At 37.0% G+C, this 144179-nt stretch overlaps 1 protein-coding gene, 1 long non-coding RNA gene and 2 pseudogenes across 2 annotated transcripts; 3 read left to right on the forward strand and 1 right to left on the reverse strand.

Moving 5' to 3' along the window:
• Positions 1–2206: 2206 nt before the first annotated feature.
• Positions 2207–16287, reverse strand: LOC121497247. The gene is made up of 3 exons (XR_005989441.1): positions 14167–16287; positions 12210–12277; positions 2207–4249 (listed from the first exon to the last, which is right to left on the reverse strand). It is a non-coding gene; the product is annotated as an uncharacterized LOC121497247 (long non-coding RNA).
• A 242-nt stretch (positions 16288–16529) lies between these two features.
• On the forward strand, positions 16530–46690 carry HPGD (15-hydroxyprostaglandin dehydrogenase). The gene is made up of 7 exons (XM_041766616.1): positions 16530–16894; positions 17228–17351; positions 20587–20693; positions 29052–29148; positions 40644–40720; positions 43337–43500; positions 44431–46690. Exons 1-7 carry the CDS (start codon positions 16802–16804, stop codon positions 44567–44569), a joined length of 801 nt encoding a protein of 266 aa, XP_041622550.1. The 5' UTR covers positions 16530–16801; the 3' UTR covers positions 44570–46690.
• Positions 46691–52931: 6241 nt separating this feature from the next.
• Positions 52932–53017, forward strand: LOC121498415 (annotated as a pseudogene).
• Positions 53018–131783: 78766 nt separating this feature from the next.
• LOC121497674 lies at positions 131784–137457 on the forward strand (annotated as a pseudogene).
• Positions 137458–144179: the final 6722 nt, after the last annotated feature.

Raw genomic sequence — 144179 nt, forward strand, 5'->3', positions numbered from 1 at the left:
ACTCAGCTAGAGTTTTTGTTGATCCACAAAAATGACCTTGTTTGCTTGCCAATATTACCTGCCACTAAAAGAGGGCTACCCTTCCCAAAGCATGAAGAAGGAGATGGCCAAGTAAATATAGGGTTGCCAAACCTTCTGGTTCTGAAAAAAGTAGAGATCTAATCTTTTATGGATATACTTTTTCTAAGTTTTATTGACGTATACCTGGCATGCCATAAACTCACATATTGTAAAGTGTGCAGCTGGATTACTTTTGGTGCACATATGAACCCATGAAACCATCATAACTATGTTCATGAACATACCCATCACCCTTATAGTTACCTTGTACTGTTTTTATAATCTCTTCCTGCCCTTATGAGCCCTCCAGACAATGGTTGATTTACTCTCTTTGACATTACATTAGTTTGTATTTTCTAGAATTTCATATGAATGGAATCATAAATTGTTTGCTTTTTGTTTTATTCTGGTTTCCTTCATGCTACATAATTATTTTCAGACTCCTAAATGTCATAGTTAATTATTTTTATTGCTGAATAGTTTCCCATTGTATGGTTGGATATAATATCTGTTTATCCATTTATCTGTTAGTGGAAATTTGGACTTTTACCACTTTGGTGCTATTACAAATAAAGCTGTGTATTTAAAGTGTACAATTTGATGTCTTGATACATGCTTAAACCCTTGAAATCAAACGTTTCTTCTTGCCCTTTTTTTTCTTAGAAGGTTTTATTTATTTATTCATGAGAAATGGAGAGAGAGGCAGAGACATAGGCAGAGGGAGAAGCAGGTTCCCCGTAGGGAGCCCAATGTGGGACTTGATGTGGGACTCGATCCTGGACCCCAGGATCATGACCTGACCCGAAGGCAGACACTCAACTGCTGAGCCACCTGGGTATCCCTCCTCTTGCCCTTTTAAATCTATCCCTTGTGACATATAAAATTATTGATTTAAGGCCACATCCTACTTTTTGGAATGGATATTTTTGTATCTATATGCAAATGGAGAGGAATCCCCTATGAAACTCCCTGAATGATTCCCCAGTTTTCCAACATAATCTGTCAGCATGACTACTCTCGTTTCATTTCATCTATCTCCACATTACTGGATTATTTAACCTGTAATCCCAGATATCACATTAATATGCATAACCTCTTCAGAATGCATTTCAAAAATACAATTTCATAACATTAGTAACTAAGTAAAATATTTAATATATGACAAAAATTGCGGCACCTGGGTGGCACAGTCGGTTAGGTGGCTGACTCTTGATTTTGGCTCAGGTCATGATCTCAGGGACGTGAGATTGAGCCCTACATTGAGCTCCTCACTGTGTGGAGTTTGAGGTTGTCTCCCCCTCCTTCTGCCCCCACCCCCGCTTGTGCACACCCTCTCTCTCTCTCAAATAAATAAATCTTAAAAAGCAAAGCAAAATATGACAAAAGTTGGATAAGGTGAATGGGTAAACAATTCACAGACCAAAACAAACAAACAAACAAACAAACAAAAAAAACCCTAACTAAAAATGATCCAAAAAAACCCAGAAAAATATCTAATCTCACTAGCAATAAAGATTTACAAATTCAAATAAAAACAACTCTTTAATTTTATTTGCCAACCTAACAAGACTAATCTAAATGCCGAACAACAAGATATTAGAAAATAAAAGTAAATTTTGCCATATTTCTTCCATAGAATACTATTTTTTTTTAAAATTTTTTTTTAATTTTTTATTTATTTATGATAGTCACACAGAGAGAGAGAGAGGCAGAGACACAGGCAGAGGGAGAAGCAGGCTCCATGCACCGGGAGCCTGATGTGGGATTCGATCCCGAGTCTCCAGGATCGCGCCCTGGGCCAAAGACAAACGCCAAACCGCTGCGCCACCCAGGGATCCCCATAGAATACTATTTTGTCATTTAAAAGAATGTTTGTTGTTTATTACAGCAAATGCATTCCAGTTCATATGCCAAATTTTACAAATCTTATAAATAACTTTACTTGCTATAGACAAAAATGATAAAATGAGTAATATATGAATATTTTATTATCACATCATTATATAAATATAATTAAGACTGATTTATTTACATGTTTATATGTAAGAGGTTTTTTTCTTTTAAAAAAAATTTATTTATTCATGAGAGACACACAGAGAGAGAGAGGCAGAGACATAGGCAGTGGGAGAAGCAGGCTCTGTATAGGAAGCCCGATGTGGGACTTGATCCCAGGACTCCTAGATCACGCCCCAAAGGCAGACGTTCAACCACTGAGCCACCCAGGCGTCCCTACATGTTTAAATGTGAATGATTTGTTTCATATTTTTAGCAAAGTCATGCACATGTGCCATTTTGTTAATGGCAATATAATTCAAACACTCAATATTCAGTTATTATATCCTCATCTTAGACCACATGAATTTAATAGAACAAAAAGACATTTGAAATATGTTTACAAAAATATGATAAAAAATATTACAAATGCATTTGTATCAAACATGTATAAACTATATTGATAAGAATAATAATAAAACTAATACAGTATTTGTAACACGGAGCAACAGGCATTATTCTGCAACTGATCCATTATCCCTTAGCCCTGTTAAATTTTAAAGGGTTATATTGTACTTATGTAGAAGAATGTCTTTGCTGTTGGTGTGAAATATGGGATAATGGGGCATCCTGTTGACAATTCTCAAACAGTTCTGTGAAAAAAAGTTTCTTTTACTAGTACTATTTTTGAACATTTCTCTAAGTTTCCAATTATTTCGAAATAAAAAGTAATTTTAAATCTTTACCCAGTGAACTTACTCATAAATCTCTCGTGTAACATTATAACTCACTAGTACAATTGGCAGATCACTCCTCTGTATATAGTTTTATTTATAATAGATTGAAGTATATTATCTAACTCCACATCATGTCATTAAGTTTGCACTTTCAAAGAATGAATAAACTCAGGGTTTCATAGGGTCACATATTCTTTTACCAGATGTAAATATAACCATATATTCATTATGAATAGATTTACCCTATCATATAGTCTCCAAAGGCAAATTTGGAATTTGTTGGTCTATTAAAAAATGAAAATAGGTATTTTGTTTATGAAAACACTTTATGTTCATCATTTCATGCATTTTACTTAGAATGTAAATTTCTAAAACAAGGGGGATTGAGAGAGAGTTATTAATAATGAAGAATGGCATTTTACCACCAAGAAGTACATTTGCCACTTGTGAGGTAGTTGTGTGTTTTTTTTTTAATTTTTTTAATTTTTATTTATTTATGATAGTCACACACACACACACAGAGAGAGAGAGGCAGAGACATAGGCAGAGGGAGAAGCAGGCTCCATGCACCGGGAGCCTGAGTGGGATTCGATTCCGGGTCACCAGGATCGTGCCCTGGGCCAAAGGCAGGCACTAAACCGCTGCGCCACCCAGGGATCCCTGTGCGTTTTTTAAACTGAATGGAATTTGTAAAAGGTTAACTTGAATAAGCAAGTCATTAAATCGGACCTTTCCTCACATGCCTTTCTCAAATATAGAATTATTTTACTACTTGTCTTTTTACTCTGGAAAATACATTAGGTGAGTTTGGTATGAGAAATTCTTATTGAACATGGACTGGCTTCTAGTAGTAACCATCTTGCCTCACTAAGAGCCCCAAAATAATTGGTTCAATATTCAAGCATAAAATTATACTGAAGATGGATGTCAGAGTCATCCCATCACAACTTCTGGAATTTATCTGTGCTAACCCCTTCCACAACCTCACTCCCCAACCCTCATCGTGACTTCTCTAGTGAAAACATAACCTATTTGTGCTTTTCTGGTCTTCTGGCACCTGTCATATGCTCCTCCACGTTTGTTCACAAAGTATCTTCAATCACAAAAGGAAATTCTTAGATAGTGAAGAATGTCAGTATTTGGATTAATAATTAACTCATTTTACAGGATTCAGGGAATGCCTTTCAATCTTCCAAGTCTCCTGTGATCTCAGACCATGATTGTTTGTTTGTTTGTTTCTTTCTTTTTCTTTTTTCTTCTTTTTTTTTAAGATTTTTATTTATTTATTCATGAGAGACATGGAGACAGGCAAAGACACAGGCAGAGGAAGAAGCAGGCTTCCTGCCGGAAGCCTTATGCAGAACTCGATCCCAGGGCCTGGGGATCACGCCCTGACCCAAAGGCAGATATTCAACCACTGGCATCTCTGCTTTGTTCTTTCTAATTCAAATAATGTTCTCCTGGAAAAATAAGGATACAACAAAATAGTATCATAGAAGGTATGAATACACAGGTATTCACTATCATCTGTTACATCAGCTACTCTAGATCTTACCTTTACATATATAATTATATATATTTTTATTTGCATATGTTATATACATGAAACATGAATATAAATTCATCCCTATATATAGTATATACACAGTAGATAGTATTCACATAGTATATTAAATCAATACATAAAGATGAATTTATATTCATCTCCCTATATATAAATATATATATGTTGCTTTGTTTCACATAATTTTTTTAAAGATTTTACTTATTTATTTGACAGAGAGAGAGAGAGAGAGCAAAAGCAGGGGAGAGGGGCAGAAGGAGGTAGACAAGCAGACTCCCCGCCGAGCAGGGAACCCAATGTGGGGCTCTATCCCAGGACCCTGGATCATTACCTGAGTTGAAGGCAGATGCTTAATGGACTGAGCCACCCAGGTGTCTCTTGTTTCACATATTTTAAGAAGCCTTTTTATTACTGCCCCATGATTTAGAAATCTCAGTTCGTTAGAAAGCTCTGATCTTAATTCTCTTCTTCAAATCTTGTGCTTTCTTTTCATTCTTCTACCAATCTTCACATAGATGACTTTCTTTTTCCCTTCTCAGTTCCAATGTCTCTCCTTCAGAGGCCTCTGTTCATCACTGGATCTCCCCAGATTCCTCCTCCATCACCCATGTCACTCTACCCCAATCCTATTTTATTGTTTTAGTATCACTCGTAACTCCCTGTAATAATTTTTTCTGTCTCTTTCAACTAGAAGGTGAGCTCTGTGAAGGCAGGAATATTACTGTCACCCTAGGGCTTATTACTGACCTAAGCACAGAGTAAATGTTGAATAAGCTCTTGAATACAGTGTTAATACTCAAAACACCCACTGGAACAGTACAGACATAACAGTCAGAGCAGGTGCCAGATGTCAACAACTGGAGTTGCCCTGCCAGAGTGTACAGATTGAATATTTGCCTTGGTTAAATGAATAAGTGAATTTAAGCTTATGTTATCCGCCTCCTGTCCAGGAACTTATTACTACTTTCCCTGTCACCTTCCAAATCGATACCTATCACAGTGATAACTCTTGGTTGTAAAGCAGAACTTGGTTACTGCAAGCCTCACAAACATTTCCAATAACATTTCTTTATGGGATCTCTCTCATAATTTCTCAATTTTCCATAATCTGGCTTTTGAAAAAGTAATTCCAGAATTTCTTCCTTTGGCAAATATGAATACCACATTGTTTTATTTATTGTAAAAATCTCAGTATACAAATTGTTTCTTCCTTTTGGATTAGAATTCAGCATAGCTGTACTTTTCTCTTTTCATCTCATCTATCTTCAGAAATTCAAAATAAAGTAGGTCGAGTATTTTTCATATGCTTTGCTCTTTCAGTTGAAAATAGACAAAATATATCAGCTTCATCACTATCGAGCCTTCACTCTGTGCCAATTGTTGCCCACCTGCTCTACTCACATCCACCAGGTGACAAATTGTTTAAAGTCAAGACTCATGTCTTCATTTTTAAAAATTCCTTCAAAATCCAGCACCAGACTTTGACTAGAAGTGGGAGTGCTAACTTTAAGTTAAATTGGGTTGAATATACCTTTTTATTTATACAAGCTGGATCTCAGTATGCACTACATAAAATTAATAATGCTTCTCTTTTTCCTTCTTTCTTGGCTCAAATAATTTCTCTTTTAGATTCTTGGAGTTTCAATGGTACATATGCTTTTTACTTCCCTGTCTCTGTTCTCAGATCTATTTCTGCCTTCCCACTAGTTCATAGTAACAATTAAGATCATGTTCATCTATTTATGGTTAAATATAAATTTCATTTTGTTCATTATTCACAATCACTTACATTTCCCAATTCTTCCTCCTGTTGTTTTCATTTAAGAATTACCAGGAAACCATTCCAAAGTGTCTGGGTTTTAATTTTATCTAAGTATTTCCCCCCTTCCTCTAAATGTTTCGCTAAAATCCAGTCCCTTGAAATGTGTTCCAGCTTTGCCAAGAACTCCCTGGGATCAATTAACATTTAATGGTCTACCTAGTACTGTGCTGAATAACTTCACATAAATCTTATCACTCAACTTTCCTGTTGATATCATTATAAAAACTATTATCCTCATCTCAGATTTATATAACCAACCTGAGAAAGATTAAGGAACTTGTCTCTGGTTACAGCTGGTAAGTAGTAAGGGGGGATTCATGTTTACTGCTCTTTCCACTTCGGAAGACTCCCCTTACCACTATTCTTTTTAAAATTCCAGATCCAGAAGGATCTTGGTACTCAGCACTTCCTACCCATATGGTTACTTAATGCCCCGTATCTTATTTCTACCATACAGTCCTAAAATTTGCCTAAATTTGTCAACAGTGTCTTCTAGAAATGGCATTTATTTCAACACAAATGGGGGGGGGGCCGGGGAATAGTAGTATATAGTAAGCCTCATGAAATTTGGCAGACTTTCAAATGTATATCAAAACAATTTTGTGATAAGGCATAGGGTGGTGTCACAATGGTCAACTATGCCATTCTTAATGGTGTGAAGTCATACAATTTACTAAATCTAAATCTCACTTTCCTCTTCTGTAAAACAGAAGAAATAATAGGTTCCAACCCATAGCACCATTCTAGGGAATAAATGAAATAATGTGTGTAAACCTCTAAATATAATGCCATTTCTGAGAAAAGTTAATTTATTAACTTAATGAACAATAACTGCCATCATCATCATCATCATCATAATCATCATAACTATTTTGGAAACACACATCAGGAAAATAATGTACATCTATTTAATTGAAACAAGCCACTGCAACCCTAAACATGGTATCAAACTCCTCTTATTCTAATGTGACTTTCTGCGGAATTTTCAGTTCCTTCAGGAAGATAGCTATGTAGCACAAAATGTACTCACTGGATGAGTTGATCTAGTTTTCAGATAGGACCCAATAAGAACCAATAAGAACTGTGTGACCAAACAAAAGACACTTGCCTTACTTCTTTTATATACTCATATCTAACATAAAGGAATTGGAACACATAATAAATAACAAAGACTCCATTCAAACAAAAGTTCTGAAATTATCTCTTGGCCCACTCCATTTTGTGATAAATAATTAACATCTGTGGTAGTAAAGAATAAATTATTCTCTAGTTCCAGTTCACTAAATTGATTTCTAGCCCTTGGAGAAAATTATTACATCATTTTCACTCCGAAAATAATAAGACATGAAGGGATTTCTCTCTAGTAGAGATTAATAAAGTATTTACCATCCCCAAATCAATTCAATGCCAACTAAACATAGTAGTGCATCCTTGGAAGAAGTAGAGTCACCTGCCATGATCTAAAGAGTTACCTCTTTAACTCTTACAAAATCCCTACAAATTACTTAAGTAGTATGTAGCAGAAACATTTTTGTTTTAGGAGAAAAATAAAACCCACCTGTGTGTAAAATGAAAATTTTCCATATTTTGCCTAAATTTTCCCATAATGTTGAGGAGAAATTTGGGAGAAGAAACAATGTGTGAACTTCCATTCCAGTGTACCTAAGGAAGATCCTTTTCCTTCTTTTATTCAAGTGTGGACTACCTCTAAAACCCACATCTGGCAAATTTCCAAAAGCACCCAGTCTTCTAAAAACAAAAGTTTACTAATGGTGCTATTCTCTCCATAGCAAAAACTGTGCAAAAACTGTGCAAAAACTGAATTTTTCTTCACAGTGAGTCACTGGGAAGACATCTGGTCTTATCTGACTATTAAGATAGTCATTTGTATCACTCCCATTATTGGGAACTGCCCTTCTGGGACAGTCCCTGTGCTTCACTCCAGCAGAGATACCTTGATTCCCAAGCAGAGGGCAGAGACACCTGTTCAGGCAAAGCTAATGTTGGTGTTGTTTCCCACCCTCCCTTTCCCTCCCTCCTTCCTTCTTTCCTTCCTTCCTTCCTTCCTTCCTTCCTTCCTTCCTTCCTTCCTTCCTTCCTCAATCTTTGTCTCTGTTTCTGTCTCTGTCCTCTCTTTTACACTCTTCTTTCTAAGCCAGACTATTCCTCTAATTTCACACAATACTTAGGTTACTTGCATAATTACACTTAATACCCATAGGGCCCATCAGTAGGAATTTCTCTATAGTTAGCTTGCCCTGTCATTTACACAGTATAATATAAGATCTCACCTTGCAGGTTCGAAAGGTTGACAGCAATTAGGAAAACTAAATTCTAAAGCAGAGTGCAAGCAAGCTAGCATATTTATACAAAAGTACAAAATTTGAAAAAGGCAACTTCAATGTCAGGATTCAATTAAAAAGCCTGATAGTTTGAGTTCTCTAGACATGTCCAAATATATTTTAAATCAAAATGGAACAAACTATAACATTTTTAAAAAATGGCTAGCTGGAAAAATACACTTGTCCTTACTTCCTTCATTATTTGTGGTATTTTGTGAGTCATGGTGCCAATGAAAGGGTAGAGGGCTGCTTTGATCAGATGTAGTTCTAGAAGTTCTAGCATGTTCCCTGATCTACATACTCAATAAATTGTAAAGCACTTAATTATTACTGTTTAGTATTTTTAGGTTATCTTGAAGAAGTCAGTTCATAAATATAAGATAGTACCAGGTCAATGACAGGAAGTTGAGTATAACGTTTTTCTTTTTTTGTTGTTTTTTGGTTTTGTTTTGTTTTTGTTTTTGTTTTTTAGTATAACGTTTTTCAAACTAGAAGGTAATGTAGTTGTCCCCATTTGAAATAAATGTGTCTCTTCATAGGCTTCTCACATAAAGATGGCCATTTCAAATTCTACATCCTAACATACATTATTTGTTGCAGTTTGTGTTATTAGATCCAATATAGCAGAGATCTACACTGTAAGTTTCACAGTATTAGCAAATGTTCTATCTAGCCTCCATGCTGCTTTCTTTCTGATGATTTTAATTGTGTTGTTATACAGCGACACTGCTCTTTAGCAATATTTCAAGAGCAGAGAGCATGTGATAAGTGGGATGGACAGATGTGAACCACTGCAGCCTGTGGTCTTAGCTCTTTCGTCCTGCTATCCATGTTGCCTCCTCTCATTTCCCACTTTACTCAGGGTTCAAGTAGATCTAAGAGTTGGGTCCTGTGTCCTCACACACAGAGGCTCCTAACCAAGGAAGAAATCACGCGCAACAATCACTTCTTCCCTGTTCTACTCCCCTTCATTTCCTATTTGCAAAAATATATAACCTTGGGTTAGAAAGAGGATAGGGGAGAAGGAGAGAGACAGAAAAAAGCATGATGGAGACAGGGGATTATGGAAAAGAGGGCAAGCAGCTCCCATAGAGAAGCTCTCCATTTTACCCAGGCATAATGTTACAGATGAGAACATTGAGCACTTATTTGATCTTTAAATGCTCACACAGCTTATTTACATCAGTCTATACCAGGGCAAATTCTTTTTTTTTTTTAAGATTTTATTTATTTATTTATTTATTTATTTATTTATTTATTTATTTATTTATTCATGAGACACAGAGTGAGAGGCAGAGACATAAGCAGAGGGAGAAGCAGGCTCCCTGCATGGAGCCTGATGCAAGACTCAATCCCAGGACCCCTGATCATGACCTGAGCCTAAGGCAGATGCTCAACCACTGAGCCACTCAGGCGCCACAGGGCAAATTCTTTTGACTTCCAAGTCACCAACCCTAAAAGTCTCCAATTCTGAATTTCTATTGTATATTCTATCTCAGTACCAAAAATCAATTCACTGATGGTTTCTTCACCTTAATCTATGAAGTCTATTAAGTTTACTACCTTAAAAACTCTTAAGAATTTATAAAACCCAGAAAATCACATTAAAGAGTCTCTTCGAAGTTTAGGCAGTGAGCTTCTGGAAAGTGTCCTCTATTGCTACCAGGTGCTGAAGATCACGACCTGTATGGGCATCACCCGAAAAACTTCTCATCATTAATGGCACATCAGCACCATATGCACATTCTAGACTCCAAATCTTCCCTCAGCCTAGGAGTTTGGTTGTACATATTGAAACATAAGTCAGCTGTGCTGGTACTTTTCAGATCTCTTCCTGTCTGATAAGACCTCATATTACACAACCATGAAAAGGAACGAAGCTGTTCTCTCCCCTATGCCTAGGAGGATCTAAAAATGATGAGGAATCCCTTACATGCAGGAAACTTGCATTTCATTCGCCTCACCACACTGTGAAATGTGAAAAGACTAATCTGATTACTCTGCTCCGACCCAGATGGTCAAATTGCCAAAGGGCCGGTCCTAAAAGACCTTCTGGGACACTACCCAAAAGTTCAGCAAGAATAAATAACCTCTCACAGGTGAACAGCTCAGCCAAGTAGAAAAAAAAATTTCCTTCCCCAAATTTAAAACGCAAATGGACATCCAGAATTATATTCAATATTATTTTCATTGTTATAAAGAGTTATAACAACTTAAAATAAGAAACAATCCAATGCAAATATGAATGGGTGACTCCCCCCAGAGCTTTCACTGACATTCTTCCAGTAGATTCCATCCTATCAGGTGGATTCTAGTGGTTGGCATCATGATGGAGGCTTACAGTGTTCTAATTCCTCTGTTCTTCCTAAACCCCTAAATTCTTCAACAGTAAAAGCAGGATCAATACAGTTTATCTGCTTCCTTTGCCCCTGACTACACCTCATTCTCCAAGCACAATATTTCAAACCCCCAAATCTTAGAGGTGTCTCTGGTTTTTAAAGCCACCCAGTGTCTTGCTATCATCTGTGAGTGAAATCTGAAGCCCATTTCATGGCTTTAAAATTTCTCCATGATCTGGCTCTTTCCTTTTTCTCTGGCTTCAACTTCTGCACCTCACCACTATCTCAAACTTGGCTTTCCTCTGTTTGAATACATAGCACTTTCCTTCCTTCTGGGTCCTAGAGTCTGTAGAGTTCCCTGTTTACACAACCCTTTCTCCAAGAGAGCTAGCACTTTCTCCAGAGGATTTGTCGCTCCCCACACCACACCCAGTACTATGTTAAGTCTCTCTGACATGCGCTCCGACACACCAGCCTGTGCCCAAATTATTGTCTGCCTTCCCAGCCAGGTTAGGTTACAAGCCCCATAGCGGGATAGGACCATGTGCTTTATTTACTGCACATCCTCATGTCCTAGTGCAGGACATAACCTTTGGGGCCTAAGAAACATTTGTCAAATAAATCATACAAACCGTATGAGCATAGAATATTAAGTAGAGATCACTTCAGAGCAGTTGTTTACAACTAATGCCAGCAACAATTATTCAGATTCTGTGTGCTTGATCCTCAAATCATCCACAAGAGGGGAATATATTCTTCTTTCCCTCCTTGTCACAGATGACCAACACAGGTATACTCTTGACCACTCTTTTCCCATTTCTCTTGCCTCCCAGTTCCTGCCAGTCACAGGAATATATGATACCTTGTCATTTACATGCCACAGAACTGGCTTAATGCTTAATGCATCTGTAGGGTTGCACTTCCAAATTGGAAAACCCATCTGTTGTGGGCTGAATTGTGTCACCCCCACCCTCTCAATTTCATTTGTTAAATCCCCCAGTACCTCAGAATGTGACTGTATTTGGAGATAGGGCTTTTAAATATGTGATCACTTTAAAGGAGGCCTTTAGGGGTGTCCTTAAGATCTTTATAAGAAGAGGAAATTTGAATAAGCAGGGAGACACCAGGGGCTCACACACAAGGGGCGACCAGGCGAAGACACAGAGAGGAGGCAGCCAGCTACAAGCCAGGAGAAAGCTGTCAGAGGAAACCAAACCGGCCAAAACTTTGATCTTGATTTCCAGTCCAGAACTGGGAGAAAACTAATTTCTATCATTTAAGTCACAGAGTCTGTGATATTTGTTATGGCAGCCCTCACAGACTAATAAACTACAAAAGTTTGAAACTGCTTACCTGTATTCTGGAGCTGAAACTCGACCCTTATCATTACTCTTTTTCCATTTTGAACTAAGTCTTCATATCTAAACCCAGAAAGAAATATGAAAATTAAGGAAGAAGACCTACTGATAATAATTCATGGGTATGTGTGTATGTGCCAGGCACTGTACTAGGTAGGTGCCTGGTACATCAACCTGTTCTCCACTTAACAGCTCAGGGAACTTAGAACGACAGAGGTTAAGTAATCAGCCCAAGATCATACAATTAGCAAAGAGGAAGAGACTGCATTTTGAGCATACATCTGTCTGAGATAGCCGAGTGGCACAGAAAGCAAAGGTGCTTTGGGGCTACATGACTTGAGTTTGAACCCAGGTTTGTTGCTAAATGTCAGAGTGTGACTTTGGGACACACTTGTTTTCCATGAGCCTCAGTGTCTTCATCTGTAAAATGAGGACAATACTATTTATCTACTTATCTTTGTAGGATTGGTAAAAGGATTAGATATGAGAACACACAAAAGAACAAGAACTGAGTTCTTGTCACACATAGTCAGCTCGTCTATTCTTGTGCAGGCAAAGCTAGAACAAGAATCCTTGACCCCAACATTTGCAGAAATTGCATTATTTTAGCAGTGCTTTTCGGTTTTGTAAAGAAAAAGTCTTTTTCTATATTGATTCATCTGTGATCATTTAAAAATCAAGTAAGTTGGTATCTATCAGATAACTGATTTTCCTATATCTTTAGCCTGGTCTGTGACTAGTTACCTCTCGGGATGTCTATGCATCCCCCAGGCATGGTTGAAGGAAAATCAAGTTAAGACTGGCTTGTTTTAGCAGGTCAGAACTGAGCCAACAAAGACAGTGTGTGTATGAAGATATATATTTGATAAGGAATTCTGACTTGAATTTAAATCTATTTTTCACTTCCATTTCTTAAAGAAATCACTATTTAATCATGGCTACAACTACTGCTTAGTTGCAATTATATAAAAATAAAAAGTTTAATTAAAAAAGAAATCAGTACCACACCTTGACACAAAACCACTTCCCACCTTCTTCAATTTTCTAGATAAGTGACCTTTGTCAAATTCCTTAATGTCCTTAAGCCTATTTTTCTCATCTGTAAAATGACCACAGTAATAACTACATCACCGTTTGGTAGTAAATAATAAATGTAATTATAAATGTATAGTGCTTAGTGATAATAGCATTTTCATAGCATTTGTTATGTGCCAGTCACTGGTCTAAGCACTTCATTTGAATTTATTTAAGTCAGTATAGTCTTTACAACAACTTTATGAAATAGGTATATCCTCATGTAACTGATGAAGAAGCTGAGATTCAGAGCGGTTAAGAAATTTGAGGACATATGGCTAGTAGGTAGTGAAGCTGAATTCACAGCCAGGCAGTTTGATTGCAGAGGCTATGCTTTTAGCATTTATGAGACGAGTAAATGTTCAATACCCAATACCTGCAACTATATTGAGAGAAAAATCATCCCTTTAAATCGATTACTTAATTTTGCACTTATCTCTTTTCATTTAAAGGAAGTGTTTTTCAAATTTACTAAATAAAGTATAACGTGTAAATGGGAATGCTTCGCAAAATTATGTGAATGATGGATTGTTTCATATTTAACTTAGTTTTACTTAAGAATTATTTTTTAAATTACATTGATGATAAAATTGTATAGCTAGTGTCAATGAAACTAAAAGATGCTATCAACACAGAAGCTGAGAAATGTATATCAGAACCCACAGGGGGATGTGTTTATTTAGTAAAAAGTACTTTTCTGTTTTTTAGAATATACATATATAATGTCTTGTAGGCATTTTAAGTCAAAACATACATCTAATACAAAATATGGTAAAATATCAGGACATTCCACTTCAAAAAAATACCATTCCAATGTAATTTTTCCAGGCTTAACTTTTAAATTATGTAAAAAGATCACAATATATGGCAAATCTCACCATCTCTTTCAAACTTTCTGTCTTCTCTCAGACACGTATCTCATGTTTATTTGTACTGTTCGTTGTTCAATATGTAGGAGCACACACTTTGTGCGGCCCTGTGCTGGATGCTGGAGATATCTAGAAAACAAAAACAAAAACAAAACCCCAGCTCTCCCTTCAAGGAGAGCTGGACACACAGAGATAGTAAGATCATTAGAATAATGTGATGGGTGTTGTCACTGTAGAATTTTCACAGCTGAGTTGGAAGACAAGTGAAGAAAGTAGGAGGGGACGTATCCTCAGGTGAGCAGAGAGAAGATGGCAAAGGCCTGAGCTTGGGGAATGGGGTAGGTTTTAAGTGATTCTGCTTTCTAGACTTTAAATAGAGGGGCCAAGGGATAGGCAGGGGCATGGAATGTGGTGCCCTCCTCCTAGGCAGTGCCCTAGAGTTCGGATAGTTTACGGATTTTGAAATATCCAAACATGATGAGATCTACAGTTTAGAACTTTTACTGAGAGGAATGTGGAAGCTGAAACGGATTTAGGAAATTTGTGGGCAAAGTAATTCAGGATGTTAACTGCTATCGTTATCACAGGAGAAAGTCAAGGGTCTGAATAAAGACACTAACAATGAAAGCTGAGAAGAAAGGTCCCAACTGCCCTAGATCCCAGTCCTTCCTATGTATTAGAAATAAGTAAATAACCCAAATAAACAAAAACTGTTTGTCACATTTTCTTTTCTATCTCTCAGGTATTATTTATTAATAATCCCGAAGTAATTACTTAGAACAGATATTTATTGTATGGCTCTGTGCCAGGCACTGTGGTTTACATGTATTTCCTAATTTAATTTTCACCAAATTCTCATAGGAACTGCTTCTTTACTACTAAGAAGTCTGAGGCACAGAGAGTTGAAGCAACTTGTCCCAGGTCACAGTGCTGGTCAGAAACAGAGGCAGGATCCAGACCCATTTTGTCTGAATCTGAAGCTGATGCTCTGATATCTCACCCCACCCCCCTCCAGACTGCTTCCAGTGCCTCTCACTCTAGTGGACACCCGGCCTTTTACATGGAATCTGTATTTCTGTCCTTCCTTAAAGGAAAACTTGGTTTGTCCTCCAATGTTTCTGACTACTGTCCAATCTATATCTTCCCATGTGATGTCTTGAGCTCCTGCGATCCCCCATCTCCTCACCAGCCGTTTTCTCCTTAAATTTCAATTTGGTTTCTATGCCTTATGAACATACTCACACTAATTCTTTTCTTGAAAAATTCAAAGCATTTCTCCATCTGTCTTTCCCTTGTGCTCTTTAAAGTAGTTTGTCAATTAACTCCACCTTTCTTCTTGAAGCTATTTTCCCCATCTTTGTGGCAACACTTTGCTGTCCCAACATGATCCAATGTGGCTCTAGTGGTTCCTCCTCCACTAGTTCCTTCCTGCTGAAGAGCTCTTTCCTTTTTTTCTTCTATGTTCATGCCACTAGAGGTATTGGGTTTTTGTTTCCTTTTTAAAGATGTCCTCTGGTGTTCTTTTTCAGTACGATCTCTCAACTTACTCTGTCTTAATTTCTCAACATTTTTTGAAGACCCAATTTCAAATCCACTTGGAAGTTTTTCTTAGTTGGCTTAGTGACAGCGTGTATTTTGCACAGCACCCTCCCCGCTCCCCCCACGCCTTCACTGCTGACCTAGTCACCTTCCCCCTTATCTCCTGTAAGCAGCAAAGAAGTACACAAAGGATTCATTCTGCTGTTCATTTAAGCCTGTTGCCTGACTTTCATCTCCTGAAATGCTTAGGTTTCTTTGTTCCTAATAGGTGCCAACCAGGTATTAAGCTTAGAGCATTAAAATTGAAGCCTGCAGGTGATAACAAGAAAAAAAAAAAGTGATTAGGTCAGAAGAATAGCCGTGGCTGAATGCATCTTGGATACACAGCTTATGCTCAAGTTCCTGGAGGACAGAGAACCTCTTTCCCATACCCAGAGCCTCCAAGGCGAGTAGAGTCGATGAGTAAGCATTCCGCTGAACCAACTGTTTACCAGGCTCGCAGCGACTCTGCAAGTCCTGTGCAAGCAAATGCTTACTGTTCCGGGGGAGCCCAGTTGACACCACAGAGGTCATGACATGGCAATTCAGACATAAACTTAGATTGAGACAAGGAGTACCATCCCTAAAATTTTGCTGTTTGCTTGGTTTTTATTCTTTTTTTTTGGGGGGTGGGGGGGGGTCGAAGAGGGGAGGACCTGAAGGGAGGAGGAGGAGGAGGAGGAGGAGGAGGAGGAGGAGGAGGAAACCAAGCTCCCGAGCCCCTCCCCTGTGCTGCTCTCCTCCGGGGGGTCTTCAGCGCCCCGAGGGTCATCTTTTGGGGGAAATAACCTTGCTGTTTGTCCGTGTCAGCGCCCGGCCGGGCGGCCCCTCCGCGGGAGGCCGAGGAGCGGCTCTGACCCGGGCTCGGCGTCCCGGAGGCGAAGATCGCGACGCTGGGAGCCTCGGAGCGCTCGGGGCCAGGTGACACGGCCGTGGGCTCCCGGCGCGGCCGGACAGGCTCCTCCCCGCCCACTCGCAGGACAGCGCGCGGCGGGGGCTATAAAGGCTGCGCGGCGCGGAGGCCGGGACACGGAGCTCGCCCACCGCCCGGAGCAGCGGCAGCGCCATGCACGTGAACGGCAAAGTGGCGCTGGTGACCGGCGCGGCGCAGGGCATCGGCAGAGCCTCGGCGGAGGCGCTGCTGCACAAGGGCGCCAAGGTAAGCGCCGCGCCCCGGCCGCGGGAATGCGGACCCTCGGCCCCCCACCCCCCACCCCGCACCCCGCACCCCGCACCCCCCACCCCGGCCCAGGGACGCCCCGCGACCTGGGGGCCGCGCCCTACCCCCCCACCCCCCCGCCCCGCACCCCCGGCCGGTTCCGAAAGCTGCCGAGGCTCACGGTCCGGAGCAGATCTCCAGAGCGGCGGGGAGAGACCTTAAACTTGAATCGCAGAATCTGAGCTCCCGGAGGGGAGCGTCCCGGTGTTTATTTGCTGCTCCCCTGTCTGCTGCACAAGCTGTGCAGGACCTCGATTCCTCTCTTGTCTGCAGGTAGCGCTGGTCGATTGGAATCTCGAAGCAGGTGTAAAGTGTAAAGCTGCCCTGGATGAGCAGTTTGAACCTCAGAAGACTCTGTTCATCCAGTGCGATGTGGCCGACCAGGGACAACTGAGAGGTAGGTGAGGGGAGTCCATCCATCCACAGGCAACACGCCTTGAGCAAGCAGCGACCTGAAGGCAGCCCGAGCCAGAGAAGCAGCCTGGGTGCGGGCAGATGGGCTCCCTCCTGGAAAGCAGCTCCTGAGAAGCTCCAATAGAGAACTTGGACTGTTAGGTTTCCAGCTGACATCTGGATAGCCATAAAAACGAAGGGGGGTGGGGGTGGGGGGAGAACCAAGGCTGCTTGAGACACCTTTTAGTCATTTGGCAGCACAGAATGTAATCACAATTCCTTTGTGTATTCAAAGACCGTGCTGCTGCAGTAATTATTAAATGATCGAAATTGCAGATGGAACTTGGAAAGTTGAAGTAGGCTAAGGGACTGTGGCAAACAACTTCTCCCAGAACGCTGAAGATGCAGAGTCCAATGACAACCAAATGTGGCAATGTTTCCTTTTAAACATAAGAGAATGCAAGATCAAGGACCATCATCGCAGACGTGCTAGATGCTTTGAACCAAATGTTCTCTCTGGCTTTTCCCCTCTGAAATGGTACTTAAAAATAATAATAGCTGCGCTACAGTGTTAGAATTGCAGAAGAAAAGTTTCTATCAGACTTTCCTCAATGCTTTCCTGTTTCCGATCTACTCCCTTAAAATAGAACAATCTACTTGTGAGATAGGGAGAACAGTATTGGCTGTACAATGAACAGATTTGGTCATATGGCGGCCTGATAGATTTGCATGAAAAAATACGATTTCCTGGGGGAGGGGAGTAGAAAAATAAAATATATGTATTTCACAGTTTTATTGGAAGATGAAATTGTTAGGCACATCTGTAATCAAAGGGCAAAAAGAAAATCTTCCATAAAAGTCACTCTTGTACTCCTGTTTTTAAAGGAACACTGAAAATGTAAATTTCTTTGAAATGTTGGAATATTCCATAAGAGGGTGAAGATGGAGTGGTATCTTAGAAGGGGGTGTTCCTCCTACAGTTAAAGGAGATTGTTTTAAAGGAAATTATGTAATTAAATCTAAAATGGTAAGGACCTATAACATGAATTACAAGCATGACTAGAAGAGATATGTGAACCCAGTGCTAGTGGAATATTTTGCCAGAAGATAAAGTTTTGTTGATTGTGCATGATATTTTGGATTGAGGATAAAGTCATGCCAAATTCCAACATCCATGCTGATGAAATAGGAAACAGTATAGATCATCTAAAACTACTTCTGCCTGAATTTATGTGGTTTCACATGTGACATTTAACCTTAATTGTTTTTCCTTCCCAGTATTTAAAATTAGTATCTTGGCTGTAAACACATTCCTTAAGGATAAGTGATTGTGGAGGAGGAAACTCAAGACACATAGTGAGTGTCCAGGAGAAGGCATGTTGGTCATGAGAAGTCCACATGTTGTCTAGACATCAGCATTTATTTGCATTTAAGGAAGACATGGCCCTGACTCTAACAATTTCAGAATTTTTTAAAATATTTTTTTCTTTATTTATTTATGATAGTCACACAGAGAGAGAGAGAGAGAGAGAGAATGAGGCAGAGACACAGGCAGAGGGAGAAGCAGGCTCCATGCACCGGGAGCCCGACGTGGGATTCGATCCCGGGTTTCCAGGATTGCGCCCTGGGCCAAAGGCAGGCGCCAAACCACTGCGCCCCCCAGGGATCCCTGGAATTTTGAAGAGTAGAAAATGCTTTGGGTGGAATTCAAAAAAATTATGTATATATATATATATATTATATATTATAAAATTTATATATATAAGTTATATATATATATTCACATATATTCCTTAGATATTTTCTGCTAGAGGACTTTTCTGGAATCAATTGGAGATTCTACGCAGTTTAAAGATTCCATAAAAGAATAGAAAATTTTTATTTTGTTGTTTTCTATAACAGTATGGTAAAATACTGTAAATATTGGCTTTTGCAATATTTTTGGCAATTAACTTGCATAGTAGTTTATCCACTTGGGAACTGATGAAGCCATGCCCTCTTCAATATGCCTGGTGGCTGTTAATGATTCTAGATTTATCAATCAAAATAAAGCTTGTCTAGATTTTCTGTTTTCAATTAATTCCTATATTGGTCCTAAGACTGGAGAATACATTTCTATCATTTGGAAAAACAACCATGATTGTTATCTATAGTCTCAAGTAATACAGCTAGAACCAATGGTAGAAGGCCCAGGGAAAAAGTTTAAATCTATACAACTATTGTCAAAACCTGCTTTGAGAAATAATGTGTTTCTTGATACAAAAGTGGTAAAGTCAAGTATGAACTGGCTAAGGAAGGAGGGTTTGCAAGGACTAGATGGGATATGTGGTTGGACCATGTAATGAGTGACCTTCAGGCCTCAGTATCTATGTAGATTTTACCCTGGTTAAAAGTAGCTTTTATACAAAATAGATATACAAAATAGTAATTCAAAGTAGCAATAATAGAAAGAAAAAAGAATAGTAAATATTGAAGTCACAGTAGCCAGATCAACTAAATGAAAATATACCTTTTCTTACTGGGGTATCAGACTCCTTGAAATGATCATAATGAATCTGAATACGAGAAGACTCATGTTTAATATAACACTTTATAAAGATAACATGGCTTATTAAAAAAGGATATTTGTCATAGTCTAAGCCACAGAACTTCAGTAATTTCTTAAGAACCAAGAGATATTGACTGTCCAAGTGGACTTCTAAGAGCTCTTAGCTTAGGAGGCTCAGTTGTCTAAAATTTACTACATTAAGAACTTCAGTGTGCATACAGATCATCTACAGACCTAATTAAAGAGTCTGATTCAGTAGGTCTGTGGTGGCAACAGACTATGCATTAAAAAAAAAAAGATTTATTATTTATTTTAGAGTGCATGAGTAGGGGGAAGGATAGAGAGAGAATCTTCAAGCAGATTCTCTACTGAGTACAGAATCCCCAACAGTGCTGGCATCTCATGACCCATGACATCATGACCTGAGCTGAAATCGAGAGTCAGATGCTCAACCAGCTGACCCAGCCAGATGCCCCAGATTATGCATTTCTAACAAGTTTCAAGGTAACGCTGTTGATGCTGCTGGCTCACAAACTATGCTCCTAGAAGCAAGGCATTAAGTTACAGACTAAGAGTAAAATTTTCATTATAAAAGTGAATAAATGAAAATTAATGTCAAGGCACAGGGTAGGATTGAAATGTACATCTGGAACGCAATAATGTATCTATAATGTCTTTTTTTTTTTCTTAGATACTTTTAGAAAAGTTGTGGACCACTTTGGAAGATTGGACATTTTGGTCAATAACGCTGGTGTCAATAATGAGAAAAACTGGGAAAAAACTGTGCAAATTAATTTGGTAAGCTATCTAAGCCATGTTTATTGCCTAAACCTATTTAATAAAATGATGCTTTTACTGGAGAAAAGGTTCTTACATTATGCAGTCAATACAGTGACCAACAACATAGAGAATGGCAAGTTACAGAAAGTTTTTAGGAAAGAAGAATTTCCTTTTACAAATGGGAAGACATTTGAAACATCTAATTATGCAAATAAATCTGTCTTAAAAATCTTAAAAGGAAATATGAAAAAAAACATAGTTTATCACATAACTTATGAGTTACCAAACCATGGTCGTAGATGAAACTGGCCTGCCACCTGCTTTTGTACTTGGGAGCTAAAAATGGGTCTTATATTTCTTAGGGTTGAAAAAATGTAAAAAGAATACGAACTATGTGAATATCTGAAACTTAAATTTCGGGCAGCCTGGGTGACTCAGCGGTTTAGCACCACCTTTGGCCCAGGGTGTGATCCTGGGGACCCAGGATCAAGTCCCACATCATGCTCCCTGAATGGAGCCTGCTTCTCCCTCTGCCTGTGTCTCTGCCTCTCTCTCTCTCTCTGTCTCTCATGAATAAATAAATAAAATCTTAAAAAAAATTTTAAATTTCAATCTTTATAGTTTTATTGAAGCACAGCTGTCATCCATGTATATATTGTCTATGGTTACTTTTTGCTACAGAGCAGAGTTGAATAGTTGTAACTACCTTATAATGTGCACTGACTAAACTATTTACCATATGGCCCTTTACAGAAAAATACTTGTCAATCCTGGCTTAAATTACTTATTTATAAACCAAATCTTAATTTAATTCCAGAAACATAACAGGATGCAAGGCAAAAGTGACTGTTGGACTTTATAATTATTAAGATTTTGATCCTGAAAGTCAATGTGTGTGTGTGTGCGTGTGTGTGTGTGTGTAACTTCTACAATGTTTGATGATTATTTAGCTCCTAAATTACAAAGAATGTATAAATAGGAAATACAATTTCTGTTTTACCCTCTGTATCACAAGTTTGTTGGCAATCCCACTTTATAAACACCGTTGAGGTAAGATAGTGGGGTGTAGTGAAACTTAAATCTTAGCCAAAGCATGCTGTAAGAGGTAGGCTGTGCAAGGGTCACCATGCTTTACCTGTTAAGGTCATCCTACTAGTCTTGCAAAACAGGTATGTGTAAAGTACAGAAGGGCCACTGTGTGTATAAACATACAGGGAGTGGCCCCATACTTCTTGATGCCCTCCTAGGCAATGATAAACTCCTTAAAAACAGGATGTGTTGAGTTTTATCTTTCTTTCTTAGTAGTCAACACAATATCTTGAAGATAGTGCTTAGTCAATAAATATATGACTTGAATCTACATTCCCATGATTAATTTCTTAGCTAATAACTTGATGGGAGTAATGAGAATTATACTACCTCACAAAAGAACTGAACCACTTTGAAGGGTACAAAGTTTCTACACAAGCTTGACAGATGCCTAACGTCCTTAAACTGAGAATGAAAGGTGCTATTTTAGAGTATAATTTCCTTCCAGTTCTTTTTAACAGTTGTCTCAAGTGTTCCTAGATATCATTAGATTTCAAAATAACTTTAAAACCTACCTGTCAAGTTTCCCCCAAAGTCTTTCTAGGATATGTTTGTGTGTTTAGAGACCTGACCCGTCAACTTTCATATTGAATTTGTCTCTTGCGGACAGTATAGCATGAGCACTTATTGTTTAAGTCACACCTGAGTATATCTGCATTTTATATTTGTGAATTTAAGCCACTTATATTTATTATTACCCTCTACTGAGATTTATTCTTACAGATTTGTTTGTATCTTATTTTTTTAATATTTTTTTAAAAATTCATTTATTTATTTTAGAAACAGAATGAGTTGGAGAGGGGTAGGGGAGAGTGAGAGAGAGAAAGAGAGAGAGAGAGAAGCAGACTCCTTGCTGAGTGTGGAGCATGATGTAGGGCTTGATCTCATGACCCATAAGATGATGACCTGAGCTGAAATCATGAGTCAGATGTTTAACCAACTGAGCCACCGTTCCCCTTTAGTTCATATTTTGAATTTACTAAGTTTTCTTTTTTTTTTTTTTATCTTTTTCCATTCCTTTGTTAAATTCCACAGGATACATTTAATTTTTTCTGCTGGTAAGAGAATTGTACATTTTATTTATTTATTTTTAAGATTTTATTTACTTGAGAGAGAGAGAGAGAGAGTGCTCATGAGTTAGGGGGAGAAGCAGAGGGAGAGAGAGAAGCTGACTCCCCACTGAGCAGGGACCCTGATGTGGAGCTTGTTCCCAGCATCCTGGAATCATGACCTGAGCCAAAGGCAGACACTTAACCAACTGAACCACCCAGGTACCTTGAAAATTGTACATTTTATTAATCTCTGGATGCTGCCCTTGACTCATTAGGAACCATACTTCATTACATCCTTTGGTTGCCAGATCAAGAAACAAATAAATGTATGACCAGTTGAGAACTTCAAGAATATTTAAGAATATATTTTTATAAACTTAATGGCACTTTCCACAGCCACATAACGTGATAAGAATTTCTTTGAATCAAGCTTTGCTAGTGAAAAAGCACAAATCACAGAGCAGTTTTCTCCCTATAGCCTCACTACTGATATTTTAACAGTTTCATCAGTAATAGCTATAGTTATTTTATAGATAAAGGGCATAAAGTTGCATATATTTGTTGCATTAATAATGAACACTTACTGTGTCTTCTCTCTAAGAAATTAGCAGTCAGAAAACTGTAATGATTAGAGTTGATATAAAGAACATGAAAATAGTGAAGACATTATCACAAAAATAATAAGATTAGAATCATCAGTCTTCATCTGGCTGAGAGAGCATTAACATAGAGAGAGGCTTTAACATAGCCTGGATGAATAAACTTGTTGCAAGCTAAAAATTCATACATTGTCTACAAATAGAGAATTCTAGAACACCAAGAGAATTTTATTTGACTCCTTTGGTTACAACTCACTCTCTTGGATCCTTCCTCATTGAAATTATCTGGCCTTTATTTTTCTTTGGACTCTGCTGACATAGGCCACTCCTTAGCTTAACTCCAGGAACTAAGGACATTTATTTAATTCTACATCTAGAGAGCAAGATATAACCTTTGTTACCTATATATAACTTGAAAACATGTTACTTCCCCTCCTACCTGCAACACCCGTTTCAAGAGTAGATTACGGTCTGATCTATCCTTATCCTTCCAACTTGATTATCTTTGTTAGTACAATGCAAATATTTGTGTTTGGTTCATATTATTTTTTTTTTAGACTTTGAATGTAATTTGCCTCCTTTTACAGTACCTCGTGTGTTCTTTTGCATGTTTTTCTATGTCCCTGTCCCTGTCAGAGAGTAACCACTTAGTTAAAGGACCTCACCAAATATCTCTTCTTCTGGAATCTTGTATACCATAATTATACCATTCTTAAAGGGATTACAAATTTAAAAATTTTATTAGAATTATTTTTATGCCTGTGCAGCTTATGCAAGTATACTGTAAGCTCTCTTAATAAATGAAAATTTTGTGTACAGAGTAGATGTCCAATTAATATTTATTGGATAAATAAACTCTTATCCTATGATATTTTGCATTCATGAATATTCATTTTGTATTTTAATATATTTGGTTTATTTCCTAATACATCAGTGTTGCCAAGCTGTATCATCTGTCCTTCCACTTTTACTCCTTACCAAACTTACTGATTCCTTATCCTCAACTGAGCAGATCTCACCATTCTTCCCACACAAGAGATACATTAAACCTCTTCCCATTCTTCGTTTCCATTAGGCTATTCTGTGCTTCCTCCTTAATCTGAAGCCAACTGCAGTAGCTTTATTTATAGTTACCCAGAGCTCATTAGAAATGTTCAGAAAAGGCTGAACCTTTGAATAACTATCAAAGGTTACTCTGGCAATTGGGCTGGTGGAGGTAGACTTAACTTTGAATATTGATAAGGCCATTCTTTGATATATTTCTTTTACTTTTTGACCTTTAGTAAGCCTAAATAATTCATTCCCATTCAGGTGGGATTTATAATCTGATTTGGACATGTAACTAACATATATTGAATCCCTTAGTGTACTCAAATAAAAACTAAACAAACAGATGGCTTATTGCTATTGATTTTTTTTTTTTCCAGAAATACAAAGGTTGACTAAAGATTTGTACTGGGAAGGGTATACATTTACAATCAGCCAAAACTAGATTACAGTTATGAGTTTAGGATCCATGAACTTTTTTTTTTTAAGATTTTATTTATTTATTCAAGAGAGACACACAGAGACAGAGAGAGGCAGAGACACAGGCAGAGGGAGGAGCAGGCTCCATGCAGGGAGCCCGACGTGGGACTCAATCCCGAATCTCCAGGATCAGGCCCTGGGCCGAAGGCGACGCTAAACCGCTGAGCCACCCAGGCTGCTTGAACTCATGAACTTTTATTTCATTTCTCTGGTCTTGAATTTCCCAATGTTAAGGGGACAAAGATAATTTCCTTACCCTGAAGGATGATTAAGCTTAACTAAAGTGAAACTTACATGAAATATCCAGCATAATTCTTACTACATACATAGTATCACTCAATAAATTACATTTATCCTCCAGAATGTAAAAACTTACATTTTCTTCATTCTTATAATCTCATTTCTATATGAGGTAGATTCCTCTGCCCTACTCTACCTCTAAGGAAGAGTTGAGGAGATGGGCAGAAATGTCAAAATGTGCTCCCTTTTCTTGGCTCCCAAGGATGTTGATTACAAATTAAATAACTAGCTCTGCAAGGGGGACTACAATAATATTTACCACATAAACAAGCAAAAATGGAAAAAGGCTGGAAATAAAAGATAAAAAGAATTTTAGAAAAAAAAATCATCTATATTAGTATTCACCCAGAATCAGGCTGGAGAAAAGACAGAAAACTTGAAAGACAATGTCACATGATTTAGATAACAGAGTTTTTAAAATTAGAGTCTATATAAGGACCAGAAATAAGCTAAAAGGAACCTCAGAGGGGAGGAAGATAAGGAAAATGTTAGATTAGAAAATTTCAGTAGTGAATACGTATGTGCGCTTTTTACATATAGGTTATGGAAATATATATGTAATATATAACATATTATATATTATATATAATAATATATGTTATAGATATGTATTAAGAAGAGATGATGCCTGATAAGAAGGGTTAAACAAATACATTCTTACCATTTGTCCATATAACTTTGTTACTTAAGAATTATTCCCAGTACGGGGGATTTATGAGTGGTTTTAATTTATAGAATGCTTTAATCTGTGGGAAAAAATGATTTAGGATTTGGAATACAGCAGTTATAATTTTGGTATTACATATAAAAATTGTTCATAACCAAAACTGTTGAGTAAGCATGTGTTAATTGGACCATTTTGCCAATAATTGAATTTTTATTTGCACCATGTGAAATTAGACATAGGACTTTCTTTTTCTTTTTTTTGAGAGTCAAGTGCAAAATTTTTCGAATGTCGGGCAGTCCCAGTGGCCCAGCAGTTTAGCGCCGCCTTCAGCCCGGGGTGTGATTCTAGAGACCTGGGATCGAGTCCTACGTCAGGCTCCCTGCATGGAGCCTGCTTCTCCCTCTGCCTGTGTCTCTGCCTCTCTCTCTCTCTCTCTCTCTCTCTCTCTCTCTCTGTGTGTGTGTATGTCATAAATAAATAAGTAAAATCTTAAAAAAATGTTTTGAAGGTCAAATACAAAATTTATCGTACCTGTATGATAGACTAAAATAATGCTATAGATCTCAGCTGTTTTGTGTTTGTAGCTAGAACTTGTCTATAATTTTAATTTTCTTTTTTCCCCCTAGATTCTTGATATTTTAATGACTCAATCTATGTGATATATAAATATTGCCAAGGGACAAATATATTAGGAACATTAATAAAAAAACATTTTATTCTGTCGTTTCCTAACATCTCCTTGAATATATTATTTGGGATAAGGAAGAGATTGTTCTAGGAAAGAAGATGAAAATATCACATATGTCCCAGCCAAAGCATTAGACCTTATGTTGTAGATTTGAAAAATTACTTCGTTCTTGATAATGGATGGGAAAATAATCCTTTGGCCTCCTCCACTAAAGACCTGGAAATCTTCCTTTAAAAAAAAAAAAAAAAAGCTTAAATATTTCCAAACTTTCTATCTGGCTGCATCTTCTGGAGGCTGAAAACACAAAAACAGAGTGTCAGCAAAGCTATAAATACCTGAGAATAAAAGCATAGCACCAATATGTGTAAACAGAAATTCTGTCCAGACATGCTAGAGATTTAGGCAGAAACTACCAGAATCTAACTGACTTCAATAATTTCAGCCATGTACATTTTTTCCTTCTTATATAAACCATTTAATGTTTTGTATTTTTTCTTTTTAAAAGGAATCATGTAGAGATTTTACTCATTCTCCCTAAGCCTACTTAATATCAAACTGACACATGGCTTAAGTGAATAGAATCTTTAATTTACTTTTTTTCATAACTGCTATTAGGTAGGGAGGCAACATTGAATGTCAAGAAAACTCCAAACGGACTTTTTAAAATAAAAAGAAGGTAAATGCCAATATATGACCTCAGTTTCAGACTCATTACTGTTGTATCATTTTCTTTGCAGTATTGTAAAGACCACCTCCCCCCAAAAAAGCAGGAATTAAGATGCCAAAAGAAAATGTTCACCTGCTAAAAGTCTGAGTTGGAAGGGAGAGGAATTCTTAAATCTAAAAGGGAAAATAAGGGGATCCCTGGGTGGCTCAACGGTTTAGCGCCTGCCTTCGGCCCAGGGCATGATCCTGGGGTCCCGGGATAGAGTCCCATGTCAGGCTGCCTGCATGGAGCCTGCTTCTCCCTTGGCCTATGTTTCTGCCTCTCTCAGTCTGTGTATCTCATGAATAAATAAATAAAATCTCAAAAAAATAAAAATAAAGGGAAAATAAGGCATCAAGTAGGAGTTTTGTATCACAGGTTGTTTTTGGTAGTGGTGAATTCTCAAATGTTAGAATAGAACCATGCTTATGCATAGAGGTGAGAAACAAATCAGAGTAAACGCTCACAAAGGCAGTTGCAAGAGTGATGCAGAAGATTAAGTGGCAGACATAGGAAGATGTGCCTAGCTGATCAAAAGTTCGGATGCTGAAACCAAGCGAAAGACTTATGTGGTCTCACACAACACAGAGGTCAGGATTGCATGATTCTGCAACACAGTGCTACCGGAACTCAGTTTCTTTTCATCTCTCCAGTGGACCTCCCTTCTTGGAGATTTCATCTTAAGGATACTAACAATGTAACTGTATCTTCCAGCCATCACACCCCTACTAAATGATGGAAAAAGACCTCATTCTGCTGAAATAATTTCTTTCTGATTTTCTTAAAAGCAACAATTTTTTTTCAGTAACATCCTGTTCCACCACCACCCGCCCCCTTACCTGGACCCACAGCAGCTGACTGCTCCTCAGGTCTCAGTGGCTAGAAGCGGGTCACATGTAGGCCTCCAAACAAGTTACTAGCAAAGAGAATGGGATTTCTGTGACTAGATTAAATTAATCAGTGTCGGGCAGCCCCAGTGGCCCAGCGGTTTAACGCCGCCTTCAGCCCGGGGTGTGATCCTGGAGACCCGGGGACGATTCCCAAGTCTGGCTCCCTGCATGGAGCCTGCTTCTCCCTCTGCCTGTGTCTCTGCCTCTCTCTCTATCTGTGTGTCTCTTATGAATAAATAAATAAATAAATAAATAAATAAATAAATAAATAATAAATAAATAAATCTTTAAAAAATTAATCAGTGTCCATACTAAACCTAAGAAGATCACCTTCCCCTGCAGAAACAAGTGCAAAACAGACTTTTTTATTAGAAATAAAAAAAGACATGAAAGCTGTGTAGCAAATCAAGGGTTTCCCTTATTATGTATTCCAAGGTCCAAGAGAATTAAACAGAGCAGATGAATGAAAAATACCTGGATCTGAGAACCATATGCTAAGAAGGGTAAATGAATTTTGTATCTAATATTCAGAAAAGAAGAACACTGTATATACAGTTCTCAAAGATGCTTAGATTTGAGGTCAAGTGACAAACACTATGGTAATATGACTTTTTTCATAAAATCTCAGATTGGACAATGAAGTGAAGTTGCAGAGATGTGAGAAGCTCCTCAGCTGGAGCCAAACAAAAGAGAGTCCAGTCAAGACCAGCTTTAAAAAAAAGCAAGCAGCCACTTGAAAAATTTTTGGTGATAGTATTTGCAGAAATCTCCCTGGGTGTCGCCAATAGCCTTAAAACTTGGGACTATGATATATAAATAACGGCTGTGTTGCTTTTCCCATTTATGCCTCTGGATCAGGTTTCTGTTATCAGTGGGACCTACCTTGGCTTGGATTACATGAGTAAGCAAAATGGAGGAGAAGGTGGCATCATTATAAACATGTCATCTTTAGCAGGTAAGGACCATGATTACCTCATAATGACTTCCTATTGGTAATTTGGACCACAAAAGTAAATCTACATTGATAATAATTTCTATTGATAATTTGAGCCATAAAAGTAAATCTTCCAAGTATATTTATTATCAAATCAGGTTGGGAATTGAAAATGTGTTTGTTTGCTCTGTTTCTCCTGGCTCTATGGAATTTTCTGTTGCATAAGATCAGAAGTTTGAAGTATATGTTGATTCCTATTATTTTAAATGGTGACTTTTAAGCTCTCTTACTGTAGCACTAAATGATAATGCAAGTGAAAGCATCTTTGACAAAGTAAAGAGTACTAAAACATAGTTAAGGTGTCTCTACTTCCATGTGATTTTAGAAAGAATATATAATTTGAAATGTGGCATATATAGTAGTTGGGTTCTGTTGTAGGGGAGGCCAGACTTTACCTGGAGTTTCTTACGGTCTCTGGCTGGGCCTGAGAATTAAATTGACATAAGACAGGTTAATAGGAAAAAAGCTTATAGATTTTTCTGTGTACATGAAAGCCCCCACGGGAAAACCAAGACTCAAAAATGGCTAGGCCTAAGCGTTTATAAACAAGGTTGAACAAAGAGAGGTAATTGTGGGGAAGCAACTAAAATATATAGGGAGCCTAAAGGAAGATAAGAGTTATTTTAACAAGGTCTGTACAGATTTCCGTTGGCCTCAAACCCCCATCTCTGGTGATAAGGATGTTTCTTTCCTCCTGGTATAGGAAGGGCATATTTTTTACATGGAAGTTTTATCACCTGCTTTCAGGAGGAAAAGGAAAGGTCAGAGTGCCCTTCTTATACCTGCTGTTTTTCAAGTGCCTTTAGCTTAAAATAATCCTTATGCCAAAGTGACACATTTTGGGGTGACCTATCCTGCTACTCTTCAGTGCTAAATGGCTGTAATAAACAGAAACACGTAGTGGCTTAAATATAGTATAAGCTTATTTCTCATATATTATCAGCCCTGGGCAAGATATGTGTGGTTGGGAGCCTCTTCAATATGCAACCATTTGGAAAACCAGGTTGACAAAAGCTCTTTGACATGGATCATCCATAGTTTTGCTGGAGGTATTGGGGTGGGGTGAGGTAGGGGGACTCTTTTCTCTGTGACATTGAAATAAAGAGAACACTGAGGGGGTGAAGCTGCTTTTCTAAACACCCCCCACCCCAGCTCAGTAATGACAAACCTCACTTCTGTTCATGTTCTGGTATAGAATTTGATCTCATGGCTCTCATAATTACAAAAGACTCTGAGAATGTAGCTATGTACCTAAGGAAAGAATAGATTCATGTAGATGGCTAACCACCTTTGCCACAACTTGCACCCCAACCTATGTCCTATTCAGGACAGGATTTAATATTACCGGATACCATGTTACTCAATAGTAGCTATAAATTTTTGGCAGGAACTTTTGGAACAACTTAACCAAATGACTTGACTTCTAAAATTCTAGGGGGAAGAAAGATTCACCAATGGTTCTTCAGTAATTCAAATAAATGATGAGGTTTTAAAAGTCCGACCAGTATTGATAGCACGTCTAAACTATGCAGTTCCAAAAGTAGGGAGACCTCCTTACATTATCTGATTTCAGTTCGTGTGGTAATTTCAGAATAGGTGGTCTCCATCCCTCTCCCTGTGCCCCACCTACTAGCTCCAGTTGTACTTCAGAGGTCAGGTTTGGAGGTGCCTGGGACCACAACAGAGGTCTGATTCTCAGCATTGTTCTTTCCCCTTCCTCTGAGAATCATTGTCAGCTGGCCCTTAAGCCTCTGTAAACCTGCCATCAAGGGAGACTTAGAAATCTCCTTCTTTAGAAGTTCTCAAAAAACAGATTAGCATCTCAGCTTCTGTGTTGCTTAAAGACAAAATGACAACTCTATAAAGTTATTACAGGACTAATTCTATACATTTGGGAGGTAACTTGGTTATTCTGCCTAATGTCACGTCTACTTGTAAATTACATTTCCATTCTGAGGACATGGTAAAAGGTGAGAGCATGAGTAATACTTAGATATTTGGCCTAAGAGAGAACCACATTTTAGATTCTGGGAATCTGAAGCCCTAAAGTCAAATTGTCAAGGCTCTATCTGTGCTATTTTAAAATGAAATTATAAAGGAAAAATATGTAATTGATCGGAGAATTAACAGGAAGTATTTGATATTTTAATAAAAATGGAAATGTAGAGAAACCTGGGGTGGTGATCACAAGATAATCCCATGGACTGTGTCTTGAAGCAAAAGGGGGCTAGCAAGGCTTTTGGAGATGCTTGAACCCTGTCCAGGGAGCCCCTTGCCCTTCTGTCACTGGAGGCACTTCTTTCTTTCCAGACAGGAAGTCTGGAAGGCCTCAGGGTTTGGATCAATTTAGGGCTCTGTGGGAGACATTCTGTACCATAAGGCTTAAAAAAAAAAAAAAATAGGAGGCTTACTTGCCTCAGAGAATGAATAAAGAAATGCAGTGTAGTGTACTATGTTTCATCCAATAAAAATACTTAAATGTGTAATAATACTTAACATTCATTGAGCACTTACTGTTTACATGATACTATTTTAAACTCCACATACACATTACCTCATTTCATACAACAACCCCATGATGTAGATTCTATAATCTCCATTTCACAGAGAAGGAAATAAAGGTAGGAGAATTGAAGTATCTTGCACAAGCTTGCACGTCAAGGAACCAGTGAAGCTGGAATTCACATGCAAGCAGCCGGATTCAAGATCTCTTCTGTCTTATCCACTAGGTTGTCTAACTCTTCTGTCCTTGAGAGTGTCAGTTTGTCTCTCCATCCATGGCTACTTTAGCCTACCTGTGAGTAAAAGGAACTGAATTCCTAGAACTCGAATAAGCCAGTGAAACTTGCTAGTTATCTTCAGGCCTTCTGGGCACTGCTTTAATCTCAAGACCACATGACTAAACCTCAGGGGTATCTTAGGCTTTTGCCCCATTTGACACACATAGTAAAGCCCTGAAAACATCTGAGGAGCTTACCAAAGTCACAAGTCAAAACACGTCACTGAGAAGCGCAATTTAAGGATTACAATTAGACGTCCACTTTGCTTTCTTAGCTAAGAGCTTGCTTTATCACCCTCCCCTCCCCTGGGTATTTTTCCTCTTCTTAACCTGTTTTAGAGTCAACATCTGGAACCCTGTGTGGATCTTTCTCAAATCATGCAAATAAAAGAGTGAATAAATATAGATTCAGCGATAAGATCATTTTGGTTTTAAATTACCTTTCTGGCACTTGTGCAATTTAATGAATATCTTAGCATTCCATATTGCTTCTCCACCTCATATTCCTCCCAGCCAGCAGGGTAACTCTATTGATAATGGTTGCCTAGTTTAGCTATATCCATTCTGTTTAATTTGGTGCCTTCATCCTTATGTAGAGAGGTACATCCTCTCTATAATGCCCGACCTCCATACCTGGTACCTTTATACTGTTTCCCTTTTGTCCCTGGCCAATCTGGGCAGGCCCTACCTAACCCTTCCCATCCAGGGCTTTGTCACTAAGGTGCTTCCATTTCACAAAGAGTATTAAAATGTGGTAACTTGTATTCTAGCCTCTCACCTAGAGCTCTTCTTCTTCCCATAATAAGATTAGTTTGATAAACACTCAGGTTTTGTAATAGTAAAAGAAGGTCAGTGAGAACCTCTCTGGCTTCACACTTTCCTCAGAAATATTACCAGCAAGCTTATATCATTGAAAGTCATAGCATGTTGGGAGTGGCCACATGACCCAAAAAGTCTTTGAGGAATTATCAGGGTCAGAGTATTTTTTCCCCAGCTTCATTGAGGTATAAATGGCAAAGTTTAGGAAAGATATCTCTAATGCTTGCTTCCTCTGTGTTTTCCAAGTGTTTTCCAAACATTCTTTCCATGAGGTTTTTTTTCCTGTGTTCCCTCTTACTGCTCAGTCTGTTAAAGGAATGGCTGTGGCTACTGGTGAACTCCACCAGTCTTTGTTCACAATCTCTTACATGGATTCAGTGGAATCCTTCACTGTCAGTGAGGCCTGAAGTTGAAACACTGGTTTGGGCAGAGAAGTTAATGAGTAATGACCACTGACGCAGACCAAGTATCAAATGCAATTAATAAGTTTAACAAACAGGAGTCAAGTGGAGAGTGATTCCTCCATGTATTGAGGGAAGTTTTTGTGCTCCAGTGGGATGCTCCAAAGTTTTCCTCATCACTGTTGACCACCTAGACTCTTCTCTATGAGTTTTTGTCTATAAACATAATATATAAAGCTGCATTCATTTTGATACATTCATCCTTAACTATTAAAAAAAAAAAGTTGAGAGGAACAAAAGATGCGAGTGAAATCTGGTTTAATACAATTAATTAAATAGCTGTGCTCTGAGCATAAGACATCCCAGAAGAGTCAAGTGTGCTTCTCATATAGTTAGTTGCCTCAAACAGTGGGAAGGACAAAGTTGTTGTCACAGGAAAAGCAATCTGCCTGCCAGTCTTGCTTCCAACCTGCCTATATACTCAGCTGCTGAGATCTTCGTGTTCACTGGGGGCATTCTCTGTGCCTTTAGCAGAGTCACTCAGGGGCATTTTGTGAGAAATCCCACAAGAGTCTTCTTTACTGGGATTGAAAACAGTAAATAGGGGATCCCTGGGTGGCGCAGCGGTTTGGCGCCTGCCTTTGGCCCGGGGCGCGATCCTGGAGACCCGGGATCGAATCCCACATCAGGCTCCCGGTGCATGGAGCCTGCTTCTCCCTCTGCCTGTGTTTCTGCCTCTCTCTCTCTCTCTCTGTGACTATCATAAATTAAAAAAAAAAAGAATTTAAAAAAAAAAAACAGTAAATAAAAGAACTCACTTTCTGAAAACATTTAGTCTCAAGAAAACACTTGGAAAATCATGGTTTTTTTTTTTTTTTTTTTTTTTTTTTTTTTTAGCATATCTTGGATACCAATCCAGTATCATACTTACTTAACTGTAAGTTTCACCTAAACTAATATAATTATCTTGCCATTTGTGTTAAGGCGGATGTGCTTCAGTTACAACTTTAAGTAAAAATTCAACTTAATCTAACATATTTTGAGCATGTGCAGAAAAGAAAATGGGATATGAAAGTATCCTGAATGACTGAAAGTAAACAGACAGAATCTCTACCCAGAGAGCTGTGTATCTGTGTCTCTTATCAACATGTCAGAACCAAATAGTTAGCATGGCATAGACTTTTAAACACAAATGCAATACTGAATTGCAAGGCACTAGGACTCCTGTGTCCTGAAGAGCACTAGTTGGACTGATATGTCACAGCAGACCAGAGATTTCAGGTGAGTTAAAAGACTGATCACCTGTCAGCTCCAGGCCAAAAGTATAAAGGATCACTTGGTACCACTCTGCAAGTGTTCATGTTACAGAGAAGGGGACCTAACATACTTAGCAACTGCCAAGGCATTGTGATAAACTATTGGCTATATGAGTTGCCTAACAAGTTATCTAACATGCATAGAGATTACCTAGAGGTTTTGTTCAGATGTAAATTCTGACTCAGTAGATCTGAGATGGATACTGAAGTTCCGGTGCTGGTCCCTGGACCACACTTTGAGCAGCTAGCCTTTAGTTTTCATGGGAGGATTCATTGAGTTGGTCCTGAAATTCATCTCCATTTCCTCTGACCACAACACCAGAAATGACTGAACTTTTAAGATTGTTGGTGCAACATTAGAAGCAGCTTTCTAAGAATTAATAAAGTTAATTTTTGACAAACAAAATTACCTTCCTGGAAGTAGTTTTTGTTAATAGAAGATGGGGCTTTAGGAATCCTTATATGACTTCTTACATCATGTCATACTTTAAAACATGATTTGGGGGTACCTGGGTGTCTCAGCCAGTTAAGCATCCAACTCTTGATTTCAGCTCAGGTCGTGATCTCAGTCCCGAGATAGAGCCCCATGCAGGGCTCTGTGCTCACCAGGGAGTCTGCTTGAGAGTCTCTCAGTTTCCCTTCTGTCCTCCCCCTACTGGCTCGCTCATTCTCTCTCTCTAAAATCAATGAATCAATCAATCAGTCTTTAAAATTAATTAATTAGTTAATGAAACGTGACTTATTAATGGCAAACATGATACCGAAGGGAAAAACCAGCATCAGATAAGGTGTTCGTTATGTGGAAAATCACATAATGAGGAAGTGTCCCCATTACTTTACTCAGCTTTCTGCATGAACATAGATAAACAGATTGTCACCAGTTCTCCCTTTGCCCTTTATCTTAGAGAAGTTGATGGTTAAAAACAGAAAGACGAGTAGATGATTTCCTTTTTGATTATAAACAAAAGGTGAGGGGTTCAGATAACCACTTTTTGGCACAGCTGTTCAGCTACAGTTTATCATGCAAAGATTGGTATTCTTAGATTCTCCACTTATTTTCCTAAGTTGAATTTCTTTAGCACTTCTGTGTAATCTGTTTCACATGCGTTCTTTCCATTTAAAAGAAAACATGTTTGGGGATCCAGTATGATTGCCCTGTCCGAGCAGATTTCATTTTTTTGTACAAAATCTTTTTGAGTTTTTTACCTTCCACGAGTTGTAGAGATTCAAGCTATGTTGCAAATATGGGCAGAATGAATATTAAAGATCGAAGAACTAATGTGGAAATGGAAATTGTATTTTTCTAAATGACTTCCTTGTACTGTAATTGCATATGTAATTTTCAGGCATTTAAATTTTTCTTTGTAATTATCTCATCAGTCAGTGGCTATTTGGTGTTATTATCCTGAATGGTGGTAGAAAATATTTCTCTATTTTGTGGGTAGAATTTCTCCTTCTCTTAGATTTTTTCCTAAATCTATTGTTACAATAAACATAAACCTATAATTCATTAGATGTTAAATTTTGGAGAGAGCCACTTTGGGATTCTATAAATGAACTTGTACCATGCTGGGTCTAGAGTTTTAGAGAGGAAAATTTTAGAGAGTTTAGAGATAGAGAGTTTTAGAGATAAAAACTCTATTCTTAACTTTTAATGTAACGTATCCATTTTTAAGCACAAATAAAAAATTTCTCGCAATACTAAACAAAATGTCATTTCTTTAGAGATCGATGTCTCATTGCCACAATCCGTTGTTTTGTTGTTGTTCTTAAATTCTTTAACACGAATACCCTGTAAATATAGATATTAATTTGCAAGATGTTAAAAACCCGAATTCATTCCAGCAACTGGTCCTGTAGTCCTAATATTAGCAAAACTCCCTTCAAGTCAGTTGACAGGCACGGTTCAACCAGTGATGTTCTAGCCTCCCCCTGCACCAGGGGACCTCCCATTAGTCTGACACATTACAATAGACTATATTTTAAAGACTACTTCATTTCATCATACCTTATACTTGACAGGTACTAAACCTATGGACCTTAAATATAAGTATTCTATAAATCCTCTCGAACTAGGATTCACAGCAGCCCACAGCTTGCCAGGGTTCAGAAACCAAACCGAGTTAGGACACTGGCCCAGATTTGTGCCATTTTAGTTAAAATGTACAATTTCATAAAAAAGATATAATGTGGATAAATAAGTCTATAAGACTAGATTTGGGGATATTTCATCTTAAGGAAAAATGTTTCTATAAAATAATAACAGATAGTAGTGTTTATTATATTTCAGGCACTGCTTTAAGTATTTTATGTGAATTAGCTCATTGAAGGCTCAGCAACTACTGTGACTGCTCTAGTTCACAGAAGAAAAATACCTCGATAGGCAGTGCCTACTCCTTCAAAGGTCACATAGCTCACTGCAGTGGATTCAAAATTTGAACTCGGCTAGCCTCACCCCCAGAGTCCGTGCTATAGTCTCCCTTGACAAGTTTGATTAAAAGGATGTTTTAGAATGTTTAAATAGTTTAAGAAAGTGTTGATCACAAGATCTGTGCAATTGGTGGGGTGAAATGAAAGCCCAAGTAGAGTGTGTTGTGCAGCAAGTGGGAGGCAAGGAGAGTAAGACAATGAATAGAGTAATTCCCTTCAGTACTTTTTGTTGTCAAGAGATATGGAAGGGTAGCTGAAGGAAAATGTGAGACCCAAGGTGCTACCTTAAGACAAGTGATATTGAGACATGTTCATATTTCAAGGTGACCACTGTAGACTTCTTAGAATGCTATCTTTAATTTCCAGGACATGGTGCTTAACTTGTTTTTTTTTTTTTTTTTCCATACCTCCACTGGTTCTTTCTTCTTAGTCTCTTTTTTTTTTTTTTTTTTTTAATTTATGATAGTCACACACACACAGAGAGAGAGAGGCAGAGATACAGGCAGAGGGAGAAGCAGGCTCCATGCACCGGGAGCCCGATGTGGGATTCGATCCCGGGTCTCCAGGATCGCGCCCTGGGCCAAAGGCAGGCGCCAAACCGCTGCGCCACCCAGGGATCCCCTTCTTAGTCTCTTTTGTTTGGTCATCATCTTCTACCAGAGATGGCTGCCATGTATAGTTGTGCAAGTTGTAAACTGCAGGAATTTGAGGGAGGGGGCACAATTTATACTGCCATGTTAATGGTGTTTCCAGATTCATAACATACACACTCTGCACAATTCTGTGTACTAACCCTGATTCCCAGCCTCAGGATACATTTTTATTTCAAATATATAGGAACAATATATATTAATGTTGTGGGGCTAAGGTAAGTAATAGAACTACAGTTAACCAAAACTGAAGCTAATCCACAACAGCAGTAACATTATGTATGAAAAGAAAAGTGGGTCTTGAGATCCAGTGGAAAATGCTGGGTTTCTGAGATATTTCAGAATATAAACTCATTGTTAAAAAGAAAAACAAAAGCCTTAAGAAAAAGACTTTTTCTCCCCATTTAGCCTCCTTTTCACAATAGCAAACTGAGGTACAGATAGTAAATTTCTACCCAGACTCAGTCTGTAGAGAAACTGGGAGGAAAGCACTGCAGATCACTAACCCCTATCTGTTTGACTCATAAGAAACAACAGTTAAAATCTGTATGTATGGAAAGATAAAAAAAAATCTCTAGGTTAACTATGACTTGCTAAATAATTGACAAAAAGAATTCTCTTAATTTGTAATACCCTAAAAGTGGAAACAGTCCTGATATCTATCAACAGGTGAATGTATATGCAACTTATGGATATATTCTTACAGTGGAATACTATTTAGAAAAAAAGGGGGGGAATGAGTCATTGATACATATTACTACATAGATAAATCTCATAATAACTATCCCAAGTGAAAGAAATCAGACCAAAAGAGTTTACAATATATGATTACATTTGTATAAACTTCTAGAAAAGGCAAACTGCAGTGACACAAAGCAGATCAGTGGTTGCCTACAGGGAGAGGAGAGGCAGAAGGAAAGGATGACAAAGGGGCAAGAGGAGACTTTGAGATGATGGATGTGTTCATTATCTTGATTGTGGTCATGGTTTCGTGGGTATATACATATGTCAGAACTTACCAAACTGTATTCTTTAAATATATATAGTTTATTGTGTGTCCATTATACCTCAATAAAGCTGTAAAAAAATAAGAAAGGACACAATTTCTGAATGTCTGATACTGATTTATACAGCCTTTGATCTAATGTCAGAAAGTGAAAGCAATGCACAAGTAAACATTCTGCAGGATAGCAGTGAAAATGTCATTATAATGTCAAAAGATTCATAAAACCAAGTGCCACTTTAAAAATGCAAACAAATTTTTCACATTCTGGTCACATTTACAGTTGTTCCTGTAGAGGAGAGTATATGTTTTGTGCTTGCTTCTTAAATGGAACCAACCTAACACCATTTGATTTATTTCACTTCTGTGACACTTTGAACCAGCTGGGGTTCAGAAGTTCAGAGCCTTCATACAAGTAACAAAAATTCATTCCAAATTCATCTTCAACAACATTTATGAACAGTGTCCTTGTGCTTTTTGTTTCTGTGGCTGTGTCAGCTTATCTCTGATTGAGGTTCATTCTGCATTTCCTGCAGTCAGTGAACACTATTCTCCAACCAACTGCCTTTGTCTCATAAACATTTAAGGAGAGACAAAGCAACAACTAGCTTAGAAGAACAAGCAGCAGCGATGCCTGGCTCCACCTCCTTATTTGCTTTATCCCAAACCCCTACCACACCTGTGTACCCTGTGTAGGCATCATGAATTCCTGCTGGCTGACAGCGATGAACTCAATTAACTTACACATTTTACTTAACCTAAGAGAAAACAACAAAGCAATAACAAGAAGAGAGCCACAGTACTTTGAGATCACTGGGTGGACACACTATGCGTGATCTACCATCCTCAGGGATTTAAACTGCTCTTGAGCAAACATACTTTATAAATTGAGACCTGGCAGGCACCCAGGGAGTGGTTAAGGTCTGCATTTATTGTTGAACTTTGGCACAACACGCTCAACTGATTGGTGGTGCTCTGGGACTAGTTAGCTGGGTGGAGATGAACGTGTCTCAGCAGAATAATTTAGTATTATTAGCATGACATTTGATATTAATAACATTATAGCAATCAGAGATCACTGTTTCTTGACTCAGAAATCACAAATTTAAAAAATGTTAAAATGAGTTAATGGAGGAAATTTGTTAAAAACTGAAATATACAAATGGCTCTAGTTTAAGGTATCACTGTTGATTAGAGAATTGACAATTATGAGAAATAAACTTGAGAGTAACAGTTCAGCGAAAGGTTTTTCCTGTTGTTTCTTTTGGGGGTTTGGGCTAGGAGGTAGGGGAGAAAACATGCTATATGTGCTACAATACTACTATTTTTGCAGGCCATGAATTCAATTGTACATTCAAATAGATACTATTGTATATATGTGGAAAATTAAACCAATTCTAAAATTGTTTGAATTCTGTTAGAGTACTTAATTATGAAATGAAATAAAATAGGATCATACATTTTTATTTCTGGTCTTTACATTTTTGAATTTCTAGTTTTCTTTAAGTCATGGGCAAGAAGATCTAGGCATCTACTACAGATCAAAATCAAATGACGTTTTCTTGGATGCTTTAAAGGGATCATTCAGTATGATTGCTGATGGGGAAATGCACACTAATTTAAAATTTATAGCAAAGTCAAATAATCTCCAAATCTCGTTTAAGAAATTTACACTTCAGCCATTTGGAAGCCTTACAAAATGTAGAATATACACTTTTAAAAATCCAAACAAAAACTGAAAATTGATGGTAACATTGGATTTAAAGGTGATTCTCTTTATGTTCCAGATTACATTTACTTTTCTTGCCAGAAGGTCAGGGAGACAGAAGGACTTACATATCACTCTTGACTTCATTTCTAGGCTGTAACTTATATACTGGTCAATTCTGGCCAGTATAGTAGAGATCACAGAAGGAAAATTGTCCAGTAATTATTTTAGTGTGTTTTGTAGAATACGCTTCTAATAGAACAGGCACAAATTATTCAATTGCATAGCAATTATTGGATTTTGTCTGCTTATTTTCTTAGTGAAATTGTTTAAATTTTTGTTTGTTTCAGGGCTCATGCCTGTGGCACAACAGCCTGTGTATTGTGCTTCAAAGCATGGCATAATTGGATTCACACGCTCAGCAGCGGTGAGATCACAACCACATCCCTTTTTTTTTTCCTTCTATCTATATATGAAACATGAGTTCTATAACATAGAGGGGAATAAATTCAGAAATCAGCACCTCTGGATTAAGAGAGAAAAATAAATAATCCTCTAATCTTTATTATAAAAGATGGTTTTCAGATCACATCAAGGAACAAATGAAGAAGAGATCTTTTAAAAATGATGTTGGTTCCTAAACACAGATGTGTGTTGAAAAATATCCTAAGGGGCAGCCTGGGTGGCTTAGTGGTTTAGTGGTGCCTTCAGCCCAGGGCCTGATCCTGGAGACCCGGCATCAAGTCCCATGTCGGGCTCCCTGCATGGAGCCTGCTTCGCCCTCTGCCTGTCTCTCTCTCTCTCTCTCTCTCTCTCTCTCTCTCTGTGTGTGTTTCATGAATAAATAAATAAAATCTTTAGAAAAGAAAAATATCCTAAGGGGGGAAAATGGGAAGATACTACCTATATTTTATAATTGGCTCCAAATTTAAAAATTATTAACTTTAGGCCTCCTTAAGTAGAATATGTAGTGTGCTCTAGATATTACTTATCACTGGAGATAGGAAAAAAAGGAGAGCACAGAGGGACGGGGCAGGAATTTACTGGAGAGAGTAGTCAAGGATGACGCCTCCATGGGGCCTAGGGTGAGAAGTGTACAGAGTGAAAAATATTTTGGGCCTAATTGACTGCATGCACTGATGGCATGACATGAAAGTGCTTGTCTTTTCATAATAACTGAGAAGAGGCAGTTTGAATGGAACCTGAAGAGCAAGGGGAAAGTAAGAAGCAGGGGCCAGACAAAAACCCCAGCTTATTAATCACAGTGATGAGCTGAGATTACTTTTTTTTTAATTTTATTTATTTATTCATGAGAGACACACAGAGAGAAACAAGACACAGGCAGAGGGAGAAGCAGGCTCCCTGTAGGGAGCCTGATTCAGGACTTGATCCCAGGACCCCAGAATCACGACCTTAGCCGAAGGCAGACACTCAACCACTTAGCCATCCGGGTGCCCCGTGAGATGAGATTTATTCTAACTGCAGCCATCATGAGTGGGTCATTTATGCCAAGGAATGACAAGATCAGATTTCCATTTTCAGAAGACCATTCTGGCTACTGTTTAGAGACTGTATTAGAACAAACGTAGAAGAAGATACAATAGTTGGGGGAATCTCTGCAATGATTGGTCTAAGTAAGGCATAAGGCAAAGAGAGGGACCAGACAGAGACAGAGAGGGAAGAGATGGGGGTAGAGAAAGTAAATGTCTGAATGGTAGATATTCAGTCAAAAGAAAGATAAGCAGCTCTCATGCTTACAATTCAAATTGATTTGGAAATTTTTATTTATTTTGTGGAGACTTGATCGTTAATTCAACTTTTAATGAACACATAAATCTATTACAAAAGAAGGTAAATCTTAAGTACCAGAAATTTCCTATTTACAATGACAAGAGTGAAAATCTGTACAGTCAATTTTCCCTATTTGTGGTAGGTAGTTCTATAAACTCACTTGCAAACACTGCATTAGAGAATACTGAACTGTTGCTCCTTGGGGAGAAACAGAGTTTAGTTCCTTTGAGCCTCTGGTCACAGCATTTTGACCAATCAATCCATACATAGCCTGGTCATATGTATCTTTCTGTGTAAAGACATCTTATATAATGTGTACTGTGTCCAATATGTACTGTATTAACATGACCAACAGCATTTATACCTCATGACAGCTTGAAATTTATCTAACACCTGAATTTTCTCTGTAAGGCACATCACAGCCTTCTCACACTTAAAAGGAACATTGGACAGCACTTTACCATCATGGTTGGGAGGCATTTTAAATAGCAAAGTCATCAACAAATGGCACAAAAATAGGAAAAACATAGACTAAATGTATCACAAAGAGGATATTTGTTTATGGCATAAGAGCTGAAACAAAAGCATTTTTTTTATTTTAGCTGGAACATTTGCTCTGTGTCCAAAATTGACCCCAAAAGCTCCATGACTGTTGATTTTGATGGTTACAAATAAACTTTCACAAGTAAGTGGGGTCCAAAAATAATTAACTACATTTTGTCTTAAAAATAATTCAAGTAAAATCAATAGTTTGAAAGTTAAGCCAAAGAATGTTAGTTTGAAATACTTAAATTGCCTTCCACGTAGTACATATTATCAAGAGTATCTATAGCATCAATCAGAGTCTCTAACTTTCCACCAACAGTATTTTTTAAAGAAATAATTTTTTTTGTTATGCAATCCTAATCTTTGAAACCAAACTTGAGATATTAATTCTGAGCCTCGGTTTTTTGCATTTAGGTTCCTGCAGAGCTCAATAGATAAGAGCAGCTTAGATAATCAAGTATTTTCAGGAGCTTCCCAGTAATACTGATTTTGAAAGAATGAATTAGCTGAGGCTTTCAGGTATTAATTTAACACTTTAAGTATGTGATCTTTTACTTTCTGCTACCAGTCAACCTTAACACTGTCATTGTTAGATAGCTAGTATTTTTCACATCATGGTCTTTGGAATGGCTTTATTATCAGTGTGTCCCATGGTATATATTTACAAAGCAACTGAAGCCTGTAACCTTCTACTTCTCATCCGCAGATGGCAGCGAATCTCATGAACAGTGGTGTTAGACTGAATGCCATTTGCCCAGGCTTTGTTAATACACCCATCCTTGAATCCATTGAGAAAGAAGAAAACATGGGACAATACATAGAATATAAGGATCATATCAAGGATATGATGAAGTTCTATGGAATTTTGGAGTAAGTAAAACTATACCTATCTTCCTTTATATGATGGAACAAAGTATTGTCTAGACATAAACAATAAAAAGGGAAAAAATAACCCTTTAAATTTGAGAAACTAATTTGGCAAACTCTCTAAAAAAATTTTTTTCTGGATTTCCAAACAGAATGTGTTTACACATTATGAATTTCGAGATACAGATCATAATGCCTTCAGTCATAATCGGATTTTTTTTAATGTTCATGTTTAGTTGCCTTTGGAAGTAATGATATCTTATTTGACTGAATTCCAAGCAATATTCACATTTACCTTTTGTGAAATTTCATATGGTCCCCTAGTTTCAACCGTTTTATAAGAAACAGTTGACAGACACACATGTTTGATGGACAGTGTCTGAATTCAAGCAGTTGGTTTCATAGCACAGAGTCATAACTGTCATGTCGAAGGACTCAGACCACCTGGGATCAAATCCCGCCTCTACCATTTATCTGTCAACCTCTGGGTACTTCAGTTTTCTCTCATGTAAAATAGAAAGTCCGAGAATGCATTGATTCATGAAAGGTTCTTAAACCAGCAACAGATAAATACGAGACATTCTTATCAGTAATTCTTCACATATCTACTTTAATACCATTTTTATCTGATAAGTCTAAGATCTACTTTAGGATAACATGAGAAGATAATCATTTTCTCAATGTAAACAATAAATATAAATTCATAAATTCTTCCTGTCAGAATGACAGAGATTAGGCATGGAAATCTACCACTCAATTTATCATATAATTTAGTTGATATCTAACTGACTAAAATATGGAGGTAGCAATAGCTTCATGATAGATATTTCCCTATTACATGCTAAAGGTAGTAGATTTTTCAAAAGCAATTCAGAATGTAGTGATAGTTATGACTCATATTTAGTTTAAAAACAATGTTCCCTTTATTTTTAGCCCATCAATGATTGCCAGTGGGTTAATAACACTCATTGAAGATGATGCTTTGAATGGCGCTATTATGAAGATCACAACTTCTAAGGGAATTCATTTTCAAGACTACGAAACAACTCCATTTCATGCAAAAACTCAGTGAACATCTTCTATATCGGCCGTAACTGAAAACAAGAACAAATGACTTCCATTAGACCATTTCTTCATCGGATATAGCTTTTTAAATGAAATGTTATTGTCTGAAGCTTTCTTTCATGCGTTTGAGATTAACTTTATCTCTAAATGATTAGTTAGGTATTTGGATGAAAAAAATCAGGAACTCTCAAAGATAGGATATGAACCAAAGTTAACTTTTGATTTTTATATAAGTCTAAGTAATGATTAAAACAAAGGATATTCGAGGAATATTCTGCCTTTCAGAAAATGTATTTAAATTTGTGGTACATGAATATTAATGTTTTTCAGAATATCATTTTAAAGGAGATACTTGAAATGTTATTTAAGTCAAACCAGATGTAAAAATCTCATTTTGTTTTTATGTTCTCACTAGTAAAAAAGAGAAGCTACCTGCAACGGCAAATTTTTAGTAACAATAACTTTTACTTATATACCACTTTTCAGCTGAACATTTCAGCTCTTTAAAGATGTGACATACTTAGGGGCCAGTAGTTAGGAAATAAAGTACAGTATGACTATATCCCAAATGAAAAATCTGATATATGGGAAAATGACAAAGTAATTGGCTGAGATATTGATCCAAGTTCAGCCTCCCATCTAGGGAAACCATTTCTTTCCTATTTGCTTATTTTAAGAAATTTAATTTTCTCCAGCAAGCTCAGGAATGACATTTTTAACACTTATAGCAAAAGTAATAGTTAGTGCTTCTACAATATTATATTTAAGATTGCCTCATTTAGAAAAAAAATAGAAATGTAATATTTTTCAGGTTATTTCATTTATACCCATTTCCACAGTGCCTACTTTTTAATAAAACTCTTCTTTCATTTTAATCTCCAGAACTTATTTAGTGTTCTATGTATAGCTTTCGAGGAGAAGAAACCAATTTTGTCACAGCCTTGATCGTTAATATTTTTTTGTACTCAAAGTCACAATAACAAGAGATAAAGGTAGCTGTGATATTTTTGCTATTTTCCCTGTCAAGTATTTTAACATATGATCAGTAAATGCAACTGCTTTGGGTATCATTATTTGCAAGCAATAATTAATGCCAGTAATAGTGAAAGCACAAGATTTCCAAATCAACCATTTTCTTAGGGAATACTATATATGTGATTCACTCTGCCTGCTAAGTTCAGAGCTCCCAGCTTGGAGCAAATTCCGTCCATGTGAGAGATGGATGGGGGTTTTCTAGAGACACTGGAGTGTTGTCATGTCTTGCTCTGTTTTAATTCTACCATAGAGAATATTGCCTTCACTTTTAAAGAGTAATTTTAATATGAATAACTCTTGTCCAGAGTTTCACATAATACACTTGAAAAAACAACCAGAAATGAAAATCCAGGACTGTCTGATAGAGAAAAGTGGGAATAATGCACAAACTTGTTCACACATTGTGGCAGTAACTAGTCAGTGAATAATAATACAGGCATGGGGAGTATTACTTCCTTATTTTCCTATTGTAATGTTCCACTAGAGCTAAAACTTTTCATTTATGGATAATTTTTTGTACTGGCAGTCGTCAATATACTTTGTGTATTGAGTTGAATGTTTTTCAAATCAGTGAACTCTGCAGACATTTAAAATCAGATACTGAGTAGAACTGAAAAAAATGAGGTATGTTGGAAAAGTTCATTTTATATTAAAATGTATCTGCTATAAATAGCTTTAAATATACCTGTATAATGTTATATGATATCTCTGTATACTGGTTGGGGAAAAATAACATTAAATTTGGGGGAATGGAAAGCCTTAGTTTCTTTAATTGTATTTTTTCAGTGAAAATCCTAATGTAAATAATATGCATTTTTTTAAATGTACATTTCTTAATAAATGGGTTCCCAGAACAGCAAAGCTAAAATTATGTGGACACTGAAAAAAGAGTAAGACTTGATAATGGCATTGAATGTCCATCAAACTTAATTTTCATATCAAAATAATTTTAGTTGCTTGTTGTGCCACTTAAAATATAAATGATTATGTGATGATTTCTGTCTAGTTTTTTTTTCTCTCTGTTCATAAATTTAGGATGCTGAAGAAGTCTGAAAATGTAAATTTTTAAATAAAGTTCAAGTCATTTCACATACTAAGTATCATTCAAAGGGTAGCTTCTTTCTTACATTTGAATTTCGAAAGGCAAAAATCCTCATGCACAGGAGAAGGTGACTGGCTTCAGTGCAGGGTGGCAAGTGCTGGCACCAGTCTTCCAGCCCTTTCCCCTTGTTCGCTTCCCTCCTATAGGGCAGCTCTGTCCATATGGTGGCTTCAGGGCTGACAGCCTGATTTTCACCAGCTTTCAGTCTGACAAAGAAGAACTTGTTTCTGACAGCAGAGCTCCTTGGCCTTGCTTCAGTTACGTACTGAGTCCTGAGATAGTCCTTCAGGTCAGAGAGGTGATCATGTGGCTTGACCAGAACCAGATGACATGTCTCCCCCAGAGACAGAGAAGAAAGAGCAGTGGAGGGCAGGAGAGGTGGGCGGGAGATTGACCTGAACCCTCTGGATTAAGACAGGGAGAGGAATACTTTCAAGAGGAAAATTATGCTGCCATTCCCAGAAAGTGGGCGAACATGCCAAGCTAAGAAAACAATAGTCATTATAGAGGAAGATGGAGTGAGCAAGGATTAGTTTTGTCTTAATCTCTTGGATAAATTTTCAAAGACTTTTATGATTCCTATAACATACCTAGAACCTTGTTTTTAACAATCCATGTACCACATTGGATAGGATATGATGAAAGAGGAGAAAGTGAATAGAAAATAGAGCAGTTACCTCTTGCATATGTAATTGTACTCTTTCTCAATCTATGACCTTTATTATTGTGAATCACAGTATGGTTCAAAAAGGTTCAGGGGCACCTGGGTGGCTCAGTGGTTGAGCATCTGCCTTTAGCTCAGGTCGTGATCCTGGGTCCTGGGATCAAGTCCCACATCAGGCTCCCTATGGGGAACCTGTTTCTCCCTTTGCCTATATCTCTGCCTCTATCTCTGTGTCTCTCATGAATAAATAAATAAAATCTTTATTAAAAAGATTCAAAAGCTATTTATTTTAATATTGACTGCAATTATTGCCTCTAGAGTTTATTTTTGAATTTCTGACTATGCTACCATTTTAATCTTATGGCTCCATTTAAATGTTTTAGCACCCTTCTAATTCCTCTTACTAAAATTTCATCAACAATGTATGGTTACACTACATTTTAACAGAATTTTTTTTTTTTTTGAGAGGAAGAGAGAGAGAGAGCACAAGCAGGGAGAGGGGCAAAGGGAGAGGAAGAGGGAGAAGTAGACTCTCCAGTGAGCACAATGCAGGGCTCCATCCCAGGACCCTGAGATCATGACCTGGGTTGAAATCAGATACTCCACCAACTGAGCCACCCAGGTGCCCCTTGAAGATAATTCTTTAAGTTGAACTTTAAACCATTAAAATATCTTTTTTGCTCTTAGTTTTTAGGTAACATCTCACACATAAACTCTCCCACTCAACAAATAATTCACAAACAGTTATTTTGTTGGTAAATTTATATTTGCATGTTTCAATACATTGTATTCTATGTAGATGTTAGTGCAGACATACACTGGTTAAGGTCTGGTCTGGCAAAAAGCCTTCTAGGAATGCTAGAATCTAATATAGAGAAATAGTTACAGAGGTTACTGGAAGAACTGAAGAACCCTAGAGAAAGGATGGGATGAAAAAGTAACCAGAAGGAAAGTACTACTCCAGGGTAGGAGTGGGCAGCCACTGACAGACATGCCACCTTAAGAGAAGGGAGAAGGAGGAAATGACCTTGAAATCTCCCATCTGCCTGCCCTTCACTATTCTGTTTTCAAACCAGGAAAATATTGTTTGCAGGATCTGCCCCTTGTGACAGGGCTGAGCAGTATAATAGAAGGGAATGGATTTGAAAATAAACAGTCTAGTGACAGGCACAACATACATTTGATATTTACCGTGCTGCAGTCATAGATTTGAGCTTGCTACTTAGCACCCACTAAAGGTTATATTTAAGAGTCATGAATAAAGATAACACTCTGACTCCATAAAAATAAAATGGTGCAGTGGCCTGAGGATCTATTTGCACAATAGCTAATGACCCTGCAGACATCTTGCAGATAAGTAGCAGCCTATGCACTTGGGCATAGAGATGTACAGATTTACTAATAATTCCTGTCACTCATCCTTAAGATCATTTGTCTTATTTGTTTTATGCTGTGACTAGTTATGTAAATATAAGAAATACTACTTCAAAAATGAAGAAAGCAATACTGTCTCACCATCATCGTATAGATGCTAAATAAGGATTCAATGACACTAAAATAGGCTGATCATCATATTAAATCCTATCAGATTTTTGGGCTCAACCTGATGACTTTAAATTGTAAAAGAATGAAGTGATAAATTCTCAGATTTAGGTTGCCCTAAAGCAATTGCATGCTAATCAGACACCATTATCTAAAGTCTAAATGTATAAATTTAAACAGATTTTTATTTATCCACTCTTAAATTCATATATATGTGTGTATATACATAGATTATATATTCATAAAGAGATAGATGATATAGATAAATAGGCAATACAGATGTGATGGAAGAACTAGATCTGTGGCTTTCAAATGTTTCACTCTTATGATCACAAAGGAATTTTTAAAACTATGTATACTTTGTAATCATTGAGTAAGAGAGTAGCAAAGGATTCAGATAAACCTCGAAATTCATGGCTTAACATAATTAAACTTTTTCTTTGCTCATAAAGGAACCCAATGCTGTTATTCAGAGAGCAGCTTTACAGAAGTGGTTCTGGATCCTTCTGCCTTGTAGCTCCACTGTCTAGGGCTTTGGGGTCATTCACCTTCAGCCAGTAGACTGGAGAAGTGGAAAAGACATATCCGCTTCTTAAACAATCTCAGCCTGCAAGTAATATAAATTATTTTTACTCATAGCCTATTGGTGAAACTAGTTCCATGACCCTATCCAAATGTAAGCAATGCTAGGAAGTATAGAACCTATAGACAAGCTTCCCAAAAACAACTCTCCACAATAGAAAAGAAGCATGCATTTTTCATGAGCAAACACATCTTTTGTGGTTTTGCCACATGTAGTATCTCTCTATAAACCCCTCATTCCTCACAATGAAAACACACACTCCCACTCAAGAGAAACATCCTAAAATCCCACACAGTTACTGCATGCAACTCAAATCCAGATCCCCAGTATCTACACCGTCCTCTCCATTAGGACATATGGCTTCTTGGGATCCCTGGGTGGCGCAGAGGTTTGGCCCCTGCCTTTGGCCCAGGGCATGATCTTGGAGACCCGGAATCGAATCCCACGTCGGGATCCCTGCATGGAGCCTGCTTCTCCCTCTGCCTGTGTCTCTGCCTCTCTCTCTCTCTCTTTCTCTCTCTCTCTCAGTCTCTCTCTCTCTCTCTCTGTGACTATCATAAATAAATAAAATCTTAAAAAAAAAAAAAGGACATGTGGCTTCTCATGATCGAGTGACCTGTGAACTCAAAAGACAATTTATCTAACCTGTGCACACACACACTGTATAATGATGACTAGAGGAAGAAAACCAACAATAAAATCTCTTACTTGGAAAAGAGAAGAGGAGGATCACTGGTCAACAGTGATAACAATTCTACAAGTAAGCATTGTGAGGTCTCTGTCCTGGAAGTGAGGAATTTCCTTGTCCACACTCTGAGTAGACTCTGGGCCTCTGAATGATGGTGTAGCTGCAATATAGAAGGAGCTTGAATCCTCAAATAACCCTCTTGGAATGCTTCCCACTCTACACTTACATTGAATTCTTGTGTCTGAGAGAAATAAATTCTATTTTGTTAAGTTCCTGCAATTTGGGGATTTCTCTCTGACAGCACTGAACATTATCTTAGCTAATGCAGTTGGTACAGAAGTGGAATGATGCCAAACAACCAAACCCAACATATGTAGCATAGTCTTAGTACATGAATAGCAGGTGGTGAGGCTAGAAAAATGGAGAACCATGTTAAGCAAAAATAAATATATTTTTGGTAATTGATAATTATATTGCTTCTGTATCTACTGAGGCTGATTCCTAAATGAAGAGGTTGGAAGACAGAATGCATTGGTGTGTTTTGGTATTTTCCAGTTATGTTTGCAAGGTACAGAACCCAGAGACGAGCTCAGGTTAGAGTTCACCTAGCCTGAGCTAGGATAAAAATGGGAAAAAAAAAAAAAAGGAGAAGAGAGAATCCAGAAATTTGAAGCCTTTGGGGTTAGAAAGTTTAACTGGCTTTAAACTCCAGATAACAAAAGGTAAGACTAAGAAACGTTTTCTCTATTAAAAATGCATTAAAATGCATTCAAGTATAGGTCTGTCCTTGATGTTTATAGCAGCATTATTTATAATAGCCCAATTGTGGAAACAGCCCAAGTGTCCATAGACTAATAAGTGGATAAAGAAGATGTGGTATATATACACAATGGAATATTACTCAACCATAAAAAGAATGAAATATTGCCATTTGCAACTACACTGATGGAACTAGAAAGTATAATGCTGAGCAAAATAGTCCAGTCAGAGAAAGACATACCACATTATTTCACTCATATGTCAAATTTAAGAAACAAAACAAATGAACAACGAGAAAAAAAGAGAGAGAGGGGCAAACCAAGAAACAGACTCTTAACTAGAGAGAACAAAATGATGAGTACCAGAGGGGAGGTGGGTGAGGGGATGGACGGAATAGGTGATGGGGATTAAGAAGGGCACTTGTGATGAGCACTGGGTACTGTGTGTAACTATTGAATCACTATATTGTACACCTGAAACCAATACATTCTAAGTTAACTAACTGCAATTAAAATAAAACTTAAAAATAAAGTAGAAGTCTGTCACAAATTGCAAGTGTAGAGTTCCATCCAAGCCTGCTTATTTCAACATAGCTGCCATTATGTTGAAAGAAGAGAAGAATGGGGGTGCAAGGAAACATGTCAGGCTGAGAATTACGACCTCTCTGACAATGAAAGATATTTGAGATTTTTTCAGTCAAACCAAATTGACTAGAGTAAATAGATTAAAAGTCTACTAATTTTTTTAGAGAATTGCTCAGCTAAATAAATTATAAACCTGACTGAAAAAGCCTTTAAGTGTTTGAGACTTAAAATAAACTTTGGGTTTTAACACTTGGATTAACAAGACAGAATGTATAAAAATGATACAACTTCCCAGAAGGTTTGGTACCATCAATCCTCCCTACCCCAAAATGGACAATAATAGGCCAAGAAGAAAGATTCTGCCTGAATGGCTTCACTGGTTAATTCTCCCAAATATTTGAGGAAGAAGCAATTCCAACTTTATATCCATTCTCCCAGAGTACAAAAAAAGAGGCCAATTCCCAACTTATAACCTTGATTTCAAAACCTACCATAGATATTTTATATAAAAAATAAATAAATCACACTTTCCCCATAATGAACATAAGTATAAAAATCCTAAAACTTAACACACACAAAATTCTTTCACATCAAAAAAATAACAGAAAATAAATTGGGTTATTATAGTATTTGAATACGGTCCAACTTTCAAATATATTCATGGAAAATGATATTAACAAAATAAAAAGGGAAATCATATGATTATCTTATTATATACATAAAAATAGTTGATGAAATCCAACATATATTCTTAATTATGATGGTAAATAAGTATAAAAAACTAATAATAGAAAAGTGATTTCTTAGTTTCATGAAAAGTATCCACCAAAAAAGCACAAAATAACAGCATGGAAATGTTTGGAAGTCTTTCCTCTGTAATTATGAACAAATCAGGAATGTTCACTATCTCAACCTTTATTTGAATTTAAGTGATCTATCCAGTACAATTAGGCAATGAAAAGGCAATATAGAAATTGGAAATGAAAAAATAAAACCATCATTATTTTCTGTGTATGTGACTATAAATGCACAAAAGTCTAAGAAACTTAAATTATTAGAATTAATGATTTATCAAGCATGTCAACTATAAAAAAGTGGCCACAATTCTTTGCAGTTTATTTCAACAATAGCTGGAGTCTGTTTCTATACCACAATCCAGGTTGGCCTTGTGACCTCCTTCGTCAAAACAATGCAGGAGAGTCAATATTGTCTGATGTCTGATAGAGGTTTTTGCTTGCTTCTATTTTTGTGCATGGAATCCTGCCTCCTCATGAATAAGCCTGATGTCAACCTATTGATGGGTGATAGACCAAATGGAGGAGAACCAAAACAGTCTAATGGGCCAGTTCTCAGCCACTCCAGTAGGCAGCAGCAGATACATGAATCAGCCACATTAGAGATTAGCCAACCCTAAGACTATACTTTCAGGGATCATTTCTATAGTTTGTTACTAGAGATTAGCCAACCCTAATTTATGCAGAAGAACCACTCAGCTGAGCCCAACCCAAATTGGCAACCCATAGAATTGTAAGAAAAATAAATTGTTATTGTAATCCACTAATGTATGGTTCTTTGTTATGTGGCAAATGCTAACTGGTATAAGAAGGTTCTGAAAACAAAGATGGTATAGAAAAATATGTGAAAATCTAAAAACCCAGCATTTAAAATACAGTACGCTCCATAACATAAAAATTACCAAATAACCTCTAGCCTTGATGGGCTTCAAGGAAGAAGGAAAAGAAGTAAGGAAGAGAGGAAGAGAGGGAGAGACAAAGAAAGAGAAAAAGGGGAAGGAGGGAGAAGAGAAAGAAAAAAGAAAGGGAGAAATGAAGAAAAAGAAAACTAAAAATGTCTCATTGAATAATAATAATTTAAAAACCACATTTAATTGATGGCAAAGGAAAGCTACCTAGATAAATCAGAATTTTGAGGGACCAGGATGCTGGAGAGAAGAGAAACTCACTGAAATGAATGTGGTGTTTTTACTACTTCTTCTTGGAAACACTGGCCACTTTTTTGTTGTTTGTTTTTTGTTGTTGTTGTTGTTTTGGTTTTGTTTTTTTACACTGGTCACTTTTTAAATGCTCATTGATGCTGACAAAGGGCAGATGAAGGCTAATAGCTACTACATTGCAGAGAAGCAAAATAGAACAGAATTAGAAGGGTGCCACTGTGCTCAGTTGGTTAAGCAAGCACTCATCCAACTTGTGATTTCAGCTCAGGTCCTCATCTCAGAGTCTTGAGATCGAGACTTGCATCAGCCTCCAAGCTCAGTGGGGAGTCTGCTCAAGATTCTCTCTCCCTCTCTCTCTGCTCCTCCTCCCACACACCTTCTAAATAAATAAGTAAATAATACATCTTTAAAAAAAGGAATATTTTAAAAAATGGTCAATGGCTGGAGGAAAAATACTGGAGTTTAGGACAACTAAGTAGTGAGGATTTGAGAGAGCAAGATCATAGAGAAAAAGGAAGTACAAAAAATAAAGCCTGAAGCTGAGAGCCAGTTTCAGCACAAGCCATTTGACAATCTATAAGCAACTTGATTTGAGAGGCAGACAAGCTAATATAAAGTGGCCACTAAGAGGCTGGAAAACTAACCATAGCTCTCATCAGTATCATCTGTGGGATAGAAAACAGTAAGAGTCAGACCCAATTATGGTGGGGAGGCAACAGAAAATAGCATCACTTGTGGCCCCCCTAAGGCCAGACTCTACAAGTAAGGGCAAACTAGAAATAGAGACCAGGCCCTAAAAGGACTAAAACCCTGACTCAAGTCATCTTAATAGCTTATTAGATTTAACTGATACACTGCTATTCTACTTGTTTACCATAAGCAAATGAAAACCTCCTATGGAGAAAAATAATCAGCCAGAGTTTCTATAATTCTTCATACACGATTTCTACCATTCAATTAGAGTAATAGACTAAAAATTTAAAAAGTAACAGACATACAAACAGTAAGAAAATATTTTGTTTGAAAAGAGACAGCCTCTAGGGGCTACATATTGGAGTTAATAAAAAGTGGCTTTAAAATAATTGTAATTAAAAAAATAATTGCAATTTGTATGTCCAAAAATTAGATGACTAACGCTGGGAATTTTGCCAAAGAACTGCAAACAACAAAAGACTTTTAGAAATGACAAGACAATTACTGAAATCAAGAAAATAGATGAAATAAGAGACTAGACATAGCTGAAGAGATTCGTAAATCCGATCAGAGAATCAGAAAATAGGCCAGCAGAGAATTGCTAGGCAAGGGATAGAAGAAGTGTGGACTCAAAGTCATCCAACAGAGGTGTGATTTGAGTCCCAGGAAAGAATAAAAGAGAAACTGAGGCAGAAGCAACATTTGAAACTCATTTTCAAGAATTTTCCTAAAGGAATTCAAACTGCTGATTCAAGAAACCATGCAAATGACAAGAATAAAAGCACACCTCGCCAAATGATCCTACAAACCACTGAAAACCAATGATGAAAGGAAATCTTAAAACCATCAAGAGGGGTAAAAAAGACACATTATCTTCAAAGGAGACAAAACGAAAATTGGTGATTGTCTTCTTAACAGAAACTCTGGAGGTCAGAAAACAATGAAATACTATTTCAATGTCCAAAAACAAGCAAAAAAAGTCCCCCTAGAGTTCTAGATGCAGTAAAAATATCTTTCAAAATTGAAGCTGTAATAAATATATTTCCAGGAAAAAAACTGAGAGAATTTTTCACAACATATCCCCAATCAAAGAAATACAAGCAAGGATTTTTTTTAAGCAACAGAAAGGATTCCTAGATGGAGGAAGAAAAATGCAAGGGGCTAGGAAGTGTCATGGTAAGTGGGGAGGGATGAAGGGGGGTGAGGAGAGAATATGATAAATAAAAATAAATAATTTAGTAAGCAATGAAAATAATGACTTCCAGAATTTAAAATACATGAAAGCATAGATGTCATGAGGGAGTAAATAGAGTTAGTGTTCTAAGGTATTTACATTTTCTGGGTTTTGGTAAAAAATCACTAATTAATATTTAATAAATCAAGTACACTAGTGTAAGAGAAGATAATATATAACTAATAAGCTAATTGAGAATAAATTCTAATAATAATTAGCTGATGAGTCCAAAGAAAGAAAAAACAGTACATATAATGGTGGACCCAATAGAAAACAAGTGCATTAGTGATCAAATTGTAAATTAAATCATCCCATACTTCTCTTTACAAATCCCAATGTCTCCCACTGCAGTTAAGATAAAATCCTCTTTCTTGGATCTTACCTGTTCTCACCTCCCTTGTTTCTGACTTCTCTGTAGATTCACTTGCTTCTCTGACCCTTGAATGTATCAAATTTTCCCCACAAGATACTTGCCCTCACTCTGCAGCCTAGAGGGCCCTCTTCCCCTATATTTCCAAGATTTGCTAGACTGTGATTTAACCTCTGCAGTACAGTCCCCCATGACCAGCACTCTAATTTAATCGTTCAGCTATCCTACCCTAGGATAAGTATTTTGTGTGGTAGGAGGCTTTCCAGAACTATGTGGCCTTTCTTTGCTCTTCTGGGCTGCCACCTCATCATACAGCCACCCAGCTGTCTATATCCAGACTCTGGCAAGGATCTTTTTAAATGAGTTCCAGTGGCCATCTAAATTGGAATTAATCAAATTCTTGTTTTAAAACCTTGTTTTAGGTTTTGTTGTAAAAGGCTTACAAAATGTTAGTTCTTCCTGCCCATGGGGGTGCGAGTAGGAAGGTTCTTTGGCAAAGAGGATGTTTGAGCATCCATTTTCTTAAATAAATTTTATCATCATTATGGTCGCTAAAGTGATATGATAAAATTTATCTCTTTTTTTTTTGTATCCTCTTCTCATATCTTATTGGTGAAGGGATGTTTTAAATTTATGGGATCACACAAGCAGATGCCTAGGGTTTCATGATGGTGAGCATGCTGCCCTTTATAAAATTAAGACAGAAAATTTGATCTTTCTAGCCTGGGGTCTTTTTGTTTTTCCTACCCCTTTTACTCTGACCCACTTCTACTGCCTAAGATCAGATTCTTAGCACATCTTACATGTGCTAATATACTTTTATTTTTCTCATAATTACTCTCAAGCCTCCTGTGTCTGTCCTGGTCAATTAACCCTAAATATTGTATTTGTGTAATCTAATCAGGTCACTCCCCAGCTCAAAACTTCCTGCCGCCTACTTCCAGAGGCATGACATCCAGAGCTCCAGCCAGACATTCCAGACTTTTCACAATCAGACCACAATTCGCCAGTCCTGCCTTATCTGAGCTAATCCTCATCAAATTACAGGTTTCCCCAAATCCCACCTCTGGTTTTCACTTATTCTGTTTCTCTTTTATCCTCATCTCTGAAGTCTGCCCCAGACAGAAGGGAATAGGAGTATGCGCAAGGGGGATGGTTAGGATAGGAAGAGAATGCAAATGGAAGAGAAATTAAAATTGAAGGCATTGATGATGGGAATTTTAGGCTAACGATACTAGAAAGAGATTTGGATAAACTTTCGAGAAATATGTTTTTCTGATTTAGCCTGGTATAAAAGCATAAGGAATATATTTCTGAATTTGTCTGCATACAGATGTTTGTAATCCCTGCTGATCCAGATTCAATTGAACAATGAATGAGATTTCCATATTATAATCAAAGCACCTAAGAAGGTAAAGCAGGCCTTTACATGGTTTCCCAAACCCCACTGGCTCAAGTTAAGTGCTTGTTACTTGCTAGTTGACATGACTTGTTTGGGGGCAGGGGTATCAGTCATGATCCCAAATCATCCCATCTATCACAGGACTTTATCCTGGACAACTCCTTTTTCTTGTGTCTTAAAACATCAAAAGTTAGTCCCCAGGGTTGCTGGGTTTCTGCCTTTCAGTATCACTTCACACAATTCAACAGAGCAGAAATTAATCTCTGCTTCCCATTATCTTTTTTCAACTTATTAAAAGCTATGGTGAGTGAGTAATGAGGAATGCTGAACTCCAAACAATCCTGTTTTCTGTCATTGCTAGAAAACATTCAAAACTTAAAAATAAATAGATAAATAAATAAATAAGAAGAAGAATACTTTTTGGAGATCTCTTTACACACGCACGCACACACACAACACAGCCTGATAAATAAAAAGCCAGAAAGGATAGAAATGGCAATCTTCAATAAAACTTTCTCTTTTAGAAGTCTACTTTTTTAAAGGTTTCTAAGGTAAATGCTAGTGTCTTTTTTTTTTTTTCATTTACTTCTTGGTTTCTTAAGCGTTTATTAGTAGAGAGAAGAGGCTAAGAATCCTCATACTAATTCTCACTCACAAGCTTCCCTGAATCCATCTGTTTTGGTGTTCTCTCCCTTAATATGGAAACAGAAAGTAAATAAATAGTGAGTCTTTCTTAAAACTCCCTCTCGTTTCACTTATATACAGCCCATCAACTCTGTCCTATTATGACTTGTGGCAAATCTTACTTTAACTATGTTTTAACCTAAATGAAGAAAACAAGTAATGAAACACTTTTCTGTTCTCCCCTATCCCACTGCCTAAAGAGACAAACTTGCTGTATTTAAATTTAGTGCTCTACCAAAGTCTAAAGCAGTCCTTTCCCCCAGTAGAAATTTGCGAGGACGGTTAAATTGTTTTATTTCACTCATGTGGAATTTAAGAAACAAAATATATGAACATATGGGGAGAGAGAGAGAGAGAGAGAGAGAGAGGAGCAAACCATCAGAGACTTTTAAGGATAGAGAAACCGAGGGTTGATGGAGGGAAGTGGGTCGGGGATGGGCTAGGTGGGTGAAAGGGATTAAGGAAGGCACTTATGATGAGCACTGGGTGTCCTATGTAAGTGATGAATCACTAGGTAAAGTAAGTAAATAAATAAATGAAAATAATTTTCTTAGAACCCTTAAGTAGGATATTTAATGAATTTTTAAATTAAATTTGAAATTTAAATTACGTTTAATATTATACATTCCAAGAATATCAATCTACCTTTTCATTTTACATACACTTACTGAATAATCACCTTGCTTCAAGAACAGTACTAGACATCAAGGAACCATGGATGAGTAAGTCAGTCACATGCCTGCCTTCGATTGTGTTTAGGAAACAAACATAAAGACTGTAATAGCTTTATGTATAAGGTTCATGGGAAAATTAGAATGGAAACTGCATAATTAGTTTAACAAACTATAATCATTCTCTATGAATTAGCATAAAATTTAGGATTGGAAGCTGGTGTAAAGCATCCATGTGTCAGCCTAAGAGGTTTGTTCTTTGTGTTGGCCATAGGGAAACCTTCATGTGTGTTAATAAACAAAAAGTAGGAAAAGGGCTGTGTTTGAAAAGATATTTTGGGATGTGTTCAGAATGGAATAGACAAAAGCTGTCCTGAAAGTCCAGATAACTAAGTGGTAAAATATTGCAAAATCCCATAAGAGAGATGATAGAGGCCTTAATAAATGTAATAATAATGGAGATGAAGAGGTAAGCACACACAGAAGCACAACTACAGATCAGAATCAGCAGTGCTGTGTGGGGAATGAGCAGTGAAAAGGAGCGCAAGCCCTGGGACCACTGTCAGGTTTTCTATATACAAAGTTTAAAAAAAGCATCATCAACAACATCATCGGTGACATTTATTGAGGGCTTACTCTGTTCCGAACATTGTGTCAAGCGCTTTGCTCCAAATCTTGTAACAATCTTATAAGACAAATACCATTAGCATTCCAATACTCCAAAATAAATGAAATTTCAACTACCTTAGGGAAATCACTGACACGTAACAAGAATACCAGTAACCCTGAATATTCTTTTCAACACATGTTGAACTTTACTATTTTTTTCTCAATATCCACATGAGGCAGCAGTCAAATATTAAGTTCATTTTATTATAATAAACAGGAAATTGATCTGGAAAGAAATGATAGCAGCTCAGGAATGAAACTGTGGGTCTCAGGGTTCCCGTGCTAGAAGGCCTTTCTGGCTCTCATAGAGTTACTATTACTGAGTCCAGTTTGTATTTCTGAAGCACAGAATCTAGGAAAAAAATACAGTTGAGTATTAGTTTCAAGTGAAAGAAATTCTAAGCATACCAAGGTGCCTTACAGAACTGAAGGGCAGGAATGCAGCTAATGGCAAGAACCACTGGAAAGATCTCCCAAATATCACCACTGCCTTTTTCTTCTTAGCTATTTGAATTTTTTCTTTCTCTTCACAGGCTGGCTTTTGTCAATGTAAGATTTTATTTTTTCTGGGGTCTTTTATTTATTTATTTTTTTGCATAAAAACGACAAATCTTAGCTACTGGGATTTTTAAAATTAATATTCAATTTATTAAAGTAAAAAAAAATCTAGAATTTCTTTTCCCTTAAGCTTTTAATTTCATTTCATATATATCACATAATTCTGTTTTCAAATTAGTAAAATTTAGGGCAGCCCCAATGGCCCAGCAGTTTGGCACTGCCTTCAGCCCAGGGTATGATCCTGGGGACGGGGGATTGAGTCCCACATCAGGCTCCCTGCATGGAGCCAGCTTCTCCCTCTGCCTGTGTCTCTGCCTCTCTCTCTCTCTCTGTCTCTCTCTCTCTCTCTTCTCTCTCTCTCTCTCTCTCTCTCTGTGTGTGTGTCTGTCTGCCTTGAATAAATAAATAAAATCTTAAAAAAAAACGAATTAATGAAATTTAAGTCACTTACAGAATGGGCTTTGCTGTCTGAGTAACTCAGTTTGCAGAACTCATTGAACAGCCAGCCTTCTTAGAAATTAGTTAATTTAACTGCCTTTAACATTTTAGACTACATCTATAATTAATGTATTTGTTGCCTGATCTGATCTGACCTGACAAGTGAAATTTTCTCAGGTACTCTCAGCTATTTAAAGTGCTCTAGCCTGGGTAGTAAAGTGGGTAGCCTTGTTGGCTCAGTGGTTTAGCACTGCCTTCAGCCCAAGGTGTGATCCCGGAGACCCAGGACCAAGTCCCACGTTGGGCTCCCTGCATGGTGCCTGCTTCTCCCTTTGCCTGTATCTCTGCCTCTCTCTCTCTCTCTCTCTCTCTCTCTCTCTCACTCGCTCTCTCTGTCTCTAATGAATAAATAAATAAAAATCTTTTTAAAAAAATAAAGTGCTCTAGTAAATCTCATAAGTTAAATTCATAAATACGATAAATCCGAAGTTCTCTCATGCATTTTAGCAGTGTTTACAATCTTAGAAAAATCCTCTTCTGAGTTTCAATTAAACTACTAGTTCAAATCAATTGTACTTTTTTTTTCAAGATTTTATTTATTTACTTATTTGAGAGAGAGAGAGAGAGAGAGAGAGAGCAGGAAAGAGGGGCAGTGGGAGAGGGAGAAGCAAGCTCCCCACCCAGCATGAGGAGTCCATCACAGGGCTGATCCTAGGACCCTGGGATCATGACCTGAGCCAAAGGCAAACACTTAATCACCCAAGTGCCCCCATTATACTTTCAAATTTAATTTTTTTTAATTTTTATTTATTTATGACAGTCACACAGAGAGAGAGAGAGAGGCAGAGACACAGGCAGAGGGAGAAGCAGGCTCCATGCACGGGGAGCCAGACGTGGGACTCCATTCCGGGTCTCCAGGATCGTGCCCCGGGCCAAAGGAAGGCGCCAAACAGCTGCGCCACCCAGGGCTCCCTATACTTTCAAATTTATTTTTTTTTATTTTTTTTTTTTTACTTTCAAATTTAAATGAAAAACCTTAACTGTCAGATTTGCCAATAAGTTAAATTAAATATAGTAGACAGCCTCCAAGATAGCCCCAGCGATTCTCACTTCCTGGCAGTCACATTATTATGTGATACTTACCCTTGGAGGGCTGGTGTTGCATGACTTCCAATGGATTTTCATGAGAAATAACACTATCTTATTTCCAAGATTAGGTTATAAAAAAACCACCACCAACTTCTGTCTTTGGTGATCTCTCTTCCTCTCTTGGCTGTTTATTCTAATGTAGCCAGCTACCATGTTGTGGGCTTCCCTGTGAAGGACCCATGTGGAAAAGAACTGAGGGAGGACTTCACATAACAGCCAATGAGGAATGGAGGCATTCCATTCAACATGCCATAAGGAACTGAATCCTGACAATCAGGTGAGTGAATGTAGAAGCAGATCCAGCCCCCCACTTGGGTCTTCAGATTAGACTGCAGCTCCAACTAGCACCTTGATTACAGCCTTGAAGAGCCATTATGACAGAAGCATTCAGCAAAGCTGCACCTTGATTCCTTATCTACAGAGACCATGAGATAATAAATGTGTGTTTCTTTAAGTCAATAATTGTTGGAGCCTTTGTCATAAATATGCATAGTCAAGATTCTCTGGGAAAACAAAATAATGTATGTGACTGTGTGTGTGTGTGTGTGTGTGTATGTGTGTGTGTACAGAAGGAGAGGGTGTGGGAGCTAGTGAGTCCAAAAATCTGCTGAGCAGGTTGACAGGCTGTCAATTCCATCAAGAGTTGGTGTTGCAACCTTGAGTCCAAAGGCAGTCTTTGGGGGGATGGGAGGAAAACAGAACTCATTCCCTTTTGAGACACCTCAATCTCTTCTCTTAAGGCTTCCAATTGCTTGGATGGGGACCATTCAGTTTAGAGGTGGTAATCTGCTTTACTCCAAATCTGTTGGTAAATAGTAATCACATCTAAAAATTATCTTTATGGCAACAACTGGACTGGTATTTGACCAAAATACCATAGGCTATCCAAATGGGCACCGTAGGCTATCCAAATTGACACATAAATATATCAATAGATAATTAACCTCAATATATAATTAATATATACATTTAACATTATAAATACTTAACACCAAATGTGAACCTATCATTCTTATCCTAATACTGAAATTTTAATTTGATGTACTGCACATTCTCTATATTTAATATTAAACCTCAAGTAGACAATTTTTTATTCAAAGAAGAATTGGTATCACCACTTCAGTGTGTTAAAATTGCTATTGACCTGTGATCTGGGGCTAGAATGAAAGCTCTGAGGCAGTAGACATGCAGACTGGCATCAATCTGTCTTTTTTTTTTAACCACTTAATTAGATTTTGTATTCTTTTTTTTTTAATGTTTCCTTTTATATCTAAATAGCAGCTATTGTACCTTGCATCTTTTTTATAACTTTGATTCAAATATCACACTCGGGTGTGCACCCCGGCTTCTCCTGTCCACAGCACAGAAAACGTGGCTATCAATTGCTCCCATACTTCCCTTCCACCTTTATATAAACCCAGAATACTAAAAGAAACTGATTTCCATTTCTTAGTTCTCATGTCTAAAACTCCTGTAAAGATTCCAGTTGGTCCAGTTCAGATATGTTATCTATCTCTCAAACAGACAGTGATACAGGAGAGGGATTATAGAGGAGATCCTATAGCACCCAAGAGAATGAGGTGTGCTGGGCGGACAATCCCCTAGATTTCTAATGCATGGGTATTAAGACTCACGATATTAGATGTATACTGCTTTAAGTTGATGAACAAAAGAGATTTGCATGCACAGCTCTAAAAAGGAAAGGTTTCATAGCAGCACTCTTCTCAATTCCTTACCTGCTGGACTTCTCCCCAAGAGCCATTCTTATACTCTCATATCCACATCTTCATGTCTCACCCATGCCTGCCCTTTGGAGGCAGCAAGTAGAGCTTCCTATCTATTCTCCTTTTTCAAAACTGGAGTTTTGCAGTATGCAGATAAAAAAAGACACACAGCCAGGGCCAGAAAGGCAAGGGCCAATTATTTCACGTTCTAAACTTCACACAATGATTTCATTTGCATATTAGCAGCATGTTCATATATGTAAGCCATTTTAAACATTCTAAGAAGTAACTTGCCAGGACAATGTCTATATGCAAATAGGATATGATCCTATAGTTAAAAATTCTAGGCACCACAGGAAGGTAAGAGATATTTTTGGATAGAGAGACTCTGATAGCAATAAAATTGGAGGTTGGAACATGGCTGCTATAGGCCCATATGTCAATACCAAGCAAAGAAATAGTTATTTGCTACTTTCTGTCACTTGGATTGCCTCTAAATATTTTAATATAATGATCCAAAAGTGAAAAAATGGAAAACACCTAAATAAAATCACAGTAATGAAGCAGGAGATATACAAGAACATCAAATTAAAACTCTAAATTATTGATTATTGGGTAGTAATACAATCAATAATAGAGATGACACTACAGGAAACTAATACCTAGATAACTCTCCAAGTATTGGATTGTTTTTCCTCAGAATTCTCTTTTTAAAAATTGGATAGTCATATACCTGGCCTTCTCTCAGTCTCAGGGTGGGCATTGTAAACCTTACATCGAACCACATGGAATTCATAATTTGGCTCAGTATCAACTTGATCCTTTTCCTCTTCATTAATTGTATGTGGCATCTCAGAACTTTCCTACGTGGCTGGGGGCTAGAAGTGCTATATATTCATTTAGTACTTAGAATCTCTTACATGGCTAAGTGTATATATCCAGTTCTAAGAAATGGGTAAAGTTTTGGTTACTATAGAGTAAAAAGAAAAACTGCCAAGCTAGATATGAATCACATACAAATTTTCTGTTTGGCAATGAAGTCTATTCCTCTGTTTTTCTGTACATTTTTCAAAGGCTGAAAGAATAGACTCCACTTAAAGGAACTTGATGGGTAATATTTAGTTACATTCTTGGAATTTATTCCACCTTTACTAATTGTACGCAGATTTTTATTTGGAAATGTCCTTCTCTCCTCGTACTATAGCCATAACTCTGGATGGATTGAATCCATCCCACCTCCAATCAATATTATTTTACCCCAATTAAAACAAAGATTGTTTCAGCAGGGGCTGTCACCAAAGCCCAGATGAACCTGCATTTGGTTTCCTCCTGGGCCCAGTGATGGCTCAACCAGAGTAAATCTCAAGACTTTTCTTAAATGATTTTTAAAATGTGACAGTCTCCCTCCTTTGGATATGAATCAAATAACATGTTGCCCTGGTTGCTATTGGCAGCCATTTTGTGACTATGATGGAAGCCAATCTGAGGATGTAGCCAGAACACAGAGAAGGGCACAGCCAAGAGAATCATAGAAAACTGAGAGGCTGCCTTAATCAAAACATGCCTGGACTTTTCAGGTACGTAAGCCAATAAATCTGGTTTATCATTTATGCTAATTTGAGTTGGAATTCTGTTACTCACAACCAAAAACATCTCAACTAATATATAAGGCATCTGGGGAAGGAGGATTTATCTAGAAAATGAATGCTAGAATATAGTGAAGGTTAAATTCATCACTATTTATTCTCATACACTGTGGCAATTCTTGGATTCAAGAATATCAGATGGAAAAAATTTAAATTTAATCAGGACCAAGCACTCTTTTAATAATGTATATGTAGTAGTTGGTTCAGTCCTATTAGAAAAATATGCCCAGAAAGAGGAGCAAGCCATTTGAAGTTTGCTTGTTCTAAAATTTTCCCCTACTAACCAAATTTTTCTCTACTAATTATAGAAAATACCCCAAATTGGTCATCCTTACAAGAGAAAGCTTTGAAAGATGGTAATATTCAAAATTAGAATCTTAGATGGGCAAGATAGGAGCAATCTTTTATTATTAAACAACTCATCAGGCATTAGTTTATCAGATTAGCTCCAGCAGAAATAAGAACCCTCAGGAAATGGATACACATTTTATTAGGTGGAGGAAAGGCATGAAAGAAAAGAGTTCTGCCTACAGAGGAAGGACAGATGGGGTAAAGAAAGAGTAGTAACATGAAAAAAATTATTCTAAAAACTAACCTCACTTATTTTAATTTCCTCCAGAGCCAGTCTGTGTAGAGGACACTGATAAATTATATCTTAATGTTTGGACTACTTATTTATATGAGTATGAACCCTGACACCAACAACTGGCAAAGTTGTAAGAACATGTCCTAGAACTAGAAGTGGGTTCAAGCCAGAAACCTGCAATACACAAACTGAACGGATGCCACATTTCAAACTTTACAATTTGCCCTTCCACTCCCTTCCTCAGCCCTTTCCCTCTCCCTGATCCTGCCAATCAATGACTTTTTGGCAATCTGTGCTTAGAAGATATTTGCATGACTTCGCTCCATTTTCCATCCAACCTGGAAAGGAACCAATTTTGTGAAAAACTTCTATTTGTCTCACTGGGAAAAAAAAGCAGTGATTAACTCCTAGAACTGCAAAAAAACATAACTGAAGGTGATTCAGCTCTTCTTTCATACACTCCACTTTCCAAAAAAAAAAAAAAAAAAGTGGATCTCTTCCTTCCATTCTGCTAGCAACTACATCTTTAAGTGCCATTTCCCCCCCCTAACACATTAAATAGAAGATTGTTTGATTTGAGGGAGGTCTCTTATTACTTATGGAGTAGCTTGAAAGCAAGTGTTTGTAAAACCACTTGGAAAAAGAATATTTTGTTCTTCCTACAGAAAAAAAGCCCTTCAAAATATGTTTTGATTTCTTTCTAACTGAGGGAGACACAAAGAAAGAGAGAGAGAGAGAGAGAGAGGTATCGAGGTGTAAAACTACCATTTGACCACTTGGGAGTGAGCTAATATTTTATAAAGAATGATTAAGAAAACTCTTTAGGGTGTAAAATTCAAAATATTAAGAAAAACCAATGCTGTGTACAATTTTTTCAAAGTGAAAAATTCCTGCTCTATATATCTGGCTTATGGTTTGCTTTCAGGAAAAAAAGAATACCATGCAAGCCTCATTGGAACCCTGGTACTGATTTGCCAGTAGATTGATGTCAAATTCTGCTATTTTTGAGATTCTGACCTTTTACTTCTATTTTGTTTAATCAGGAAATATTTAAAATTACACCGTTTAGGCTTCTAGGTTTCACATCAACTCATTTGCCAGCAGCCTGTCCTCCTCCATAGGGGTTCTGGCAGAAGTACAAGACTGGTAAAATATCAAAGTTTATCAAGCCACAGAATCTACAAAATCTTAATTTTCCTCATTATTCTACATCCCACACACCCAGTTCCACCCTTGAAATTAGTAATGCAATCCAGAAAGAAACATTGGAGTTACTAAATCAAATAGAGTATAGCCAAGAATCCTAGACTCAGAAGAAGGATCTATTTAAATTTGCTTATAAATCTCTAATAAATTTAAATTTGTTTATAAATCTCTAATAAAGCATTTGTGAGTATGATGCCAAAAAATCAAAATTGAGAAAATTTACTTGCACATCATTCTCACAATGGCCTCCACAACCAGTCGATAATTGTATCTCATTCTTATAACCGAAGCATCTGAATCCAATGTCTAGAAAATATGTGAAATAGTGATAAGAAAGAACCTTATTTCTTACATCCCTCTGAAAATCTCTGCCTCAAAGACAGAAGATACGGTTATATAACTGACAGCATTAGAATATAGTGTTTCCTAAAATCTTAAAGTAGACTCCTCAGTGTGACTCCAAACCTTCAATATCCTAGCTTATTTCCAAGAGGAAAAACAAAACAAAATAAAATTACAGAAACCACAAGATTCTATACAGAAAAAATACTGAATATATTTATATTTTAATGTCAAAATTTTCAACATTAAAGGATCCATCATAGCTTTTTATTCCTATCTTTCTAGCTATCCAGACATCAGTAGACAATTTCTAAAATTAAATGACTTTTATGAATAATATGCATAGATGACTGCAAGCTTTAGATTTTGAATATAAAGTATAAGAGAAATTAAATTGACACATGATCTTTCATTTTCCTGCTTTGCATCAGAGCAGTTCTTCAATGACCTGTGGATCTACCTCCTTCTTTCTCCTCTGCCCCTCCCACAAATTTTCAGAGAAATGGACCAAAATATTCATTGACATTGGAAAAATTTATAGAAGAAATACCTGAGGATATAGCAATGGTTTTGTTAAAAGGAATAATATCCTGAATTTAAAATGTCTTTCTTTTAAAGCATTTGAGCATATTGTTTTTGTTTTTTACTGTTAATAGATTACCCAATGTTCCCGTGACATACTTAAAACCACTTGACTCATTGGTAGAGCTAAGACTAGAGCCTAAGCTTCCCACATATGTCTAAAGTTCAGTCTGCTAGGTTACACATTGGCCAACTCATGAGGTATCCACCTTAATAACAGAGCTCAAAGGCCTCTGAATAACAGCAGAGGTCATGCCAATTAAGATTACTTTTCCTCTGGGTATGAGCTCTGTTGCTTTGTGATAGAGCTAATTTTGATAGATCTAATTTTGATTTCTAAAATCAGTTCCTTGCTTTATAAAGCACAATTATTACCTAAGGAAGAAGCTATCTGAGCTGCTGCCTTTGGGTTTAAATTTAGATCCAGTCATTTGTTTACATGGCCTTTGAACCTACCACGTGAGAGAACCTTACCATAATCTCAGTCAGGAAGCCAGATCTGTATAGCAATGAACAGAGAGATTTCCATTTACAATAAGTTATGTACTTCTTAATTGGGACAATAAATTAATAAATTGAGACAATAAAATAGCACTTATCTCACAGGATTGCTGTGAGTTTTAAGGAGAACTTAAACATGTGTATGACACAACATATTATTCATAACTATATTTATATTGCACATAGAACAATGTATGAGTTTTATAAATACTCTACTCTTATTTTTCAGTTTGTAGCATTTTATTTTTATCTGTACTCTATTAACAATTATCCCAACAGATCCAATGTTGAGCTCAGAAACATCAACCAGCCATGAGCACCTGTCAGGTCCCTAGGCCAGCCTGTACAGTCCCACCTCCATTCCATCTCTCCCAAAAGATTATTAGGAAAATTTAGCAGAATTACTTTCATCACCTTAGCACATTTACTCAAAGCTGAAAATATTTGAATTGCCTGGTCATTCCTTAATCTAAATATATATAAACTTTGTAAAACTCATTTATGTATATTTCAATTGAATTTTCAGAATATTCCCTGATATTTAAAACTTATGTGAATGTATCAGTATATATTGATATGTATGGACATATGTGTTATGTATGTATATATGTGTATGTAATATATATGTACATACAATGAAAAATGTGAAATACATCATGTATAAAATTAAGTATTAAGAATTTTTACTAATAATGTATTATGAATGTGTTTAAATGACCACATGCAGAAGATAATGATAAAGGAAATAGACATTTTCCCAAGGGTTAAATGGATTCTCTTTCAGTATTTCAGTTTTAAATATGCTTTCACATACAGGAACAGTGTATGATACTAAGCTTAGTCCTCCCTTCCACAGTCCATATCTTTAATATTTTTCCATTCCATTTTTTTCTCTCAAAATACTGGTTTGTTATCTTTAAATTGTTGATACAGTCGAGATGGAATTGCAAAATCTTTAACGACTCTTTCAATCTTCCTCATTTAAAATAAATACTGTAAAACAAGAAGCAAGTCTCTCAATTACATATCCATACTTCTGTTAAAAGATAAAGTTGAGAAGCCTTAAAAATACTAAACTTCTTTTGGAAAGAAAAGTTTTAATTTTTAGGGGTCGTGGAATTTTATATTTATACATATAAATCAAGTTTCTTCCAAATAGTCACATGTCTGGATATTGATGAATGTTTGCCTTAGATAAGCCTTCATAGTCTTAACTTGCTTTTTCATAGTTTCTTTTTTATTTTAGTTTTAACTTGAAATATGGTTTTATGGTATTGTATAGGAAAGACTTTAGGACACAGTTGTTTGCAGATATATTGGATTTGAGATTACCTTAGGAGCTAGACCTATGTATAATTCAGGCTGTGATAAATCATCTAAACATTTCAGTCTTTGTTTACAGAAGTAATTTTTATTATATGCCTTCTTGGTTTTTTTCTGGGCAGGGTGTCTTTACTCTTGCCCTGTTTTCTTCTGTTTTATCAGTCTTCTTTATTTACATAATACTTTCCTTCAACCTAAAACTTCCAAGTTAACTTGACATGAAGTTGTTTCTTTCTAGATCAGAAAAAGAAAATATGTCATGTATTATTATTCTTTTCTTTATTAAACCATCTGGACATCTGGAAACAGATTCTAAACCTGTCAGCTTCTCATGATATAAAGCAAATATGCATTATTCTATGGAGGAAACTAAAACAGAGGCGTTCTTCCCTCCTCTCTCCATCTCATGGAAAGAAGTTTAATTTATGAGGATTTCTGTGAAGGGCAAGCTGTTCCAGAAAGGAAGGGCATAACAATTACCTACAAATAAATAAATAAATAAAAACCAAAACCCAGAGTTTCATCAAACACCTCCCATATCTTTGAAAATTTGCTCAAACTCCAATTAATTTTTGACAGAGCCTCCACATACATAGGAAGTGAAGCGTAAGCTTTCAAGCCAAAATGTTCTTCACAGATGGCAACTGAGGGGGAAAACAATGGTGTGTTCTTTCCTCAGCCATTCTGTCAAGTTTGTATTGTAAGGCTTCACAAACAAGGAGTATTTACAGCATGCGGTGTCTGTGAGACAAGCAGGTGGCATATAAAGTGCACTCATATAGAGCTAAGGTGTCTCATTTCCTAATTTAACCTTTCAAAATAACAGAATTCCACCCTAGTATAGGGCTTCTGAACAATTAAGAGCAGTAAGATAGACACTGGGAGGACAATAGGATCTAACCAGCTTTGGTGTTTTGAGTCAGCTGCGATTACAAAAATAAAAAATAAAAACTGCATTATTGAGTAATCTGAGACTTAAAAGGCCCGAATATACATTAATCGCTTAGCCCACTAAATCCACAGCTCAGTTATCAAAGTATCAAAGAATTAGTAATAGGAGCTGCAATGGCAAGTGCTATTCCTTCTCTATTCTAACAGAATTATTCTCTATGAAATAATCCCACATGATATTAAAAACACGGCATCTTGATACAAAGCTAATGCCTCCAACTCACCAACATTTCCAACAAAATAGAACAGAATACTTTTAGTTTATCCAAAGCACGAGATCAAGAGGGCATTCACATCTACACCTGTAGCTTACATAGACAAGGATTTGGCTACTTAATAGTCCTAAAACTGCCATTAAGCCCTTTGTCTGGACAATTCTATTATGCATTCTCTCTCTCTTTTTTTTTTTTTTTTTAGATTTTATTTATTTATCATGAGTGACACAGAGAGAGAGGCAGAGACATAGGCAGAAGGAGAAGCAGGCTCCCCACAGGGGCCCTGATGCAGGACTGGATCCCAGGACCCCAGGATCACAACCTGAGCCAAAGGCAGATGCTCCACCACTGAGCCACCTAGGCCGTCCCCCTATTATTCATTCTATTATTCACACAGCGGACTTAGAAATTTTATTCTAGGGGCACCTGGGTGGCTCAGTCAGTTAAGCATCCACCTCTTGGTTTCAGCTCAGGTCATGAGGTCAGAGTGGTGGAATGAAGCCCTGCCTTGGGCTCCATGCTCAGCAGGGGGTCTGCTTGAGATTCTCCCTCTCCTTTGCTTTCTGACCCTCCCACTCATGCTCTCTCTCTCTCACTCTCTCTCAAATAAACAAATAAATCTTAGAAACAAATAATTTTTATTCTAGCCTACCCCCTGTCACTCATACAGAATGGTGGTATACACCAAAGGAATTCTATTTTTTTTTCCAATTTAAGTTTAAGTTAGTTAACATATACTATGTTATTAGTTTCAGGCATGCCAAAATAATTCTTGAAGATTCCCTCTTACCTTTATTAAACCCTATAGACTAATGGACATTCTATCTTTTTCCCACCTTGATAAAGAGACTGGCTGCTTCTCTGTCCTTCCCCCACCACCGTTTCTAGGATTGAAGATGTGCTTGAAATTCTCCGTGGCCCGTTCTGCAGATTTGTCTATCATATGTCACCTGCTACTGGTGACAGACCTCCAGGCTGCAGTTCATGCTATGAAAATAAGACTCAGATTTATGAGAGCCTATACATATGGTAAACTTGGTCTTACCACTATTTAAAAACTCTTTTCATTGTGTATGGCTTTTCTTGATAATTGGGCCCATGCCTGACTGGCAGGTTAAGTCTTATAGATTTCTAAGTTTAGACTCCTTCAAACTAGACTTCTAGAACTTGGAAGCAATTTTAAGGGAACAATTTCATACCTTTGCTTTAAGAAAGTACAAACAGAATTTCCTATTATAAATTATTTCAATATTCATCTTTAAAGAACCAAAGCCAATGGATTTTCATCAAGCGCAAAGAAAATACCGGTGCTTTTCAAAATCCATCGTTGTTTCTTTATAGCTGAGCTCTTTATTGGCGAAATTCTCTGGATTATATTTGGAAACTCCGTGGCACATTTTTAAATCCCAGGTTGGTGTGTTTTACTTTAAATGAAGACTTCCTGTATATGCTTTAGAAGAAAATTTACCATTATCATTGGGTCTTTGCACCCTAAAATAAACTTTATTTTAAGCCACACCTTTCAGTAAGGTTTGACAAAAGAAGGCAGCCAGATCTGGAAGGTTATGAATTCTGTGATGGAACTTGATTCATGGTTTCTAATAAAGATATTTTAATGCTCCTGCCAAGTTCAGCAACAAGGCTTGCCAGAACATAGACTCTCAAGTAAGCCTACCCCTTAATCTTGTGTGAGAAGAGAAAACAGGCCCAACAGCAATAGGGGCTGGATATGAAAGTCCTTCTCTGTATTACTTTCCACAGTAAAGTTCAGCTGTACCACCAAGAAACAACACATCAATAATATCTGGTAGTGTTCAGAGCCATCAGCAAGAGGAGGGGGCATATTTATGATCAATTGAGTATCTGTTTACATAAGTTCTTTCTGTGAATTACCCTCTTAATACATGCATTTTTCCCATTAAACAGAGACTTTCGATTATTCAGGTTGGTTAGGGTGGAAAGGAAGGGGAAAGGAATATGATCAGTCAAAGTGACAGACAATGAAAAACCCAACTGGGGTTGGCTTTTAATTTTGTTTTTGTACTTTCATTGGAATATGGGTGTGTCTGACATTCTGAGAATTTGCATTTCAGACAAAGTAATAAAAGCAGGCCATAGAGACCTGAGTCAGAAAGCTGGAAAGTCATTTCAGCTCTCTATTTGCTCAATTTCTGGTTACCCCATTCCTCACTAAAGGTGAACATCTCCACTTCTTGCATTATTATCTGATTCAATTAAGTGGAGCAGAGTATTTCTTTTTTTCAACCAGCAAATGGAATCCCAGTTTTCCCCGGAATGATAATATAAAACTTGAGCAATAGAGATTTATCTTCTCCCTAAGAAAATTAGTGGAATAAAATCACTTTGTTTCTTAGGAACCTATAACTTGTCATACATTTCAGAGATATTTAGCCTCATACACTTGATAATTGCATACAATTTGCAAAACAAGATTGCTGCTGGAATTTTTACCTACTCCCCAACACACATGCATCCCACATCCCTAACACTGAGACATGATACAAACATCCAGGTAGAGGCTCAGAAGGATGCAAATCCAGGAAATGTCAGAGAGAGATTTTTCACTTAGCAAGGAAAATAGTGAGAGACAACCCAAGAACATCTTTCACCTAGAAGAGAAGATCCTCCCCCAGTGCTGTGCAAGTGATCTTTCAAGACAAGGAATATTTTTAAATTTATTTAACCTACACATTCTTCCATTTTCAAAGAGGTAAACATTTATATATTTGGCAGGTGGGATAAACTAAATGTTCACTTGCAGAGAGATACTGCCGTTTCTGTGGCTGCCTGGGGAAAAAAAGGTTTAGTGAATGATTTAGATGTTTTACAGTCATTTCCCTAACGTCAAATCCTTGGAGTCACTGTTTGTGATGAACCAAACAGGGTGCACTGATGCCTTAAAGCTTGGAAAATTGTTCACCAGAAAAACGTTTCATTTTAGTCAGAATTGTCTCAGGAAGACAGATATTTCTAAACAATACTAATTCAGGGACTTGGCTAACATATTGGCTATGGAAAATAGTGGTTTCTTGCCAAGTTTTGGAGATGTTTGCACAATATCCAGATGATTTAATTATATACATGACAAATCAAAGGGACAAATATCAGTTGTACAAATCAGATTCTTAAAGGTATCTAATGATGGGACGTATTAAATGAAAAATGAGAAACTCATCCATTATCTACCAAAAAAGTGGGAAATTAGCATCTTTTCTGTTTTATTGAGCTATGCAAAAGCAAGTAGTATAAAATGTTGTTAAACTGGTAGAACTTTATTTTATAATTGATGTTTTCAATTGACATCTTTATTGCAGAAAGGGATAGTATAAGTTACTGAGTACTCAGAAGGTTTTCAGTAAAATTTAGCTAAGCTCAACCTGGCCTTTTTATTCAACATGAGAAAGTTTGGTCTGAAAAACACAGGTAAAAAAACATTAACAACAAAAATAGGGAAATTTAACTGCATATTCATAAACCCACGTTAGATAGCAAATAAGCAAAAAGAAATCCAAATGGTCTTTAACTTTGTCGGCATAAATGAAGCCTGAAAGCATGAGTTATAAGTACACAGTCAAAATATAAGAGAGAACTTGTGTGGAAAAGGAGACTATTTCTTCTATAATACATCTAGGACTTACTGTGAAAAATAATAGAGAAACATGTTATATGATAAAAAGGAAGAAAATTTTTATTTATACGTATTTTAGAAATTATTATTTTTGAAAGGGTTTGAAAAGTTGATCTAAAAGTTGATGCACAAACTACAGAACATATATCATCATTTTTTTTTTTTTTTAGAAAATATCAATTTAGATGAGTGTTCTTATATACTTTGGCATCATCACATTGGAATAGCTGCCCTTTAACTGCAAAATTTTCGCAGTAATAGTGCAATCAGAGCCACATATAATTTCAAATTATCTTCTCTGGACTTTGGAATGTATTATAGGGCCTTAGCTTTCACCAAAAAATTTTATTTATACAAAGAAAAAGGTTGTGAACAGAATAAGACTACAGACTAGAAGTATGAGAAGGATTCCATTTCTGACTTGAAGATAGAGGATCCCTGTGTCAAGGAATGCAGGCAGCTTCTAAAGGCACAGAGAAGTCCTTGACCGACAACTGGCAAGGGACCTCAGTCCTATAACCACAAGGAATTGAATTCTGCCAACAACAAGAATGAACATGGAAAGCAGATTTTCCCCCCAGAACCTCCAGATGACAACTCAGCCCAGCCTACACCTTGATTTCAGCCTTGTGATACTCTGAAAAGAGAACCCGGCCATGCCACAGTGGGCTGTTGACTTCAAAAACTGTGCTGGTTGAGGTCCTCCTATTCCAGGGGAGTCAACCATTCATTCAAGCATCTTGTCAATTCACAAACCTGTGCAGCAGAGAGTCCTTGTCATGTCAAGTTCAGGGGGAGCCCTGAGAGATGGAGGCCTACCTCTGAGGCTATACATTTTTTCTTCTATAGGTATGATGAAATACACATTTTCATTAAATTTGTAAGCTGATTCGGTACTTCAAATATTAAACTGAAGTTGGTAGGGAAGAAATAAAGTGGAATAAGAATATGCATATGTGACCTAAGGAGGAAAAAACATAATAGAAAAAAGACAGGAAAAAGGCTGTGACTGAGCATGACTGTGATGATCTGAGGAATTTTTTTATAGTGTACAAATACTGTGTATTTATCATCTTAAGAAGTTAATTGTGCTACTTCCTTAAAGTCAGTAATGAGAGGGGTACCTGGGTGACTTAGTTGGTTAAGTGTCTGCCTTTGGTTCAGGTCATGATCCCAGGGTCTGGGGATTGAGCCCCACAGCAGGCTCCCTGCCCTGTGAGGAGCTTGCTTCTCCTTCTCCCTCTGCCATTCCTTCTGCTTGTGCTCTTTGGCACCCTCTCCCTTTGTCAAATAAATAAAATTTAGTAAATAAAGTAAAATAATAAAGCCAGTAATGCTAGTATTATGCTATTACTAAAAGTTTAATATTGAAAACAGTTTATGGTATATGCAAACTGTAATTCTTCACTCACAAATATTCAGACTCTGTATCTAATTCTAGTATTTTCAAAGTTAGAGAGATAGTATGTGAAATATTAGGTTTAAGCAGATGAAACTATGAATACATAACCATTTACAACCTATAAAAATGGTAGTTTCATATGATTCAACTTAATAGATTGTTAGGGGAGTATTAAAAACATTACGTGCCTATAGCCACATAATTAATCTTGGTAAGAAGAAGCTGCATAGTTATTGAACAACTGGTTGGCCTTTTTTTTTTCCCAAAGATTTTATTTATTTATTCATGAGAGACACAGGGAGAGAGAGAGACAGAGAGAGGGAGAGAGAGAGACAGAGACACAGGAAGAGGGAAAAGAAGCTTCCATGCAGGGAGCCTGACGTGGGACTCGATTCCAGGTCTCCAGGATTAGGCCCTGGGCTGAAGGCAGCGCTAAACTGCTGAGCCACCTAGGCTGCTGGGTTGGCCTTTTTATCATAAAACATGTTTCTCTAAAATCTGTCATAGTAAGTTCTTGATGTATTTAAGGAGAAATATTGGTCTTTCCTATACAAATTATCCTTTGAGAACATTAAAGAAAAAAATTAGACTCAGCTTTTAATATAAAGTACCTTTACAATTTACTTTTACAACAAGGAGTATCTTTCTGAGAGTGAGGAATGCTATTTATTTTAATTGGCTACCTTTCTTGAAGGTTTTAAGCATGATTAAATATTTTTGTGTGGCAATAGAATATTCTAAAGTAAAAAATGTTAATTTTTAGTTTAAAAAAAGCCCCATAAGATTACATGGTTGGAACATACATTAAATGATAGCACATGAAGATAAATCTCACAGAGAGAAGGTATTACATCTCAGAAAATTTCCTTTCCAAGCTCTTATGTCCTTTTGTTTTTCAGTGCTATTTTTATTGTCCCATCCCAGACTTTATGTTAAGTCATTTCAGTGATGTCCATAGATCGACTTAGAATCCTTTGTTCCCCCAACATTTTGTAATATGGGCAAAGGAAATGCTCTCTCCTAGGTTAATGCTATGGTTTCCATTATTCTCATGCCCCCTATTGCTGATTGTACTCATTCAAAGGGCATAGCTGAGTAAATCCAACTAGGTTTGAGCTAATTATCAACCTTTTTCTTCTATTTACCCAAGAAGCTAGTTTAAATAATTTCCACATTCTTCAAGTGGAATCCTACACCCTACACTCAAACCCAGAGGCTGTTTCACTGAAAAGATTTCTCACTGAAAAGATTTAAGCCATTAAGAATAAATTTTATTGACTTTCTTCTTTTCTTATCTCAAGAATTTACCTTATTTCTTCCTACCCACTTCAATGTTGTTACAAAGAAATGTTGTTACCTGTCCTGAGAATTTCATTTTCATGTGTCTCTTCTCCATCCTTATTTTATGAAACATCTCCTGAATTTGAAGTGAATTCCTCCTAATGGCTTGATTCCAACCTGTCTTAATTTTATTCTCTTCGAATGCTATTCCTTCAGTCTCTCCCACAAGCTTTATGATTTTGACTTCACTGAAGAATTTCTGAAGGGATTTTTTTTGCATTATTCTCTTTCCACATTCTCTACCTTGGTGTCTTCATGTCTAGACACTCTGTTTTGTATACTTCTTCATAAATTGCTATGGTCTTTACATTGAGGTTTGTTAAAGAGAGCCAGCCTACTACCTTAGTCAAAACATCTTGAACCAGAAAGAATAGAACACCTGAAGTGTCATCTCAAGATGAGGTAGCTTCACAGCTATTTAGATTTTCTACTTCATCTTGTGTCAGCTTTGATCATGTGGAATTATATAAAACTTCTGGGCCTGAGAGACTCTATTTTGAGAAAAGCTCCACTTTCCTTTCTAAAGCAAATGGCTAGTGAACTTGAACTGGGCAAAAAGATCTTTGGCTAGGCTAAAGTGACAATTGTTTTATAAGCAATTGTCTGTAAAAAGTCAACAGGATAGCAGGCATCCTAATCATAAGACTGGTGCTTGTGGACTTCCTGAAGACAGAATAGTTAACTAATGTATGCCAGGCATAGTTTCATTTAACACCAATAGAATAAAGTCAGTTAGGGATACCTGGGTAGCTCAGTGTTTGAGCATCTCCTTTGGCTCAGGGGATGATCCGGGGTCCTGGAATCGAGTCCTGCATCAGGCTTCCCATAGGGAGTCTGCTTCTCCTTCTGCCTGTGTCTCCTCCTGTCTTTCTCTGTATCTCTCATGAATAAATAAATAGAAATCTTAAAAAAAAAGTCAATTAGTGTATAACCAAAAGCAGTTCAGCCTCTTAGTACCAACTGACCATTTTTTTTCTTTTTTATACAAGTCATATAACTGTCCATCTTCCACTTTCTCATGAAAATCCCTTGCTTTCACCCTGCAGGCAGAACACTTTTCTAGTTTATGCTAGGATTAGTGCTTTCTGAATTATAATTCTGTGACCACAAATAAAGGCCTTTGTTCCTTTCTTCTTTACCTTCTTTCTTGGCTGACAGTAGTTTGTGTCACTCAAGGAATTTGTCCATTTAAAGTTAGCAAATATACTGGCATCACATTGTTCATATTCCCTTATTACTCTTTAAATCTTAGTAGGATTTAGGGGTGTCTGGGTGGTTCAGTTGGTTGAGTGTCTGACTCTCCATTTAGTCTCAGGTCATGATCTCAGAGTTGTGAGATCGAGCCCCACATCAGGTTCCGCACTGGGACTGAAGTTTGCTCAAGATTCTCTCTCTCCCTTTCCTTCTGCCTCTACCCCTGTGCACCTGCTCCCCTCTCTCTCTCTCTCTCTCTCTCTCTCTCTCATAAATAAATAAATAAATAAATAAATAAATAAATAAATAAAATGTTAATAGGATTTACAGTGATAACTTCTCTTTTATTTTTGATATCAACAATTTGGCCTTCTTTCAATACTATTGATCTTAATGAAGGCTTTCTACCCTAGATATTTGGAACTTGAGAGCCCTGTGAGTTGTAGAAATGTATCAGCTCCCTGATGATTCTTTGCCTGGTCTGATGGAGTTTTATCCTATTTATGCTACAGCTTAGGATTCAGCACCAGACTCAAGGGGGCTGGTATACAAGATTCCATAGCTCTTTTTCTGTTTGCTCACTAGTGCCTTGCCACATAAATTGAAGACCTTCAACCTATATGAATTCTAAGTCTGTCTCTTTAGCAGAATACATGAAATGACTGCCTCTGCTTGAATTCCTTTTTCACTGAAGCAAACCAGAAAGTCAAAAAGATAGAAATGATTGCAGGGATCACCTTATTAGCTTTCTTTCTCAAAGATCAGTATCCCGTGCCGCCTATTCCCAATGTGTAAAAACAGTTGTTTAATAAATTTTGCCAACGGGAGGGCAAAATCAAGGCCAATCACTCAATGAGGGAAAATAGAATTCCTTTCACCTGGGGTGTATTTTGGATGTGCTCATTCTATCACCTGTGGCCTTTTTGCCTGGCTTTGCTGCCGTATACATTTCTTCTGTTGTCAGAATCTAGCATCTAGCTACAGTTATTCTCTGGGCCTCCTGTATTAACAGATTGCCTTAAAAAGAAAGAAAGAAAAAAGGCATTTTGAATGGGACTTAGCCTTCTTTCTTAACCATCAAGTGTTCACTGAAATACCTTGGATTTTGGAAAAGCAATGCCAACTTAAATGCTTATTTTTGACCAGTCTTCCATTCTTGCATGACACTGGTAGAATGGAATGCTAAGGTGCCACCTTCTAAAATGGCAAATTCTCCAGGAATAGTAATACATTCCTTAACCCTTCCTTGTAAGAGAGGTCTGACAAATGGCTTTAGGACCACCAGGCATGAAGGAAAAGCTGACAGAGACAGGATGTAGGGCTGAGAAGACATCTCACTCTCAAGTGACTTCCTCAGGAGTTTTTTTTGTTTTTTTGTTTGTTTTTTTTTTCTGCAGAACATGCCAGCTTCCCTTCCTTCCTCACTCAGCCCTGAGGTCACCTCAACCTCTCATCTTGTGTAAGCCCCGCAGGGCCAGGGTGTGTTTTCTTCTCCTTCAGGGGAAGCTGGGGTGAAATGAAGAAATAGGGCTCCAAGCAAAGAAATCACAGCAGGGGCACCTGGGCCGCTCAGTGGTTGAACATCTGCCTTTGGCTCAGGGCATGATTCCAGGGTCCTGGGATTGAGTCCTGCATCAGGCTCTCTGGAGGGATCCTGCTTCTCCCTCTGCCTCTGCCTCTGCCTCTCTGTCTGTGTGTCTCTCATGAATAAATAAATAAAATCTTTAGGGAAAAAAAAAAGAAATTATAGGAATCTCTTGGGAAATACAGATGAATATTCCATAAAAGCACTAAATTATATCACCAAAAAATATCATAGCTCTCAGGAGAGCATGTAACTGCTTTCTCCTTTTTACCTCCAGCAGACCAGTTATGTGTATTTAAGGTTTTCTTCTTTGTAATATTGTAGATGCAGCTAAACAACATGCATACAGTTTCATGGAGAAACTTCTCCGGTTTCTTCTAGGGCTGACATATGAAGTTACTCAACAGGAAAATAAATATTCTATTTTATAGTACAATATTGGGAGGAAAATTTCTTAAAGGTATTCTATATATAATAGATATAATTCAACATGAAGCATAAAACATGATCATTCTGGATTGTTTCTCGATTACGGAGCACAGTAGCATTACAGATTACCTGCATTTCTAAGAGTTTAGGTAAAAATAGCTGTTGTAGCACTACCAGCCATGTTTCTCAAATTTCTAAGGAAATAAATCCATAAATCCAATGGTAAGAAATTTGGTGGCCATGGCAAACAATATGAAAATTCAGCTTTATTTTGCAATCCTTTCAATTTTGCATTTCTAAAATTGATGGTTCTATTTCTATAATTGTATAGTATGATTAGAATTACAAGATTATCTAGTGCAATATTGAAATTAGTGAAGAGGAAGAGGAGGATAATGGGAGTAGAGGTGATAAGGAGAGGAAGAGAGTAGGAAGAGAAAAAAGAGAAGGAGGAGAAGAAAAGGTAGGGGACGGGAGGAGGAGATTAAAGAACAAACAGGAGAGTAAAGTTCTTTTATTTGTTCTGTTGGCATACTTCCCAAGAGTCCTAGGTTCAGATGATAAATTAGCAGGTAACAGAAAGCCCTCTGCTCTAGCTCTAACTAACCTTTATATAGATTCTGAATTATTTTCCAAGGAATTGTCAAAATCTTCCATTATATTGGTTTCTAGGTCTGGCTAACAAGCTTTTGTAAGCTGGAAATGACACCTGAGGATTCTAAAGTGTGTGCTACCTCTTCTATAATTACCAGTTTCTTAGGTTAGAAATACAATATTTTCATGGGCAAACATTCTTTATGGAATTTTGTACAGGCATTATTAGAACTGTAAAAATATAGAAGACACAGGGTCTACTCTATGAGATTGCAATCTATAGCAGAGTGAGAAAAGCATGAACACAAATCAATGTTCTAACTACATTATTAGAAATGGTGTGACCCTGAAAAAAACAAATAAATTAGAAATTAGAAGGGTAAGAAATAGGGAAGACTGAAATAGAAAATAGGGCAATAGGCATAACTGCAACCAGTTGATAATTATCTGAGAACAAACAAACAAAAACATCTTGGAAGAATGTGTGGCTCAAGCAGAAATCTGAAAACGCAGAGTATGATTTGGAGTAGGCCTTCCACAGGGCATACATTCCTTTTATAAGGAATAAAGAATGAAGGAAAGTAATGAAAAATAGTAAATTCTATTATTTCTGTTTTATTACTCAGAAAGGAGAAGGAAAACTTATTTTTCCTCCCCTACAGTTAGTACATGCTACTCCTATCTATGTTAGTGAAGTTATTTAGATCTGTTGTATCAGTAGAGTAGAAATACTGCAAAATGGTACACTGCTCCGCATGTCCTCCCAACAAGGGTTACAAATAAGGACTTTTTTATTTTTTCAGGAAATCCAGTTGTTAAACATTTATCAGCACACTACTGCCCACGGAAAATGATTTTCTCTGAACAACAGACAGGACGAGCGTCCTCAGAAGACACTTTCAGAAATGCTGGCTTATAGATAAAATTTCTTTCCAGCTCTATCTCCTAACACCTCTTATATTTATCTTTTGCTGCAGCAGTATCTAACTTAACCCTGTTTTCCTCAACTCTTTCTGATTGTTTAAAGTCCCAGCTCAGACATGGTCTTTTTTGTGAAACCTCTGATCTTTCTATGCAGAAGTAAATAGATCCTAGTTGTCTCCACTGAAGCTTGGATGTGTCACTATCAGAATATTGTCTTAGCTATAATTCAGTAATTAATTCAACAAATCTGCATTTATTGTGTGCCAAGAATTGAATTAGACGTTGGGAGTAACATTGAACTAGCAGCCGTGGTCTATTCCCTGATGGGGGAGATAAACTAAACAACCAATCAATTAATTATCATTTTGGCAAGCGCTAAGAAGAAAGGTATAATTATCTATGCATCTGCTTAATCTACAACATTGTGATTCCCTTCAATGTCAAAGGCTCTTTTCTATCATCTTCCTCTTTTTAATGTCAAGTACCTCATAGAATATACACGATGGACAAATTTACTGTGAAATAGAAAATATGTATAGGGTGAAAAAATAGAAAAGATTTGCTTGTATATTGCTTGTATTTGCTTATAAGTTCTAAAGGATCCTGAAATAAATAAGTAAATATGCACATAAAATATTATATATCATAATGATAATATGTATATTAAGATCAAGAATGAACGAGATAAAGAATTATTACCACTCAGTTTAAGTTAACTCCCAGGAGAAAGGATTATGGAAAGAAATGTCAGAGCATTTAGAGAGGTAATCATAGTAGAAATGACATAGAATTAAGACTGGATTGTGGGAATGAAAAGAAAAGGGGAAATCCAGAAAAGATCTGCCCAAAGAATGAGTTGAACATAGAGGTAGGGCAAAAAGTAAGAATAGCAACAGAGGAGACAGAGCTGCCATTGACAGCCTAGGATATCATGACTTTAGAGCACTGGCTTCAGTCTTGGCATTGGTACAATCATGGGTTTTATTGTTGTTGCCTAGAAAGAGAGGTTTGAAGGCATTTGCACTGGAATTTGCATGAAAGACATTCTAAGGCTGAAAAGAAAAAAATTAACTTGGGAATCATTCAAGCTGTCCCTGACCAGCAGATGGACTACCATTTATTTTGCTGTATCCTCCTATTAACAAAACACTATATTGTCCCATGTGCATAATGATAAGAATTCCCTAGCTTTCCGAAAACAGGACAAAGTCCAAGTGCCCTGTTAGCAGTCTCCCACTGAGAATAATATAAGCATTCAGAAATTTTGAGGAAACTCCCTTATTTGCTGCCAAAATATTTTTCCCCCAAAGCCATATACAGCTTCTGGAATAGTTTCATGATTTCAGCATGATGCACCTTATTGAGTTTGCCACCATAAACACGTACTTTACATGTTGGGATCTCAACCAAATTTGTCTTCTTAGGAACATTTTTTTTTTTAATTTAAAACATTAACATAAAAAAAAAATAAAAAAATAAAACATTAACATATTGTGAGAAGTTAGAGCACCCACATGTCTGCAAAACAGATGATTCAACAATTCCTCAGGCATTCTCACAAAAGAAATGTAGACACATAACCTTAAATAAGAGCAAATGAAGAGGCTGAAAAGTACTAGAACTCCAGACACATGCAGACGTAATAATATCATGGACTGCTCTCTCATATTTATTCACATCCATCTACAGATTGGCTTGGGGCTATTTGTTTTGAAATTCTATAACCATTAGTACTTAGAAGTTGCCCTGGGAAAGGGCTTTCCTTATTTTATATCACATTTAATCCTACAGTACATGGAATCATGGGTATTTAAGTCAATTAGGGCCTTTGAAATTATATATTCTAATTTTGTGAATCTGTTGCCAGGGTTTTTTGATCACAGCCTTTTGAAAATCTGATATGATCTCTATATTTTTACTTACAAAACTGTATTTCTTTCCCATGCTGTGCAGCAGTTTAGATTTGTCAACTCCCTGAAACCTATTCATGGGTAATGTGACTATTGGGGTATGAAGGGCAGGGGGCCATGGACATTAGATAAACTGTCTCTGATTTGGCCCAAGCACCTTATCCACAAAGGAAGAAATGGAACCCAAGGTAGCTGTGGAACGAAGGTCACTACAGAGTAGCAGGGCCACCAATGGAAATTGAACTTTCTTGCTAACTAACAGTCTTGTATGCTTCTATCAGCTACCAGGATCTAAAAAACCACAAATAATCAAGATTTTGGATTTTTTTTAAAGATTTTATTTATTTATTCATGAGAGACATAGAGAGGCAGAGACATAGGCAGAGGGAGAAGCAGGCTCCCTGAAGGGAGCCCAATGTAGGACTTGATCCCAGGACCCTGGGACCACACCCTGAGCTGAAGGCAGACACTCAACCACTGAGCTCCCCAGTGTCCAAGATTTCGGATCTTGATTGATCTGTCTACCACCCCCATCCTCAGACTGTATAGTCGTAGTCAAGAGATAGTATGGTCGGAAGTTGGAGAAGTCTGCCTTTATTCCCTTTGATGACTGGTAAGGGTATTATACGACTGCACAGAGACTTTGTCTGCATCAATCTCTCTATCTGTGAAGTAAAAATGAGTATTTCTGGCCAAATCCAACCTCTTCAGAGTATGGCAAGAAGTGAGATAGTATCTATAGCATATAATATCAAAAGCATTTAACTTCAGGGGAAAAAAAACTAGAAAAATGGAGTAATAATAACTTGAATTTAGAGAGTTACAACCTAGAAATAATTGTGAAGTAACAATTCTGGTACAAATATGTTTGGTCTGATTCTAACATTCACTGGAAAAATTAGTAGGACATCATACTGGTTATTACTTAAAGTCTCAAGCTGTGTCCCCTATGTCCTCATATGAAAGCCATCTCAACTGCTGTATGAAACCTACCTTTCTCCACTGACTTTGACACCAGCCTTGTAATGGAGAAGTCTCTGAAGCCTACCAACTGCCTTATCATTGCTGATGGTAGTGGTTCTGCTATAGCCACACCATCTCCCTACTAAAATGGCCACCAAAGTCCCATGCTAATGTAGCTGCCTGTAGGAGTATTACTTGCATGATTTTTATCAATACTCAACAATACCCAACTCTAGATTTACCTCATTAAAAGAGCAGACCACACTCTGCTGAATTTGTCCCAAAGCAATCTACTTTGCATTCCTAATGTCCCACAGAGATTTTTTTATTTCTGATGTCTGGTGAGTACTTGATACCAAAGAAATGCTGATGGAAATGTGTAAGAGAACACCAAATGTGCAGTATTGTTATTATTATTTCAATGTGTTAATATAATCCTTTGACTGTGTTGCCACACTTGGTCATACTGGTGAAATAAATTCAAGAATATCATAGATTCAGGGGCACCTGGGTGGCTCAGTTGGTCATGTCTGACTCTTGATTTTGACTCAGAGTCATTTGAGCCCCACATTGGGCTCTGCACTGGGTGTGGAGCCTGCTTAAGATTCTCTTTCCCTCTGCCCCTCCCCCACCCCTAAAAAATCGCCTATTTCCAAATAGATATATCTAAAATAATAATTAAATGTGTCAGCTTGTGAAAATAGTTTTTCATCTCTTAAGTTTCAGTTTCTGATAAAGGTCATTGAAAAAATTAGTTGAACACATGTAATTATTTAAATTAAAAAATTGACTTCATGCTAGTAAATATAGTAATAGATATTGTTTTTACTTTGTATTGTGGATCTCTTGGACCAAAAGATGTTACACTGGAAAAATACCATAGATATTGCAAACTTGAATATCAGCGTATGAGCTAAAGAAAGATAGCGGGAAGTCATTTGCAAAAGGATTTAAATACAACACACCCATTTAAGGTTTCCTTTCCTTACAAGTTGCATGAATGAGGTAAATACATTCAATCTGGAGAAAGAAGGAACCAGAATTTACCACTGTTCTAATTTATTTCTCCAGAGTCCTTTTTTTTTTTTTTTTTGTAGCAAACTCAATGCCCACTGTGGGGCTTAAACTCACAACCCCAAGATCAAGAGTGCTTAATAGCACCCTTATTACCACTTATATTTGTAACCCCTAATACCCCTTGTATTCGTCACCCCTTTGTGACAAATACAAGCTGTACTGTGTGTTACACACTGCTGTATATGGAAAATACAGTGCTGTACAAGCAATTTACGAACCACATTTCCAAGCAATTTCCAGTCACATGGGAAATGCTGACAAAGAGGCAGTTACCCGATAACAAATGTTAGGACTGGTGCCTTCTAGGAGGAAGTGCCAACAAAGACGGAAAGATGATAGACATTGGGCAAAGGAAGAGTATATTTAAAATGAAGACAATGATACTATGCATACAAAGACCCAGAATTGAGACTGAATGATTAGAGAAGTAAAATCAGTTCAATATGGCTGAGATGCAGAATGTGAGAAGGGATGCCAGCTAGAGATGAAGCTGCAGAGAAATATCAGGCAGCAAATTAAGAAGGGTTTCAAGGTCCTTCATAAAGAAGTTTAATTTTATCTAGACAAATGGGGAAATACGGAAAGGTTAGCATGCAAGTAGTGGTATTTTCAGGTTTGTGTTTTTAAATTTTCCGACCACAGCCTGAAAAATGTCTCCATTAAAAATGCAGAGAGCCAAGCTAAGGGCAAGGAGACCAGTAAGGAAGCTGTCACAGTAATTCAGAGGAGACACATTTGTGGCATATAGAAAGGCTTCCATATAGAGGCAGAGAGAAGTGATCATAGGACACTTAGGAGATACAGGATGATGGGCTTGATGTCAATGGTTTACAAAAAACAAAGTATAGACACCACATAGCTTTCCAGCTTTCCAGCAGTCCAGGGAAAGTAGAGAAAATGCAGTGGGACCTAATGTGCAAGGTTTCTACTGTGGGATTTCCAGATGGAGATGGGCAGTAAGAAGCTGGAAAAAATAGTTGCAAATGTAAATATGAATTGGAATTTAAGCAAATTTCCAAATGCTATGTCAGAGAAGGAGATATTTAGGTATAAAGAGGGCTGAACCTCTTCAGAAGTAGAAGCCTACTCGCTTGCCTCTCTCAATTTTCTCCACAATGACCAGAGACGAGTTAAGTAGATGTGGATGTGCCCCTTCATTACGGCAAGTCGTGTTTTGGAAAAGTCGAACCCATTGAGATCTGTTTGTACCATAGTCTTAGTAAAATATTAGTAAGTTAAGAATGGGGGAAATCCATTTAGATATTTTCACCTAGGGTTTGTCTGCCAGGAAAGGGAAGAGAGAATTGCAGGATAAATCAATTCTACTTGCCAAAGGCCCCCGATGAAACACAAGGGAGAAGTAAGAACCCACCCTTCTAATTTCAAAACTTTCTTTGTGGTTCGAGTCTTTTCTCTAACCCCACTGTGGTTCGTTCAGACCTCAGACACTTAGAATCACAGGGTCATAGAACTGAAGAAGCTCTAAACATCAGAGGCTTCCTTCAGATATCACCACCCTTCTCCAGGAGTCCTCTATGTCACATAACTGTCCAATAAGTATATTTTCCTTTTTCTCAGCTATCAGTGAGGTATTGCTTTAGGTGTCACCACTGCTCTACTAGTTGTGCTAGCTGTTTGCTGGCAGTGTACATTCTGTGGGCTGCATGTCTAAGGTGAAATAAATGGTAATCATCTATCAAGGACTACGCATGTCCAGTGAAATAGCGATCAGCTCTCTAGTAGAAGTGTTCCACAATGACTTAATTACATAGTGTACTGGGCAATAGACACCAGTTTGACAGAGGTTTCCAAAGCTGAATTTTAAAAACACCTGGAGGAACTCTAAAAACATACAAGCCCATTCCCCTCCAAACAAATCAAATTAAAATCTCAGCAGATTAAAAGCCAGGTATTAGTTTTTCTTTTCTTTTCTATCCTTTTCTTCTCTTTTCTTTCTTTCTTTTCTTTTTTTTTTTTTTAACTCCGCTTATTCTCATGTGCAGCCCAAGACATGAGCTTCTGTTCGAAAGGATTTGGAGGGCTGACCCAGCATGCTCCCATCATAGAGTTTGAGGGATGTGGACTCTGTGTTTTCTAATAGAGGACTGAGCTATGAATCCATGTGCTTAAAGGCTTTTGAGTCTCTTCTTACACACACAGCAGCCAAAGCAAATATGTCAGATATGTGTGTGGGCAGGAAGGGTAAATGGCAAAGACTTTTATTTTATTTTATTTTATTTTAAGATTTTATTTATTTATTTGAGAGAGAGAGAAAGCTCAAGCAAGGGGAGGGGTAGGAGAGGGAGAAGATGACGCCCCCTGAGCAGGGTTCACAGGGCTTGATCCCAGGACTATGAGATCATGACTTGAGCCAAAGGCAGACCCTTAACCTACTCAGCCACCCAGGTGCCCCAAATTTTAACAGATCTAAATTCATTATTAAAAACAGTGATATGAAATTTGAGAAGAAATAGAAGTATGTAGAGAGGGGGGCTGTCACCTGCTTGAACCCCTGAACTCGTGACTAACCTCTGACCTCAGAGCTGATCTGAACTCAGGAAATCCCTAGAATCTTCTGCCTATCATCTCACCTTTTAGAAACTAACTAGCAAACTGCTGGAACAGAACACTGAAACACTTGAGGAAGATACTTGCACAGATGCATCAGATAGTGCCTCAGCCTCATTGTAATGTTAAAATCCTTCTCTGAATATTCATCCAAAGCCCTAAGAAAAGAAGCCTGCTTTCTCGTGTTTGGGGAGGTACACCTTTGGAAAGTATTCCCAGTGCTCTCCTTATTTGTACAAATAAAGATGACCTTGTAAGGCCACTCCCCTTGGTGTAGTCTCTTTCTGTAACTCACCAAGGAAAAGACCCACTTTGGTCTGATAACAGTGCTTGTAGTGTTTCAGGGAGGGAGCGAGAGAGAGAAAAAGAGAAAATAAGGGGAGATAGAAATGGAAGAGAAACAAGTTGGTGCAGAGAATTAATATTCATGAGCGAGGTTTTCCTGGCTGTAGATCATTAGGTGACTCTAAAGTGATTTTGACTGAACACTGAAGCTTGTCACTTGAATGTCCTTTCCTTTACTAATCCTCCCTAAATGTCAGCTGTTTCTTTTGAATGGCTATCCTAATTTCTAAGACTTTAAACACTATTTTCTCCAAATAAGTATTAAACAACTATGAGCATCCCAGAAAATATCTCCTCAAATAATACCAAAGCTTTTGGAGGGGAATGGGTGACGGGCACTGAGGTGGACACTTGACGGGATGAGCACTGGGTGTTTTTCTGTATGTTGGTAAATTAAACACCAATAAAAGTTAATTAAAAAAAAAAAAAAAAAAAAAAAAAAAAAAAAAAAATATATATAATTCCAAAGTTCACAGTACTATCTCCTATTGATCAAATACCAATTAGGTACAAGGTTTTGTTTGTTGAGTTGCTATGCAAACTAGTGATGTATTATTTACTAGCTTAATATTCTAAATGAAACCGAAGGCCCAGTTTATTTCCCAAAATCAGAAAGCTGTCTGAATCTAAAACTTGTGTTATTAACTATTTAACTGAACTGCCTTACACATGAGAGTTTGTTAAAAGTATAATACAAAATGGCAGGATTTTTTTTTCTATTTTCATAATAATAAGGATAAGAGGAAATCAAAAAAGTATTCCAGTGTGTCAATTACTAGCATTTGGAATAAAGATAAGTGTGTGTGTACATCAATCAAAGCTAAAAAAGAGTAGTATTTCTCTAAAATGGATAATGTATTGCCCCTCAGATATGCACAAACATGAAAACTGATCTAAAACCTATATTCTTACAGCTCTTATATAACTATGACACCAAAAAAAACTTATAAACAAAAAACCAAAAAAAATGCATCAACAACATTAATTTAATATTAATTGAGGTTGTATTAATGTTAAAATTAATTAAAATTGTATTAACATTAATTAAAATTTAAATTAATTGATTTAATATGGCAGATGAGATCATTTTCCTGAAGCAAAATCACCACAGCCAATATGAATATTATATTGATATTCCAAATTTTGTTCACACAGAGAATCATCATGTCATCTGGCTTTCAGATGGCATGATGATTACACTATTTGAATATCAAATCCCTTCTTTTGTTTTCTTACTAGACATTGATAATTGAAATAACTGTTTATGCAGTAGGATCCCTGCTAAAGAAGCTTCCCAGATATCCCTGCACAAAACATCTCTTATGAAGCTGCTTTTTTTCATTTATTATATGGTGCTGCTTTACAGTTCTCTTTTCTCACTGAAAATTATCTCCTCTGAGTTTCACTTTCTTATAGCTAGATTTATCATGATTTCTAAGATAAAGACACCTATACAAGCTATGTGTTTGTTTTTGGCATTCCAATATGACTTTACCCTTTTCCTTTCAGAAGAATCCCCCACAGGTACCATACTGAAGAAAGGTGGTGACCAACCTCTCACTTTGGAATCCAGAAGAAGGAAATATTTCTCTTCAAACATTGGTAGTCAGGGCACAGGCACAAGATCCAAGTTCACCCAATTGGACTCTCTTACTAACTACTTTTTTTTTTTTTTAAGAAAGAGAAAGGGAGTAGGAGGGACAGAGGGAGAGAGAGAGAATCCCAAGCAGGTTCCATGCCCAGTGCAGAGCCCAACACGAGGCTCCATCTCACAACCCTGAGATCATGACTTGAGTGGAAATCAAGAGTCAGACAATTAACTGATGGAGCCACCCAGGTACCCCTTACCAAGTACTTTTATTTTGGGCCAAATGAAACAATGACTAAGGGGTGATTATGATTAATGACCCTGTCAATGATCAAGTGGTGGCAGTAGGGCCCAGACACTTTGGACTATAATTCCAGGACAGGCTGACCCTGCATCTTTGATTCCTGCTTCTGGGCTCTATTCAATTCTCTGAACCTCTTATATCAGTACAGAAAAATCAAAATTTTGCTATGACCACAAGATTTGGTTTCTCTTCTTATGAGCAAAATTCCTGACTAATACAGATAATAATAGGAAGAAGTTTGTGAGAAATGAAAATATGGGGAATGAGGATTTATTATCTAGTTTAGAGACTATGGATAGGCAGTCTCCTGAATATTCATGATGGAAATCCAGCATCCCATGGGTGATAGTGGTGAAATAACTAATAAATACACCTATACCTTTCTAGGTACTTTTAATTCATCCCTGAAAATGTTGATATAGATGAAAAGCCATTATAATGTATCTTTAAATTCCATTAATTTTAATGCAATAAATTATGATTTATTTCATTCTAAACCAAGATATCCAATGGAACAATGTAAAACATAACAATTGAACAATGGAAACGTTTATGTAATTAATTACAACAATAGAAAAAAATTGTTTATAAAATTTGGTGCAATGAAGATTTTATGTCTTCACCAAAAATGGAAGGAGACTGAAATGCAGATGGCAGTTAGTAGAGGAAAAATACAAGACATTATTTGGAGGGTACACTTTTGGGGGGTACCATTTTTATTCACCAATTTTCAACCTCAGACTGCACTTAACAAATAATACTATAACATAGAAACCATGTTCAGTACAAAAAAATTTTGTAGAGGAGAGTACTTTAAAATACAAAAATGGTGCATGTACGAAAGAGACAAGTCATCCCCTTTCACTTGACTTGTGTACACAAAGAACAATTTCAAATTCAACCAAACATTATTCTGTATAACATTCTCAGATGTAAACTATTATGTCAAGTCTATTGATGAGTATCTTTGCCTGAAAACATAATGTGGAAACATCACTTCTTATAGTATGTATCTTTAGTACATTAAGGGGAAAGATAGTTATACTAAAAAAAGAAGTCATTCACAAAGAGGTAAACTTTTCAAGAGATAGCATGACCAAATTTCATGAATAAATAGAATTTATAAGGAGGAAAATTTGTATTGACAATGGTCTCCTACGATGAAGTATCTTCTAGGATAAGACCTGGGAGAGTCATTATGCCCAGCTCATAGAATGCATGAAAACATGAAGAACACAAAGATTGTGTGAGAAGGGTTCATCTATTGTCACTAGACACTGTATGAAAGAGAATAGGGATCCTAAAAGAGAAAGATAAGAATGTGAGTATTCAGCTATCTCTCTCAAATCCAAATCGACTACCATTTTCCTATTCTAGGCAGAGCAGATTCAGGAGCCATGGGTTCCTGAACAGCCTCTGTTCTTTGAAGATCTGGATGGAGAAAATTAGCCAAAGACTTAGCTCCTCTTATGCTAGAGGAAACTTTGAGACTTAAAGTTGAGAGTCCTGGAGCATAGAGTTCTTGGGACTCCTGAAGAGAGGCAGGCTCAGAGAATTTCATGGATGTATATAGAATGCACAAAAGAATATGCACAAAAATGTTAATTTTACCTCATGGTAAAGAGTTTTCAGTTTAATTTAACTTCTTTACTTATATGTATCTGTGATGGTAATATTTTTACGATAAACTGTATTACTTGTGTGATGAAAAAAATCATTACTTTATTTCATTATGAAATAGAATTTAAAAAGTAATGCCTAGGTGGCTCAGCAGTTGAGCATCTGCCTTTGGCGTGATCCCTGGTCCTGGGATCGAATTCCACATCAGCCTTCCTGCGAGGACGCTGCTTCTCCCTCTGCCTATGTCTCTGCCTCTCTCTGTGTCTTTCACGAATAAATACAAAACTAAAATGTAAAAAAAAAAAAAAAATAGAATTTAAACAAAAAAAATTAACTCATTAAAAAGTTTAAAAGCCCAGATTATTGGCTCACCTCAAAGACATTTAGAAACCCAGGGACTTTCTAAAACCACTTAAAATGATTCCTTAGCCCAGGCAGCTGCAAGGCTCAAGTGGCCAGAGATTTATTCTTTTGTCAAATTGTAACATCAGTTGAATTCTCAGCCTTATCAAGTCTCATAATAATAGCCATTGCCAACACTTAGAAAGTGCTATGCTCAAGGCACTGTTTTAAGTGCTATATTTGTATTATATTTAATATTCAGAAGAATCCTTTTGAGTAAGTATTATTTCTCCTCTTTTTCACAGATTAGGAAACCAAGGCACAGAGAGCCTAAATAAATCAGCAAATATCAAATTGCTGGTAATAGCAGAGCCAGGATTAAAACAATCTGCCTGATTTCACAACCTGTATTCTTAACCATGCATAATAAATAAACAGCGTATTGGTCAAAATTAAATGAGTGCTAGAGAATTGAAATGAAGATATATGGGAAGATTTGAAGTTTGTGTGTACCTCAAAACTCCAAACACCCACAAAGCTCCCTTGACTATGGAATCAGACTTTAGACCCTTGTGTTATAACGATGTTCCTCCCTTGCTTGAAAACATTGCTGCATCCTAATCTGAAGGGGTCACCCTGAAAGAAAAAGCCAGTTCTCATTATGAATCCTACTTTATCCCCACTAAATTGTGCAACTAAAGTCAGCCAAAACAAATTTCTCCTGACTTTCAGCATACCATGATTCCATTTTTGTTCCTTCTCATCTCCTCAACCTTCAGAGTGTGTTGCAGCTCTGTTTAGTTCTTTTCTCTTTTCTGTTGTGATAGGTGAAATAAAACGGACTCAGTTATGTCAAGGCATTTTAAGGGAGGCCATTAAGAGGTGCATGTCCTCAGCAGCTGGAACTGTGAAGTTTTTAAATTCACCAAACAGCAAATATTCTAAGGACTCTGCACAAACATCTGCAACTTGCTATAGTAACTGACTTTTGCTTAGTGATGGCCTTAGCAACCAATTATGCTTAGCCAAGATTAGTTTTCTGCCATAGATACCAATCAAAATTCTCTGTAAACAATGTACACAAGCATTCCCTTTTGTCTTTAAAAACCCCTGACTTTTGTTCCCTAGGGGGACATAGTTCGGTTTGCTACACAGATCTGTGCTTCCCAAATTGCAATTACGAGACCTTAAATAAATGCTTTTGTTTATTTTAGCTCAACGTTATCTATTAGGTTCACTGCCTTTAAATACCTTCTATATGCTGAATTGCAAACCCTTATAGCCAAACCCAAACCTAATGTCCTACTGATATTTCTTTTAGAATGTCCAGCAGACAGGATGCTTGGCTGGCTCAGTCAGTTAAGCATCTGACTCTTGGTTTCTGCTCAGGTCATGATCTCAGGGTCCTGAGATTGAGCCCTGCATTGGGCTCCATGCTAAGCATGGAGTCTGTTTAAGATTCTTTCCTCTCCCTTCTCTTTTGCTCTTTGCTCTCTCTGTGTCTCTCTAAAACAAATAAAATAAATAAAATCCTTTAAAAAAGTGTTCAGCAAACCCAACATGTCCAAATCTAAGTTACTGATAATCCCTACCAAACTAGATACTCATACAGTCTCTCCTATCTCAGTAAAGGAATTCATCTCTTCATCCGCTCTGTCAAAACTCTTAAAGTCATCTTTTATTCCTTTCTTTCTACTGCATCCCACTTGTGAATCCTGTTCACTTCAATGTATTTCTAGAACCTGACCACCCACAGGGCTACCACAGTGGTCCAGACCACTGTAATCTCTTCTGAATTACTGCAATAACCTCCCAAAGGTCTCCATTGTCCTTCATTTGGCTAACCTTACCCCCTTCTCACCCCTGCTCCCAAAACACACACTAGTCTCATAAGAGCAACTAGAATGATTCTGATACAGATAAATCAAATCATATCATTCTTTTGTTCATAATCTACCCAAAGCTTCCCATCTTTGCAGAATATAATCTTAAGCCATTGCTAGTACCAGCCCTGCATGACCTAGTCCCCATTACCTTTCTGATTTCATGTCTTAATACTTCTTCCTCATTCTTTCTGCTTAAAGCCTACTGGCCTAATTAGCTTCCCTCTAATTTATCAGGTGTACTCCCAACCCAGGCTTTTTTCCTTGACATTCCCTCTCAGATTTATGAATAGCTAACCACCTCATATTTTCCTTTTTTTAAATCAAAATTTACATTCTATCAATGTGAGCTTTCCTGGTAGCCATCCTATTTAAAATGTCATGCATATATTCCTCACATGTTTCTTTTATGCATCAGACAATATTGATACAAGCACAGTATTCCATGGTCTATGGGAAATCATCTGCTCTCCACAAGGTTTCTGAGAATTTTCCTAGTGTTAATACCTTCATGGTTACTGTGGCTCTGCCATCCAATCCCCTGAACTATTTTCATGTTCCCTGTCCTATACCAAACTAAGACACAAAAGGCAACATCTTTCTTTTGAATAGAACTACAACCTGCATGCCCACAGTATTTGTATATGTCATATGTAAACTTGCAGCATTTAATATTGTCTGTTTTCTAGTCATGCTAAAGATATGAATTTTGTGTGGTTTTATTTGTTCTCTTTTCTGTTTGGAGGTTGTTTGGAGAGGTTTGGATTTGGCACCTGCCAAATCTTTCTCAAGCAGAAAGAGTCTGCTTGGGATTCTTTCTCCCTCAGCCACTCCCTCCCAGTGCTCTCTAAAATAAACAAATAAATCTTTAAAAAACAAATCAGAAAGGGAGACAGAACATAAAGACTCCTAACTCTGGGAAATGAACTAGGGGTGGTGGAAGGGGAGGAGGGCAGGGGGTAGGGGTGAATGGGTGACCGGCACTGAGGGGGGGCACTTGACGGGATGAGCACTGGGTGTTATTCTGTATGTTGGTAAATTGAACACCAATAAAAAATAAATTTATTAAAAAACATATTTAGTCTTCATGCATGTGGAAAATCTTTCCATTTTTTGTGTCACCTTCGATTTGTTTCATCAATGTTTTATAGTTTCAGAATACAAATCTTCTATCTCTTCTATCTACTATTCCTAGGTATCTTACAGTGTTGTTATTTTTTTTTTTTAAGTAGGCTCCATGTCCAGCATGGAACCCAACAAAGTGCTTGAACTCACAACCCTGAGGTCAAGACCTGAACTGAGATCAACAGTTGGACCGCTTAAGCAACTGAGCCACTCAGGTACCCTGGTATCTTATGGTACTTGGTGCAATTATACATGGGATTGATTCCTTGATTTCTCTTTATGCTGCTTCATTATTGGTATACAGAAATGCAACAGATTTATGTATGTTGATTTTGTATTGTGTGACTTTAGGAAAGTCAGTATGCTTTCTAGTATGCTCATGGTAGTATGTGGGATTTTTAATACAAGTAACGACTCTGATGACTTTTATTTTGCCAAATTCCTCAAGAGAAATTATTCATAATCATCAATTGTTAAATAAATTTTTCTAGACTGAATTCTTGGAATAGTGAAGGTAGTCTGCTTAGTATTCACCTCCATTATCTTATGTTGCAATATATTCTAGCAATAAGATGGCCCTCTGTTGGGGCGCCCACATGGCTCAGTTGGTTAAGTATCTGCTTTTGGCTCAGGTCATGATCCCAGGGTCCTGGGATTGAGCCCCACATTGAGCTCCCTGCTCAGTGGGGAACCTGTTTCTCCCTTTCCCTCTGCCACTCCCCCTGCGTGTGCTTGCTCTCTATCACTCTGTCAAATAAATAAATACAATCTTAAAAACAAAATATGACCTTCTATTGAAAAAATAATATTTATTTATTTTTCTGAGAAGGAGAGGAAGGGGCAGAGGGAGACAGAGAAAGAGAATCTCAAGTAGAATCCATGCGCAGGGCAGAGCCTAACATGGGATCTCACAACCCTGAAATCATGACCTGAGCTGAAATCAAGAGTCAGACCCTTAAACCGAGTAAGTTGCCCACGTGCCCCCAACAAAATATTTTTTAAATATACTTTCAATATCCTAGAGGAATATACAATATAGGAAATCCAGAAACAGATCAAAATAATTAACTTGGAATAATTAAAAGGATAGACTGGGAAGGTGAATAGAACTCCCTTATACTGCATATCTTGATTTTGAAGTTTAGGTTTTTATTCTATTTTAGTAAAAAAAGAAAACTTTATCATAAAATTCAAAGATCCAGAAATCAAATATTCACAAATATTCTTTGTTTTGAAACTCTTTAAAGTTAATTTTCGTATTGAATTGTCAAGAAGGCAGCTAGCTACCCATTACCTTCAAACACAGTAGCTCTATTTACTTGGCCACTGCCAACATATGACTCATTGAGTCAGCTTGTGACATGCCCACAGCATATCATAGTATTTAACCCATGACTTCAGGACACACAGAAGGAAAAACACACTCTCGATACACCAGTCATTTTAGCACCGGTGCACAATTTTATACAACGAAGTTGCATTTCTTAAGTAGTGTGAATGGCAAATCCAATGGCTTATGCGAGCCTGGATCGTGTTTTTGAAAGAAACAATGCTTCCATAGAAATTTGTTTTCCCCTCACTCCTAGCCTGGAAAAGCTGGCCAACTGCCAACCCAGTCATTCCAAAAGCTGGAAATGCAATTTGTGTTATTGGTATCATAATCTTACTATGTGTTCAGGTGGTTATTCCAGTGATTCACAGATAGCATCGGGAATCACAGTAAAAACCAAGAAGGTGGATTTTGATAAAATATGATTTAATAAAATGCAAAATCACATTTTAGCGAGGTGCCTTTGGCCTCTACTTAATGTACATTTTTTATTCATCTCCCCTCCCTCCTCCTCTACTCCCCCTTCTTTTCCTCTCTCCTCTTTCATTTCTGTCAAGGCTCACAGTGTTTTCAGATTTCAGCCAAACTTTGAGAGTAAAATGTTGCATACCTTGAGAAAAACTTTTGCCATATTTCCACTTATTTCAAGGCAATTTCAGATAAGAACCTGAATTTAAGTGTGATTTATGGGTATTGTTATCTTGCCCGGAAAAAAAAATGCAAACCTAGAAGGGTTTTGACAGAGCTCATGGACTTTATAAAAATCTAAACCCTTCTTATTTGTCAAAAAAGATAGAGGACCATGAAAAGCGTATTTCTAATTTATGGAAAGGGCCAATTTAATGGTTTTGTGAAAGTAATAATAATTCTCATAATAAAATCTGTAATCATTTATTTTTGAAATTAACCTCTTTCTTAAAATGAAACATTTGTTTTTCATATTTCTTTCTCCAAAGATTGGGCTTAGTCAAGGTCCTGGAAAGAACATAGTGGTTTACTTTAAACAAGCTTAAAATTCACTAAATAGGAGCATAAAATCTTTTAACAAAACATTCTGCATAGGAACATATTTCTAATTTCCATAAATCTAATCTACTGAAGTCTAAAATTCAGCTCAGAATGTTTCTTGGCAGGTGAGCCCGGAGAGAAAACTGAAAGCAATCAGTTTGTTTGCTTATGCCTTTGTGACTCACAAAGTGTGCCACCTCTGCCCTGTGTGTTGCAAAGCCCTTAGCGTTCATGTCTGAGAAATAAATACACTTGGTAATTGTAATAATTTTTATTTGTGATGGAATGAAAGCAGGGTCATTGCATTGTGAAAGAATGTAAGCGAATCCATCTGCATACAACTTACCGTGTGTATGAAGCAAGTCAAACACAAAAACTTGATCTCCTTGCTCTAAAGAATAAATGGAATATAAATAAATGTGGAGAGAATGAAAAAGCAGGTCAATACCACTTTGTAATGAATAAATAAAGGTAAATTTTTTAAAAACAACAATAACAAACAATACGGAGAAAAAGACTTCTTTCCTCAAAAATGTCCTCCAGGCAATATGGTGACAAATTTGTCCACTCAGCTCAATGAAGGGACTGCAAAAGGTGAAATATTAATACCCCACTTCCTGTGTTGATCTAACATTTATTAAATTTCACATAAAGTCTGAAGTGACACAATGCCTGCGATCCTAGAGCTCTCATGGTGCAGATATGTACACAAGCTAGTGTGTAAGTACCACAACAGAGGTGTTGACAGTACAATGGGATCGCAAAAGTGGAAATACATATTATGCCTAGAAATGCCACAGAATATTTCATGAAGGACATCAATTTTACCTAAGTAGCAAATGATTACAAGGACCTCCCTGGACAGTAGCAGGGGAAAACATTTGCAAAGACGTAGAAGAGAGAAAAAGAACATATCATATTTTGAAGAACTAAATATTTCAGCAGAGCTACCATAGAAAACAGGGAGAAGACAAAAATCTGTTCATTATAGTGAAGGTGTTCAGAAGCCACTAAAAAATTACTGATTTTTGTTGTTGCTGTTAATTAACTCCTATGCATCAATGGAAATTTTTAAATGGGGGGGGGGGGGAACATAGAGAAGAAAATTAGACCCACTTTAAATCCTATCAGCAAATAATCATGTTACTTGACCACAAGTTCTATGCTACAGTCCTGTTTCTAGGAGGTTTGCAGTGTTACTGACCTGAGGCAACAGGCAGCAAATACTGTCCCCAATTCTCCTGAGATCAACTTACACATCTCCTTTCTCACCAGAATTTTATCCACTTATTTTCTACAACCAGAAATTCTTCAATCTTGATTCCTTCAAGCTGACTAAATTTTCCCTGGACTTGGCACACATATCTTTGATTTTGTGATATATTATTCTACCCTTGGCACTAATAAAGGCAGTTTTCTTTCTCATTATTAATATTTCCTATTCTTGTTTTTCTTCAAACACATTGATCAGTCGTTGAGAAGGCTTGAAGAAGTTCTGTCATAAAAGAAGCTTTGCCAAAAATCCAGAGCATGTTTTCTTGTTTTAGCTCAGAGTAAGTATATGTATGGGGCACTGCTGGGCCAGAACGTACTATTGAAAGGTGTTTGGTACATAAGGCAAATTGCTTTCTGGAGAAGTACCAATTTTCATTCCTATTAGTGACTATGAGATGCTATTTGCTGGCATGCTTACTAACACAGGGTGTTCTCTTCTGTCTTTGGAAACAGTTGAGGGACTTTAGAGAGCCAGGCAATAAAATTAGGATGGCAGGTTTTTATGATCACTGTTCACTCAGTGTAGAGGATGGATTGAGGTACAAAGGTGTGGCGCGGTGCAGTCTGGGAGGCAGAGTGCTGAGTGATAGGATCTAGGTGATTAGCCAAGGAAGTATCGGGAAGAGACAAAGAAAAAGATTTGAGAGGGAGTTAAGAAAGTAAGAAAGTACAAATATTGTAACTAAGACTATGTTGTTGCTAAAGGAGAGATGAAAAATAATTTTGAAAATTACTGCTATTTACAAAACATTCTACACACATTCGCTCATATAAATCTCACAACAAATTCATAAAGTAAGTTTTATTCCTGTGAGTTTCAGATTTGTAAGATAGGTTAAAGCACCCATTGAGAAAGCTGGATTGTAAGAATTCTACCCGCGTCTGTCTCACACCCCAGGGCCCATCGCCCCCACATCATGCTGTATTACACTAGTTTCTGAAGCGATGTCTGCTTTTCTAATTTGAGCATCTTGGTACTGAAGACATTTCTAGGTCCCAGATGGAACTGGTTCCTGATCAGAGTACTCTGCCAGCAAACCGAAACCTAGATCATTCTCACTCCTATAAATAATTCCCTTGACCAGCACATGCTCCATCCAGCCAATCCCGGAAAGCCAAGCCAACACTTACTTTCTCATTCCTTCATCATTCTAAATAAGATCAGATATGCAATCCCAGCCAGTCAGCTTAAGAAACGTATCTCTTCCTTATTTCCTGCTTGCATTTTTTCTATAACAGCTTGCAATGGGCACCCGGGTGGCTCAGTCCCTTAAGTGTCAAGCTGAGGTCATGATCTCGGGGTCCTGGGATAGAGCCCTGGGTTGGACCCCCTGCTCAGTGGGCAGTCTCTCACAAACAAATAAATAATAAAGTAATTTAAAAATTTTAAAAATATAACAGGTTGTAGCCCTTTTTCCTTACTTTGTAGCTCTCTAGATTCTTGAAAGTAGAGACTGCCCACGTTGTGAAGTGTGAAATATTTGTTTAGGTCAACTAAATTGGTCTCTTTGATTATTTTAACACCGATGATGGTTCCATTAACCAGATTGAGAAAAAGAATATACAGAGCCAATATATAGAAAGAAAGATAATAAATAGCCATGCATTGAGTGTGAAGTGCCACTAGGACTTACAATTACAAAATTAGTAGAAATAGGGAAATGTGAATTTGGATTTTTTTGAGATTTTATTTATTTATTTGAGAGAGAGAGAGAGAGAGCAAGACCAGGGGGTGAGGGGCAGATGGAGAGGGAGAAGCAGACTCCCTGAACTATGGAGCCCAACTGAATAGGGAGCCCAACTCAGGGCTGGATCCCAGGACCCCAGATGCTTAACCAACTGAGTCACCCAGGGGCCTCTGGATTTAAAATTGAAATGGGAGAGCTGAGGGGTACCTAGCTGGCTCAAGCAATGGAGCATGTAACCCTTGATCTTGGGGTTGTAAGTGCCAGCCAATGAGGACTGGATGTAGAAATTACTTTTTTAAAAAATCTTAAAAATAAAATAAAAAATAAAAGGGAGAGTTTATTTATTTATTTATTTATTTATTTATTTATTTATTTATTTATAGATTTCTTTATTTATTTTAAAGAGAGAGCATAAGAGGACGGTGGGAGGAGCGGGGAGAGGGTGTGGGGGTTGGTTGTTGGCACAGAGAGAGAGGGAGAGAGAAAATCTTCAGCAGTCTCCACACTCAGCACAGAGCCCCATGCAGGGCTTAATCTCACAACCCTGAGATCATGACCTGAGCTGAAATCAAGAGTCAGATGCTCAACCAACTGAGCCACCCAGGCTCCCTGAGTCATACACTTAAAATTTTGGTAATCATTAAGATATCTCGGTCCCCCAATAAGTCTAAGTCATAAAGTAAGGCAAACCTTGTTTGCAAATTTAACATCAAATATAGTACAGGAATATAAGAATATAGTGTACAACTATTAGCATGGTTTTTCTCCCTGAAAGAAGGAAACCAACTCAAAAAAAGATTATATCAAATCTGCACACTATGCCAAGACAACACTGTCCAGGATAGAAAAAAGGAGAAAAGAATCAGAGGCAGAAGGCAGAGAACAGTACCTTATAAAGGACAGATGTCTGTAATATGTAAACTGAGTAATGATTCTTGAAGAAGTGAGATTTTAAAACATGTCTGGACACTGCTATGTTTAGAAGAAAAAGAAAGAAATATAGGCTCTGTTTAAACATGACATGCCAGACTTTGGCCGTTTTGTCTTCTCCAGTCAAAAACAATGTTTTGATTAATTAAATTCACCCACAGATTTTGGCAAAAAAGGTGATAACTGATAAAACAATGAGTATTAGAGACTTTTTACATGTTCTTAAATGAGTCTGTTATACCCATCTGGACAGTGACAATATAGTAACTTTTCCTACCCAAAATCTGTAGCTTCTTGTTTTCTCGGATCAGGATAATCCTAATTAATAGGTTATAGAGTTTACAGGTTGTGATTTATGATATAATTTCACTTTTCTCTCAATTTGCTGCATTCTTTTATGATATTTTATCATGCTTAAGTACATTAATTCAAATACGGCTTACAGAGTACACAGAAAATACGCAAATCAAATATTATTTTGTTTTGAGTTAGCAACTCTTTTATTTCAATTTTCTATGTAAATTCTAGTTTGTTAATATATATTGTAAAATAGGTTTCAGGTATAGAATTAGCGATTCATCACTTACAGATATCATCTAGTACTCACCATAACTCTCAAGTGGAAGAGAAATAACACTAGTGGCTAAAGTTCATGAATTGTTTTCATGCCTTTGAAAATGGCATGAAAATAGTAGAGCTAAGTTAACAAAATCTTAGTAGACAGAGTGCAGTAATTTAAAAATTACAATATCTTGGAAAAGAATTAATTAAAAAACAACCTAACAGTTTCTTGTCAAATATTTTCCTAATTTTTGTTTTTTGAAATTTTTGCAAAATCTCTTCACTTCATATGTTCAAGTCTTTGTTTTTGTTATTTTTATGTAAAGAATTCTTTTCAATAATAAAATTAAAAATCACATCTGCACTCATCTAACTTTCAGCACATGTTCAATGTAACTTTCTATCAGCAAACCATTACAGACCACACAACTCCACTGTGGCTTTGGATTCCTAGAGCTGAATTTACAGTTTTACTATGCAATCATCATGGTATTAGCCATTTGTCTGGCTCTTCTCTTCTTATATTTACAAGACATTTATTTTTCTGATCTTTTTGCATTGGGCAAGATATTCAGTATTATGTCAAATAGAAGTAGTGATGACAAGCAGCCTTGTTTTGTTTTGTTTTGTTTTTTCCTGATCTGAAAAGTAAACCTCCATTAAGAATATTTGCTCTTCATTTTGTTATGTAGGATATTCAAATATAATTACTAAAAAAAAAAAAAAAAAAAAAATTTCCTAGTAATTTTGCCAGCTACTATTTTATATGTTTTTTTAATATCTGCAAGCAAGTTCATATTTGTGATTATTTCACTTTCTTAATTTATTCTTATTACTTTTTTTTTTTTTTTTTTTTTTTATGATAGTCACAGATTGAGAAAGAGAGGCAGAGACACAGGCGGAGGGAGAAGCAGGCTCCATGCACCGGGAGCCTGATGTGGGATTCGATCCCGGGTCTCCAGGATCGCGCCCTGGGCCAAAGGCAGGCGCCAAACCGCTGCGCCACCCAGGGATCCCCAATTTATTCTTATTACTAAGAGTTAGCATCCCCCTTTGCTCCCAACATGTGCTTGATCTCAAATGTTACCTTGTCCTTTTTTATTGAGTAGTTTAACCAATTTGTATATATTTTGGTTTTTATATATCCTCTCTTATCTTATATTTTCTACTTACCATACCACCATTTTTAAAATTCTCTTTGCCCTTTCCATTTTTTTCATTAAATAAACCATATTTTTCTGCTATCTTGAAAGGAAAGCATTTTATTTCTATTCTCCAGTTATCACTTTTAATTTATTAAGAACCATATTTTTGTTTATTTTTTCCACACAAATGCTTGACATTTCTCACTGCCTATATGCACTCCCAAAACAAGAATAACCAGGCTCTCTCCTCCTTCTGATTCTGCCATTACATACATCTCACCCCTACCCCATTTGCCCTATTGAAGTCACCTAGTATTTGAGTTCTGGTTATCACAGATTGTTTTGTTTTCATTTCTTCCTTTTGTAAAAACAGTGAACTTTACCAAGTTATTCTTTCAATCTTATATGTATGTGTATGTGTTTGTTTATTGATAAATGTGTTTCTCTTCTTGCTTTAATAATTCTTTGAAAAGCATAAAAATAATTATTTTAAACCTAATATTAGGCTGGGGGATATCTGTATCAACCTCATATGTAACTGTTAGTTTATTTGGCTATACAGGATTGGATTTGAAGTTCTTTTATCTCAAACATGGAAAATACCATGGTCTTCTTTTAGTCTAGATTTGCTGCCGTGATATCACTTTCATTCTCCCTCCATTGTAAATTATCATCTCTTTCTCCCCTAAGATTCTAGAATTTTCTCCTTTTCTTTGATGTTCTTAAATTTCACTATTATATGTCAATGTGTAGGGGGTTTTGTTCTTCACTTTTTTTTTCTTCTTATTTAGTTTGTGCTACAATCTATGAACTCTTGTGACCTCAGGTCTTATATCTATCTTTTATTCTGAAGAAACTATTCAGAATAGTTATTTCTTCAAACATTTTCTTACTTCTATTGATTTTTTATATATTTAAATTGCAACAAAGCTCAACTATAATAATATTCATATTCTTTGGTGCAAAATTATAGGAGTTCTGATAAACACTAAACTTGCATAAACCACCTCTGCAATTAAGGGATGGGCAGAACAGTTTCATGACCCCAAAAATATCCTTTATGCCACTGTATAATTAACCACTCTTGATCCCACCAAACCAGGCAATCCATGATCCATTTTTTATTCCTCTAGTTTTGCCTCTTCAGAATGTCATGTAAATGGAATCATTTAATATGTAGCCTTTTGAGATTGGCCTCTTTCACTTAGCAGGATTAATTTGGAATTCATCCATCCTATAGTATGTATCAGTGGTCTGTTCCTTTTTGTTGCTGAGTATTATTTCATAGCATGGATTTACCTCAGCTCCTCTGTTTACCAACTGGAGTTATTTCCAGTTCTTACCTATTATGAGTAACCAACTCATAAAGTAACCAACTCATAAAGATGTTTCTGTGAGCATAGGTTTTCATTTCAATTGGGTAAATACCTAGAGTGGGATTACTGGGGTGTATATGGTAAGCACATGTTTAATTTTTTAAGATACTGCCAAACTATTTTCCAAAGCATCTCTACCATTCTGCATTTCACCAGCAATAAATGAGATTCAGTTGTTCTACACTCCCACCAGCACTGGGTATGCTCAGGTTTTTGTTTGCTTCACTTTTTACAATGTAGTCATTCTAACAGGTTCGTAATGATATGTCGTTGTAGCTTTAATATAAATTTCACTGATGACAACTACTGTTGAATATCTTTGCATGTACTTATTTGCCATCCATATGTTTTCTTTAATGAAATATCTATTCAGATATTTTGCCTATATTTTGATTGGATGGATTGCTTTCTTGCTATTGAGTCTCGGGAGTCCTTACTATATTCTGAGTAAAAATCTTTTATGATATGTATGTTTTGAAAATCTTTGTCTTTTATTAAATGAGAGTGAAAGTTTGCCATTTTGGTGAAGTCCAATTTGTCTTTTATTTTTTCTTATACTCCATACTTTTTATTCTATTGCCAAGAAATCTTTGTTTAACCCAAGGTCTGAAAGATTTTTTTTTTCATTTTCTTCTACAAATTGCATAGTTTTTAATTTTACATTGAAGTTAAAGTACCATTTTAGTTAATTTTTCTGTATGAAGCAATGTTCTTTTTTCATAGGGTTGTCCAATTTTTCCAGTATCATTTAATAAAAGGATAGCTTTCCTTTCTTCAATTAGGTTTGTATCTTTATCAAAAATTAATTGACTATAAGTAATTAATTGATCATAAAGGGGTGGGTTTATTTCTGGAATCTCTATTCCATGCCATTGATCTGTACATTTATCATTTTGCTAGTATGACTCTGACTTGATTACCATGGTATTATAATAAGTCCTGAAATCAGGTAGTGTGAGTTCTCGAAGTTTGTTGTTTTTTTCAAAATTATTTTTGCAATTCTAGCTTTTTTGCCTTTCCATATAAATTTTAAATTCAGTTTGTAAATTTCTACTAGAAAAATCTGCTGGAATTTTTATTAAAATCACATAGAATCATAAATCAGTTTTGGGAGAATTGACATCTTGATTTTGAATATTCTAATATAAGAACACAACATAAATCTCCATTTATTTAGGTCTTCTTTGATATGTTTTATCAGTGGTGACTTTGCTTCTTAATGCAGATTGCTCACATATTTTACTTCACTTTCTAGTTCTTCACTGCTGGTATATAAAAGTAGTTGATTTAAAAAAAAATAGTTGACTTTTGTGTATTAACTTCATATCCTGTGTACTTGCTAAACTTACTTAGTTTTACTCCCTGTTTTTGATAGATATTTTAGAATTTTCTACATAGACAATCATATAATCTATGAAGATAGTTCATTTCAGGTCTGGATGCTTTTTATTTGATTTTCCTTCCTTCCTTATTACACTAATTAGAACAATGATGATTAGGAGAGTTGATAGCAGATATCTTCATCTTGCTTCTAATCTTCGGGGAAAGTCCTTTCACCATTAAGTGTGATGGTAACTTATTGTTGTTCAAATATGCCCTTAATCAGAATATAAAAAGTAGTGAAAGGGAATAAAGGGGAAAGGAGAAAAAATGAGTGGGAAATATCAGAAAGGGAGACAGAACATGAGAGACTCCTAACTCTGGGAAATGAACAAGGTGTGGTAGAAAGGGAGGTGGGCGTGGGGTGGGGGTGACTGGGTGACGGGCACTGAGGGGGGCACTTGATGGGATGAGCACTGGGTGTTATGCTATATGTTGGCAAATTGAACTCCAATAAAAAATAAATTAATTAATTTTAAAAAAAGATGCCCTTAATCAGAGTGAGGAAGTTCCTGCCTATTCTTAGTTAATTGAGAGTTCATATAATGAATGCATATGTAATTTCACCAAATGCTTTTGCTACATCAACTGAGATGATCATATGATTTTTTTCATTATGTAATATGATGAACTACATCAATTCATTTTCAAATTTTATAACAAACTTGTATTCTTGGAATAAACTGAATTTAGTCATAGTCATATCTTTTTCACATATTAATGAATTTAATCTGCTATTTGTTGGAGGATAGTAGTGTCTAGGTTTATATAGGATTTTGATATGTGGTTTTCTTTTCTTGTAATGATTTTGTCTGGTTTTGGTATCAAGGTAATAATACTAGCCTGATCAAATGAGTTATATAAAGTCTTTTTTTCTACTTTCTATAAAAGCTTGGATTGAATTAGTATTATTCTTTCTTAAATATTGAGTAGAATTTACCAGTGAAGCTAGCTGCGCTTTGAAATTTTTTTGTTGTTGTTGTTGAAAAGTTTTAACCTGAAATTCTATTCCTTAAATAGAAAAAGAACAGCTTAGGTTATCTCTTTATTTTTGAGTATCATTTTTTTAAAATACATATAGTGTCTGTAACGATGTCCTTGGTGTCATTCTTGATATTGGTAATGTTGGCTTCTCTCTTTTTCCTTAGCCATTCTGGTTAGAGGCGTCTCAGTTGTGTTGACCTTTGCAAAGAACCGGTTTGGGTTTCGATTATTATTTTCTGTTGTTTTTCTACTTTTCGTGTCATTGTTTTTTCTATCATCTTTTGTCTTTATTATTTCCTTTCTTCAGCTTGCTTTGAGTTTAATTAATTCTTTTGTGGGGTCTTTTTAGAATATTTGTTTTATGGATTTTTAATTTAAATTCTTAAAAATTTAATTTTGATATAATTAACATACAATGCTATATTAGTTTTAGGCATAAATTTAATTAGTTCTTCTTTTCATATTTTCTTAGGGTAAAATAAAGATCACTGATTTAAGACCATGATTTCAATTTTTAAAAATTTGTTAGTGTTTATGATGGATGTTGGTGATCATTTCATGTACATAGGAGAAGATGGTATATTCTGCTATGTGTGGGCAAATTATCTACAAATGTCAATTAGGTTAGGTTGTTTGATTATGTTTTTCAAGATTTCTGTATCCTTCCTGATTTTCTATCTACCTGCTCTTTCAGTTACTGGGTCAAGAATACTGAAGTCTCAAACTATAATTGTGGATTCATCTATTTTTTTTCAGTTCTATCAGTTTTCCCTTCATGCTTTCTTTTACATTACAATTATTTTACTTTTTTTATTTCTTCTTCCCAAGTTTTAAAAATGTAACTAGCAAGTCAGACATTTGACTCGTGTTTTGTTAAAAATGTAAAGTTCACTCTATATATGAGAATATGTAAAATTAAATACATATAAACCAATGTTCTTTTTATTGACATTATATTCTGAGTCAGATCAGTTCTATCAGAAGTAGTAGCATGAAAACATGTTCCAAGGTACACAAGACTCAGATGGTGGCTAGAGGTACCACTATCTTTTGGCAAATACTAATTTCTTAATAATTGCAAGTACTTATTCCAAGCAATTATATTCCCAGAATAATTAAAATATTTCATTACAAAAATTTCCAAAGCAGGGATCCCTGGGTGGCGCAGGGGTTTGGCGCCTGCCTTTGGCCCAGGGCGTGATCCTGGAGACCCAGGATCGAATTCCACGTCAGGCTCCCGGTGCATGGAGCCTGCTTCTCCCTCTGCCTGTGTCTCTGCCTCTCTCTCTCTCTCTCTCTCTCTGTGACTATCATAAATAAATAAAAATTTAAAATAAAATTAAAAAAAATTTCCAAAGCAAATTGTTGTATGTGATTTTAAGGAAAATAAAACATTTTTAAGTTTAGGTTTCAGTGGAAAGGATGAGAATGAGATGTTTCCCTCCACATTTTATAAGAACTACATCCCTAATGTGCACCAAAAGTAGTGAAGCCCATATCCTTCTCATCCAATGTCCTGTCAATCAGAAGGACTACATAATTAGGCTATCCGATTAGAAAACAAATTCAAGTTGCTTTACAAGTTGTTCATTACAGGCACATTAAAATTTAAATTTTGGCTATTAATCCTAACAAATAATGATCAGATAGGAAAGAAAACTCATAGTTACATAATTCGATTTGATTCTTCCAAAGGGAAGCCCTAGATTCATCACCATAACCCCATCTATGGCATGATGTGCAACGTTATCTACTTTACTAAAACACTGCAAACTAAAGAAACAGGGGACAGCCTTTATTAAGCTAATATGAGGGCATCTTGGTGGTACAGCCAGTTAAGAGCCCAGCTCTTGGTTTGGGCTCAGCATCCTGGGATCAAGCCCCACATTGGATTCCGCTGAGCACAGAGTCTGCTTGAGACTCTCTCTCCCTCTTCCTCTGACCCTCCTGCTCATGCTCTCTCTCTCTCTAAAATAAATAAATAAATCTTTATAAAAAAAGAAAAAGCTAATCTAACCTATATTTTGACTAATGATCACCTCTAAACTTGATTCTTGATTTGTAAGATTGAATTTTTTAACCACCATATTTCACTCATACCACAATCTACAGACTTCTAAAAGCAGAGTCTCCAATGTGAAGTAAATTAGGACCTGAAGTCCACATCTTTGGGTACTTTTAATAAATTATGAAACCAGAAAAAACTTCAAAGTTCATCTAGTTCAATGGCCTTGGTCATTTCTCAGAACTGTTAAGATCAAGAGAAATCTGTTTCACAGTTTTTTACTCAAGTAAATCTAAATCAAATACAGTATCACTTTCACTTCAGAAACTTTTCAAAGTAACTCCATAAATATTTTAAATGAAAATCTAAATAATGATTAAAACTCTACTGTAATTTTATTTCTACATTTATTTAGATAATAGCCTTTAATAAAATATAAAATAATATTGTTATATAAAAAAGGAAACATTTGTTTGGAAAAAATGAGAATATATAGTTTTTAACATTTAAAATATCTATAATTCCATTGTTAAAATCATTAAAATTAAAAACTTGATGGGTATATTTTTAAATTAAACCACATAAAACTGATAAACTTTAAGATTAAGAACTAAAATATAGGTATAAAAGTATAGCTTTAAATAAAAATTGGATGAAAATTCACATACCACATTGTATCTTGTTTCCTTCATATAGATCAGATTATGAACATTTTTCATTAAGAAATATTTACCTCCAGTATCACTCAAATGATTCCAAGTAGACCATTCAATGTATACACCATAATTTCTTTAACCAAATCCTGTATTATTGGTCATTTAGAAATGTTTCATATTGTCTATTATAAAGAATTCTGTGTTGTACATTCTGTAACGAAATATTTGGCTATACCCTTAATGTATTTAGAATGATTTTGAAATAAAGAAATTTCTTTGTCAAAGGGTATATATATTTTTTAAGCATTTGATACAGATTTTTGCCCAAGAACAGATAATAGAAATTTTCAAACCTCGTTTATCAAATTCTATAATAACCTGCCACAGAAAAAGTTTTTGAGAAGTGTGCTAATGAAGCCTCAATTTGACAGAGGAATCATAAGAATAACATTCTACTTATTTGAAGAGTTTCGATTTAATTTCCCTACTACCAAGTAGAAAAAAGCCATTCCAATAAAGACCACATTTTCTTTCTCTTTTGTTTCCCTCCTTAGAAAGAAATGAACACTTGATAAGGACAAGAGAATAAAGAAGAATGAAACCATATTATTTTGGTTTTTAGCCCTTTAAAATTGAGTCTTTGTGTTATCTGACAAGATGTTGAAATGATATTAAAACTGGAAATATTTTCTTTGGAAGTGCATTTGCCTTTATGAATCGAGGTTTCCTTAGGACCAAATAGTAAATATTTGCAGCTTTGTGATCTCTAAGGTGTCTGTCACAATAACTAAACTCTGCCTCAGCCATAGATGAGACATAAACAAATGAGTGAAGCTGTGTTCTAATAAAACTTTATTAACAAAAACAGTTGGTGGTTTGATTTGGCCCGCAGGCTATAGTTTACCCTATCTGCCTTGAACTCTCTCCACAAAAACTTAAGTCAGAATAGTTTCTGTCATTGGACTAACAACAAACATGTGCACTTTCCATGTTATTTTCTGGAATGATTCCCACAACTGTATCCATAGAAAGAACAAAGAAAGTGTGGATCAAATAAAGGTAACATCCAACTCTCTTTTCTTTCTAATAATATTTCTGAGTGCTCTGCAGTTTTCCTTCACCTTGTATAGGAGCTGATTAGTGTTTACTCACAAGGGAAGTCTTCATCAAATGCACATCCTTGTGGAATTTGTCACCTCTTGGGTTCTTCAATGGTGGCCCCCAACTTCCCATTCTGAACTTCTAGAGAGTTTCAAAATCTCTGAATTGGTTCAACCTGGAGAGTCATTGAGGTTTCTATTCTGGTCCCCCTGGGAGGAAGGCAGGGTCTGTCCAAGTACAGCATATTCCTGGCCTTTTGTAGGCTCAACAATGATATCCTTTGTTGCTCTGATGCAGCTCTTCGTGTGTGGTAGAGGACATATCTCGTCTTTTTTAGACTTGCCAGAAATGTGTCAAGACTAATTTTGTTCTCATTAGTGTAACATATCTGACTAGTTTATACAACAAACTTTCTTACTTTACACTGAACAAGACATTTGAATTGCTTTGTACCCTGTGGCTGTTTACCATACTGTTCAATACTGTAACTCAGAAAGTTGAAGACTTTTAACATGAAATGTGTAACAAATGGATGGATATGCTCCAAAAAGTCCAACTTAAAACATCTTGTAAGTAATAAAATCCAAACGAAGTTTATATTAGGGAAATGATGAGTCAAAATAAACTCTGTGCTGAACAAATTTTTTACAGTGTTTGACAGACCAATGGAAATTGCATGGAAATAGAATACTGTTAAAATTTTTAGTAGTATAGTTAATATAATTTTCTGATATTTGATTTCACCTACATATTAGAAAATCACACATAGTTCTGGAACGTAAAGATTTCAACTTTTTCTTCAATTACTTTGGTGGCCTCAATTGCTCAATTTCTACTGCTGGTTTTACAAAAGTATGTGGCATGGTTGAGCGTCAGCTATATTAAAAAAAATTTCACTAACTGCACGTACACTTCCAGGTATCCTTCTACATCTCTTCCTCTTTAAGCACTTGTACATGTTACCTATTTTAATTCTGATTTCCTATATCCCACTGTGATCCAGTTTTCTGGATCTACCAGGTGCTACTGTTGCTATGCTACTGTTACTATCTTAACTGTTAAGATAACTGATAAATTTCTCTTTATAGATCTACTAAAGACTTTTCAGTACTTGTCGGCCACTCCTCCCTTAAAACATTTTCCTCCATTGACTTCTATCATTCTAATCCTTTATGCTCTCCTTTATCCTCTCAGATATTTTGTAAAGATCCTCTTCTGCTACTAGCACTTTAAATATGAACTATATTCTCAAGGGTTTTTTTTTATATTTTATTTATTTATTCATGAGAGACACAGGGAGAGAAAGAAGCAGAGACACAGGCAGAGGGAGAAGCAGGCTCCACGCAGGATGCCCGAAGTGGGACTCAATCCCAAGTCTCCAGGATCAGGCCCTGGGCTGAACGCGGCGCTAAACCACTGATCCACCTGGGGCTGCCCTATATCCTCAAGGTTTAATGCTAGACCACCTTCCCTTCTTGCACCACTGGTGGTTCTTATCAACTTCCATGGTTCTAAATCTGAAATCTTCGTGTAGATTTCTCTGTGAAGCTTCAGTATGCTCACCTACTTATTGGACACTGCTACTTTGATGGCTTCTGGGCATCTTTGGCTCAGTATAGCCAAAACTGAATGCATCACCTTCATCTCTCCTTCAACTAGCTACTCTCTAGGTATTTTCCACTGCCAAATCCAGAATCAGTGTTTCCCCTGACTCTTTCCTTTCTTTCATTTCCACATTTGGTCAAAAAATCAAATCTTGTTTAATCTACTGCCTAATAATTTCTCAGGTTTTCCTCTTTTCCCAATAGCTTCATTGTTGTCCCATTCCAAGTCACCCTAGTTACTTACCTGGGTTATTGAAACTGTCCTCTAACTTGCTTACCTCCATCCCTTCCTCCAGTTGGATCTCTACAATGAAGCACAAGAGCTTGACTGTGTTACCATGGTCCACTCAATCCTTGTGTATATCACCTCTGTGGCTTTTTGATGTTTTTGAGTTCAGAGATGGCTCATACAATCCTTCTCTGTCTAGTACTCTTTTTTGCCACTCACCTCCCATGCCAAGAACCATCCACGCTGAGCCATATTGCAAGCATTCATAGATTCATAGTATAATTCTCTTAGCTTCTACCCCCCTTCCAGAAACATTCTTAACTGTCTTCATTGCCTAGTTCATCTTTTTGGATTTCAGTTTATATATCACTTTCACCAGACATTTTTTTTCTGACATAATCCCATCCTTCAGACTGGCTAAATATCCCGCAATGGACTCCCATGGTGTTATTTTCTCTAAACTTGAATATCACACTTCAAGTTATAACCTGTTTGATTCTTCCCTTTATTAAACTGTAAGCCCCAGGAGGTCAGAAAACATTTTCATCTCATTCATGCTGCATGAATTTTAAAAAATAGATGGATAAACCGGTAAGGTCATGAAGGAACAGTTTCATAGAAGAAACAAACATTAAGCAAATAAACAAGTAGATTAAATAAATAATAACACTCAATTGAGAACAGTTCTGTCAAGCAAAATAGAATATTTTAAAACAGACACCTAGAATCATCCAGGGGTGTGGCATAACAGGACACACACACTTTAAAACTTTTATTTTTATTTTTTTAAGATTTTATTTATTTATTCATGAGAGACACACAGAGAGAGAGAGAGAGAGAGAGAGAGGCAGAGACATAGACAGAAGAAGGAGCAGACTCCCTGTGGGGAGCCTGATGCAGAACTTGATCTCAGGATCCCAGGATCACACCCTGAGCAGAAGGCAAACGCTCAACCACTGAGCCACCCAGGCATCCCTAAAACTTTTAAAAATAGTTTTTTTTCTGCTACACGCACACACACACACACACACACACACACACACACACAAAGAGAAACGACAGTAGAAATTAAGTCACAAAAAAAAAAAAGACTGTGCCACTACTCTAGTCGGGCACAATGGAAATAGATATTTATCTAATATTTCATCTTTTATTATTTGTAATAGGAAAAACTCAAGTTAAAGCAAGATAAGGATCTCTATATATAACTTAAAGTAGAAAGGAATGCATAACTTTTGGGAAATCTTTGAATATACGAAAAGATCAATTTTAGAGTAGTTGGTATCATTCCAAGTTTCCTTGTACCTGGAATCCAAAATTCTGTTAGGCACCAAGATACAATTTACTTCTGCTTATTTTCCACTTTCTCTCAGGATCAAAATCTTGATGCTGTGGTTCTTCTATAAAGCCTCATAGAGGGAGTAGCTTTCTCCAAGCTGACCAGCTAGACCTCAAAAACACAGCAGCCTCAGGGGCTGAGCATGATGTCTGATGACTCCCAGAAAAAATGTCTTGCAATAGACAAACAATTATTTTGTGTGTGTGTGATATCTTTGTTACAAATATTCATTTAATAATTGAAAGGGAAAGAGGCCCGAGAAGGTCTGTGATTGTCAAAGTTACTCCTTGGGGAAAAAAAGAGAAATAAGAAGCAGAAAAAAAGAGAGAAAACAAATAAATCATTTTTGTTTCTACCACACACTGTGTCTGCTTGCCATCAAAAGGATGAATGGCAGAAAGGTCCTGACATACGAGGTGCATACGAGGGGCAGGATAGGCACCTACAGCTTTCACATCCAGCATTACAATATTAGACCACATTTTCAATATCTTTATGTCATAGAATAAAACAAGAGCTATTTCTGTCCATAGAAAAAAACTATACTAAAGAAAATCTTGCCTGTTATTACATGACCCACCACCCTAACCATTTTAGTTATGTAATATACAAATAGCCAATTTCCAATTAACTTACAGTGTTGAGGTCAGTGAATTCCACCCAAAAGTATTTTCCTGATGCACATTTTCTTCCTTACTGTGTGGTATGACTAAAGTCACTCCCATAACCCAGAATTATTGTATGGGTGAAAACACTTGAAAATTTGGAGGATTCACTGCCTCTGTCTTCAATATTCACTTAAGGCAGACATATGATTGCACAACTCTTTAACCAGTGTGGTGGCCCAGAGCTGCTGCTTGGGTGTAGCTTCATATGACTAACTGACCAGATGATTTAAAGATGGTATTTCAGTAGGAAATTCATTCTTAACATCAGACCAGTCTAATTAAAGCACTCTAGCCATGTGCCTTGTGCCTCCTTGGAAGTTTAAGTTCACTTATATAGAATATTTCCCATTTGTCCCCTGAAATCCTCTAGATATATGAATGGACTAATGCTGTCCCATCCTCTCTACTGTCCATCTGCTCATCAGCACCACCACACAATTCAATTTCTAGACAGAGGTGAAGTTATAAGTGAATATATTCTATCCTAATTTAATGGTTGGTGATGTCTGTTCATTTATTTTGTGCATGCTGGCATGTTTTCTCTCTTGAATATCCAGTGCCCAAGGAGTCAGTTGGTTTGGTTTTTGTTTTGTCCTTCTAATAAGGTTTTTCCCCCCTTTTCTCTCCCCTTACTTCTCTTCTTTCCCCCCTTTACATATTCTATTTATTTATTTATTTATTTATTTGAGAGACAGTGTGTGCACATGATGCAGAAGAGGAGGGAGAGAATCTCAAGCAGATTCCATGCTGAGCACAAAGCCTGTCAGGGGCTCCATCTCAGGACCCTGAGATCATGACCTGAGCCAAAACCAAGAGCCAGATGCTTAACTGATTAAGCCACGCAGGTGCCCCTCCTCTTCTATTTCTCTTCTAATACCTCATCATGCTGACCATTCTCTATAAATTCTTGGCATAGTCACCAGTTAGTAGAAATTATCAGATTCTAACTGCACTAGCAATATGGCTTGGAAAATTATAGTGTTACTTCCTAATTATGTTTGAGCAGGAGCTCATCTAAGACAGCTCGGTGGTCTTCATGTTGTTTAAAAAACATCTTGGAGAGACACCTGAGTGGTTCCGTGGTTGAGCATCAGCCATCGGCCCAGGGCATGATCCTGGAGTCCCAGGATTGAGTCCCACATCAGGGTCCCTGCATGGAGCCTGCTTCTCTCTCTTCCTATGTCTCTGTCTCTGCCTCTGTGTGTGTGTGTGTGTGTGTGTGTGTGTCTCACGAATTTAAAAAAAAATCTAAAAAAAATAACAAAAGAAAGAGCATTTTGGAAAGATAACCTTGTTTTGATAAACTCAGCATTCTCAATGGAGCGCCAATAAACAAAGATGTAAACAACTACCAAAATACCACAGAGCTTTATCAAATGACATTGTCACTCCGCCCCTGGCATCTGAGCTTTATTCTTATCTCTTATTATAAATTTCCTCAAACAATTTCAAATTATTTGTTAGAATGATAAAGTAAACGGAGCTTTCCTGTAATGAATGCAATTTTACAGTTTGTACCTAGGATGAAAATTGTTGATTAACAACTTGTTGTGACCTTTGTAAGTCATTTTGTTCCATTATTAAAGATACTCAGGAAACAGCAAGAGAGCTTGTATTTAAGAATAATTCCATCCCAGGTTTGAATATGTCACAATGCTTAATAGAATGTGTGCAATCTCATAACTAATAAGAAGCCAGTGTTAACAATATCCTTTATGCTTCTAACTCCATGCATATTCCCATATAGCCAAGTTCCCAGTTAGGGTCACCCTGACCCAAAAAATAAGGAATCTTGACTCAAACCATCCATGTCATAGCCTCACAGCCTAAAGTCTTAGTTAAAATCTATGAATTCTCAAAGGCTTATCCAGCCAGGCATGTTAGCAAGAAATCTGGATCTCTTCTGTAGAAGAATTCTCATATCAGCTACTAAGAACACATCGTGTTACTGAGTTCTTTTGGATGACTCTATTAATCATAAGTCCCTATGTGCCACGTTGACTAGCCAACAAAGACTTAAAATCCTAGTGAAACATCTTATATAGATAGGAATCCATCCTCCTAAATCTTTAAATCCCAATGTGATGAGGTAAAGTTTCATTTGCTCCATTTCTAAGTTCATTCCTCTAGCTGAGGATCAGATTGGGTCGGAAGTAATTTTTCCAGTCAGAAATTTGCACAGTTAATGCCTGCAATACAAACCTCCGTATTTTAAAGGTAATGCACCAAAATGATAAAGTGGGTACTGCTCCTACATGGAGGGAAGGAATTTGAAGCAGTGTGTGTATTATTTCTGTCTCTGGCCATGACACAAAAACTAGGCTTCACACCTCCACTGCTCAGAAGAGATAATATAGCAAAAAGCAGTGGGCATCCTCCCTGGTATTCCCCCACGCACCTCATGCTCCCACCTTTGCTTTAAGCAGTCTCCTCTTTCCATAACATTCTCCCTGTGGATCTCTCTATGGCTCATTCTTTCACCTCTATTAATCTTTTATGCAACCCTACCATCTCAAAGAGAACCATCATCACCCCACTGTGAAAATTATCTCCCATCCTCCCCTTTGCCTTGCAGTCCCAGTCTCCTCCACTCTCCTCCACCCTGCTCTCTTCCTTTCTTTTATCATCATACCAAGTTATGTACTAATTCACTACAGTTATGACTTAATTGACGGCCTCCCCCAGAGTATGGGAGCTCTTTTAGGACAGGGATTTGTTATCCACATAAGTGTCCTCTCTGCTTCTGCTTTTCACTTGCAGACAGTATTTCCCTGTCTAACCATGGCTTTCTGACCTAGAATTTCCCACTTTCTCATATCGCTGATCTTGTTCTTCCCCCAGCAAGTTTGCCAGTCCCTAAATCCCTCTGCTGTATCTAGATCATGGGCACTTTTATGACTTCGCTGCCTAACCATTCAGCCTGAAACTCTGATCAGCAACTTTAAGCTGCCTTAATTAGAGTCCCAGGCAACTTGTATCCTTTAATTTTCAGTTCTGCCCATCCCCAGCCCTACTTTGTACAATTCTACTCTTAGTCCTTCAACATTAAAATAAAAGGCATAAAATCATGAATGTGAGAACTACCAAAACATATGCATTTTATTTACTTGCACCCCACAGCAGCTCACAATCCTTTTTTTGAAAGATGTTATTTATTTATTTTGAGGTCGAGAGAGAGAGAGAGAGAGAGAGAAGAGAGAGAGAGGAGAGAGAGGGAGAGAGAATGAGCGAGCGGGGGCAGGGGCATAGGGAGAGGGAGAGAGGGAATCCCAGCAGACTCTGTGCTCAGCACAGAGCCCCAGGGAGGGTTCCATCTCATGATCCTGAGACCATGACCTGAGCACAAATCAAGAATCTACACCTAACTGACTGCACTACCCAGCACACCCCACAATGCTTTAATTGACTCTCCACTGACTCTCTTTCCAGCACCTACTGGAATCATTTTCCTCAGTCTTCATCCTATCAGTCCACACACCCAGTGTGGCTCTTGCCTCTGCATTGACTGCGAAGATAAATCCTTTGTCACAAAATCCCTCTTCTACATTCTCCTCTACCTCAAGCCATCTCTATGTCTATCAACCTCCCCCTCTAAATTTCTCAGTATTTTCAGGTACCTATTCTTTCTTCATTCCTTTTCCAGAGGAGGAGGTGCCTTTCTCCTTGAAGAAACCATTCTCTCCATCTGCATTAGGGCTTTTCACATCTCCCACCTCTTCTGGAATGTCATTCCTTCTGATAAATTATCTTTTCCAAATCTTCGAGTTCTTCCTCTTCTCTGCTACAACATACTTCCTCTGCCCCAAGCCTACAAAACCTTACTTCTTGTTCTAATATGTCTTTGAACTGCCTACACTCAATATTTTCTCCTTTCAAAAATGAGTGGGAAATATCAGAAAGGGAGACAGAACATGAGAGACTCCTAACTCTGGGAAACGAACTAGGGGTGGGGGAAGGCGAGGTGGGCGGGGGGTGGGGGTGACTGGCACTGAGAGGGGCACTTGACGGGATGAGCACTGGGTGTTATGCTATATGTTGGTAAATTGAACACCAATAAAAAATAAATTTACAAAAAAAATATTTTCTCCTTTCTTGTATCCATTTTCTTATACATAATTAACTCCTCAGTTTTCGGTCCACAGTACTTTAAGTGACGCAAAGTAAAGATTTTACTGCCACATCATGTGGTCATTTTTTTATCCCCATCTTGATCTTTGTGGCATTTGCCATTTTTAATCAGTCTTTTTCAGCCCTTCCTCTTTCTTCAGCCTTGGGAGTTTCCTGTTATCCTACTTCACTACCCACTTCTTCTCTGTGGGTTTCCTTCATCGTTTTCTCCTCTTCCTCCCACACCATAAATCAAGATGTACCATGAAGCTTAATCACTGACCCCTTGTTCTTTGTCAATTTTCCTTCTATGTAAGTTCCTTCCTGGCATTTTCTTGTTTTGCTCAATGGCACTATTGTTCTGGAACTGACTCTTCCAAATCCAGTTTTGTATTTCCCCAGATTCATCAGCCCATAGTTTTCTGCTGTCCCTTTATTTTTTTTTAATATTTTATTTATTTATTCATGAGAGACACAGAAAGAGAGGCAGAGACATAGACAAAGGGAGAAGCAGGCTCCATGCAAGGAGTGTGACTCGGAACTCAATCCTGGGCCTCCAGGATTACACCCTGGGCTGAAGGCAGCACTAATCTGCTGAGCCACTGGGGCTGCCCTGATGTCCCTTTATGATGAATACCTGGCATCTGCATGTTTTACAAACATAGAGAGGAAGTGTTAATCTTAGGGATCTTGAATGTCATCAAAGCTTATAGATCTATTTTTTGCCACATTACTTTCCTGCATGCATCAGAGAACACTAGACTATCAGAGCTGGAAGGGATGTTGGAGGTTACCTTGTCCAGCATTCCCATCTGACAGGCAAAAAGGCAAAACCTACTGTCACCAGGAAATCAAAGATGAGAACTGAGGATTTCTAGTGCTTCTCATGTGACTGATCAAAAGTAATAGGCTGAGTGAAAGGTATTCATTTTCTTACCCTACCTTTATAACTAACACATTGTAACACTTGTAAAATCATTAAACTTCTCTGAATCTTATCTTCCAGTATCTCTCAAATAAGAAATGCTAACACAGTGGCTTCTAAACTCCCTTCAAACATTAGCTTTTCATTGATTCATGATTCTTTGATACCTGCCACAAGACATCACCTCAGGAACACAGTCAACTGAATAAAGTCAAATGATCCATTTTCCTAGAAGTGTCAGTTTCTCCTTAAGATTTCCTTGTCCTGGTCAATGGTACCACCATTCTCTCAGGAATTGACACTTCCAGACCCAGTTTTGCTCTGCTCCAGATTCACTGGCCCTAGTTTTCTGATGTCCTCCAGGATGAGCAGCTAACAGCAGTATGTTTTGTAACCATAAAGGAGGCTCTGGTCTTCCCTAGAAAGAGAGTCATTGGGCCATATTTCCTTCATAGCAGAGGCCAGTCCTTAGAGCACCTTCTGTTGGGCCAGTTACTCCCATTCCCCTGTCGCCTGAGAGATACTCCTGATATACCTTGCCTGATGCCTCTTCTTGCATGCCATCAGCCTCCTACCTGGCCTCTCTTTTTGCTGTTCAAGCATGAGAAGATCCAGGACTGCATGAAGTACAACATCTGCACTGGCTCACCCAGCCAGGCCCTGAGGCAGGCAAACAGGCAAGGAGGCAACTCTCTAACACCAGCTGGCTGGCTCACCCTGAGCCCTAGGCCATCTCAGCTGTCCTGAGACCTGGCTTTCCTGAAGTTTTCTCAAATGCAATTAATGTCATGTGGAATGAACTTGGACCAATAAGAGATGAAAGAGAACATATGACTGGCAGATAAAAATGACTTCATTTCTGCTTTCCTCTATCAGATAGTTGCAAGTTAAAAGGATTCCATACAGCCTTTCCAGAAGAGTCACATGTGACTGACCATGTGTGTTTCTTATAAAGCTGTGGTTTTCCTGCCCTCCTTATCTTTCTTTCTATTTTCACTCATTTTTCCTTCTGTAAAAATTCATACCCAAATAAAATTTTGCTTCGTGCCTCTACTTTCTAGGAAAACCAGACTGGGTCAGGTACCCAGTAAGCCTCCATCCCTTTCCCTACCCAGTCAGTTATTCACTCACTAAATTCCAGTTACTTTCATCTAAATATCATTCACATTTATTCCTTCCTTATCTCTTTAGAGTCAATCTCTTACTCCTCTTCTTACCACCTTTCACTTGGAATTCAACAAAAAGTCTCTTAACTAGCTGAATCAGTCAGAGTTCTCCAGAAACAGAACCAATAGGATACGTAGTTCCGATCTGAAAGCTAGCAGGCTCAAGACCCAGGAGTAGTAGATATTTCAGTTGGAGTATAATGGCAGGAAAAACCAATGTCCCAGCTGAGAGCAATCAGGAAGGAAATTCCCTTTTAGAGGGTCAGCTTTTTATCCCCATATTTAGACATTCAACTGATTAGATGAGGCCCACTCACACTAGGGAAAGCATCTTCTTTAGTCCATCTGCCAATTCAAACGTTAATTTCATCCAGAAACATCCTCACAGACACACCAAAATAATGTTTGACCAAATGTCTGAGCATCCTGTGGTCTAGTAAAAAAAATAGTAAAAACACTAAAACACACAAGTAAAAACACACAAAATTACCTACCATAGTCATATTTCCCCTGTTGGTCCCTGATCCTCCAAATCCACTGTACACTGTAGCTCATTTAATCTCAAAAAAATCATCTCCATCTTTCCAATAGACTTTAATAGTTTCTCATGACTTTTAGTATAACATTCAAATGTCTTTCCCTAGAATAAAAGATTCTTCATGTGTCAATACTAATTGACACAACCTATCCCTTATCATTCCTGTATGTTTATTCTCTGTTCTAAAGTTACTCATTGGATACTCCTTATCTCATGGACAAACTACCTCCACATTATCGTATACATCAACCTTTCTTCTCCATGTTCCTTCCTTCTATTTTATTTAACCTCCTTCAGAAGTATAATCCATGAGGGCAAAGACCTTATCTGTCTCGTGCCCCCTTACACAGTTTTCAGCATTAATAGTGTGTTGAATAATGGCCAGTCTCTTTTTCTTGAAGCAGAAGGGGTGGACCTAAAGCAGAAAGGGAAAAATATAGCTGTGTCATAGAGCTTATTTCCTTATGCTGTATTGGGATAGACCCTGGATGCTGATGTAGCTTCATGTGACCCATAACATTGCAAAAAAGTGCTCATCTGCCTTGGATTTTTCCCTCCTCCCTCCACCCTCAGAATGCTAAATATGAGAGGTGTCTCTGTGGAGGAACTGAGAAGATAGAAGAAAGCCTCAACCACTTGCTTCCATTTGTGGTCTCACGCCAACCTTTACCCTGCTTGTCTGCTGATGTGGTAGCAACATGAAGCAAAACCAGTCTAAAGTATGTCCAAACAGTCATTCTCACCAGTCTTCAAATATAGACTAAACTACATGCTCTGCAATATTTCCAACAAGTAACCAATAAATATTTATTAAATGAAGGAGGGAAGGTGAATGACCAAGCACTCATTTTCTCTGAAGGAACAACTCAAATCTTACCTCCTTCACAAGAACATTCTCAAGTGCCTTTTTACTAGACCAAAATGAGCTCTCCTAAGTTCCTAAGTTATTATTTTTTTCAGTTTTTTATTGGTTTATTTGGCTTATTTTTTTTTCAGACTCTGCAGAACTACACATAAGGCATGTAAGTAAATTGGTAAAATAAGGCCGGTCAAATTATGAAGAATGAAAAAAACCAGCCTGCTAAGAAATGCTGATTCTTTTCATATAATCTAAGAAGAGATCATTACCAAATAGAAATATAACAAAAACTGTAACAAAAACTGTAACCTTAAATTGGCAAGGAAGTTATAGATTATTTGTTTAAATTCTATAATCGTTTTTATATGTTTACAATTTAACAAGTATTCCCTTTATAGTCAAAAAGGTATCAAATGTTATTTTCAGAAGAATCATCTAAATGAGTTTCTACTATGTGTCTTCATTCATAATAAGGCTTTAGGGTGGAAGCTACTCTGCTGATCTACCTTAAAGATATAAAAGAATCAAGGAATCAGCATTCTTGGCTCTGGTTCCAGCATTTATAGGCTAAAGGAAACATTGGGAGACCATGTTCTTTTCTTATTTGAAAAGAACTGAGTAATCTCATATATAGCACCCTAACAATTCAATTTTGTTTTCATTCTTTAGGATGATGTGGTAAGGCCTATATGCCTACTATGATTGTATTCTTTAACTTCAGTTCCTATTAGTTCTAAAATATTGAGCTTGATTTTGAAAGTAAGAATCTAGAAGAATAATTTAGAAATTTTCTGATAAGGAATCACCTTCCTACAGCAATATAGACTAGTTGTCATCTTTTCTTAGCATCATTCTATTTAGAAGCAAGAATTATATTTAATATTGAAGGGCATTAATGAGTTTTAACTATAGCTCTGTCTTGATTTAAAAAAAAAAAAAAGACATTTTGGAATTTTTTTCGTAATGATACCATCAAAGATCTGTGAATTAGTACTAAAGTATCTAAGGCCTTAGGGTCCTGGGAGCCAATTGATGATTCATGGTCTATAAGAAACAGATGGTACTAATAAAACATTATTTCCTTGGAGATGTACAAACTGAAACAACACATGGTCAGAATTAACCAGAATTAAGCCTGGGCAAGGGGGGTACGTGTTCACAGCTCCCATAGGAACAGTGCCAGAGATGTTCTAACCCAGTCCTCCTCTGTGTCCTGAATGAATTCTCAAAGACTCATATCAGACTTGTGAAGATATGAGTTATGGAAGAGAATGCATGTTCTTAAGTGTAGCATGAGTAAGATTAACTGGAATTACTCATCAGAGCTAGATAGAAGGTCAATACTTATCATTCCATCAGATAGGTGAATAATGTCCATCTACTAATCCAAAGATATCTATATGCTAATTTCCAGATTCTGTAATATGTTATTTACCTGGCAATGGGGAATTAAACTTAAAGATCCAATTAAGATGGCTAGTAGGTTGACTATGACATGGAAGACTATTCCATATTTTCTAGGCTGGCCTTATGAATGGAATAGGGAGTCAAAATAGTGAGTATTGGAATGACATGATACGAGATAAACTCCACTGGCTATTGCTGGCTTTGAAGGTGAAAGAGGGCCAGAAGACAAGGAATGCAGATGGAAAGAGCAAGAAAATGAAGTACCTCCTAAAGCTTCCAGAAGAGGAACACAGCCCTACCAAATCTTTGATTTTAGCCCAATCAAAACCCATTTTAACTCCAATCTTTGGAATGATAAGATAAATCGGCAATGTGTTAAACCACTTTGTGGCAATTCGTTACAACAGCAATAAGAAACTAGCACAATCAGCAAATAGTTTAAATCTCTGAATCCATTTGTTTGACTACCTACTCTTTATTTACTACTACATAATAGTTGAATTCAGTTTACATATTCACCTGCAAACATCTCCATACTTGCTCACAGACAGGGACCATGATTTACTTAACTTTTTGTCTTTGACAACTACTGCAAACCCTGGTTCCAAGAAGTTAAATAAGTTGGTAGTATTTTGCTTACCTCGCATGGCAATAATGCGCCATCAGCTGACAGTCATGGATAGCTCTATCCTCACAGTATTTGAGATTCTAAACAGGAGGATTTTTTTTTGTAATAATTCATCTCAAGCACTATCTCACTTCTCTCCGGATTTTACTCTAATCATAAAATTTTGAAGACGGAAATACTAAGTTGCATCCACTGCCCTCATTTTAGATGAGAGTACTAAGGCACAGATTGGTGACTCATTCTATTCATTGTTGGTGAGTCTTGCATTAGATCTTGAATCAGTCTTCTTTCCAAAACAAAATGCTGATTCTAGGCATTCAAACTTGCCTTGATTGGCAAGTGAGAACAAAGTAACAATATTTCATATCCTGCCAGCAAATTATCAAAGTCTCCTAATGAATACTAATAAAAACCACAACGATTTCATCAAAATGTAGCCCCTGTTTGGGGATTTTGACAGAGGCAATCTTATGACTGTGAGATGGCTAAGTGTCACTTCTCTAGAGTAAGTATTTATATAAAAACAGGAATAAAAAGAAATGATATATAATTTGGGTAAAGATAATGAATCATCCTCCAGATGATTTGGTTTTAAAAATGTTTCCTTTCGAAACTAAACTATATGCTCCTTTTTCTGATTCAATCTTTAAGCTGTAGAAAAGCAGAAATTATCCTCAACTATCTGGCTGCTCACCAGTGAACTATTTAAAAAGACAACAGGCTGTCCAAGCTTACCATCAAAAAATAAATATCTTTGAGATGAAATGTGTCCTGTCATAGTAAACATCAAATAGAACTTTCTTATTTTTGGGTATTTGTAGTCAATCTTGAAGTCAATGGTCTTCAGTTGGGTCATGAAGAACCAAACACTTTCAGAAAGTATCTCATGAAGTCAAAGATTCTTTTTCAAAGACAAAACAAAAATGTGCAGTGGACTTAGAATGCTATCATTAACTTGAAATTTAAACGTAGTTTTCTCCTTTCTTTCCCTGTCATCTTCTTTGATCTCTTCTCTTCTCTATTAGTTGCTTCTGCCTCTTCTCTTTTCATCCTACTGCCTTTTTCATTACTGACAACGTCTGGAGAGGGTTGAAATGACAAATGGTGTGCTTTTAATAGTCAGCAAATACTACTGCTCTGACCCTGAAACATGGTGACATGGAAGAAGATGGAAGTTTGAGAAGTTGTTTGTTTTGCTGGGTGAAAGAAGATTGAATTTGGCTGGATTTTTAATAAAATGCCTAGAGATTTTTTTTCCCACTTCTCCACATCTTCACCATCAGAATGTTCTTACTTTCCGTATATAGAGCTATTTATCATATATGGCCTATTTATTTTTTATATGGCTTAGTTCATTATTATTGCTTTTGTGTTCCATAGCATTATTAACTGGCACTTAAGACTGATGACTTCTTTTTTAAAGATTTTTTAATTTACTTATTCATAGAGACACGGGGGGGGGGGGCAGAGACACAGGCAGAGGGAGAAGCAGGCTCCATGCAGGGTGCCCAACATGGGACTCAATCCCAGGTCTCCAGGATCACATCCCGGGCTGCAGGAAGCGCTAAACCGCTGTGCCCCTGGGGCTGCCCGAGTTCTTTTTTAAATATAGTGGACAATATATTACTACCATATTTTAATCACGCTATTCAATACTTTAATTATGTTAAAAGCAAAACAAATTCACCCAACTCCAGATAGGCAGCAGGTATATAACTTATAGAAAAAAATCTAGGTATTTGGAGTCAATTCAGTCAAGGAAGAGGCAATTCTCAATAAGTTAAAAGAATAGCATCATGCTTTGGAGGCATCAAGGTCATCTAGTCAAACTACACTGGTTTGTAATTTTTTAAAACTGGAGCCAGTAAAATTTAAATGAGGATCTTAAAGCTGCAAAATTAGCTGCAGGCAGAAATGGGATTCAACTCTGTCCCCCTTACTCTCAGACCAGTGAAATGTTACTCACAGATTATTAATCATTGTCTCTGCTGCTGTGAAGCAGAAGCAAGCACTCTTGGTTTCACGGAGTGCAGAGAATAGGAAGGTAAAATTTCAGACCCCTGGAATGTAACTCCAGAGGATCAGGACATGTCACGGTGCCAGAAGTTTTTTTTAACTTTGAATGTCCCAGTAACCTAGTGAAACCCTTTAAATAATCTTAAAGACTTGCAAATTCCATCCTCAATTGTAGGGGGGGGGGGGGAACCTATTATTTACATGCCTTATGAACATTCCAAACTATGGCCTGGCTATTTAAAGAACATAAAGGTGTTAAAAAAATAAAATAAAAGGAAACCAAATAGAAGGCCACAGAGCTAGTATCCTGTACATACAAAATTCAAGTTAGAATTTTAGGATGACTCTGTTGGGCCAGATACAGTGCCCTGCAGGAAACGGGCTTCTTCGTTCTTCGGTCCATCTTCTATGTATAGGTGTTCATACACATACGGATTGGACCACATTTGGGATCTTCCTGTGACTTCTCATCTAAAATATCAGAAAATGTTATAGATGGTTACTCCAGCTATGCTCCTGGCTGTACAGAGATCAAAGGGAAGACCATCTTATATGCATTGATATACAAATAAAGAACAAAAGTTAGCACCCCTGTCTCTGATTTATGGTGATCCCTGGAACAGGATTCTCTTTGTCAAAGGCATAAAGCAGGGAACATCAATTTTTTTCTCTAAAGAGCCAGAAAGTAAGTATTCTAGGCTTTGCAGGCCCTATCATCTCTACTGGAACCTGAACTCTGCTGATGTAGTGTGAAAGCAACCATAGATAGTAAGTGAATGTGGCATTGTTCCAATAAAACTTTATTTAAACCCAAAACTAGACTTTTAAATAAATTTCATCTGTCATGAAATCTTTTTCTTTTAAAATTTTTTAGTCATTTTAAAATATAAAAACAATTCCTAGTTCCAAGGCCATTCAAAAACAGGGACATTTTGTAAAATATTTGTAATTATTCTCTGTGATATAACCCAAATATCTCTAATTTGTGTTTCAGCAATTCCATATCATTCTAAACCCTTCTGTGTTTTGGGTATGCATAACCACTTGGATGAGGTCCAGATACTTATTTTCTGGGGTGATAGACAATAAAATCAAGAAGTCACTCCTGTGTCCTGAACATCTGAGATTTGGTGGCTAAATCCCACTCTCCCTTTGGAGTCTGGTGATGTGTTAGGATGATTAAACATGTAGTTCTTTTGGAGCACAGCTTCTGAAGAATCATCCTGAGAGTGCATTTCCTGGCTCTAACCAATCTCTCCTCCCAAAAAATGTCACTGCTTTCATAAATCTTAATCATATACAGTGTGTGGGAGACAAGAGAAGCATGCAAGTAGAGATAGCAATGTTAAAGTTAACGTATTATCACTTACAAGTTCCTGAATCATTTGTAAATATATTTCCAGTGTAAAAAACTTTTACACAGAATGCAAAACAGCAATCTCAAAAAGACTATTAAACAGGTTCCTATCTTATTTGTTTTCTTTTTTCACCAGTAGCTGTCACAAGTGGAAAAAATGAAAGCAAAAGCTATCTAATTTCTGTTTATTCTTTGACCTTCTGAAGTGTGAGCTGTAAATGTTTCTTCCAATTTAGGTCTGATTGAACACTTAGTTGGTCAGACACCTACTCATTGCAGATGCAAGTATGGATCATTCCACTCTTCCAAGTTGCTCAAAATCTATGTAGAAGGCAGGAGCTCCTTCTTTTGGTCATGCCAATATGAATTGAGGTGACTGACTGCTCCAAATATTTCTGTTTCTCCTAGTCCCACCAGTCCCAAACCCTATATCTTCAGGATTTCTCCAGGGCTCTATGAATTCTTTTCCTCAGTGTCTCCTACTCCCTATGAATCTCTAATGAGTTCCCAAAGTCGTCATAAGAAGGAAGACTCAGCTGGGAAAGACCCCAGGGGACCCAGGACGAATTCTAAACTAATTACTTAGCTAGCACACACTTCCCATATCTATCCTAAGCACCAAAATAATACACTTAGGGCACAGAAGACAGAGCAGGTGTTAAGACACCAAATAAAGAAGTACTACCAGGGACGCCTGGGTGGCTCAGTGGTTGAGCATCTGCTTTCGGCTCAGGGAATGATCCTGGGGTCTGGGAATCAAGTCCCACATTGGGGTCCCTGTGAGGAACCTGTTTCAAACTCCCTCTGCCTGTGTCTCTGCTTCTCTCTCTGTGTCTCTCATGAATAAATAAATAACATCATTAAAAAAAAAAAAAGAAAGAAATACCACCAGACAGCAACTGTTACCTCAAATTGCATCTTATGCAAGCAGGGAGTGGGCTTGGCAGATCTACTTCATCTCAAGGTAGGCAAACCTTTATGAAGTTCTAATAAGGCTCCCATTGCAATCATTCCCTGAGCTGAAACACATAAAGGATAAAGACTTAGCTCCAGGAGACTCAACTTGCTAGATTTTCTGAACAAGGCATCTATTGTAATTTCACTCTCATAGCAACTACCATGCTGGTCCCCAGCAGGGCCCCAAGGGCTCTACTTTTGAAGTATCAAAAAAAAAAAAAAAAAAAAAAACCTTTCCTTACTATGAAGGGACATAGAGCTTTCCAGCAGTCACAGAAGATAAACTTTTTCTCCCTCACTCTCCCTAGAGAAAACTCTGAACTCCAAAGGAAAAAAATAACTCATTATTTTCTAAGTCAGTTAGTGGGTTTGCTTCTTAGGAGAAATAGATAGCACTTGATTAAAACTGTGGGCGAGGTCAGGCTTAGGTAGAACTGTGAAGTAGAAGTACTGTCAGCATTATCCCAGAATCTCTTTGGGCTTCTCTCATCCCTGTGGGCAACCCCTATGCCTCTGAAGCTTACTTCTTCATGTTCTCCAGCCCCACAGAGCTGTGAGTCCTTATGAAAAGGATGCCCATTGTTGGGCATCAGGGACCTGAAATTCAAACTTGACTTTGTCTCTCATATACTGTACTTAACCTACCCAGGAGAGAGGAAAAAAAAAAAAAAAGAAGAAGAAGAAGATGGATGCTAAAAATACCTAGAAATGCAGAAAAAAATATTAACAAATATTCTTTACAATGCAAAGATAAACTATGAAAAAAGTAAATCACCAGCAACCAAAAACTAGAAGGAAAGAGGAAACTAGAATATAACTGACTTGAGCTGGTGGTCCTTAGTGTTCCAAATTTCTTGTTTTGTTTAAGGATTAACTTTGTGTTAGGTCATCTATCTGTGTTGAAATTTTTTTTCAAGATTTTATTTATTCATTAGAGAGAGAGAGCACAAGCAGGGGGATCTGTAGGCGGAGGGAGAAGCAGGCTCCCACTGAACCTGATGCTCAACTGGATCCCAGGACCCTGGGGTCATGACCTGAGCTGAAGGCAAACACTTAACTGACCTAGTCACCTGGACATCCCTCTGTGTTGAAATTTTAAAGGTAATCATCAAAGAGCTAAAATAAAGTATGCATCTTTTAACCAGGGAAATTGAACTTAAAAAGCTCACTATTGTATGAGCAGTAAGGAAAAAAGAAAAAAGGCATATTCTGGGGAGGCCTGGGTAGCTCGGGTCATGATCTTAGGGTCCTGGAATCAAGCCCGAGGCAGGGCTCCCTGCTCAGCAAGGGGTTTGCTCTTCCCTTTCCCTTTGCCCCTCCCCTCAGCTCATGCATTTCCTCTATATCAAATAAATAAATAATAATCTTAAAAAGAAATGTCAAAAAGGCACATTTTTAAAATACACATCTCAAGAAAATTCAATATATGTGCATCACCATAATAAAAATCAATGGACTAAATCTGTCAAAGGACAAAGATTTTCATACTGTAACTTTTTTTGAAAGCCAACTACATACTGTTTCTAAAAGATACATGTAGGGGCATCTGGGTGACTCAGTAATTTAAGCGTCTGCCTTTGGCTCAGGTCATGCTTACAGGGTCCTGGGATCCAGTCCTGTTTTGGGCTCCCTGCTCAGCAGGGAATCTGCTTCTGCCTTTCCTCCTACTCGTTCTGTCTCTCTCTCAAATAAATAAAATCTTTAAAAGATGCATATAAACAAAATGAATCAGAAAAATAAAAAGTAAAGCATAGAAAAAGATACACAGCTATACGTTTTTTAAAAAGCAAAAGCATAGGAAAAAAGTACGTATGACACACATAGAAAAAGATGTACTAACTAAAAAAACCCTAAAGTTATATTAATGTTAAACAAAACAGATACTATGGTAAAATGCTTTTGGAGAGTAAAATGTCATATGAAGATATATGATATTCACATGAAAAGCAAATCTTAGAGACTTTTTGAAGAAAACATAGGTTATCTTTGAAATCTCCACATCGACAAGAATTCCTTAAACAAAGAAAACAATCAATTAAAAATGATACATTAAAGAAGTTCATTGCCAAAATTAACCCATTACAAAATTAAAAGAAAAGCCAAAGGCTGGGGAAGATGTTTATGAACAGTAGAAGTTTAGTATGCTAAAATATAAAGAAATTAATAAGTGTAAAGAAATAATTTAGTGGAAAAATATGCAAAGAGTTTTTGTATGCAAGTCACAAACTAGAAACCTGAAACCCAAATGACCAATAAACATAGGAAAAAATATATTCAAGTAAGCATACTCTTGGTGTACTATTTAACAATCACGCTTTCTGATATTTACCCAAAGAAGTTGTAAATTTGTGTCCACATGAAAACCTGCAGCAGATGTTTATAACAGATTTATTCATAGTTGCTAAAATATGGAAGCAACCAAGATGCCCTTCAGTAAGTGAATGAATAAATAAACTGTGGTACACATAACAATTGAATATTATTGAGCATTACAAAGACGAGCTATCAAACCACAAAACAACATGAAAGAACCTTAAAGGCATATCACTAAGTGAAAAAAGGCAATCTGAAAAGGCCTCGTACTATAGGATTCCAACTACATGGCAGTCTAGAAAATGCAAATCAGTGGAGAGGTAGTAAAAAGATCAGTAGTTGCCAGGAGTTGTCTGAATAGGCAAAGTGAGTGTCTGAATAGGCAAAGAATTTTGAGGGCAGTGGAAATACTCTGCATGATACTATAATGATGGTTTCATGTCATTATACATTTGTCCAAACCCGTAGAATGTGTGATATCAGGAGCAAATCTAATGTGAACTATGGACTTTGGGTGATTACGATTTATTAGTGTAGGTTCATCAGTCATAAAAAATGTGCCTATCTGGGAGATGATCATAACAATAGGGGAACCTATACATATGTGTGGGTAGAGGACATATGAGAAATCTGTGTAACTTCTGCACAAATTTTTGGGAACCTAAATCTGCTCTAAAAATAGTCTTTTTTAAAAAAAGATATATTTATTTATTTGAGAGAGAGAGAGCATGTGAACTTGCATGTGAATGGGGGGAGGGGCGAAAGGAGCAAATCTCAAGATTCCCTGCTGAGCTCAGAGGCCCACACAGGGCTCAATCTCAGACCTATGGCATCATGACCTGAGCTGAAATCGGTCTCTGAGCCACCCAAGTCCCCTCTAAAAAACGGTTTTAAAAATATATATCTATACATACACTACCTACAAATAAAGGCACAAATTACAACCACTACATCATTTCATACTAATCAGAATGGCAATTGTTGAAAACCCTGACAATGCTAAGTGTTACCAAAAATGTGGAATTATAGAGCTCTTACCCACTGCTGGTTGAAGTTTACCTGGGGAAAAAAACATTTTAAGTCCAATCTGCCAAAATCTAGTTGGGTTGGAAATTCATGCACCTTATAACTCAGGAATTCCAACCAGGAAATGTCTCCCACAGGCCCCCTCAAAACCGTACACATAGAGGAGAGCTGATACCAGCAGTGGATATATTAGCAAGGAGTTTGAAACGAGCTAAATGTCTAACAATGGAATGAATTAATATATTTTATTTTGGTGTATGAGACTATTCAAGAATAAAGCAAATGGTCTAGTACTTCAGTTATCCATATGGTTACTTCTTGGAAACACAATGTCAAGTTACAGATAAAATGCAGTACAATTTCATTTAAATAAAATTTAAAGATGCCCGAAATTGTTACTTATTTTTAGGGATGCTTACATATGTCACAATACAAGTGGGGAGCAAACACAAACCACATTAGCAGTATTGATAATATATTGTTTCCCAAGTTGGATGATCTAGATATGAGTATTCGTTGTATCATGTTCTATACCATTTGGTATGTTTTATTTCATATTATTAATTTTCTCTGCATTATATATGTTGATATATATAAAATATATATACCTATTTACATATTATTTTCATAATTTATCTTTTAAATAAGTGAAAATCTAAAATGTCAACATGCTGTTTTAAGTATCATTGCTACATTTTTAAACCAGAGAAGCTTTCTGCAATGAAAGATGGAAATGAAACCCTCCTTGCCTTTAAATTATATTGTTCATTTTCTCTCTCAAACTTGTAATCAGAGACGAGTCTGGACACGTGAGTCTTAGCTTTCCACTGTGCGCTTATAATTACTACCAAACCAGTTATACTATCTGATGGGTTCAAAATGCATTGCCTAAAGCTCATCACTTAGTGGCTTAATTTCTAAATTGTTTGCTCCCACTGATCTTCTAAGAGTCAAGGACACATGCTTCAAAAAAATGAAATAACCAGGACTTCTCTGCTTGAACACTTCCAATCTGAGCCAATCTTTCCAATCTTTCTCTTATCTCTCTTAACAGGAACTATGTAACCCTGGTCTCCACATGGTCCTTCTCCATAATTTCAGTAATTAGCTTATCTCCCTTATATTTTACTGAGAGATCTCTAGGAATAAGCTGATTATTGCATACTTGTTGGTTGTTCTGGTCAGGACCTAGCCAGGAAAATTCATCACGTAGCACTGAAACAGGGACACCTGGGTGGCTCAGTGATTGAGCATCTACCTTCTGCTCAGGTTGTGATCCCGAGATAGAGTCCCTCATCAGGCTCCCCACAGGGAACCTGCCTCTTCCTCTGCCTATGTCCTCTGCCTCTCTCTGTGTGTCTCTCACGAATAAATAAAATAAAATCTTAAAAAAAAAAACAAACACTGAAACACACAGGAGAATTCAAGCTGTTATTTTCCTATGAGATGTTCTATAAATGATAACCTCTTCTTCCAATAAAATTATGTAAGTGAAGGTCTTTCTTTCTTTTTTTTTTTAAAGGACTCAAGCATATTATGTTTCCATGAGTCATTTGGTCATTAAAGTCCGTATTTTCTGAACTGACTGCATGGTGCAACAGGCCACACAGGGCATACAAACCTAATTAATATAGCTGAGAGTTTGCAGATGCATAATGGCTCTCTCTGATGTTTCACTGTAGTATTATTTTGTCATATTGTTTCTATGCTGGAGGTGGGAAAGTAACCAAAGTAGTTTACTTTTTTTTCATGATCAGGAAAATGGCAATGAGCCAATTCTGTTAAGCCATCTGAGTCTACTACAAATTTTCCAATTAGTCTGAAGGAAATAGTTCACAATACGTGCAAACATTTAGCTGTGATTGTGACCATGTTTGTAAAACTGTAGCAACTGTGTTTGCAACATTTGAAAAAGAGTATGGCACATTCGTACAATGGAATATTAGGCATCCATTTAAAATTATGTTTGTGAAAATAATATATACTAGTATGGAAATATATTCACAGCATATTGTTAAGGGAAAGAAGTAGATTTCAAAGCAACATATATGCGTATCTCTTTTTATATTTAAAAATAGCAAGAATATAAAGTCAAAAGATATGTAACAGGTGAAGAGAATAGTGGCTACCCTTTGCTTTGTAACACAAGTGACTTTTCTTTAAACTTTTCCTAATCTGTACCTTTCAATCTTGTCACAACAATTACATATTGTCTATGTAATAAGAAATTTAAATCCACTTAAATTAACATATGAGATGACAGATTTAAGCAGAAACCAAGTTTTGGTTTTTAAAGATGGAAAAACACTTCAAAAATGTAAAAACTTCAATTTCTGTCTGCATTGAATACATGAAAAAATGATTACTGGTAACAAAAGGTAAAATTACAAGAAAATTTTATGTTGGCCTTTTGCAAAAGTAAGATCTGCATGATAGAGCAAGCTAAGGATGGACTAGGGAAAATTAACCAAGTCAAGGAACCACTAATTAATTCAAGGACCAAACCTCCTAATTAATGAAAGTTATCAACCATCCCGAAAAGGTGAATCCAAAGAATTTCACAAATTGTTTCAACTGTTAACAAAGGGATTGGACACTTGGGCATTCCTGACATAAGGGTGGAACTGCAGGTCTGAGATAGAATGGTGATATATCTCTTGGTATGGAATTATTATTTTTTAAATGAGTAATTTTTGGGAATGCCTGAGTGGCTTAGTGGTTGACCGTCTACCTTTGGCTTAGGGCATGATCCTGGAGTCCCAGGATTGAGTCCCACATCAGGCTCCCTGCATGGAGCCTGCTTCTCCCTCTGCCCATGTCTCTGCTTCTCTCTCTCTCTCTCTCTCTCATGAATAAATAAATAAAATCTTTTTTAAAAAAGTGATTTTTTTAATGTAGCTATTTTTTAAAAGATTTATCTTTTAATTTATTTATTTATTTTAGAGTGAGCACAGGTGGGAGGGGCAGAGGGAGAGAGAGTCTCAAGCAGACTGTGCATTGAGTGTGGAACCCAACTTGGGGGCTCGATGTCATGATCTTGCGATCAGGACCTGAGTGGAAACCAAGAGTTGGCCATTTAACTTAATGTACCACCTAGGCACTCTTTGGTGTAGATCCATTTTTACTTCCTTATTCCTAAGGCCTATTGGCCTTAGACAATGTATTCTGTTACATGTGTTAAAAATATTTATTAAAGTGATGAATCACTAAATTCTACACCTGAAACTAATATTACACTGTATGTTAACTAGAACTTCAATAAAAACTTGAAAAAGAAAAAAAATTCTTATAATTTAAAAAATTTCTTTAAATAGGTTTTTCTATCACTGAGAAGAGATGAGGAATTTTTTAAATAGTGGTTTGGTATCAAAGTGGCTTAACATTTTTGAAAAATGAGATTTGTCTGGATCCCTGGGTCGCGCAGCAGTTTAGCGCCTGTCTTTGGCCCAGGGCGTGATCCTGGAGACCCGGGATCGAATCCCAGGTCGGGCTCCCGGTGCATGGAGCCTGCTTCTCCCTCTGCCTATGTCTCTGCCTCTCTCTCTCTCTCTCTCTCTCTCTCTCTCTGTGACTATCATAAATAAATAAAAAATTTTTTAAAAATGAGATTTGTCTTTCTTCTAGCATTTTTTTCTTAGTGGTATAATCATCTAGGAACCTTGAAATAGTGGTAAAATCTTTAGATATCAATATACTACTAGAATTATGCTTAAAATCTTAATGTTTTTTGAAATCTGATTCTGTCCAATTATTTTTTGCAGTTGTTACCATAAAAGTCTTTGAAAGGCCTCTAAGCTTCCACTCAGTCATCTTTGTAGAAGTAAACTTTTGAAACACAAGTCACCAATATGACTCTGTCCCTCCCAAGTGTGCTCTTGGACAATTTGATTGGCTTTCCATTAAGCCAAAGGAATGGCAATCTCTGTTAAGCCAGATATTCCTAACCTTTCAGTGTGGTTGCACATTTACTCACAGTACATGTAGATCTATTAAAAAAAGAAAAGAGGGGCACTTGGGTGGCTCAGTTAGTTAAGTGGTTGCCTTCTGCTCAGGTCATGATCCTGGTCCTGTAGTTCACAGGAAAGAGTACTGGAGAGGAATGACTTTACACACAGAGAGAGCTCCAGAAATCTACAGAGGATCATCCTTGAGTCTTCGGCTGAGTTCTGATCAGCACTTGTATGTGAAGAAACTATCAATAACTAAAGAAAGAAATACTCAGAAGGCAAGACTTAGGGCTCACCCAAAGCTGGGAATAGCTTGTGTGCTCACTGTGAGAACAGAAAGTCTCATCATAGGAGAGCCATTGAATTGAACACTCAAAACATTACAGCCTTGCTAATTAGCCCTAAAAACTATTTTGATTCCACCTAACAAAATGTGAAATGACAGTAAAGCTATATACTCTTTACAAGTAATTTAGTAGCCTCCTACAATGAAATTCAAGAATATATAGAAATGTAAAAATATCTAGCACCTAACAATACAAAAATATCTACCACCAACAAAATCTAAAATTGACATTCTCTGCATAAAACCAAGACTTACTAGACATACAAAAAAGCAGAAAAATATCCCCATGATGAGGAGAAAAATCAATCAATAGAAAGAGACCCAGAAATAGTGTGGATTCTAGTGGACAAGAACATCACATAGCTGGTATAATTATATGCCACATGCTCAAGAAGCATTGAGCATGTAGAGACATGAATATATTTTTAACAGATTCAAACCACTAGAAGTGAAAAATGGGATGTCTGAGTATCTTCTGAATATAAACCCTTAACATGTTCTGTTACCTCTTCCTAGAATACTCTTCCTCTCCCATTTCGTTTGCTAAAAGTTGTTACTCAGATTTCATCTCTATTTTCACTTCCTCAAGAAAAATCTGCCTAATTGCTCTTTCACTTTTCTTTTCATTGGGGGTTGGGACTCTGGGTTCAGGGCACCCAGGGGGAACCCCAGCTGATTCCATCGTGGCAGTTGAAGCCCGTCGCCAGGGAAGGGAGCCGGGTGGCTGCGCTGGTTGCCACCCTCTTCCCTGAAGCCTAGACTCATTGGAGGAAGTATCCGGGATGGATGGACACCATTTCCATAGCCCGCTCTTCTTCAATACTTAAGGATTTACCCTGGCATTGAGTAATAACAATTTCGAAACCACTTTTTCCATCCAGTGCTATTTGTGTTAACTTCTGAACATTCTCTGACTGAGGCTGGCATTCATGTCTTCATTTTGGGCTGTATCAGTGCAGGCCTTCCTAAAACAGATGCAAACTGGCAGGAGGTTATACTTGATTTGGAAAGAATTGACAATCTTATTCAATCTATACATATTGATACTGTTCTTATCTACCGAAAGTGATGTGCATCCCAGTTGCTAAGTAACAGCAATGAAGTGCTTTCTCCTGGAGTTAGGTGTTATTTCGTTGGAGTCCAATAATAATCCCATTAAGGAAACAGTAAAGAATTTTATCATCCTCACAAACAGTGATTTATCTTCAAAAGGGAATATAACTGAAACATGATGCAAAGAATGTGAGGAACTGGAGGAAAAAAAGTATTAAAGAATTTTTGCAGAGTTTTATACATATTGTACAAATGTTCATCAACTGTTCTTGATTGTAAATCATCCTTTCCAGCATTTCTGCTATTAACAAACATCTCCCATGGCTTAAAGGAGGTGAAACTCTATGCAGTTCACATAGGCTGCACAAACAAATTTTTCTAACAAGAGGATGATCCTGAATCTTGGATTGGGTGAACTCTTAGAAATGAAGGCATAAAAATGGCATTGAGTAACGTGGTGTCTATGAACTACCCTCGTACTGATTTTGTTCATTTATTCTTAATTTATTACTGAAATTATACATATTTGTAGCATACTATAAACTATTGAATAAAATTGTGTATATACTCTATCCTTTGGAATTACACTGATATTTACCCCTTGTAAGAAAATAGGGGTTCATGTGACATTCGTTCAGGGGCAATAGTAAAACTGCATAGTTGGCAGGGCTGATGATATGCATTGGTGCAGGCAAACTGTCTGCTCTAGCCAGTGAGGAGCGGCTAACCACCAGCCTTCACTTACTTCTCCAGTAGATATAGCACAAGGAGGAAGAATATATTGGGCTACCAATGAGAAAGGAGGAATAGATATGAAAATGTGCTTCACTCTGTAATTTAGATATTGATACATAAAGCACCTGTTATAAAAGACAGTGCTGAAACCCGGGATGTACAGTGTGTCAGTAAACCTTAGGTGGGAATGACAAAAATAAACTTTCACCAGTAGGTGGAATCATGTATGAGAACCCATGGTTGTAATGTTTATATTTCATGTTTTCCCAAGTGCAGGTGTTTTATTTTCACATTTTGTTGCCATGTTTGTATAATAATAACAAAAAACCCTGCTGATTTGTTAGAGCCAACATTATCTGACATAAAATAATTGTTTATATATTTTTGCACGGTACTGTCTGAAATTTACAAGTTATTTTTTAATAAAACTATGACTAAAATGAAAAAAAAAAAAAAGAAAATCTGCCTAATCTCCAAACTAGATCATACCCCTCGGCTACATGATGATACGAATCCAAATACCAACAATTTACTGTCCTTATCACAAATATGCTTTAGGAGATTATATTAAATATTATTTAGGTGATTATGTGTTTAATCCCTGCCTCCATGCTATCCCAAGCACCATGCTGACAGGAGTCAATGCTTGGTTTTATTTCCTGCCGTCTCCACTACCTCGCATAGTATTGGACACATACAAAAGATTTGACACTTGTGGAAAGAGGGAAGGAATAGATGGTGGAAATCACCAAGGAAATGGAGAAAGTCTTATCTCTTCAGAAGTGTTTGTTTTTTATTTATTTATTTATTTATGTATTTATTTAAATATTTTATTTATTTATTCATGAGAGACACAGAGAGAGAGAGAGAGGCAGAGACACAGTCAGAGGGAGAAGCAGGCTCCATGCAGGGAGCTTAATGCCGGACTCGATCCCGCGACTTCAGGACCAAGCCCTGGACCGAAGGCAGGCAGTAACACTGAACCACAAGGGATCCCCTCTTCAGAAGTGTTTAAACCCAGAAGCATTATATATATATATATATAAAAGCATTATATATATAAAGCATTATATATATATATTTATATATATATATAAAGCATGCAAAAATTGCATACTGTTTCAAATTTGACAGATCAAATATACAAGTCTTGATTGGTGTACATATCTGGTTAAGAAAAACACAAAATTGTTGCCTTTTCTTTCGCTATGGTTCCCAGGAATTAGATTTCTGGTTCTGACACAGATATGCCTAATCTTTAACTTTATAATTGAACCTTGGACAACACGAGTTTGAACTATACAAGTCCACGTATATGTGGATTTTTTTCAAGAAATAAGTGTATTTTCTCTTCTTTATGATGTTTATAACATTTTCTTTTCTCCAGTTTTCTTTATTCCAAGACTGCATATAACTTATAAAATATGTGTTAATCAACTGTTTTCATTATTGGTAAGGCTTCTTGTCAACAGTAGGCTATTGGTAATTAAGTTTTGGAGGGAGTCAAAAGTTGTAAAATACAACTTAGTACTTACACGTACTAGATCTTCACTTGTTGCTTTGATTCTAATTGGAACTTCAGATGGTAGAGGGGAAATCTGATGGAGACTGTAAAATGTATTGTTTGTAGCAATAAAATCGGAAAATTGGACCAACTCTATCCCTAAAATCGGACCAACTCTATTCCTACTTATTGCGTGTTTTAGAGGCTACAATCTCAGAATATTAGGTAGAAAGAGAGGCACCGGTTGTACTGGGGCAAATGTGAGACATAGTTTTTTTTGTTTGTTTGTTTGTTTGTTTGTTCTGCTGTTTCTCTAGGTTTTGTTTCTCTAGGATTGCTTTCTTGAAAGATAATTTTAGTACTCTGATTATTGTCAAAAATAGGTTTGTAGGAAGATATTTAAATTTTGTATTATCATCCGTTGAATATTCAAATAGATGAGCTTAATTGATTTTAAGGTGTGTTTTCTTTTGAGATAATGTAATGACTGTTAGTGTTGACTCTGCTACTTACACTGTGTGATTAACAGGATTCAAATGTTTAAACATTTAACATTAAACGTTTAAACATTTGAATTGGAAGTTAAAAATATGCGTAAATTATGCAAAGATGATGAATGCCCTGGGTAGACCTGTTTGTCCCCTAAGGGAAAAGGCATCTATTAGCACTCTAAAATTCTAAGAAGTCACCAATCCTCTTACGATAGGACAATCACTTTGATCTATCTGTCATCTGAAAAATTACAGACTACCCCAGGTAGAAATTGGATCCTCCTCTTCTTCCCAAGCTAGAAATTTGATGCAGGACTGGGACCCCTTAACTGTTACCATATACTTTCCTAGATTGTTCTCATAATAGGAAAATAAAATTGCTGATATTGGAAAAAGTAAAGTGTGTTTGGATGTATCTTGTGCAAAATCTGTATTAGGTAGAAGAGGCTATTACGCTAAGGTAACAAACATTACATGTCATTTCCACCCACAACCATCGACCAAAACTAGTCATGAGGTTCTGATTGCATCAAGGTTGAGAAATAGGAGCTCCGCTATCTCTAGTATGATCTTTATCTTACTCTTCAAGGAATGACACCTGATCAGAGAAATGCCAGCAATTGAGTGTGTGTGTGTGTCTGTGTGAATGTTCATTTGCTCCTCTTGAATCATTTTCTTGTGGTGTCACAGAAACCGGGGCCAGGTTTCATAAGAGAAGAATTGTGCCTTGATGATACTGCTAAAAGATAAACTGAAACATGTTAAATTTTTTTAAGAGTCTAAGCAAACTTAATCAATAAATGTATGTGTTCTGAGTGCTCTCCTCATCAGCCATACCACTGTCTCTCTCCTTCTCCTCAGACTTCCTATTTCTTGAAACACATAGCATTGAAATTAGGCTAATTAATAACCCTACAACGTTATTGTACAACAAACCCTAAGTGCTCAAGTGAAAGGAAGAGTCATACATCTCACACTTGAAATGAAAAGCTAGAAATGATTTTAGTGAGAAAGGTATGTCAAAAGCCAAGATAGCCAAATAGTTATCAAATGTGCCTCTCCTGTCAAATAGTTAGCCAGGCTGTGAAAGCAAAGGAAAGGTTCTTGAAGAAAACTAAAAGTGCTAATCCACTGACCACACAAATGTTTAAGAAGGTGAAACAGCCTTATTGCTGATATGGAGAAAGTTTGAGCGGTCTAGATAGAAGATCAAACCAGGCACAGCATTCCCATAAGCCAAAGCTTAATCCAGCGCAAGGCTCCAAATTATTTCTGTTCTATGAAGGCTGAGAGGCAAGAAAGCTGCAGGAGGAAAGTTTGAAGTTGCAAGATTTGGTTCATGAGGTTTAGGAAAGAAGAAGAAAGAAGCCATCTCCATAACAGAAGAGTGCTGATGCAAAAGCTTCAGTGAGCTTTCCAGAAGATCAGGCTCAGATCATTAATGAAGGCGGCTACACTAAACAATAAATTTTGAATGTAGGCAAAACAGCCTTCTATTGGAAGAAGATGCCATCTAGGACTTTCATAGATAGAAGTCAATCCCTAGCTTGAAAATTTCAAAGGACAGAATGACTCTCTTGGTAGGGGCTAATGTAGCTGGTGACTTTCAGTTGAAGCCAACACTCATTGATCACTGAAAATGTAGGGCCCTTAAGAACTATGCTAAATCTACTCTGCTTGTGCTCTGTAAATGGAACAACAAAGCCTGGTTGACAGCACATCTGTTTACAACATGACTTACTGAATATTTTAAGCCCACTGCTCAGAAAAAAAAAAAAAAAGATTCCTTTCAAAATGTGACTGCCCACTGACAGTGCACCTGGTCACCCAAGAGGTCTGATGGAGGTGTATAGTAGGCGTCATGTTGTTTCCATGCCTGCTGGCACAACATCCATTCTGCAGTCCATGGATCAAGGAGTAATTTCGATTTTCAGGTCTTATTATTTAAGAAATACATTGTGTAAGGCTCTAGCTGCCATACATAGTGTTGCCTCTGATGGGTCTGGACAAAGCAAATTGAAAACCTTCTGGAAAGAACTCACCCTTCCAGATGCCATTAAGAACATTTGTGATTCATGAGAAGACATCAAAATACCAACGTGAAGAGGAGTTTGGAAGAAGTTGACTCCAACCCTCGGAGTTGACTGTGAGGGGTTCAAGAATTCAATGGAGGCAGTAAATGGAGATGCGGTGGAAATAGCAAGAGAGTTTGAAATAGAAGCAGAGCCTGAAATTGAGTATGAATTGCTGCAATTTCATGATAAAACTTGAATGAATGAGGAGTTTTTTCTTACAGATGAGCAAAGAAAGTGGTTTCTTAAAATCAAATCTATTGCTGCTTAAGATGATGTGAAGATTATCAAAATGACAACAAACAATTTAGAATGTTACACAAATGTAATTGATAAAGCAGTGGCAGGTTTGAGACAATTAAGTCCAATTCTGAAAGAAGTTTCTGTGGGCAAAATGCTATCAAACAGCATCACACACTAGTGAGAAATCATTCTTGAAAGGTAGTGTCAATCGATGAGGTGGACTTCGTTGTTGCCTTATGTGAAGAAACTGCCACGGCCACCCCAACCTTCAGCAACAAGCACCCTGATCAGTCAGCAGCCATCAGTGTCAAGGCAAGACCCTCCGCCAGCAAAAGATTATGACTCACTGAAAGCTCAGATGATAGTTAGAAATTTTTAGTAATAGGCTGTTTTTTAATGAAGATATGTACATTGTTTTTTTGATGCATTGCACACTCAATAGACTACTATACTGTAAACATATATTTTATATTCACTGGGAAACCAAAAACTTCATTTGACTCATTTTATTGTGCTATTCACTTTATTGAGGTGGTCTGCAACCAAACAGGAAGTTTGGTATGCCTTTGATACTCCTTTCTTCTTATACTCCCTTTGTCTTCCCCGTTCTCTCTTATACACTTCAGTAATCTCTTCCATGTTTCCAAAATAGCTGTCCTTAACCTCACTGGAGGTAAAGCATGCACAGAAGTAGCTGCAGAGACAGTTTTGATGCTTCTTGTTAGCTGCTGGATTTTGAAGAAGTCAAGGAAGAGATAACAGGAGATTTAAGGCATGGTTTCTGGCAAGAAACTTCAATCCTATGACTCTTGCTGGACTTAGGGAAGTAAAACAGAGGAATCCATAAGCCAGGCTTTAGTCAAGCTAGAGAAGATTGGGTTAGATCAAGAAAGAAGAAATGGAATTGGAATGGGACCATGGGAATTGGAAAGGGTGAACAGTGAAGGTCATAAAAGATGTTAATATCAGTAATAATGATGATGATAATTAAAACTCATTAAGCACTTGTATGCTAAGAAACCTGGACATCAAGAAACATTTCAAAAATAATGCCAATATTTTAAAACATACATATCTGCAACCTCCAGAAGATGGTTTGAATATAGACAAGAGATTGTTATTTTCCTGATTGTTCAATAAACATTTGCTAAATAAATTTTTTAAGGTATTGAATTTCCTTAGAAATCTTTTTTTAAAAACTGTTGTACTCATCAGACAAAAGGGCTCAAAATTCCAGGCATTGCCACAAATCATCTTTTGCTTGTTTGTTTATTTTTACTTATTCATGAGAGACACAGGTAGAGAGAGGCAGAGATATAGGCAGAGGAAGAAGCAGGCTTCCAGCAGGGAGCCTGATGCAGGACTCAATCCCAGGACCCCGAGATCATGACCAGAGCCAAAGGCAGACGCTCAACCACTGAGCCACCCAGGTGCCCCACAAATCATCTTTTAAAAATTTTTTTTTTACTTGAGACATATTTTGAGCACGTGCTTTCTCATGATAGAAAAGGATGGATACTGAAACCATTACTTCATTTTCAAAACTTACTACAAGAGTGTTTAACTGGAGGATGCTGACCTTGGTGGTAAGTTTTCTGGAAGTCAATGTGCTATCAACATCTGCCTCTTCCAGGCACTCCCGGTTACATCAGGACTCCCCCACTATAGTCAGCTTGTGGTCAATGTGCTGAGTCAGGGATCCGCTCTTACACAGATGTTTGGAAGAGAGGGTTTTTGACCAAGCTGGGATGCCAAGAAAGAATATCTTAGTTGTTCATTAATTCAACCAAACTTGAATAGACACCAATATTTTCTGTTATGTTCTGAGAACAAAAATGAGTAAAATATGACTCTGCCCCTTGAATAACTGATACTCATTGGAGAAATTCGGCCTAAATGATAAAAGCTATGATTGTCATAAGACACCCTAAATCAATTCTTGAAAACCCT

This window comes from Vulpes lagopus, chromosome 8, assembly GCF_018345385.1.
Source record: "Vulpes lagopus strain Blue_001 chromosome 8, ASM1834538v1, whole genome shotgun sequence".
NCBI lineage: Eukaryota > Metazoa > Chordata > Mammalia > Carnivora > Canidae > Vulpes > Vulpes lagopus.

Bases quoted from the DNA above. Each gene is read 5' to 3' on its own strand.
- HPGD (XM_041766616.1), top strand. From the start codon at position 16,802: ATGCACGTGAACGGCAAAGTGGCGCTGGTGACCGGCGCGGCGCAGGGC. The intron at 29,149-40,643 runs GTAAGGACCATG...TGTTTGTTTCAG, and splicing joins AAACATGTCATCTTTAGCAG to GGCTCATGCCTGTGGCACAA. The intron at 40,721-43,336 runs GTGAGATCACAA...TCTCATCCGCAG, and splicing joins GATTCACACGCTCAGCAGCG to ATGGCAGCGAATCTCATGAA.